General features: G+C 41.7%; 4 protein-coding genes across 10 annotated transcripts; all 4 read left to right on the top strand.

The window, feature by feature from the left end:
• Positions 1 to 45,953: 45,953 nt before the first annotated feature.
• On the top strand, positions 45,954 to 47,758 carry LOC143274511 (uncharacterized). The gene has a single exon (XM_076577795.1). The coding sequence runs from the start codon at positions 45,954 to 45,956 to the stop codon at positions 47,370 to 47,372; it is 1,419 nt and encodes a 472-aa protein (XP_076433910.1). The 3' UTR covers positions 47,373 to 47,758.
• Positions 47,759 to 49,469: 1,711 nt separating this feature from the next.
• Positions 49,470 to 51,091, top strand: LOC143274526 (uncharacterized). The gene is made up of 2 exons (XM_076577890.1): positions 49,470 to 50,271; positions 50,617 to 51,091. The coding sequence occupies exons 1-2, from the start codon at positions 49,475 to 49,477 to the stop codon at positions 50,981 to 50,983; spliced, it is 1,164 nt and encodes a 387-aa protein (XP_076434005.1). The 5' UTR covers positions 49,470 to 49,474; the 3' UTR covers positions 50,984 to 51,091.
• A 9,519-nt stretch (positions 51,092 to 60,610) lies between these two features.
• On the top strand, positions 60,611 to 64,371 carry LOC102903431 (large ribosomal subunit protein eL39-like). Its single transcript, XM_042283550.2, has 3 exons — positions 60,611 to 60,718; positions 60,846 to 60,905; positions 64,000 to 64,371. The coding sequence occupies exon 3, from the start codon at positions 64,029 to 64,031 to the stop codon at positions 64,182 to 64,184; it is 156 nt and encodes a 51-aa protein (XP_042139484.1). The 5' UTR covers positions 60,611 to 60,718; positions 60,846 to 60,905; positions 64,000 to 64,028; the 3' UTR covers positions 64,185 to 64,371.
• Positions 64,372 to 70,119: 5,748 nt separating this feature from the next.
• Positions 70,120 to 142,657, top strand: Atf7ip2 (activating transcription factor 7 interacting protein 2). Of its 7 annotated transcripts, none has more exons than XM_076577885.1 (12): positions 70,120 to 70,314; positions 74,790 to 74,879; positions 78,171 to 78,325; positions 82,038 to 82,156; positions 84,514 to 84,648; positions 87,820 to 87,918; positions 90,395 to 90,555; positions 106,550 to 106,623; positions 107,663 to 107,724; positions 108,282 to 108,348; positions 127,275 to 127,427; positions 131,170 to 131,405. In XM_076577885.1, exons 3-12 carry the CDS (start codon positions 78,181 to 78,183, stop codon positions 131,262 to 131,264), a joined length of 1,110 nt encoding a protein of 369 aa, XP_076434000.1. In that variant the 5' UTR covers positions 70,120 to 70,314; positions 74,790 to 74,879; positions 78,171 to 78,180; the 3' UTR covers positions 131,265 to 131,405. The 7 variants fall into 7 exon arrangements, with proteins under 7 accessions (XP_076434000.1, XP_076433999.1, XP_076434001.1 ...); XM_076577886.1 differs by lacking the exons at positions 127,275 to 127,427; positions 131,170 to 131,405 and adding exons at positions 138,016 to 138,080; positions 142,138 to 142,657 and having other exon boundaries at positions 70,201 to 70,314; XM_076577882.1 differs by lacking the exon at positions 131,170 to 131,405 and adding an exon at positions 132,267 to 132,579 and having other exon boundaries at positions 70,201 to 70,314.
• Positions 142,658 to 144,179: the final 1,522 nt, after the last annotated feature.

The following is a 144,179-nucleotide window of genomic DNA, read 5'->3' as shown; positions in this document are numbered from 1 at the left end:
TGGAATTGATTGCACCCTTTTGTCTGATCAAGGTCAGTCTTCCGTGTCCCTATTCCACAGGAAAAATACTCTGCCTGATGGACCTGATGGCAGAAGAAGAATGATGCTGTTGTGACTGGTGTGTCCAACGCTATGGAGACCTGGGTAGGGATTGGTCCCTGTAATTTATAGGATTGGAAGCTTCTTGGTCTGCACTCAGATATAGTTTATCCTTCTCAGATCTCTGATAGTAGTGATGGCTAGGCTAGCTCTAACTTTGTCAGCATGGCAGCATCAACAGGATCCTTCTGCAAGGCTATAGCTAGCTTGTTAGCTCACTTTTAGGAAAATGTTCTAAGATATAAAAGTTTAAGTAAGTCATAATGTTTCAGATTACTCTCCTGTTCTATGGTTCAGAGCTTAACATTTAGGAGCTCTGATGAGATGGTAGAGCAATGACTACTTATAATTCAGTCACAAGCTCAACATTTTAGATTTATTTTAGATGTCATCTAAATGTAAACCTAAAAGTGCCTCTCACCAGGCCAAAAATCTCTGTCCAATTTATACCTGGCTTTCTGGACAGAAGGAAAATGCACAAGCTTTTAACCCAAATCTGTAGTTCTTGTTGGGATTAAAAGGTATGAGTCCACTTCTGCTGTTTTACAAGATACCCATTATCTGCTTTGTCTACGTCATTTTGTAAGTAGGCCTCAAAGGATCAAAAGAGTCATAAAAACCTAGACCCACTTCACAGAGGTCAAAAGGACCCCAGATAAGTATTCCTAAAGATGGTATTTTTCCTCTCTCCTGGTCTTGGGACTACTGATTTTCCCATTACTAAGGGTATGGACCTAAGGGTTCCAAATAAATTCATAAATTTTAGCTTCTGTTCCTAGTTTAAATTTGTCTCAACAGATTTCTACTCAGCTGGCAGTCACCTCCAGGTTTCAGTCTCTGACTCCACTGCTCTAGACGACTGTGTGCTCCAGACGACTGTGAGCTCCAGACTTGCTAAAAGCTGACATGGACCAGCCCAGCTAACACAGTTCTTCCCTGTCCCTATGGGGTCAGGCAGCTACATGCTTCTGACAAATGCCCCCTTGCCCAGTCTTTGACTAGCTTTTCAGCCTTTTGGGGCCCCCTGACATCGGCACCCAAATGCCCGCTCGAAGCAGTTCCAGAAGAGAATACATCACCCATGTTCCCTGTTCAGAAAAGGCTGAAATGCTGGGTCAAAAGAAAACTCCCTGGCATAGAGACAAGATGGCTAACTATACATGGCCATTATTAGAGAGGGATACTTAGGAGCTAACTGTCCAAAACCCATGATTGGGTTCCATTAGGCACATGAGAAGGGGGAAATGTGAGACCAAAATGAGCCATCCTAGAAATAAGACCAAAATGCTTTCACCTAAAAACTAAGGCCTAAGATTTCTCCTTTTGGGAATAGGCCATTAGTGACTGAAACCAGTCAGTCCAGATTCCAGAAACCAGGAAGTGTAAAAGTACAGAGTCATAAGATAGTCACAAGGCAATGCCTGCCAGACTTTGGAATGTCCTCTCCCTGGTTTCCAGGGTAACTGACCACAGAAATGCCCCCACCTGAGGGCAGCCAATGAGAAATGGTGGCAGGCAACCACTCCCTTAGAGGTAATTTCTAGAAGTCCCTAGAAGCGAGCCAATCAGAATTGTACCCATACTAGCACCCCTAAATGATGTAACCTTGTGACTTTTCCCTTTAAAAGCTGAGCTTGCAGATACGTGGGCATTTCCTCCAGCCTAGCTCCTCTGCATGTGGTGACAGTTGTGTAGCTTGGTCTGTTAGTGGGGTCCCTAGCAGTGGGACCAGGATCTGTCCCTGGCACATGAGCTGGCTTTTTCGAACCTATTCCCTACGGTGGGATGCCAGCACAGCCTTGATTGCAGGGGGTTAGAGCTTGGTCCTGTCTCAACTTATTATGCCATGCTTTGTTGACTTCCATGGAAGGCCTAATACTTTCTGAGGAGTGGATGGGGGGGGGGTGGAAAGGAGGTGGGGGAAGGGAACAGGAGGAGAAGAGGGAGAGGAAACTGTGGTTGGTATGTAAAATAAATTTTAAAACTTTAATAATAATAAAAAATACTGAAACTTTGAAAAAGAGAGAAAACAGGCTGGCTGATTGGGGCACAGCTGTTGTGTAACTTGTCCCCATGCAGCCCTGAATGTGTTGATCAGCAGGGGCCTGCTGGCAGGAGGAAAAACACCTTTATTTTAAGCTGCCCAGCTTTTGTTTCAGGCCAGGAAATGAAGAAGAAATGGGCCATCTTGGAAGTTCACTGCCTTTATTACTTAACCTTGGCTCCTCTCCCTGTCTGCCTACCAGGCAGTCTATCCAACTCCTAGTCTCTCAATATAAAAGACCCCAAAGAAATGGGGATTTCTCCAGGAATTTCATGCTGGGAGAGAGAAAAGACCCCAGCCCAGGAGGAACTTAACATATTACAGACAGTTCTAACCTGTCAGGTCACCTTCAAGGATGAGACTGAAGGCCAGACATACTGGCCAGACCACACCCTGACTGCTCAGATATGCATATCCTTTGTCCTCTATTTAAACTTTAATCTCACTCAAGGGTCCTGAAGAGGAACTTGGTGTCACTGGATCTCTATGTCCCTCTTCCCAATGTGGTCACACTAAATAAGTCTCCTTTTTCTGCTTTCCACTTTTAATTTTACTCTTTTAATTAGCTAACTGAGTATAAGAAATTGTGACAACCACGACATGTTAGAGGCACCATTCTGACCTTAAAACCTAGCATGTAGGCCCCAACACCTGTCCAAAGGGGAACAAAGACCTAATTCACCCAAGACCTTGTCCATAGTTCCCGGATCCAGGAAAGCCCCTAACCTTGCTTTTTGGCTTCTTCTAACTAAAGTGTGTCAATTAAGATGTGGTTTTCGTTCATTCATAAAACACACACATACACACCAAATGATAACGCTCAGGGCTGCATGACTTTGGTAAGTTTCCCGCACAGCCTTTGGACAGCAAACAGACTTTCTATTCTGCTTTAAGAGTCTCTGTTTGTATTCTCTGGTGGACATACCTTACAATAATATTAAATGTGAGTCTTTTATAATCAAATACTATTGAACTCCTGTTTAGGAAGGAATTCAAAACAATTTTTATCTCTCCTAACTTGTAAGACTTTTATGCAAATGTTTTAATCCCTCATACCTGGCAAAACCTTTGTTTACCCAGAGCCGTCCACTGTATTTCAGGATTTGAGGGCCTGGAGCAGTGATTCCCCCACTTTATTCTTTTATTTCCTGTGTGCCAATTATTTTCAGACTAGCCAATCCAGTAAGACTTCGAGGTTGGACCCAGCCAATGAGGAAAAGACAGTTGCCCCTTGAGTTAGAGAAACTGAATGAAAAAAATAATGAAATAAAAAGGAAAGAACATGCTCCTAGGTATGGTGGAGGAGAAAGCGTATTGTAAATTAAAGGGAGAGTGTTAGTTATTTAGCTGCGTTGTGTTCTTACCCTGCAAGGAAGTGTCACGAAACACGACAGAATCCGCTTATAAGAGTTTTATTAGAGTTAAAGGGACAGAGTGCTCAGGCCTGTGGGAGAGACACGTGCGTGGAGAAGAAGAAGAGGAGGGGACCGGGAATATGGCGCTCTGCTTTAAAACGGCCTGGGGGCGTGGCCAGGTCATGTCACTACTCCACACGTGTGCGTAGATCACATGGTCACGTTGCGCGCTTATGTGGCCATGTAACGTCACGGATCCTGGTTATGCGAGACGCCTTGGCCCGGAAATGGCTATCTTGACCTGGAACTGGCTAGGCGGAGGTATCCAGGTCCGCCGGGTATCCTGGTTACGATAGACGCCCTGACCCGGAAATGCCTATCCTGACTGGAATTGGCTAGGCAGAAGTGTCCGCCTGGTATATGCGACCGTGGGGGCGTGTTGTGAACCCTTCAGAGAGTGTAGGCAAAGCACACACATCTGGCAGAGTCCAGAGTGGTCATGACCCTGAGCCACATGAGGACATGGGGGACGGGGAGAGAGGGCCCGGTGCAGCAGCCAAAAGGGCAAAGATACAAAAAGGTGAGTAACCAAAATGGCTGGGTTATATAGGGAAGAGCCTCTGGGGGAAGAGTTCAGGGTAGAGGTTGAGGTGTGCCAGCCACACTCTGTAACAGGTGGGGACTGAGGGGTGCTGGGAGGACCTGGTGGCCAGGTCTGCTTTGATATGTTAAGCAGGCTCCTCAGCTGTTGGTCCCGTTTCAGACCTACTAGAAGCCAAGTGCACTTCCTGTCTGTGTTTGCTCCTCTAAGCACACCTCCTAGTTCCGGACTCAAGTTTGCCCTGTCCAGACACTTCAGCTGGAGTCCCGGTCTCTTTGTCTGAGACCCCAAACTTACTTACTTACAGGTGGCTAGACTTGGCCTGGGGTACAGGTTGTGACTCCCAAGTTCAATACCATAAGTGCTAGGATTACAAACGTAAAAGAGGCTAAGACATTAAAGCACCAAAGAGCAACCTCTTTTTTTTTTTTTTTTTATTTTTTTAGCCACCTTATTTTTCTTCTGACTGTTCTTTTCTGTGCAGCCCTGACTGCTGAAATTGGACACAGGTGTCCTGTTGTATAGCTCTGAACTCCATGTCTCAACCCACTGGAATTTGTAATCAGAAAGGCACTTGTGCTAAAGAGTACCCTTAAAAGGAATTGTTTATTCCGGGGAAACCCCCATTAAGACCCTGGCAACTGTCATGCCTACGAGGCGGAGCCAGGGGAGGTGCCTGGAGACCCAGAACAGAGAGAGCGCTGGCCCATCCAGATCTCAGGTCTCGAGGCGCCTCCCCTGGCCCTGCCTCATAGGCGTGACAGTTGCCAGAGTCTCAATGGGAGTTGGAACTTCCAGATCCAAGCTGGAATGGCTACCCACTACACCCCCTACTTTGCTTTCCCACTCTGGGAGCCAACTCCTCCCAACTAAAACTGCCTATAAAAGACGCTCCATTGGGAGTCAGCGCACAGTCCAGATATCCTGGTGCCTGATACGTGTCATGGATCAGCTAAAACTCAATAAACTTACTGATTCATAACTTCCTTGTGTGGGACCGGTTGATTGGTGCTCAGTGCCTTCTGACTCATACAAAGCTGTCTGCCACCACGCCTGGCTAAGCACCTTTTCTATTGCTGATGTATGCCCCTGGCCATGATTTTGATATTTAAGAAGCACTAACCAATCACTTTGTAAAATGCGCTTTAACCCTTACTATGATATTTATTCCTGATGAGATTATGGTTGTTAAACATTGGAATGGATTCATTTATTTATTTGTTTATTTTTGAGACAAGGTCTCACCATGTACCCCTTGGCTGCTCTGGAACTCAATACATAGACCAAATTGGCTTCAAAATCAGAGAGATCCACCTGCCTCTACCTACCAAGTGCTGGGATTAAAGGCACAAGCCACCATGCCCAGTCAATTTTTAAATTATATTTATTCATTTGTTACTATCAAGCAGTCTTGAATGGTTCATTTTCTCTTCCAGTTAAAGAATTAAAAGGCAGGAAAACCTTAACAGGTAGCAGCAGAGAAATCTCAAACACCACAAATAGAGGCAGGCAGAATCAGCAGTTGAAGGAAGGTGTGGTCTGGGGGAGAGAAAACACACACACATGCAGCAGATACACATAGAAACACACACATGCAGCAGATACACAGAGAAAACACACACATGCAGCAGATGCACAGAGAAAACACACACATGCAGCAGGTACACAGAGAAAACACACACATGCAGCAGATACTCAGAGAAAACACACACATGCAGCAGGTACACAGAGAAACACACATGCAGCAGATAACAGAGAAAAACACATGCAGCAGATGCACAGAGAAACACACACATGCAGCAGATACACAGAGAAACACACACATGCAGCAGGTAAACAGAGAAACACACATACAGCAGGTACACAGAGAAACACACACATGCAGCAGATACACAGAGAAACACACACATGCAGCAGGTACACAGAGAAACACACACATGCAGCAGGTACACAGAGAAACACACACATGCAGCAGGTAAACAGAGAAACACACATACAGCAGGTACACAGAGAAAAGACCCTTGTAAAATGGGGTGGACCAAGAAGCATCCAGACTAGAGTGGAATTCTTCAATCAGTCTCCTGGTACAGAAACCTTAACTACAAAGATGAAGCTATGCTGTGAGCCTCTTAGAGAAAGGGAAAGCAGCTGTAGGTGCCACTGAGGTTCCCTGACCCACAAGATGACATTTATTCCCTGGGTGGAGTGGTGGTAGGCAGTGACGAGCTGCCAATGAGAAATCGAAATTACGCAAAAAATTACTAAAAAAGACATCCTTTCAGAAATTCCCAAATCAAGTTCCAGTCTCAATCCATGTGTCAAGCAGTTGTTAAAGGTGGAACTTATTGTGTGAATATGAATGTAAGACAAGTCAGCACGACAGCTCAAAAGAAATGCCAGAGGAGGGAGACAAAAACAGGCAGCGATGTGCAGCCATGCCATCGGTCACAACCTGCCTTCTCTGAGGTCAAGCCAGAGGACCTAAGTTCCATCCCTGGGACCCACGTGGTAAAAATGTTACTGTCTGGGGGTCTTGATGGTTTTCTCTGCCAGTTAAAGAAGTAAAAGTCAGAAAAAGTTTCTACGGCAATGAATGGCAGTGAGGGAAATCTCGGACAGCAAAAAAAAACGACCTATCAGCCAGTAAAGAAAGGCCTTTAGAAGTTGGGGTGAGGAAATTCACACACACACACACACACACACACACACACACACACACACACACACTGCAGAAACACAGAGAACACAAGGTTGAATAGTTCTCCTGTTGTGCTCCCTGGAGACACGGCTTGTCAGATGGCACTCACACGATGGTAGTGCCACTAACTTTGTCCACTGGTCCACTAACGCCTCCGCAGAAGGTAATAACACAGTGCTTTGCCATGCGCCCAATTTCAACCTAGATGAATGACCTTACCATAAGGACCTATAGAAATTGGTAGCTATCACCAACCTTTTGGATATTACCCATGGGTCAGTTGCCCTGACCTTGAGTCAGGGCAGATGAAGAAGGGCTATGATTTAGACAGGATTCAATATACCACTCAGATCATCAATACGTGTGTAACAACAGCTCCTTGTCATAAGAGCAGATAAAACCAAGAATTAATTAAGGCCCACCCTTTGTGATGGTTATTTTGGTTGTCAGTTTGGCTATATCTGGAATGAACTATAATCCAGAAATGGAGGGCACACTTGTGATCCAGATCTTGAGGCCGGATGACAGCATGCCTTTATCCCGACCTTGAGGCTGGAAGGCACACAGTTAATTAGGGCCACATCTTCTGCTGGAAGCCTGTATAAGGACGAGGGAAGGAGGGGGGTGTGTTCATTCTTCACCTGCCTGCCCTCACCTTGTCAGCATATCCATTCCCTCACTGGCATTGGAGCTGACTTCTTCAGGATTCCAGCACATACAGAAGACCAGCTGAGACATTCAGCGTCTGGGACTGAGCAATTGGATTCTTAGATTTTCCATTCACAGCTAGCCATTGTTGGACTACAGCCTGGAAGTCATCATTCCAATAAATTCCCAAATTATATATATATATTTTCCCAAATACACACACAGAAAGAGAGAGAGGGAGGGAGAGGGAGGGGGAGAGGGAGAGGGAGAAAAGAGAGATTGATTCATTCTATAAGTTCTCAAACTCAGAGATCCACCTGCCTCTACCTCCAAGTGCTGGGATTAAAGTACCACCATCACCCAGTTGAGGAACTGTATCAAAGGGTCACAGCATTATGAAGGTTGAGAAACCATTGTCCTAGATCCTTAGATAACTGATACAGGAGGATTTCTTGAGCCCAAGAGTTGTGGGCCATTGTCTTAGAGTTTCTATTGCTATGATAAAAAACACCATGACCACAGCAACTCTTATAAGGAAAACATTTAGTTGGGGTGGCGGCTTACAGTTCAGAGGTTCAGTCCATTATCATGGTGGGGAGCATGGTGATGTACAGGCAGACACGGTACTGGTAAAGTAGCTGAGAATCCTACATCTTGCAGGCAACAGGAAATGGTCTGTGACACTGAGTGAAGCTTAAGCAAAAGAGACCTCAAAGCCTGCCACACAGTGACACACTTCCTTCAACAAGGACACACATACTTCAACAAGACCATACCTCCCAATAGTACCACTCTCTATTAGCGAATGGGGGTCAATTACATTGAAACTACCACACTCTCCCTGGGTGTCTGGACCCACAGTAATGATACATGCCTAATTATGTCAGGACATCCTGGAAAAGCAAAAGGCTTGTGATCAGACTGTTTCCCCAGCTATTAGTGCAGAAATGGTCCTTGATGAGCTTCAAAGGCTTCAACCCCTCTGACCAGTTAGAACATTCCTTTTGTTTGTGTTGGCACAGCAGCTGTCATACCCTCCCTGCCCATCACATTTACAGTCTGCTGCCCAGCATTCGGCAGACCTGCTGGCCTAGGTGTGAAGATTCATCATGAATATGAAATAAGAAGGGGGAGATGTAGGGAGTGGTTGAAGTCCTTATGAAATTGTACTATCAACATGAGCACAGCCATATTAAGCCTTTCTCCATCAGCCTCAGAGGATTGGCAAAGCCTTCCATTGTTCCCAGTACAGATGCTGACAGTGTATTCACAAAGTATCAGCTGCATCTTTCTGGTCCCAGATGTTGACAGTGTGTGGTGGTTTAAATAGGTATGGCCCCCATAGACTCATGTTTTTGAATGCTTGGCCCATAGGGAGAGGCACTATTGGAGTAGGTGTGACCTTGCTGGAGGAAGTTGTCATTGGGGTGAGTTTTGATATCTCATATATGTTCAAGCTACATCCAGTGTGACACATAGTCACTTTTACTGCCTATGGATCACAATAGAACTCTCGACTCCTTCTCTAGCTGCTGCGGGCCGCAGGAATATCATAAGAACTCAGCTGGTTATGGCAAAGTCACTACCTGGAGGAATCAGGGAATTCCTCCAGAGGAAGCCAAATCCCAAGGAGTTTTTGGTGTTACTTGGCTTGTTATATATCAGCTGTATTCTGTTATGAAAATCATGTGTGCCTTCATAGCTTTCCCTAAGAAGGGCTAACAGTGTGGACTGATCACTCTCTAGACATACACACTCCAGGTGTTTGGAAAACTGCCTTAGGAAAGGCTTTCTCTGGAATCAGATCTCTCCCTTGGCTACTTTCAAGGACTAGCAGTAATAACAGTCCACATGCAAGTTTCCTGATTTAAGGTAAATTCCACAAGGAGACACCGCCTAGGTCAGGTGGACCTTAAGTAATAGCTTTACACAATTCAGCTCAGACCCTCCTTTCTTACAGCCTTACTAACTTTATAGACCGCTAACTCCTTACCTAACCACTTCTAGGAATATTTAGATAACCTTCTGCACTGACAGCTATGCTCAGCCAGAACCCCAGTTCAAACCTCCCTGTAATTATCATCATTGGCACCATCTGGCCAGGTCCATCCCCAGATGGAGGAAAGTACCTTATCAGAGATACCTCCATACTTTCTAAGAATAGACTTAAGCATCCAGCCTACCTGTTTGAGATGGCCTGGCGGATGTGCCAATTAAGCCTTACTTCCTCCTTTCCCAAACCTTACCTCCAGTTCCAGATCTCCCTTTAACTATCACCAGAGGCATTTAGCTGTACACAGGTTGCCTAGTGACTGAGCACACTTTCCCCCACCCTGCAGAAAAACGGCAGATAGCTTGGACAGATAGGAGCCACAGGAAAAAAGAAGACAGTTTTATTTTCTCCCATTGACCTAGCAACTTATAGATTCTTAACACTTTCTACCAATTACATTTAAGATTACAGTTGAGCACATAAGAGCCCTCTTCTTAGATATTACCTGAATTTAGCCTTTAGTTAATTCATTTCCCCATTGGTCACTTCCCTTTGGGGTTGAAAATGATAATTAATGGTTATTGCCTCCCTATGTGATTCTTATCAGCCCTCCATTTGACCCTGGAAGCCTGGTTTTGCACTGCTAAGGGAATACTGCTTGTAAAAAGTGTATATATACCAGGACTCCCAGGGCACAAGGAGACAGAGAAGAGTAAAGAGAATGGAAGAACTAGATGGATAAGAACTTGAGAGAAACAAACTGAGATGGGGAAGAACTAGATTGAAGGGCTAAAAGAGAGGACTAGAGGAATGAGATGGAAGATGAGGAAGAGCCAGATGGGGAAGAACAAGATGAGGAAGAGCCAGATGAGAGAGAAGGAGACGGGAGAGGAGATGATATGGGAAGGAACAAGATGGATGAGAACCTAGAAGGGACAGAACTAGATAAAGGAATTAAGATAGAACCTAGAGGGGACAATAGACAAATATAGAGAAATCAGCAAGGAAGGAGCTAGACATGAGAACAGAACTGAAGCTGTGTATAAAGGATGTTATCAGAGGAATTAAAGCAAATGGACTATAAAGCTCGGTGTGCTGAGATTCAATTTCCTGAAAATAGTCCTTGCCGTTAGTAGTTCTCTCTCCTGAACCCCTGGGATGTATAATATTGAGGCTGGTTCCTCTAATATTATACAAGACCATGTCTGCTTGCATGCCTCCATGTCCCACCATGAGGATAATGGACTAAATTTCTGAACCTGTAACCCACCTCAATTAAATGTTTTCCTTTATAGGAATTGCTACTGTGGTTATGGTGTCTCTTCACAGCAATAGAAACCCAAACTAAAACACAGTGTATGCAAAAAGTATCAGCTGCAGCTTCCTGGCCCCAGGAATAGTATGTAGTTTGTAGTTTTCATCCGGACCTCTTTGTCCTCAGAAGGCCCACCTAACCTTTTCCTGCATAGCTATTGGCCACTCAGCTCTTCATTAAACCAATCAGAAGGATCTTTAACAAAGACATAGATTCAGAGTATACAAAAAGATTATTCTCCAACATTTCCTCCTTTTTGTCTAAATAAAAAGAAAGATTTTAATTCTAACAGAATAAAACTATATATAATAAGAACAATTATCAAATAAGAAATACATTCATAATGTCCAGTCTATTTGCATTTGGCAAATTTAGAGAAAATTTATCTATTCTATTTCAGTCCGAGTTTTATACTTAAGCCATTTTCTATTATCACTTGTCTTACCATCTTAAAACTACCATTTTAGACCTTAAAACTTTTCTTTAGATAAACAATTTAAGCTTTTAAGTCTCTCAACCTTATAAACTTTATATCTCTTATATTAAATTTCTGTTCTGAATTTGGTAACAAGGAAAACTGTAAAACTATAACTATCTAGTTTCAATCTCCATCAGAGACCCAAAAAGGATAAAATATTCCACTTGAATATTACTTGAGTAAACTGTGGGGGGGGGGTTGGTTTTTTGTTTGTTTGTTTGTTTGGTTGGTTGGTTGGTTTTTTGTTTGTTTGTTTGTTTGTTTTTTACTCTTTGGGGGCCTGCCACCCAGCTCCCAAATAAATACACAGAGACTCATTCTTACTTATGAATGCTCAGCCTTGGCTTGGCTTGTTTCTAGCCACCTTTTCTAACCTAAATTATCCCATTTCTCTTTAACTATGTTTAGCCTCTGGGCTTTTAACCTTTCTTTATTCTATATACTTTTCTTTCTTACTCCATGATTGGCTGTGTGACTGGCCTATGGTGTTCTCTTCTCCTCCTATTCTCACTCATCTCTCTTTCCTAGATTTCTCCTCCTATTTATTCTCTGCCAACCAGCCCCAGCTATTTCTCTCTCCTGCCCAGCTATTGGTGGTTCAGCTTTTTATTAGACCAATCAGGTTTCTTAGGCAGGCAAAGTAGCACAGCTTTCCAGAGTTAAACAAATGTAACATAAAAGGATGCAATACATTTTGCATCATTAAACAAATATTGCACAGAATAAACAAATGTAACATATCTTAAACTAATATTCCACAACAGTAAACAGGAAGTTCAGAGAAAGCAACTTCCAAAACTATAGAAATGACAGAGACTGTCTGCCTGGATATTCACCCAAGATTCCTTTGCAACACTGGGGCATCCATCTTCAGCCTATAGCCTAGAATATCTGACAGACTTTACTGTGAAGAAAAAATATTGAAGAACTGTCCTACCTTGTCTTGGCAAAGTTTGACAATGACCTTCTTTTGTGTCCTGCTCATCCAATTTGGACAGCATACTGTAAACACTTGAGGCAAGGGCAGTTTCTTGCCCAAGTAGCTAGCTTTGCCACATAGAAAGCAAACTCCATATGGAGGTTCTTTGATGCCCATCATTCTTTTATGAAGTAGATTGGTGCTGCCAGGACCATACATGTCTCATTATCATGAAAAGCCTTATATTATTAAAAACATTTTAAATGCATATTCTGTAAGTCTTTGATGTGTTTGAATAACACCCATCTATCTAAAATATATCTCTGTCTGAACTTGAAAACATACCTAGCATGACTATAAGTTTGATTGTTACAGATGACTGACCTGTCATTATTATCCTGTATTTCTTATTATCCTAAATAGCTTTCAAGGACTAAAACTTCACAATGTATTTTTAAATGAACTGCATAGGTACAATACCTTAAACAAGAGTAGAAACATATACAGTATAACAAAAATAACCTCAAATTTGTATCAATATACAAAAATCCATATCAATGTAAAATATTTGGGAATAGTGGTTGTTCAAAAGTAGACACAAGAATCCACCCTTTTATCCTATTATCTCTATACCATACCTCCCCCTTTCCCTTCAGAAAGAGATCCCTAAATTTAAATGCCTTTGTTTAGCTTTCTTCCTGTCCATGACCAGTAACAGTTTGTAACCAACCCCCTAAATGATGACAAACATCCATAACTCACCGAAAGACCAAAAAACCACCCATCCCATCTCTTGTAAATGTGGGTATCATGTTCTCTAGACTGCTTCCTGTTGTCTGGGGGCAATGAAATCTATAGGAGACCCTGAGAAAATTAAGATAATGGTCAAGTCCTGGGAAATCTAGCTATTGTCTAGTCTCGTTGTGATGGGAGGGTACAAGATTGGAAATCTGACCGGAGTAGTCTGTGAGGTTGAACCATCTCACCCAGCAGCCTTGAAGAAGTTCCAGGTGCAGATCTCTGAGGAAAACTGCAACAGAGGCACTCTGAGACCCTGGATTACCTGGGCCACCCATATCCATTGATGTCTGGTCCCCTTGCTCTGAAAACACATGAATTTTCATATCTGCATTAAGACAAATATGACTGTGTGTTGTACACAAGCCAGCCAAAGACGATACTTCATCTTATGTTTGAGCAGGTAAAATATACACCTAGCCTGTAGTTTTTCTGGGTTTATTTCTTTATGTCTGTTATATTTTAAAAGGGGCAAGGAGTCACTGTTGGTTTTGTTGGTTTTAATGCAGTGCTGTTATTCATTAAGCAGCGCTGTTACTGTGTGAGAAAGGCCACAAGGCACAACAAAACCCACTATCAGAGCTTTATTAGGAGGAGAGAGAGACAGAAGAGTGCATGACCAGGCCTGTGGAAGACATATGCAGAGGAGAATAAAGGATTATGTCCTTAATTACATCACCAGCCCGCAACGGTGTCTCAGCCTAAAAAGCAGGCATGCTCTTTCTGTGTGCTCTTTTCCGCACTCTCTCCTTCCGTACTCTCCTCCGCCCTCCCCCCCCCCCCCCCGCCTCCACAGGGTCTCTCTTCTCTCTCTCTTCTCTCTCTCTCTCTCTCTCTCTCTCTCTCTCTCTCTCTCTCTCTCTCGACTCTTCCTGTCACCAATACATCCAGCACTCTCCTCCAGCATTCTCCTCCATCAGCATGGTCGCCGTGGGCGCCAGTAAGCCACAAGTACCGCCACTTAACCAACAGAGAAGGTGGGGAGGAGAAAGAGAAGAAGAAAGGGGAGGAGTCTGTGTCCCACTTCTTATGGATTCCCCTCCACATGAGCACATGGACTTACGGAGCTGCACCAAGCATGCACATAGATTGCATGATCTCACTGCATGCAAATTATGTGATCATGCAGCACTTGGATTATGCAGGATGAAAGGCCCTTACTTGGCTACTGAACTGCACCTGTGAGATCATGTAGCTGGTGGAGTGACAGGAGCCATAAGCCTAAGCGACCTGCTGTGGATGATTGATTGATAAATAAAACACTGATTGGCCAGTAGCCAGGCAGGAAGTATAGGCGGGACTAGCAGAGAGAAGAAAACTGGGAACAGGAAGGCTGGGGAGAGGAGATACTGCCAGCTGCTGCCATGAGAAGATGTTAAGATACCGATAAGCCACGAGCCACGTGGCAACTTATAGATTAATATAAATGGGTTGATTTCAGATATAAGAACAGTTAGCAAGAAGCCTGCCATGGCCATACAGTTTGTAAGCAATATAAATCTCTGTGTGTTTACTTGGTTGGGTCTGAGCAGCCCTGGGACTGGCAGGTGAGAGAAATTTATCCTGACTGTGGGCCAGGCAGGAAAACTCCAGCTACAGTGACCCTTGACACACATGCTGCCATATTGGGGCTTCTCTCCTTTTTTGTTAGATCTAGGCCTTGCTTAAGTCTCCATAGCACCAGAAACTCTTCTCACAAATACCAGAACCTCTTCTCAGATATTAGGTGAATGAGCTCCAGGTAGGCAATTAGGCAGTTAGACAAGGGTAGATAGATAACCTCCAGAGCAACATTCCCTGCTGACCAAACAGCCCATAATTAAGTCCCTTCCTGCTTGCAACCCCCATAATTAAGTTGCTTCCGGCTTGCAAACCCCTTTGCCTACCTACATAAGCCTTGTGAGAAAAATAAAATTTGGAGCTTGATCAGACGTCCTGTCTTGCTCTCATTCTTTGTGTCTCTTGTCCCTCTCATTCGCTGGCCCTCCCTTTAAATCCCCATTGAGACCCTGCTGGCTGGGGCAGTAGAGTGGCCAGGAATTCCAACAGTCACTCCGTACAACAGGGCCCACGTGGGAGGTTTATTGAGGGGAGGGGAGAGAAGGGGTAGAGAAGAGGGCAGAGATCGGTCCCTGGGGATGAGAGTGAAGGAAGAGGAAGATACAGGAGGTGTACAAAAAAAACCCACCTTTTATAAAGAAACATAGTGAATACTCACAGGGAGTGCTCTTAGTGCCTGCAGCTGAGAACATATCCTGTCAGGACCCTAAGGGCAGGCCAGCACAGATGTCTAAATGCTAACATTCCTCCCTTTTGTTTGTTATAAAAAGGTGAGGAGTTAGAAAAGGGGTAGCAGGTAAGGAGGGGATGAGGGTGTCATGTTCTTGAGACTGCTTCCTGCTGGCCTGGGGGGGGGCATCGATCATCTCTGGGGACCTGAGTAAACTAGGGTGCTGGCTACATCCTGGGGTAGCTGGCTGCTTCACTTTGCTGTCCAGGCTCTTGGACCTGGCAAGATGCTGTTCGAGGTAGATCCAAGTGGACTTCCTGAAATTCACAGGAAATCATGATGAGGTCACCAGCCAAGATGGAGAAGAACCATGTGGTTGCTGTTAATAGTTACATGCACATACACACAGAATTAAACAGGAGTTGAGTAAACAGAAAAGGAGAACCAGTATGTGCTGAGCAAGACAAAGCTGGCTTATCCATCTCTGATTTGCACATTGCAACAAACAGACAGAATATTTAGAGAGGGAGAGAAAACAGATACAAGCAGGTCTTAGAGCAAAGAAAAAGAAAGGAAGTAGAGAATTCTTTCTTGGCTCCCCAACTGCCTGGCCCAAAGAATGGTCAGTGGGTCTCCAAGAGACACCCCAATGGGAACAAGGAGGTGTATGACACAGTTCCCAAGGATGAGACAGAAAGAAGAAGATACAAAGTGCTGTGGGATGTTCTCTATGCTGTGAATGTATTGCTATGATTGATTGATAAATAAAATGCTGATTGGCCAGTAGTCAGGCAGGAAGTATAGGCAGGACTAGCAGAGAGGAGACTGGGGGAACAGGAAGGCAGAGTGGGAGAGACGCTGCCAGCCGCCATGAGAAGATGTAAGCCACATGGCAAGGTATAGATTTATAGAAATGGGTTAATTTAAGATATAAGAACTAGATAGCAAGAAGCCTGAGCCATTAGGCCAAACAGTTTAAATAATATAAGCGTCTGTGTGTTTATTTTATAAGTGGGCTGTGGGACTGCAGGGGTTTGGCAGGCCCTGGAGAGAAACTCTCCAGCTACAACAAAGGTCTGAATATTCTGGGTCCCAGGGATCCAGAGAGGATCAGATTAAGTGGGCACAAGCTGTTCATCAAGTCATCATCCAAGAAGAGGGGCTGAGGGCTAAAAGCCCCAGAAAAACACAGTTGCCTGGTACTAGGTCTTCGAGAAAAAACAGAAGGTGAGGACTGTGGTCGAGAAACAAAGCCTCACTTGTGGGAAATGACCAGAAGTGAAAAAGGCAGAGGAGATTACCAATCATCAGTGTCGGATGCAGAATCCCAGTAGTCAGTTAGGTGGGTGGGAAAGCAGGGCTGCTGCAGATAGACCAGGTTCCAGCATCCCGGCGTGTCCCAGATTGCTGGGAGAGCCTGTCTGAGTCACAGCACAAATGTATTTTAAAAACAGCGAGAAAGAGTCGCACCATACAACCAGGCCCACTTGAGAGGTTCATTGAGGGGAGGGGAGAGAAGGGACAGAGAAGGGGCAGAGACCAGTCCCTGGGGACAAAATTGAAGGAAGAGACAGAGAAAGAGACGGGAGGTAAACAGGGCCCTTTTGTAAGGAAATGTAGCAAATGCACACAGCGGTGCTCTTAGTGGCTGCAGCTGAGGTCTATCCTGTCAGGACCCTAAGGGCAGGCCAGTACAGATGCCTAAATGTTAACAATGTCTGTAGCCAGGATTTTCAGGGGGTCTCCTCCAATCAAATCTGATCTCAACCTTGAATGAATTCACAGCCTTTCATTTTCTGTGAAAACAAAAGCATAACCTCTTCCCCAACATAACTTATTTTTTTACTTCTGTTTTAAAGTTCACACATTTTAAAAATATATAAGTTGGTTTAATTTAGTAGTTTTTAAAATCCAATGTCCCTCAGCAGCTGTTGTTTGCCCATCAGCAATCAAAAATTTTAAACTCAACAAGACATCATATAGGATCCAGGCTCTTTGTGTATTTTCTATCTTTACATGGCTTATCCTTTTTATATTATTTTATTTTTTCTTTAAAGACTTTATCTTATAAACTATTTTTTCTATGACTGTCTATACTAATTTTTTCTTTTTTTTAAGCCTACATACATTTTTTAAAACAACATTTTAGAGTTTTTTTCTGTCTGGATTTGTCTTACTGAGCATCTGTAACATTCTCTGATCACACGAGACATCTTAAACTGCTATGTCAGGTGTGGCTCAGCTTAAGGCATGCCATGGTGGCTGGCTCCAGCCTTCAGGCAGCAGCTGGTAACCATGCCTCTGTATGCTGAGGAGCATCAGCCTGCCTGCAGGACTAGAAAAATACATCTGGCTCCTTATCTAGAAGTGTTCTTAGCTTTCTCAGGCCCTTGGATATTCAAGCCCCCATGTTGGGTGCCATTTATAGTCGGTGTTTTTTTTAATCAAGACTGCCGGCTCAACAATAATGACATGGAGATTATTAATTAAGGAAACTTGCTGTTAGCTTACACTTACTTCAAACTAGCTCTTATGACTTAAATTAACTCATATCTCTTTATCTATGTTTTTCCATGCTCTTGTTACCTCACCTCCATTGTGCCCACCCTGGTTCTTCCACGTCTGGCTGGTGACTCTGCCTTTCTTTTTCTCCTGAGAGCTCTCTCGGTCCCCAGAAGTCCCACCTAACCTCTTCCTGCCTAGCTTTTGGTTTTTCAGCTCTTTATTAAACCAATCAGAAGGTGCTTTAGCAAAGACACATCTTCACAGTGTACAAAAAGAGTATTTCACAACAGTGCATGCAGAAAGCATCAACTGCTGATTTGTCATCCCAGATGACTGCAGTCTGAGACTGCTCCCTTACAGTGACCCCCACCAAGCTTCCCAACTATCTCCTTGTTCAAAGGCAGAGTCTCTGGACTGCTGGTGTGTCTCCATCAGAATGTACCCAGTTTTTTTGTAGGTGTGTCCATCTTTTCTTCATTCCTTGTCACCCCAGGCAGATCCATCCCTAAACTGTGCAGGTGCAGGTGCCTCTGCCTCTTGTAGATGTAACCAACCGTCTTATTAAATAAGAAACACAGAAACAATGTAAAAGAGAAAGCCGAGAAGTCAGAGCTCAGAGCTAAAATCTCACCCTTCCTCCTGCTGTCCCAGCTTCGCGAAAAGAGACCTACTTCCTGTCGGTTCGTATTTTTAAAGTATGTTGTTCTGCCTTCTCATTGGTTGTAAACCCAAACACATGACTGCCTCGTCACTGTCTGAATGTACAGCCCCCTAGGTCTTAAAGGCATATGTCTCCAATGCTGGCTGTATCCCTGAACACACAGAGATCTTATGGGATTAAAGGCGTGTGCCACCACCGCCACACTCTTGCTATGGCTCTAATAGCTCTGACCCTGAACACACAGATATCTATGGGATTAAAGGCGTGTGCCACCACCGCCACACTCTTGCTATGGCTCTAATAGCTCTGACCCCCAGACAACTTTATTTATTAACATACAATCAAATTAATATTTCAGTACAAATCAAAATAATATTTCAATACAATTAGATTACCACCACATTTCCCCTTTTCTATTTTAATAAAAAGAAAAAAAGCAAAAGGTTATGACTAACAAAAGAAAAACTATATACAAAAGTACAATAACTATATACAATATATACAAGTAATAAATACCTAAACAGGTATTTGACAAATCAGAGAAAATAATTCCATTATCTATCCTATTTTGGTAAATCCAAGATGTATCTAATGCACTTTCTATCCTAATTAATTTTCAACTATAACTAACTAATCTTCAACCATAACTAACTAATCTTCAACTCCCTCAGAGACCCAAGAAGGGAATAATAGTAGCTAACAAAAATAAAAACAGGAAGTGCATGCAAGCAACTTCCAAAAAATTTTGTGAGTTGACAGAAACAGCCAGCTGCCTGGGCAGTCACCTGAGGTTTCTCTGCAGTGTTGGGGCATCATCTTCAGCCTATAGGCTTAGTGTATCTGACAGACTCATTTGTGAAGTAGGATGTACACAAGGTCAACAGTTCAACCTCACATTGGGTGAGAGCAGTCCACGTACCAGAAACACCTGAATTCCACTAGTGTCCTGTCATGATTCAGGATTTTAAATTCTGGAAATTGTTGACAGTTTTTTAATTCAGCTGTCCATTCTTCTTGGCTGTGTATATATGGCTTCATCTCAGCATCCCCTTCTTCTCCACATCCCTCTATTAAATGCCAGTCTACTTTTGAGAGGCATGAGCTTTCAGCTGCTGTTCCATTGTACAACAGAATCCATCGGCCCTCTGCCTGTTAAGCTGCCTTCGAAGAAAAGGGCACCGTACCTTTTCCGGATGCGAAGGCCACTTCAGGGATGGGGCCATATTGTCCTGGCCTCAGAAGATGCCTTTTGATAAAGCCATAACCACACTTGTTTTGGCAAGAATCAGTAGTCCCTTGTTTCGTGATCTGTCTGTCCATTTTGTCCTGTTGATTCGAGGATACTTTGTTGTCCAGTGGCTAACTTTTGCCAGAATGAAAGTTGACTCCATATGCAGTTTCTTCAATGCCCATATTTTCTCTAAAGTAGATTGGTACTGCCAGGAGCCGACATGTCTCAAAAAAGAAAAATTTTCTAAGTTATTAAAACATTTTAAATGCCATATTCTGTAGATCTCTGAAGGGTTTGAAGATGACCTGTCTAAAACATCTCTGCTCAATTTTTAAAACATATCCAATATGACTACAAGTTCTATGATAATGTCTAACTACTAGCTTTCATTTCTTTATATCCTAATAGTTGATAATAATAACATTCAAGGATCAGAAATTTGCATTACATTGTTAAATGGATGGAATAAATACAATTAGAAATATACATATAGCATTTTCTAACAATATCAGTTTCAAATTTGTGTACAATATAAAACAATTCAATCCAATGTAAAGTATTTAAAACTAGTAATTGTCTTTCTCTTTTCTTTCTTTTCTTTCTTTTTTTTCTTTCTTTCTTTCTTTCTTTCTTTCTTTCTTTCTTTCTTTCTTTCTTTTTTTTTTTTTTTTTTTTTTTTAAACAAGAACCTTAAATCTAATCTCCTTTGCTTAGCCTTTTTCCTAACCCTTGACAATAACTTGTAACCAACCCCCCTAAATACTGAAAATTATCCCAGACCCAAAACCCATTAAAAAGACCAAAAAACCACCCGCCCCACACCACCTCTTTGGGAATGTGGGCGTCGTATTCTTAAATTTGCTTCCTGCTGGGTATGGGCGAAGTTTTCTTTATCCTGAAAGAAAAATTTTAGGTTAATTGTCAAATTCTAAGAGAGGTAACTATATCCTTCATTATCCAGTCTGTGTATAATGCCAAAGTTCAGGGTTTATCTCAAGTCCTTATTCAAGTAGTCTTTGAGACTGGATCATCTCAGCTAGTCATCTCAAATTTGCTCTGAGCACCTTGTAGTTCAAAGCTGATCTGTGGATGATGTTTGTCAGCTTAATGATATTATTATTGTCCACGTGGAATTGTTGTTGCTGTGGGGCCCCATCTTCTTTCTGGAGACTTCAGTTGATGTTAGGCCTGGCCATGATTTCCTGCAGAAAACTGATAAGAGACTCGAACACAAAAACATATATATGCAGCTAGCCTTTTTTCTAGAATTAGTTAGTACTCTATGTGACCATTCATATCTTAACAAAGTTTAAAATGTATATATATATATTAATCTTGTAAATTTTGATATAAAATTTATACTTTGAGAAAAGTTTAAAGAATCAGAATAGAATCAAAGAGTTGAGATTAGTAATAGAATAGTCCCTTAATTAATTTTGCTTTTGTCCTGTACCATAGCAGAAGATGGCTCTTATTCTGGCATGATACAGGGAGTTTGCATTTTCCTTTTAACAACATGCTTGATTTTAAAGAAGGAGAGAGCCATTCTCCAACTCCAAAGTCAGCTTTAAATTTTAATTGAACTGGGACTATTAGAAAACCAAGAGTGTTAAATCTTTAGAGAAAAGCAGAAACAAACATTTAGGAAGACATAAAATTTTTTTAGATAATATATACCCATACACCGTTTCACTCTGTTTCTTGGGATAGATGATTTGTCCCTTTTCTTCAGTTGTCTCATTTGTCCAGTGTTCTTCAGATTCCTTAACCTTCATTCTCCTAAAAGACAAAAACAAAAACCTTTCCCCAAGACTAATTTTGGGGATGTTCCTTTTTGGCAAGTTATTATCTGATGAAATGAAAAGGCATGTTTTATTGATACAAGTTAGTTTAAATTGGATGTTCATGCTGGTTGATGAACTATCACCTCCTCTAATTAAGAGGTCTCTCTTGTTCAAATCGAACCTTTATCAATTTTGATGGTACCCACAGCTTATCTTCTCCTGTAGAAACAAAAGCAAAACCACGTCCCCAATGTAATACATACCCTGGTTTCCATTCTGAGGTCAGCACATCCTTAAAGTATATAGGCTGATTTAATTCTGTAGTTTTTTCTATTATCCAATGTCTCTCTGCAGCTGTTGTTCCTTTCTCATTGGCATTCAGAAAATTCAAAGTTAGAAGAGCATTATGCAGTCTATTTCTGGGGGTTTTTGTTACCCATTTCTGTTTATTTAGCATATCCTTTAGAGTTCTGTTTGATCTTTCTATAACTGCTTGACCTGTAGGATTATGTGGTATGCCTGTAATATGCTTTATATTGTAATAAGCAAAAAACTGTTTCATTTTAACAGAGACATATGATGGAGCATTGTCAGTTTTGATTTGTGCAGGTATACCCATGATGGCCATAACTTCTAGCAAATGAGTGATTACAGAATCAGCTTTTTCAGAACTCAAAGCAGTTGCCCATTGAAATCCTGAATAAGTATCGATAGTGTGGTGTACATATTTCAATTTTCCAAATTCTGCAAAGTGAAACATGTCCATCTGCCAGATTTCATTTCTCTGAGTACCCTTTGGGTTACATCCTGCTGGTAATGGCGTCTGATTGTAGAAGGAACAAGTAGGACATTTCTTTATTATTTCTTTGGCTTGTTGCCAGGTTATGGAAAAATCCTTTTTTAAACCTTTACTATTAACGTGATGTTTTTTATGAAATTCTGAGGCCTCCAGCACATTTCCTATCAATAATTTATCAATCTCTTCATTGCCTTGTGCTAGAGGGCCTGGCAGACCAGTATGGGATCGAATGTGAGTTATATATAAAGGATGATTCCTTTTCCTGATTGTATCTTGTAATTGAATAAATAGTGAAGTTAATTCTGAAGCATCAGGGATAAATTCTGCAGTCTCAATATGTAACACCACTCTTTCAGCATACTGAGAGTCAGTTACTATGTTGAGAGGTTCTGAAAAATCCATTAATACCAACAGAATAGCATACAATTCTGATTTTTGCACTGAATTATACGGACTTTGAACCACTTTACTTAAATTTTCTGATTTGTAACCTGCCTTTCCTTCTTTGTTGGCATCTGTATAAAATGTACGAACTCCAGATATGGGTTTTTGCCGTACAATTCGAGGCAAGATCCATTCAGCTCTCTTTATAAGATCAATTCTATTGCTTTTGGGATATTTGCTGTTAATTTCTCCCAAAAAATTACTGCAAGCTCTTTGCCAAGGTTCACTTTCTGTCCATAATTTTTCAATGTCCTCCTTAGTTAATGGTACGACAATTTCTGCTGGGTCTATGCCTGCTAATTGACGAAGTCTCAATTTTCCTTTGTAAATCAAGTCAGAGATTTTTTCCACATAAGTTTTTAATTTTTTATTTGGTTTATTTGGTAAAAATATCCATTCCAATATAATATCTTCCCTCTGCATTAATATTCCAGTAGGAGAACGCCTAGAAGGTAAGATAACCAAAATGCAATCCAGCTTTGGATCAATACGATTCACGTGTCCTTCATGCACTTTCTTTTCTACCAAGGCTAATTCTTTCTCAGCTTCAGGTGATAATTCTCTTGGACTATTTAAGTCCTTGTCACCTTCTAAGGTTTTGAACAAATTAGTCAGTTCATCATTTTTTACCCCAACAATAGTTCGTAGATGAGAAATATCTCCAAATAATCTTTGAAAGTCATTAAGAGTCTGTAGTCTATCTCTCCGAATTTGCACCTTTTGGGGTCTAATTTTTTGTAGCTCTATTTTATATCGTAAATAATTAATAGAATCTCCTCTTTGTATCTTTTCAGGAGCAATTTGTAATCCCCAGCGAGGCAAAATTTTCTTTACTTCTTCAAACATTATTTCTAAAGTATCTGCATTTGAGTCAGCTAGTAAAATATCGTCCATATAATGATAAATTATAGATTTAGGAAATTTTTTACGTATCACTTCCAATGGCTGTTGTACAAAATATTGGCACAGAGTTGGGCTATTCAACATTCCCTGTGGGAGGACCCTCCATTGAAATCTTTTAACCGGTTGAGAATTATTATAAGTAGGCACTGTAAAAGCAAATCTTTCTTTGTCTTTTTCTTGTAAGGGTATTGAAAAGAAACAGTCTTTTAAATCAATAACTATGAGAGGCCATCCTTTTGGTAACAGAGTAGGCAAAGGCATCCCAGATTGTAGAGAACCCATTGGCTGAATTACTTTGTTAATTGCCCTAAGGTCTGTTACCATTCTCCATTTACCAGATTTCTTTTTAATAACAAATACAGGAGAATTCCAAGGGCTGGTTGATTCTTCAATATGCTGAGCATTTAACTGTTCTTCTACCAGCTCTTCTAAAGCCTGGAGTTTCTCTGTTGTTAAAGGCCATTGCTGGACCCATACAGGCTTGTCTGTTAACCATTTTAAAGGTAGAGCTGTTGGTGTCTTTGGAAGATCATCAGTTATTGTGCCCTGTTCTTGTATAATATGGATGGCTGGTGACCACTCATTAGAACAATATCTTCTAATATTTCTCTCAGTAACATGTGCTAGTTTATGATTTGTTTCTGAGATTGGAGGGATGTTAATCTGAGTATTCCATTGTTGCAACAAGTCTCGACCCCACAGGTTCATAGTTATGTTAGCCACATATGGTTTTAATTTTCCTCTCTGTCCTTCTGGACCTATACATTCGAGCCATCTTGCACTCTGTTTCACCTGAGATAATGTCCCAATTCCTAACAGTTGAACGTTTACCTCCTGAAGAGGCCAAGTTGGATGCCAAAATTCTGGTGCAATTATGGTAACGTCCGCACCTGTGTCTACCAGACCAGACAACAAAACACCATTTATTTTTATCGTTAATTTTGGTCTTTGTTCATTAATAGAAGTTTGCCAAAAAATTTTCTTTATGTTTTCTCCTGAATTTTCTATTCTCTCTGTTTCATCATTCTGACCAGCATGATTTATTCCAATAGGCATTTGGTTATTTAATCGCTCTCCAGAGCAGGCATTTCCTCTATGGCTGCCGGAAAGGTTTGAACTGGATTTGCACTGGGGGCCTGCCTGAGGCCCCTCTGGGAGTTTCCCGAAGACTGAGGCAAAGGATTACCCTGTCTGTCCTTTGTTGATCTACATTCGTTGGTCCAGTGTTTTCCCTTACCACACCTTCTGCATACTCCAGAAGGAAGGGGCATTCTGTTGCCATTGTTCCTTGAAGAAACATTGTTTCTGGAAATGACCTGTCTACAGTCCCTTTTCAAATGTCCTTGCTTTCCACATCCAAAACATCTAACACTCCTCAAACCTTTTGAAATTACTTCTCCTACCCATGTATCATCATGCTCATCAGCTTCAACATTAATTGTTTCTCTAATCCAATCTTCCATAGGTGCAGATCTTGCCCTTAATGGCCTGATTATTCTTTTGCATGCTGCATTCGCATTCTCAAAGGCCAAAGATTCAATTATTGCCTTACCAGCTTCTGAATCCGAGACCGTTCTCTTTACTGCTGAAGCCAGTCTTTGTAAAAAATCTGTAAAAGACTCTTTTGGGCCTTGCTTCACCTTTGTAAATGACTCAGATTTTTTTCCTGGTTCCTCAACTTTGTCCCATGCATTCAAGGCTGCCGTTCGACATAAAATTAGGGTTTGGACATCATATAAACATTGTGCTTGTGCTGAAGCATATTGGCCTTCGCCCATAAGCTGATCCTGGCAAACTTGTACTCCTTTATCCCTCCATTGTTTTTCTATGTTTTTAGCCTCCTCCTTAAACCAAGTCAGAAATTGAAGTCTCTGGCTGGGTTCCAGAACACCTTGTGCGAGGTCCCGCCAGTCCTGTGGTACTATCCTATTATATGTTGACCAAGTGTTTAACATTTGCTTTACATATGGGGAATGCATGCCATAAGATACTATTGCCTCCTTAAACCTTTTTAAATCCAACATTTCAATTGGAGCCCAAGTATTTTGTGTAGCCATTTGATCAGGCATCTGCTGTACTGTTACAGGATAAATTAAGGGTGACTGTGTGAAAACAGGCTTTCTTTCTGCAACCTTATGATCCCGACTTGAAACAACTTCACTGTTAATTTCTTCTGTCTGAATTTTTACAGGTTTAACAAGTTCTTCTAACGCTGTTATCCTGGCACTTAAATTGACTATCTTTTTAAATATTAAAATGTGGATTATTATAGTGATGAGGTGCATAATTCCACCAATACTAATATTATATAGTTGTTCCATTGCCAGACTGCCTAAAATTTCGAACAAAAACCAATTTTCTTCCAATGTACACATAAAACCCATTTGTTTTTTAATGTGGAAAAAATTCTCTTTTAGATAGTTTCCTTTAAAATATCTGATATATTATGACTTACCAAATCTGCGTAGAACAGTAGAAATCCGAGGGGATTTTCAAAGCAGCCACCTAGTGTCCCAGGTGTAAATCCAGAGAGAGAGAGAGAGAGAGAGAGAGAGAGAGAGAGAGAGAGAGAGAGAGAGAGAGGAGAGAGAGGAAAGAGAGAACGCACAAGAAAGCGTAGCCGGCTAAAGCTTAAATGCAGCCACGTGTTCCCTCTTGTGCCGAGTCAAGGCTTGGGTCTGGCTTCCTTAAGCTCCGACCACGTGCGTTGGCTTTACAGGCAGGGCCCTGTTCGGCAGGGCAGGTCTGAGTTGTTTGTAGCACCGGCTTTAGGCAAGCTGCTCACAGACCTAGGCCCGGGCTAGAAGTTGCTACCCGGACTAGGACGCCAGCAGCTCGGACTAAGAAGCCGATCGCCGCCGGCCGCCGTGTGTCGCCGCTGCCGCCGCCGCCGCGGGCCGCCTGCCGCCCTTGCGGGAAAGCGGACCTGCCGCCAAGCCAAGCAGTTTTTAATGGATTCTTGTCACGTTGGGCGCCAGATGTAGATGTAACCAACCGTCTTATTAAATAAGAAACACAGAAACAATGTAAAAGAGAAAGCCGAGAAGTCAGAGCTCAGAGCTAAAATCTCACCCTTCCTCCTGCTGTCCCAGCTTCGCGAAAAGAGACCTACTTCCTGTCGGTTCGTATTTTTAAAGTATGTTGTTCTGCCTTCTCATTGGTTGTAAACCCAAACACATGACTGCCTCGTCACTGTCTGAATGTACAGCCCCCTAGGTCTTAAAGGCATATGTCTCCAATGCTGGCTGTATCCCTGAACACACAGAGATCTTATGGGATTAAAGGCGTGTGCCACCACCGCCACACTCTTGCTATGGCTCTAATAGCTCTGACCCTGAACACACAGATATCTATGGGATTAAAGGCGTGTGCCACCACCGCCACACTCTTGCTATGGCTCTAATAGCTCTGACCCCCAGACAACTTTATTTATTAACATACAATCAAATTAATATTTCAGTACAAATCAAAATAATATTTCAATACAATTAGATTACCACCACAGCCTCTCTTTGATCCTATTTATTTCTTTAATAAATATTTCTGTCTCTACAGTGTTGGCTTCTTACATGGTAAATAGCACTGATTTGGACCACTGCTTCTCTCTCTCTCTCTTCCTCCCCGTTTGTGTATGTATGTGTTTGTGTATGTGTAAAAGACAAGGTTTATGTAACCCTCATGATGTATCTCAGACTGATCTCTAACTCAGAGTCTCCTGCCTCAGCCTCCCAGAGTATAGGATTGCAGATGTACACCAGTACAGATGACTCTAGTTGGTTGGGGTGGGGATGCGGTAGGGGGCTTGTGTGGAGTTTTGTGTTCTCTGTACATTCACACATGCAGACTGCATTGTCAGCTTCCTAAGGATCTCCAGTAAAATCTGCTAATCAGGCAGAGCTGAAATTGTTAGATCTGCCCCAGTAGAGGAGTGTGCCAAATTTAGTCTTGATAATATCTCAAGATAAGGAGAAATGAACAAGGGAAAACATATTTTCTTTCTTTTTACATTTCATAAAATCTTTATTGACAAATAATACACATAATGTACAATTCGCCTGCTTGCACAATTTGATAGACTTTAGTCCAGCATCCTCATAGGCCCTCAACACCATCACCACTTTCTATTTTAGAACATCGCTGTCTTCAATTTCATATATACATATAATGTGTGGTGATTACATTCCACCTTATTTTTTTAAATGAACATAATATTTGCAGTTGTAATCATTTTTAAGTTCACAATTCAGTGGCATGAATTACATTTAAGATATTAATTACACTCAAGATATTAATTACATTTGTGGTATTTCATTGATTACGTTTGCAGTATTTATTTGAGAACTATATTTAAAAACATATTTTCTTTATCCTCTTACAGTTAGTGAATGGAGCCTGTAGATTAAATCCACAAAAGAATAAACAGGAGGGGAAAAGACACCCTGGGTTTGATTCCCAGCACCATGAAACAAACAAAGAAAACCCCAAACAGGAAAACAAGGTACACAATTCTTACTGGTATGTACATGCTCGGTCACAAGAAAGAAGTAAGGGCTGGAGAGATAGCTCAGCGGTTAAGAGCACTGGATGTTCTTCCAGAGGTCCTGAGTTCAAGTCCCAGCAACCACATGATGGCTCACAACCATCTGTAATGAGATCTGGCACATAATAAAATAATAAATCTTTAAAAAAAAAAGTGAAAGCTCCAAGAAGCAGCGAGACCAAGTGATGGTTAAACGGTGCTGGTTGGTGGCGCTGGTTACCGGCAGAAAAGTCACAGAAAATTACACCCATTTCCATTCTCATAGACAATTGGTGTGTGGTGAGACAGCCCATGACCTCGCTTCCTAAAAGTGTGAGATGATTTTGTGTTGTAAAGAGTGAGAGAGCGAGTTTGAATCCAGGTAGGACAGTCCAGACAGTGCTGGAATAGCTTCCTGCATTCTAAACATGGATTAGTTGAAAAGCCTGGTTTCAGGATTTTTGCCACCAGGACATAGACTCCCACATGCTCTCTTTTAAGCTGCCACTTATCTTCAGAAAAGACAGTTTCCTTCAACCAACGTACTTTCTTTTTTCAAATGAAAATTCTGCAAAAGACTCTGATGCTGACATATTCCAAAGAAAACGAGGCAAGCTATAAAGCTTAGAATACGACCCACCAAGTATATGACTGGACACTTTAAATAAAAGAGAGGACACAGAATTCAGAAGGGCCATAATTAGAAACCAGCTTTAGGCTCCACTCACAGGAACAAGTGGCTGTCCTAGGATCCTGAATTCTTAAGATAATGGCCCCTGTCATTTTGAAAAATGGCTACATTGTACAAAGTCAATAAAGGCAAACAGATACTGGGTATAGTGGCACACACCTGTAATCCTGGCATTCAGGATGTGGAGGCAGGAGGACCAGAATTTCAATGTCATCCTTGGCTACATGATAAATTCTGGGCTGCCATGGAATACATGAGACGCTTTCTTTAAAAAGGAGACACTGCACACACACACACACACACACACACACAGAGAGAGAGAGAGAGAGAGAGAGAGAGAGAGAGAGAGAGAGAGAGAGAGAGAGAGAGAGAAAATGAGGTCCTTGTGCTCACAGATAAGCACTAGGAAAACCAGGAATTTAAACATGCAAGGTTGTCTTTTTCAACCCAAGTGATGTGTACCAGTGTTCTGCCCAGAAGGCTGGGAGTTGATGTAGTTAATAGTCTGGTGACCTGTGCTATCTGTAGGGCCAGGTCATATCTGAATCTCTCAGACTATTATGTTTATCCTAGACTCTTCCTCCCTAGACCTTTACCTTGAGCATCATTTCTCAGTTGATAGAGCCCATCCCTATTGAAGATGTCACATGTACTTTGCAATAGCCTTGGTGACTTCCACACTATCTATAGGGACAGGTCATTCCTAATTCCCACAGACTTTTATGTTTATTTCAGTCATTCTCCCTTATCTTAAGCACTGTTTCTTAGTCAACAGAACCTGTCTTTATGGAAGAAGTTATGTGTATTTTGTAAAGAGTTTCAATATAAACATGTCTTAAGCTTTGTTGTATACATGGGATTGAGTTAATTATTGTCTTAGTCACTGTTCTGTTGCTGTAAAGAGACACCATGACAATGACAACTTTTTTTTTTTTTTTTTTGGTTTTTCGAGACAGGGTTTCTCTGTGTAGCTTTGTGCCTTTCCTGGATCTCGCTCTGTAGACCAGGCTGGCCTCGAACTCACAGAGATCCGCCTGCCTCTGCCTCCCGAGTGCTGGGATTAAAGGCGTATGCCACCACCGCCCGGCAACAATGGCAACTCCTATCAAAGAAAGCATTTCATTGGGACTGGCTTGCAGTTCAGTGATTTAGTCCATTATCATCACAGCAGGAAGCATGACAGCATGTGGGCAGACATGGTGCTGGAGAGGGAGCTGAGAGTCCTACATCCAGATTGTCAGGCAGCAGGAAGAGAGGGAGACACTGGGGCCTGGTCTGAGGTTCTAAACCTCAAAGCCCACCTCAGTGACACACTTCCCTCAACACGACCACACCCCCTAATCCCTGTCCGGTAGTAACACTCCTTAAAGACAAGCATTTGAACCAATGAGCCTATGGGATTCATTCCTGTTCACACCACCACAATTATCATCAGGAACCATTTTGTCTTTCCTTCAAAATTGTGCTGTGCTTAAATATGCCTAAAATAAACTGCCTGGGCTCAGACTCTAGAAGTTTGAACCAACACTGGCTACTGAGTTGAGTTGAACCAGATTTTTTTTTTTTTTGCCTCATGTGTATCCATCCTTACTCTGCTGGTTGTGGTGTTTGCAGAGACCTCCCCACAGAGAGAGAGAGTGTTTTCACCTGTACATGCATCTGTGGCAGCCAGAGGTCAACAACTGGTTGAGATTGAGGTCAGGCATTTTCTCCAATGCTCTTTACCTTAGCTTTTGAGAAAGGATCTTTCACTGAACCTGGAGCTTGCCTATGCTGCAAGGCTGGCTGGCCAGTGAGTGCAGGATCTTCCTGTGTACATCTCCCCAGCCCGAGGGTTATAGGTGTGTGCCCCAGTGCCCATTTTTTCTGTGGGTATTGGGGATTCAAACTCAGGTCTTCATTTTTGTGCAGCAAGTCCTGAACCCTCTGAGCCATCCCCTTTGCCCTGTGCCAGCACCATCTTTAATAAGACAAGGCATATCCACATCACACTGCTAATCAGAAAAACCCACCAATGTTGTCACACTGTGTGATCCTTAACTGTGTAATCTCTCACCACTTGTTTAGGTGGGAGCTCCTCCTCTGGCACCCTGGCGTCCCTATACCCAAAGAGTCTGGAATGTTTGGAAGGAGTCTGGTGGAAGATCCACCTAGGCTCCCTTCCCCATCTCTTTCCCTAAACCCGCCCCTTCAGAGCCTGCCAAACAGCTCCTCCCCCAGAGAGGCTCAGGACAACTCCCATGGAGGATATATAAGCAGCATCCCCAAAAACAGACTTGTATTCTTCTGGCCTAGTGTGGGACACCTCTCTGTGTGGCGGGGGGAGGGGGGGATTGCCCGGGAGCACTTTACCCATTAAACCTGGGCTTTTCCTGATTTGATCTGATTTGGTTTGTTGTGACCGGCCGAAGGCCTAAAACTTATCACCGCTGTTCCTTATTTGGGCCGGTCTCCCCTGAACCAGTGTCTCATCATTGGGAAACTGTCTCTCTCTTTGCATAGCTCTTCCCTCTGCCTGCTCATCCTCCAGAGTCATGCATGGCTGACTTCTGCTCTTCTTTGATGGGAAGAAATTTCTTGTACTGTCACAGAAAGACCTTTTGTGTGAGCATAGATTCCATAGGTCTTCAAGCCCGTTCACCTTACAATCATCAGCTTGTTTATATTTATTATATGACTTGATGAATTTGCAATTATCTTATGTATCTGTCCATTCACTAATTTATTGCCTTTCATTCCTAATAGGTCCAGACTGTGATACTCTATCCCCTACAGACAAAGAGAAGCTTAAACCAGGATTCCCAAGTGTAGATAAAAACTTAGACCCCTTTTCCCCAGGTGGCTGTATCTGCTACAGGGACTTTGGAAAACACAGTCAGGATATTCGACCAAAAGACTAAAAAAAGGGAGGTGGGTTAAAATAAATTATATGATCTGTGCCTTTAAGAACTAGCCTCAAAAAGAAAGGGGAGCCCTCCTTCAAACCTCCCTGCTGTGAGTGAGAGATTTAAAAGAGCCTCCCTGGAGGCTTGCAAACTTAGAATACACCTTATTTTTGCATTCTGTACCTAAAGTCTCCAGTGGTGGCTTTGGGGATGCAATCTAGGCACAACAAGACTCTCACTATTGTCTCAAAAAGAGGGCCTTAGACAAAGATATCTCAATATAGATAGACCCAGGCCAGTTTCAAGTCCCCAGAAATGATGGCGCCAGCCCCAGGAACAAAAGAACAGAGTCAGGATGTCTGATGGTAACATGACCAGACCCCGGAGATGAGTTGTAAAACTCCTGACAGGGCAAACAGATAAGCTAGAATAAGATAAAGTCCAGGACCGGGAAAAACTGAACCAATCAAGGATGGACACATACTAACCCCCTCCCCTCTAAGAAATTTTATGGGTTTTGCCTATAAAAACTAACTTCCCCAAGAAAGAGTAACTCTTCCCTGCCTCACTGCCAGTGAGGGCTTGAGATGAGTTCCCTGTCATGACTTGCAGCAGAAGTAAACCTTGCTTTTGCATTCTGGTATGGTTGTCCTTGGTGGTCTCTCTGGGGGTTACGATCTGGGCACAACACAGACTAGTACCAGTGTGTGGGTGTACATCCTGTTAGTCTGGTCAGGAGACAACATGTCACAGCTAAACTCAACAGACATTATCAAATACGTGCATGTTAAAGGGGAAGCTGGGATCCTGGCCCATAGCTTAGGCTAATTATATGTTAACTTGGCATTTTATTTTGCCTTAAAAACAAAACAACAACAAAAACAAAAAACTGAGGAACTGGAGAGATGGCTCCACAATTAAGAACACTGGCTGTTCTTCCATGGGGACCTGAGTTCAATTCCCAGTACCCATATGGTGGCTCACAACCATCTATGGTAGGATCTGATGCCCTGTGTCAAAAAAAAAAAAAAAAAAAAAAAAAAGGAAAGAAAGAAAGCCAGGCTGGTGAGATGGGTTAGCAGATGAAAACACTCTCTGCCAAGATAAGTGTGACCTAAATTCAATCCCCAGGACCCACCTGGTGGATGGAGAGAACTAACTCCAGCAAGTTGTGCTCTGATATTCCACACTCATAGACAACATGTGCAAAATAAATACATAAAAATGTATTTTAAAAATCATTAAGTTGGGACTGGAGATGGCTCCAAGGTTTAGACGACTTGCTGCTCTATCAGGGGACCCGGGTTCAGTTCCCAGCACCCATATGGCAGCTTACCACTGTGTAACTCCAGTTCCTGGAGATCTAATGCCCTCCGAGGGTGCTGCATACCTGTGGAACACAAAGCTGCATACAAACAAAACACTGACACACATAAGATAAAAGTAAATAAATTGCCAGGTGGTGGTGGCGCACGCCTTTAATCCCAGCACCTGGAGGCAGAGGCAGGAGGATCTCGTGAGTTCGAGGCCAGCCTGGTCTACAGAGTGAGTTCCAGGAAAGGCACAAAACTACACAGAGAAACCCTGTCTTGAAAAATCAAAAATAAATAAATATCCTTTATTATTGCATGTTAAGTCCTTGTGCTTATTAGTTTTCTGTCAACTTGACAAAAGTTTAAAGAGTTGTCCAGGAAGAGGGAAACTGAATTGAGGAACTGTCTCCATCAGATGATCGTGGGCAGTTCTGTGGGGCATTATGATTAATGACTGACGTGGGAGGAGCCTCCTGTAGGTAGTATTGTCCCTGAGTAAATAGTCCTGATTAATATAAGAAACTAGCTTGAGCAAGCAAGCCATCCTGAACAAGCCGGTAAGTAGGATTCCTCCATGGCTTCTGCTTCAGTTCCTGAACCCAGGTTCCCGCCTTGAATTCCTGCCCTGAAATCCTTCAGTGATAGATTATTATACCTGAGGATTATAAAATTAAATAAATCTTTTATTCCTCAAATTGGTTTTGGTCAGTATTTCATCACAGCAACAGAAACCAAGCTAGGAAAGTTCCTTTTAAAAAAATCTCAGACTGGTTGGACTGGGTATGTAACTCAATGATAAAGCATTTACCTAGACCCCCCCCCCCCCACACACACACACAGAATTTATGAGGAATTAGCTTCTTAGCAACCTCTTGAGATGTAAACCCCAGAATCATAGGAACTGGGCATGGTGCACACACCTATAATCCTGCACCTACGACTTTCATTGACTACACAGAATTCAAAAATGCCAGCATAGGATACATAAAACCCTGTCTAAAAAAGAAAACCAGCAAACAAGACAAAAACAAACTCAAAACCCCTACAGAAAAGCTGAGCTATTTCACCTGGAGGCATGCTCTCTGCATGGGGGAGATAAACACTTCTCCAAGCATAACAACTGGAGTTGCCTTGGGATCTGTGGGGGAGGAATAGATAAGGATCCTTGCAGGGGGATGTGAAGATTCCCACTTAACTTTGCAAAGAGAGATCATTAGAAAGCTGAGGCAGTAAATAACTTCCAGAGCCTGGGCTGAGAGAGAAGGCAGCCCAGACCCCAACCCTGAGGCAGGGGGAGGAGGAGAAGGGCCCAGGCTGGTACGCCTGGGGAATAACTCCTAGTGCTGTGCTTATCTGAACCTTTTCATCTACCTAATGAAACACTGTAATGGAAGGAGAGCAGAAGAGCAAAGCAAGCTCCTGGGCCACCATTCCATGATAAATGGAGCTGTGAAGGTAAATTGGGGGCTGGGGGTGTCCTTAAAGTCAACTATTGTCCATTCCAACTGAATAAAGGAAAACAGAGAAAAGGATTTAGCAAAAGCCAGTAGAACCTGAAAGAGCTCATGACTTGTGTCAGCTGTTCTGTCAAAAGAACAATATTAGGCATCCTGACACAGATATGGGTCACTGCTTTATCCACTCTCTAAAATCCACCTTCATTATCCAGGAGTCTGGCTTCTTCACAGACCACACTGGGCTGCTGAAAGGGCTTTGGGCTGGAAAAATAATCTTAGTAAATAAATAAATAATTAGTAAATTCTGGATGGTTCCTGTACTTTCAGCGTTGCCCCAAGGCATCCTGCACTGTTTGACACTGACTCTGCTGGGAGTGAGCATCTTACAGGTCCCCACCTCAGCCAGCCCGGGGGCTTGCCTTAACAGCTGGCACTCTCAGAAGGAACTCTCCAATGGTGGTGTGCAGAGTGCATCCTAGCATGTTCTACCCCTAGAATGTTCTCTAACTGAGGAGGGGGAGCCTGGGAGGGGGATGTGCATAGCGTTATCTTTGAGGGGATCACTGCCCACTCCATGGCAGTGATAAGACAGTCATGTGGTTGGGTTTACAACCAATGAGAAGGCAGAACAGAAAGACTATTTAAAGACAGACAAACAGGAAGAAGCTCTCGCTCGGGGAAGTTAGGAGCAATGCAGGAGGTAAGATTTTATATCTGAGCTCTGACATCTCGGCTTTCTCTTTTACTTTGGCTCTGTGTTTCTTATTTTAATAAGACGATTGGTTACATCTACATCTGATGCACAACGTGATAAGAATCCATTAAAAACTGCTTGGGGCCGGCTCCCTAGTCCAAGCAGCCAGCTCCCTAGCCCCGGCCCAGATCTGCTTGGCCTCAGGCCGGACTAACTGTGAGCTGCTTGCTTAAAGCCAGTGCTACAAACAACACAGGCCTGCCCTGATAAACAGGGCCCCTGCCTGTAAAGCCAAGCCTTGACTCAGCTCAAGAAGGAACAAGTGGCTGAATTTAAGCTTTAGCCAGCTACGCCTTCGCTTTCACTTTCACTTTCATTTTCGCTTTTGCTTTCTCTCTCTCTCTCTCTCTCTCTCTCTCTCTCTCTCTCTCTCTCTCTCTGGATTCACACCTAGGACACTAGGTGGCTGTTTTGAAATTCACTCGGATTTCTACTGTTCTACGCAGATTTGGTAAGTCATAAAAGAAAATATTTAAAAGACAAATTTTTTCCACATTTAAAAAAAATGGGTTTTATGTGTACATTGGAAGAAAATTGGGTTTTGTTTGAAATTTTAGGCAGTCTGACAATGGAACAACTATATGAAAAGATTAGTATTATGGGAATTATGCAGTTTATCACCATGCTTATTCTCATTTTACTATTTAAAAAGATAGTCGATTTAAGTGTCAGGATGACAGCTTTAGAAAAACTGGTTAAACCTGTAAAAATTCAGACAGAAGAAATTAACAGTGAAGTTGGTTCAAGTTTGGATCATAAGGTAACAGAAAGAAAGCCTGTTATCACACAGTCACCCTTAATTTATCCTGTAACCGTACAGCAGATGCCTGATCAAATGCCTACACAAAATATTTGGGCTCCAATTGAACTGTTGGATTTTAAAAGGTTTAAGGAGGCAATAGTATCTTATGGCATGCATTCCCCATATGTAAAGCAAATGTTAAACTCTTGGTCAACATATAATAGGATTGTACCACAGGACTGGCGGGACCTTGCACAAGCTGTTCTGGAACCCAGCCAGAGACTTCAATTTCTAACGTGGTTTAAGGATGAAGCTAAAAACATAGAAAAACAATGGAGGGATAAAGGAATACAAGTTTGTCAGGAACAGCTTATTGGAGAAGGCCAATATGCTTCAGTACAAACACAATGTTTATATGATGTCCAAACCCTAATTTTATGTCAAATGGCAGCCTTGAATGCATGGGACAGAGTTGAGGAACCAGGAAAAAAACCTGAGTCATTCACAAAGGTTATGCAAGGCCCAAAAGAATCTTTCACAGATTTTTTACAAAGACTGGCTTAAGCAGTAAAGAGAATGGTCTCAGAATCAGAAGCTAGTAAGGCAATAATTGAAGTTTTGGAATTTGAGAATGCAAACGCAGCATGCAAAAGAATAATCAGGCCATTAAAGGCAAGATCTGCACCTTTGGAAGATTGGATTAGAGAAACAATTAATGTTGAGGCTGATGAGCATGATGATACGTGGGTAGGAGAAGTAATTTCAAAAGGTTTGAGGAGTGTTAGATGTTTTGGATGTGGAAAGCAAGGACATTTGAAAAGGGACTGTAAACAGGTCATTCCTACAAGCAATGTTTCTTCAAGGAACAATGGCAACAGAATGCCCCTTCCTTCTGGAGTATGCAGAAGGTGTGGTAAGGGAAAACACTGGACCAACGAATGTAGATCAACAAAGGACAGACAGGGTAATCCTTTGCCTCAGTTTTCAGGAAACTCCCAGAGGGGCCTCATGCAGGTCCCCATAGCAAAACCAGTTCAAACCTTTCCTGTAGCTGTAGAGGAAATCCCTGCTCTGAGCGATTAAATAACCAAATGACTATTGGAATAAATCATGCTGGTCAGGATGATGAAACAGAGAGAATAGAAAATTCAGGAGAAAACATAAAGAAAATTTTTTGGCAAACTTCTATTAATGAACAGAGACCAAATTTAATGATAAAAATAAATGGTGTTTTGTTGTCTGGTCTGGTAGACACAGGTGCGGACATTACCATAATTGCACCAGAATTTTGGCATCCAGCTTGGCCTCTTCATGAGGTAAACGTTCAACTGTTAGGAATTGGGACATTATCTCAGGTGAAACAGAGTGCAAGATGACTGGAATGTATAGGTCCAGAAGGACAGAGAGGAAAATTAAAACCATATGTGGCTAACATAGCTATGAACCTGTGGGGTCGAGACTTGTTGCAACAATGGAATACTCAGATTAACATCCCTCCAATCTCAGTAACAAATCATAAACTAGCACATGTTTCTGAGAGAAATATTAGAAGGCATTATTTTGAGTGGTCACCAGCCATCCATATTATACAAGAACAGGGCACAACAACTGATCATCTTCCAAAGATACCAACAGCTCTATATTTAAAATGGTTAACAGACAAACCTGTATGGGTTCAGCAATGGCCTTTAACAACAGAGAAACTCCAGGCTCTAGAAGAGCTGGTAGAAGAACAGTTAAATGCTCAGCATATTGAAGAGTCAACCAGCCCTTGGAATTCTCCTGTATTTGTTATTAAAAAGAAATCTGGTAAATGGAGAATGGTAACAGACCTTAGAGCAATTAACAAAGTAATTCAGCCAATGGGCTCTCTACAATCTGGAATTCCTTTGCCTACTCTGTTACCAAAAGGATGGCCTCTCATAGTTATTGATTTAAAAGACTGTTTATTTTCAATACCCTTACAAGAAAAAGACAGAGAAAGATTTGCTTTCACAATGCCTACTTATAATAATTCTCAACCGGTTAAAAGATTTCAATGGAGGGTTCTCCCACAGGGAATGTTAAATAGCCCAACTCTGTGCCAATATTTTGTACAACAGCCATTGGAAGTGATACGTAAAAAATTTCGTAAGTCTATAATTTATCATTATATGGATGATATTTTACTAGCTGACTCAAATGCAGATACTTTAGAAAGAATGTTTGAAGAAGTAAAGAAAATTTCGCCTTGCTGGGGATTACAAATTGCTCCTGAAAAGATACAAAGAGGAGATTCTATTAATTATTTAGGATATAAAATAGAGCTACAAAAAATTAGACCCCAAAAGGTGCAAATTAGGAGAGAGAGACTACAGACTCTTAATGACTTTCAAAGATTATTTGGAGATATTTCTCATCTACAAACTGTTGTTGGGGTAAAGAATGATGAACTGACTAATTTGTTCAAAACCTTAGAAGGTGACAAGGACTTAAATAGTCCAAGAGAATTATCACCTGAAGCTGAGAAAGAATTGGCCTTGGTAGAAAAGAAAGTACATGAAGGGCACGTGGATTGTATTGATCCAAAGCTGGATTGCATTTTGGTTATTTTACCTTCTAGGCATTCTCCTACTGGAATATTAATGCAGAGGGAAGATATTATATTGGAATGGATATTTTTACCAAATAAACCAAATAAAAAATTAAAAACTTATGGGGAAAAAATCTCTGACTTGATTTGGAAAGGAAAATCGAGACTTCGTCAATTAGCAGGAATAGACCCAGCAGAAATTGTTGTACCTTTAACTAGGGAGAACATTGAAAAATTATGGACAGAAAGTGAACCTTGGCAAAGAGCTTGCAGTAATTTTTTGGGAGAAATTAACAGCAAATATCCCAAAAGCAACAGAATTGATTTTATAAAGAGAGCTGATTGGATCTTGCCTCGAATTGTACGGCAAAAACCCATATCTGGAGTTCGTACATTTTATACAGATGCCAACAAACAAGGAAAGGCAGGTTACAAATCAGAAAATTTAAGTAAAGTGGTTCAAAGTCCTTATAATTCAGTGCAAAAATCAGAATTGTATGCTATTCTGTTGGTATTAATGGATTTTTCAGAACCTCTCAACATAGTAACTGACTCTCAGTATGCTGAAAGAGTGGTATTACATATTGAGACTGCAGAATTTATCCCTGATGCTTCAGAATTAACTTCACTATTGATTCAATTACAAGATACAATCATGAAAAGGAGTCATCCTTTATATATAACTCACATCCGATCTCATACTGGTCTGCCAGGCCCTTTAGCACAAGGCAATGATGAGATTGATAAATTATTGATAGGAAATGTGCTGGAGGCCTCAGAATTTAATAAAAAAATCATGTCAATAGTAAAGGTTTAAAAAAGGATTTTTCCATAACCTGGCAACAAGCCAAAGAAATAGTAAAGAAATGTCCTACTTGTTCCTTCTATAATCAAACGCCATTACCAGCAGGATGTAACCCAAAGGGTACTCAGAGGAATGAAATCTGGTAGATGGATGTGTTTCACTTTGCAGAATTTGGAAAATTGAAATATGTACACCACACCATTGATACTTATTTAGGATATCAATGGGCAACTGCTCTGAGTTCTGAAAAAGCTGATTCTGTAATCACTCATTTGCTAGAAGTTATGGCCATCATGGGTATACCTGCACAAATCAAAACTGACAATGCTCCATCATATGTCTCTGTTAAAATGAAACAGTTTTTTGCTTATTACAAAATAAAGCATATTACAGGTATACCACATAATCCTACAGGTAAAGCAGTTATAGAAAGATCAAACAGAACTCTAAAGGATATGCTAAATAAACAGAAAGGAGTAACAAAAACCCCCAGAAATAGACTGCATAATGCTCTATTAACTTTGAATTTTCTGAATGCCAATGAGAAAGGAACAACAGCTGCAGAGAGACATTGGGTAATAGAAAAATCTACAGAATTAAATCAGCCTATATACTTTAAGGATGTGCTGACCTCAGAATGGAAACCAGGGTATGTATTACGTTGGGGACGAGGTTTTGCTTTTGTTTCTACAGGAGAAGATAAGCTGTGGGTACCATCAAAATTGATAAAGGTTCAATTTGAACAAGAGAAACCTCTTAATTAGAGGAGGTGATAGTTCATCAACCAGCATGAACATCCAATTTAAACTAACTTGGACCAGTAACACATGTCTTTTCATTTAATCAGATAATAACTTGCCAAAAAGGAACATCCCCAAAATTAGTCTTGGGGAAAGGTTTTTGTTTTTTGTCTTTTAGGAGAATGAAGGTTAAGGAATCTGAAAAACACAAGACAAATGAGACAACTGAAGAAAAGGGACAAATCATCTATCCCAGGAAACAGAGTGAAATGGCGTATGGGTATATATTATCTAAAAAATTTTATGTCTTCTTAAATGTTTGTTTCTGCTTTTCTCTAAAGATTTAACACTATTGGTCTTCTAATAGTCCCAGTTAAATTAAAATTTAAAGCTGACTTTGGAGTTGGAGAATGGCTCTCTCCTTCTTTAAACTCAAGCATGTTGTTAAAAGAAAAATGCAAAGTCCCTGTATCATGCCAGAATAAAAGAGCCATTTTCTGCTATGGGACAGGACAAAAGCCAAATTAATTAAGGGACTATTCTATTAATAATCTCAACTCTTTGATTCTATTCTGATTCTTTAAACTTTTCTTAAAGTATAAATTTTATATCAAAATTTACAAGATTAATATATATATATATATACATTTTAAACTTTATTAAGATATGAATGGTCATATAGAGTACTAACTAATTCTAGAAAAAAAGGCTTCAATTAGCTGCATATATATGTCTTTGTGTTCGAGTCTCTTATCAGTTTTCTGCAGGAAATCACGGCCAGGCCTAACATCAACTGAAGTCTCCAGGAAGAAGATGGGGCCCCACAACAACAACAATTCCACGTGGACAATAATAATATCACAAAGCTGACAAACATCATCTACAGATCAGCTTTGAACTACAAGGTGCTTAGAGCAATTTTGAGATGACTAGGTGAGATGATCCAGTCTCAAAGACTAATTGAATAATGACTTGAGATAAACCCTGAACTTTGGCATTATACACAGACTGGATAATAATAAAGGATATAGTTACCTTTCCTAGAATTTGACAATTAACCTAAATTTTTCTTTCAGGATAAGATAACTTCGCCCATACCCAGCAGGAAGCAATTTTAAGAATATGACGCCCACATTCCCAAAGAGGTGGTGTGGGGCGGGTGGTTTTTTTGGTCTTTTTAATGGTTTTTGGGTCTGGGATAATTTTCATTATTTAGGGGGGTTGGTTACAAGTTGTTGTCAAGGGTTAGGAAAAAGGCTAAGCAAAGGAGATTAGATTTAAGGTTCTTGTTTAAAAAAAAAGAAAAGAAAAGAAAAGAAAAAGACAATTACTAGTTTTAAATGCTTTACATTATTACCAACTATTAGGATATAAAGAAATGAAAGTTAGTAGTTAGACATTACAATAGAAATTGTAGTCATATTAGATATGTTTTAAAAATTGAGCAGATATATTTTTAGACAGGTCCTGTTCAAACCCTTCAGAGATCTACCGAATATGGCATTTAAAATGTTTTAATAACTTAGAAATTTTTCTTTTTTGAGACATGTCAGCTCCTGGCAGTACCAATCTACTTCAGAGAAAATATGGGCATTGAAGAAACTGCATATGGAGTTAATTTTCATTGTGGCAAAAGTTAGCCACTGGACAACAAAGTATCCTCGAATCAATAGGACAAAATGGACAGACAGAACACGAAACAAAGGACTACCGATTCCTGCCAAAACAAGTGTGGTTATGGCTTTATCAGAAGGCATCTTCTGAGGCCAGGTCAATATGGCACCATCCCTGAAGTGGCCTTCACAATCCGGAAAAGGTACAGTGCCCTTTTCTTTGAAGACAGCTGAACAGGCAGTGGGCCGATGGCTTCTGTTGTACAATGGAACAGCCCTGGAAGACCCAGTATATAAAGGGAGGGTCCGAGCTAAATTGTGTAAAGCTATTACTTAATGTCCACCTCTCCTAGGTAGTGTCTCCTTGTGGAATTTACTGTAAATCAGGAGACTTGCATGTGGGCTGTTATCATTGTTAGCCCACCTGGGACTAACAATGGGCGCCCACCTGGGCGGTGTTTTCTGTAGTCCTTAAAAGTGGCTAAGGGAGATAATCTGATTCCAGAAAAAGCTTTTCCTGAGGCTGTTCTACAAATACCTGGAATGTGTATGTCCAGAGAGTCATCAGTCCACACTGTTAGTCCTTCTTAAAGGAAAGTCAATTGGAAAAACTATGAAGGCACACATGATTTTCATAACAGAATACAGCTGATATATAACAAGCCAAGTAACACCAAAAACTCCTTGGGATTTGGCTTCCTCTGGAGGAATTCCCTGATCCCTCCAGGTAGTGACTTTGCCATAACCAGCTGAGTTCTTATGATATATTCCTGGGCCTGCAGCACTTTATAACCCAGCGCCATATTCCCGGCTTCTCTTCTCCTTATGCACGTGTCTTTCCAACAGGCTTATCACCTCTCTCTCTCTCTCTTATCTTAATAAAACTCTTGTTCGTGGATTCTTTCATGTTTTGTGACATTTCCTCGCAGGGTAGTTTCTTTAGCTCTGCAGGAGCTTCTTAGGTTTATAAGGCCCAACAACTTGTCAATTGTTGATCTTGATGTCTACGCAAATAGAGCTTTATTCAGAAAAGACTTGCCTACACCTATATCATGTTGGCATACTATCTTTTCTGCTAGTAGTTGCAGTGTTTAAGGTTTTACACTGAGGTTTTTGATCCATTTAGTTTTTGTGCAAAATGATAGATACAGATATAATTTCATTCTTCTACATGTAGACATCCCGTTTTCCCAGCACCATTGCTTGGAGGTGGTTTTGTGATGGCTAACATTATGTTGATGAATAACTTTATATTTAAAAGTTTAAAAATTACTGTGCTTAAGAGAACTACAAAGCAAAATTGGACTCCCAAATGTAAGGGTTGTCTTTCTAATGGCCTGACCTTATACAACTTTAACAAAAACAACTATTATTTATGCAAAGTAATAGGTCACATAGTTAACCACTGTTTGTTTCTTCTTCTGTAAACAAGAGCTTGTTTTTCTGGAGATAACCAGGACACCTGAAAGACATCTGTTTGCAAAACAGGATGAAACCTTTTGATTATACAATGTGCGTTTGTGCTTAAACACAATGTAACATTATGTTCCTTGCCTTTATAAAACCCTGACCAATGTGGCTCTGCATTATAGTTGGGATCCCTAGTTCAGGGTGTAACCCTGACACCAGTGTTGGAATAAAAGCCTCTTCTTTGTCAAACTATATTCATGGTCAGACAGGTAAATCTCTGAATGACCCCAGATTCATAATGTTTTCTTTTCTCCAAGTTATGTTTTTAGCATATTTGACAAATATTAAATAGCTGAACTTGTGTGCTCATATTTGGATCTTCCATTCTGTTTCTTTGGTCTACATGTCTATATTTGTGCCAGTACCATACTGTTTTTATTACTACAGATATGCAATGTATTTTTTTCCTCCTTTTGAGACAGGATCTCTCTATGCAGCTTGGCTGCCCTGGAACACAATATATAGACCAGGCTGGCCTTGAAAGCACACAGTTCCACCTCTGTCTCCTGAGCGCAAGTCCTGGAATTAAAGATGTATGCCACAGCTCCTAGCGTTGGGACACATCTTGAACTCCAGAATGGTAATCCCTTTAGCATTTTGGATTTGCTTTTTCCTCCAGGATTGCTTTGGTTATCTGATGTTCTTTGTAGTTCTAAGTGATTTTTAGGATTTTTTTTCCTATCTCTGTGAAAATAATTGGGATTGCAATGAATCCATAAATGGTTTTTGGTAGAAATGGTCATTTTCACAACATTAATTATGCCAATCCATGAGCATGGTATATTGTCCCATTTTCTAGTGTCTTTCTCAGCCTCTTTGACCTGAACCAGTAACATGTTCTTGGGAGGAAGGACCAGGGGATAAGAAATGATAAAGAAGATAAGAAAGTTTAGGGTCAGGAGATTTTGTACAAGCTGGCTCATGCAAGCAAGTTTATTAAAAATAGTCTAGCACCTTATATACTGTTTTCAGGGGGAAATGGGACAGTCATCATGTTGTGCCCAGATCGTGACCCCCAGAGAGACCACCAAAGATGAGCAAGCCGGAATGCAAAAGCAAGGTTTAATTCTGGATATCCAAAAGCAATACAAGCCTAGGCAGGGACTTCGTCCAATACATCCAACACAGTGGAGGCAGGAGGAAGCGCCCACCTGTCTGCAAGCTCAGTTTTTAAAGGGAAAAGTCACAAGGTTACATCATTTAGGGGTGCTAGTACAGGTACAATTCTGATTGGATTGCTTCTAGGGATGAAAGACCCCCACTCCATTATGAGGACATGGGGCGTTGGGCCGATGTAATGCCCCCCCCCAATAACTTAGCCTAAGAAACGCCATTCTGAAGGAATCAGAAAAACAGGAGTTCACAGCTGTGACTAACTAGCCAGCCGGCCTTGGGAGAAAGAGATAACTGTGGCCAGCCATCCGGCCTAAGATAGGGGGGATAATTGGGTCAGCGGCCTTGGGAGTAAGACAGTTGAGTTATATCAGGATATTTTATGGCGGGCCCCTGGCCTTGAAGAACAAGCGGCTGAGCTGGAAAAACACCCACTATACGCTGTACAAGGCCAAGTCAGCCACACATCAAACTTCTGATAATTAAAGAACGCGACCCCAAGTTCACCCTGGCCTTCTGTAAAACAGCCAATAGGGACCCTGTAACTATGCTTCTCGCTTCTGTAACCGCGCCTCTGCCCCTGAAATCCCATAAAAAGTCCCCTTTGCCCTAGGTAGGTGCGCAAGTCCTCCGAGAGACTTGGCCCCGGGTACCTGTGCATCTAATAAACCCTCTTGCTGTTTGCATCTGATCTGTGGTTTCGGTGTGTTCCTCGGGTTTGGGGTCTCTCCCGGAGGAAGATCTCCCCTGGGGGTCTTTCATTTGGTGGCCCGTACGGGGATTGAGACCCCTCCCTGGGACCACCGACCCACCATCAGGAGGTAAGCCGGCCGGCCTTGGTTGATGTCATCCCTGTACTGTCTGAGTGTTGTCTGTTTGTCTGAATGTTGAATGTTGTTTGTTTGTCTGCGCGCCTGTGCCTGATAATCTGTCTGTGTCAGTGGATCTGAAGGGGCCGACGGGCGCGGACTTTGCCACTGCGAACCTGGATGACGTTCCACGGTTTGAAGTCCCCTCTGGGGCACGGTTTTTTGGGGCCACTCACGTATCCGAGGGATACGTTGTGTTGGTTGGAGAAGAGGGGGCTGGACCCTCGCAGTCTCCTTCTGAGGTTTTGCTTTCGGTTTGGAACCGAAGCCGCGCAGCGCGTGTTAGTCTTATTTGTATTGGTCTGTCGTTCCTTGTTTTCTGTTTAACCGTTCTCCTCCTAGAAACAGCCATGGGACAGACTGTCACCACCCCCTTGAGCCTCACGCTTGACCACTGGTCAGACGTAAAGACACGAGCCAACAACGAAGGAGTCGTAATTAAGAAGAAAAAATGGATCACTCTTTGCGAGGCCGATTGGGTCAGAATGGATGTAGGATGGCCTCGCGAGGGAACCTTTAACCTCAGTCTTATTTCACAGGTGGAGGGAAAAGTTTTTGCTTCCAGTCCCCATGGCCACCCGGACCAGGTCCCATACATTGCCATGTGGAGACTCCTGACAACAGAACCTCCCCCATGGGTTAAGCCGTTTCTCTTCCCCTCAGCCCCCCAGCAGCAGCAGCGCTCGCCGAATCCCGGGGCCGAGGAAGCCAGATCGGCGGATCCCTCCCACTCCCTGTTCCTCCCTAACCCCACACCAGCAAGTCTTTTCCTCTCCCCGCGGCCCGCCGCTCCGGCGCAGGCGGGCGCGCAGGCAGGCTTGCAGGCGGGTGCGGGATATGGGAACGCGCAGGCGGGCGCGCAGGCGGCCGCAGGTTATGGCGCCGGCGCTCAGGCGGGGCCGGGAATGGGATCGGCGGGAGACTGCTCCCCGACCGGCGAACGGCCACTACCGAGCGCACTTCCTCCACTGTGGCGGTGTGCTGGGACCGGCTCTGGGACGACTGGGGAGCCCCGATTTGGGGAAGGGGGCTCAGGAGGGACGGCGCCACCCGCGGGCGCCAAACCACCGCTCCCTCCCGCCCCTCCTTCCTCCTCCCTTTACCCTGTTCTCCCACGAAAGGATTCCCCTAAGGCTCCTGTCCTCCCCCCAGACCCCAATTCACCTCTTATTGACCTCCTAACAGAGGACCCACCACCATACCCAGGGAATCGGGCACCGGAGGGACCGGCGGCCCCTGCAAGGGCACCGGAGGGACCGACGGCCCCCGCGGAGGCGCCTGAACAGCCTCTAAGGAGAGAGAGGGAAGATGAGACTCCGGCTCCCTCCCCAATTGCCGGTCGCCTACGAGGAAAGCGCGACGAGCCAGCCAAGGAGTCCAGAGCCTTTCCCCTTAGGGAAGGTCCTAACCACCAGCTCCAATACTGGCCGTTCTCAGCTTCTGACCTCTACAACTGGAAACAACATAATCCTCCTTTCTCTAAGGACCCTGTTGCCTTGACTAACCTGATTGAGTCCATTTTAGTGACCCACAAGCCCACTTGGGAAGATTGTCAGCAGTTACTGCAGACCCTCCTGACGGTGGAGGAAAAGCAGCGGGTCTTCCTGGAGGCTCGGAAGCGGGTTCCAGGAGACGATGGAAGACCCACCCAATTGCCTAATATCATTGATGCAGCCTTTCCCCTCACCCGCCCGAACTGGGACTTCGCGACCCCAGAAGGTAGGGAGCACCTACGTCTCTATCGCCAGTTGCTCTTGGCGGGTCTCCGAGGGGCGGCTAGACGCCCTACCAATCTGGCCCAGGTTAGAAATGTGACCCAGGGAAAGGAGGAAACGCCGGCAGCGTTCTTGGAAAGGCTTAGAGAGGCATATAGAATGTATACCCCGTACGATCCAGAAGATCCAGGACAGGCACCGGGTGTCATACTGTCTTTCATCTATCAGTCAAGTCCAGATATAAGGGCCAAGTTACAGAGACTAGAAGGATTGCATTCACTCAGTTTGTCAGATTTATTGAGAGAGGCAGAAAAAGTGTTTAATAAGAGAGAAACTCCCGAAGAGCGGGAAGAGAGATTATGGCAGAGGCAGGAAGAGAGAGATAAAAAGCGTCATAGGGAAATAACTAAAGTCCTGGCCACTGTAGTGTCTCAGGGACAGGTCAGCGAGGGAGTTAGGACGAGAGATCGGAGAAGAACACCGCTTGACAAAGACCAGTGTGCTTACTGTAAAGAGAGAGGACATTGGGCTCGTGACTGCCCAAAGAAGCCTCAAGGGTCTCGGAGACCTAAGTCAAGGGCCACGGACCTCCTCAATCTGGAGGATTAGGGAGGTCAAGGCCAGGAGCCCCCCCCCCCCCGAGCCTAGGATAACTCTCAAGATTGGGGGGCAGCCAGTGACCTTCCTGGTGGACACCGGGGCTCAACATTCAGTCCTGACCCACACCGGAGGCTCTCTCAGTGACCGCACAGCTTTGGTCCAGGGGGCCACAGGTAGCAGGAGGTATCGATGGACCACCGAGAGAAAGGTTCAGCTGGCATCTGGACAGGTAACCCACTCTTTTTTGCATATACCCGACTGCCCTCACCCATTATTGGGCCGAGACCTGTTGACTAAGCTCAAGGCTCAGATCTATTTTGATGATAAGGGGTCGACCGTTACAGGACCCAAAGGGACCCCCCTACAAGTCCTAACCCTAAAACTGGAAGAGGAATACCACCTGTTTGAATCTGAGCCCTCTAAGGGGCCACCACAAGAAATGCAGGACTGGTTGAGGGAATTTCCTTCGGCATGGGCAGAGACTGGCAGCTTGGGGCTGGCTCACGACCAACCCCCACTTGTTATTCAGTTAAAAGCCTCCGCCACTCCCGTTTCAATCAAACAGTATCCTATGTCCCGGGAAGCCCACGAGGGCATTAAACCGCACATCCGGAGGCTTTTGGACCAGGGAGTACTTGTGCCCTGTCGATCACCATGGAATACCCCCCTCCTGCCTGTAAAAAAACCTGGGACAGGGGATTACAGACCGGTTCAAGACCTGAGGGAGGTTAATAAACGGGTTGAAGATATACACCCCACGGTGCCAAACCCTTACAACCTCCTCAGCACTCTTCCACCAACCCACGTTTGGTATACGATACTGGACTTGAAGGATGCCTTCTTCTGTTTGAGATTGCACCCCCAGAGCCAACTGCTGTTCGCTTTTGAATGGAGAGACCCAGAGATGGGACTTTCAGGACAGTTGACCTGGACTCGGCTCCCCCAGGGGTTTAAAAACAGCCCGACTCTCTTTGATGAAGCCTTACACTCAGACCTAGCCGAATTCCGGGTTGAACACCCGGCCTTAATCTTGCTCCAATATGTGGACGACCTCCTCCTAGCAGCCAGAACCCAGGCTGAATGTCTGAGAGGCACTCGGGCCCTTTTGGCTAAACTGGGACAGAAGGGCTATCGGGCTTCGGCCAAGAAGGCTCAGATTTGTCAAAACAAAGTCATTTACCTGGGTTATGCCCTAGAGGGAGGACAGAGATGGCTCACGAGAGCACGGAAGGAGGCCATACTCTCCATACCCCCTCCAAGGAACCCCCGCCAGGTGCGGGAGTTCCTAGGTACAGCCGGCTACTGCCACCTTCTGGATCCCAGGTTTTGCTGAGATGGCTGCCCCCCTGTATCCTCTCACCAAGCCTGGGACCATGTTCCACTGGGGAGAGGAGCAGCAACAGGCCTTTCAACGAATTAAGAGAACCTTACTTGAGTCACCAGCCCTTGGCCTACCAGATCTGACCAAGCCTTTTGAACTGTTCGTGGACGAGAACTCAGGCTTTGCAAAAGGAGTACTGGTACAGAGATTGGGGCCATGGAAGAGAACTGTAGCTTATCTATCCAAGAAATTAGACACGGTAGCTGCAGGATGGCCCCCTTGTCTGCGCATGGTAGCCGCCATTGCTGTTTTGCTCAAGGATGCAGGGAAACTGACTTTGGGACAGCCATTAACTGTGTTATCCTCCCATGCGGTGGAAGCTCTGGTCCGGCAGCCCCCAGACAGGTGGCTCTCAAATTCCAGGATGACCCACTACCAGGCTCTGTTGCTAGACACAGACCGAGTGGTGTTCGGACCAGTTGTCTCCCTCAACCCCGCAACCCTGCTGCCCTTGCCAGACCCATCCAAGGAGCACAATTGCCTCCAGATTCTGGCGGAGGTCCATGGCACCCGCTCTGACCTAACAGATCAACCGCTGTCAAACCCAGATTTTATCTGGTTCACGGATGGGAGCAGCTTCCACCAAGAAGGAGAACGGAGGGCTGGAGCAGCCATTACCACCGAATCAGAGGTAGTTTGGGCCTCACCGCTGCCGCCTGGAACATTGGCCCAAAGAGCAGAGCTGATCGCCCTGACCCAGGCCCTCCGGATGGCGGAAGGTAAGAGACTCATGGTTTATACCGACAGCAGATATGCCTTCGCCACTGCTCATGTACATGGAGAAATCTACAGAAGAAGAGGCCTCTTGATCTCGGAGGGTAAGGAAATTAAAAACAAAAAAGAAATTTTAGACCTCTTAAAGGCATTGTTCCTCCCACATCAGCTCAGCATCATACATTGTCCGGGGCACCAAAAAGATGACTCTGTCGTAGCACGGGGAAATCGGCTGGCTGATCTGACAGCCCGGACAGTCGCCTTACAATCCCCAAGGGGCAACCAGCTGTTGGTCTTGCAGGACCAACAGCCAAGTAGAGACCCCATGTCTTACAGCCCGGAGGACCAGGAACTAGCGAAGAAAATGGGGGCGAAATGGAGCCCCGAGCGACAAGCTTATATAATGGATAACAAATTAGTTATGCCAACCTCCCATACCAAATACATGCTCAAGTTCCTCCACGCGTTAACCCATTTGAGCAAAAACAAGATGAGGGCCCTTCTGGCTGATGAGGCTTCGGACACTGTATTATTGAATCAGGAACAGGTCCTCCAACAGGTGACTTCCAGCTGCCCTGCTTGTGCCCAAGTTAATCCAGGAAAAGCCCATCTGAGCAGAGGGAGCCGCCTGCGAGGTCACCGCCCCGGAGTCCATTGGGAACTTGACTTCACCGAGGTAAAACCCGGACTATATGGATATAAATACCTTCTGATTTTTGTAGACACATTTTCAGGGTGGATGGAGATCTTCCCTACCAAGAAGGAGACCGCTAACGTGGTAACCAAGAAGCTCCTGGAAGAAATTTTTCCCAGGTATGGAATGCCCCAGATATTGGGGTCAGACAATGGGCCCGCCTTTGTCTCCCAGGTAAGTCAGAAGGTGGCCAAGCTACTGGGGATTGATTGGAAACTTCATTGTGCATACCGCCCCCAGAGCTCAGGACAGGTAGAACGTGCAAATAGAACCATTAAGGAGACTTTAACCAAATTAACGCTTGCAACTGGCACTAGAGATTGGGTGCTCCTACTCCCCCTAGCCCTTTACCGAGCCCGGAACACTCCTGGGCCTCATGGCCTAACCCCGTTCGAGATTATGTATGGGGCTCCCCCACCAATTGTAAATTTCCTTCACCCTGACATCTCCTCTTTTGCCACTAGCCCTACCCTAGAGGCACACCTCCAAGCCCTCCAGCTGGTGCAAAAGACGGTGTGGAAACCCCTGGCGGATGCCTACCGGGAGCAACTGAATCGCCCGGTGGTGCCTCACCCATTCAAGATTGGGGACTCTGTCTGGGTCCGACGCCATCAATCCAAGAACCTAGAGCCGAGGTGGAAAGGACCATACACCGTCCTGTTAACTACTCCCACCGCACTCAAGGTTGACGGGATAGTGGCTTGGATCCACGCGTCGCATGTGAAGGCTGCCAAGGAACCCGACGAAGCTGAGAGCACCGAGACATCAACATGGAAAGTTCAACGCTCTTCGAACCCACTCAAGATAAGACTCACTCGGGGGGCCCCTTGATCCCCCTAATAGTCCTCCTCCTGACATTAGGAGGGGCATCACCAGAGAGCCCCCACCTGGTTAAAAAAAATTACCTGGCAGGTCATTTCCCAAACTGGGGATGTAGTCTGGTCCACGACTGCTCAACACGCTCCTAACACATGGTGGCCCTTCTTGACTCCCAAGATATGTGACCTAGTCGCTAGGCTGGATACCTGGGATATCCCCGAGTACACCCACACCACTACAATGTTATGTCTCGAAAGAAACGGGCCATACAGACTGGGGTTACAGCCCAAGGACAACATATAGCCGACTCACCTGGCTGCCGAACACGGTCAGCCTATAAAAAGCTACAGCAGACCCAGCTGTATGTATGCCCTAGGGACGGAAGGGACTGGGATACGACTTACAAATGTGGGGGACTAGAATCTTTTTTTGTGCAAAATGGGGATGTGAAACAACTGGGGACGCGTACTGGGGGCCTAGCTCCAGTTGGGATCTTATCAAGGTGGGACGAAGTCAGAAGGGAGAAGATTCACTAAACATTTCCTTCACCCCGAAGAGCATGAAGTTCTCTTCATGGACCGATGGACGGTCTTGGGGAGTCAGGTTCTATATGACGGGAACAGACAGGGGATTCACTTTCCAAGTAAAACAAAAGATAGAATCAGTTAACATTCCTGTGGGCCCCAACCCCGTTCTCCCAGAACAGAAGTTACCTTCACAACCTGAAAGAGCCCCAGCCCAGCTCCCCCATCGATCTATTACATTGTCCCCTACAGCCAGCACGGCCACCACTGCTTCCTTTGTAAGGCCAGGCACTGGAGATAGACTCCTAAAATTAATCCAGGGGGCATATCTAACCCTCAACCTCACTGCCCCAAACAAAACCAGAAGCTGCTGGCTTTGTCTAATTTCAAGTCCCCCTTATTACGAAGGGGTTGCTGTTATGGGGAATTTTACTAACCAGACTTCCCCTTTTACAAGATGCCACACCGCCCCCCGGCACAAGCTGACTCTCTCCGAAGTCTCTGGACAAGGGCTCTGCTTAGGAACCATTCCAACATCCCACCAAGGTCTTTGCAATTCCACCCAGGCCCTTCCATCAGGGGCTTATTATCTTGCAGCCCCTAAAGGAACATTTTGGGCATGTAACACGGGACTCACTCCCTGCGTCTCCACTACAGTGCTGAACTTGACCTCTGACTATTGTATATTAATAGAATTATGGCCCAAAGTTACTTATCATGAACCTGAATATATTTATAGTCACTTCGAAATGAAAAACACCCGTTTTAAAAGAGAGCCTGTTTCCCTGACGCTGGCCCTGTTACTGGGAGGAATTACCATGGGCGGAATAGCTGCCGGGGTAGGTACAGGGACCGCAGCCCTTATGGAGACCGGCCAATTCAGACAGCTCCAAGTAGCCATGAATACAGACATCAAAGCCCTAGAGGAATCGGTTAGTGCGTTAGAAAAATCCTTGACATCCCTGTCAGAAGTAGTGCTGCAAAATAGGAGAGGGCTGGACATACTCTTCCTACAAGAGGGCGGTTTATGTGCTGCCCTCAAAGAAGAATGCTGCTTCTATGCAGACCATACTGGGGTAGTCAGGGACAACATGGCTAAATTAAGAGAAAGATTAAAACAAAGGCAACAATTATTCGAGTCTCATCAGGGATGGTTTGAAGGATGGTTCCAAAGGTCACCATGGTTTACGACCCTTGTCTCCACCATTATGGGCCCCCTAATCATCCTCCTGCTCGTTTTATTGTTCGGGCCATGCATCCTCAATAGATTGGTGCAATTCATCAAGGATAGGGTTTCTGTTGTCCAGGCTTTGATCCTGACCCAGCAATATCAGAGACTCAGACAGTCAGAGATGGAGCTGGCCCCTTATTCTCCATCCTAAAATGAAAGATTCCATTTGGTACAAAAGAAAATGGGGGAATGAAAGACCCCCACTCCATTATGAGGACATGGGGCATTGGGCCGATGTAATGCCCCCCCCCAATAACTTAGCCTAAGAAACGCCATTCTGAAGGAATCAGAAAAACAGGAGTTCACAGCTGTGACTAACTAGCCAGCCAGCCTTGGGAGAAAGAGATAACTGTGGCCAGCCATCCGGCCTAAGATAGGGGGGATAATTGGGTCAGCGGCCTTGGGAGTAAGACAGTTGAGTTATATCAGGATATTTTATGGCGGGCCCCTGGCCTTGAAGAACAAGCGGCTGGGCTGGAAAAACACCCACTATACGCTGTACAAGGCCAAGTCAGCCACACATCAAACTTCTGATAATTAAAGAACGCGACCCCAAGTTCACCCTGGCCTTCTGTAAAACAGCCAATAGGGACCCTGTAACTATGCTTCTCGCTTCTGTAACCGCGCCTCTGCCCCTGAAATCCCATAAAAAGTCCCCTTTGCCCTAGGTAGGCGCGCAAGTCCTCCGAGAGACTTGGCCCCGGGTACCTGTGCATCTAATAAACCCTCTTGCTGTTTGCATCTGATCTGTGGTTTCGGTGTGTTCCTCGGGTTTGGGGTCTCTCCCGGAGGAAGATCTCCCCTGGGGGTCTTTCAGGGACTTCTAGAAATTACTTCTAAAGGAGTGGTTGCCCGCCACCATTTCTCATTGGCTGCCATCAGGTGGGGGCATTTCTGTGGTCAGTTACCCTGGAAACCAGGGAGAGGACATTCCATAGTCTGGCAGGCATTACCTCGTGACTATCTTGTGGCTCTGTACTTTTACACTTCCTGGTTTCTGGAATCTGAACTGACTGGTCTCAGTAACTTCTGGCCTGTTCCAGTAACTTATGGCCTGTAGCTAAAAGGAGCAGTCTTAGGCCTTTAGTTTTGGGGTGAGAGCATTTTGGTCTTATTTCTAAGATGGCTCATTTTGGTCTCACAATCAGAAAGCTATCATACAATGGAAGGAAGTCGGCAGGAAGCTAATCAGACAATGTTACTGTTATGCCTAGATTGCAAGGACCGCCAAAAGACTACCAGGGAGACCAAATCCTGTATGTAAAAGCAAAGAGCCTTTATTCTCTTCAAACTCTGAACTTGGTCCCTCTGTCTGTCCAACACAGCCGTGAGAGCAGAGAGTCCTGAACTCAGGTGGGGTGGGGATTTTGTCATAGCAGAGGTTGGGGTGAGGGATTTCCAGGAATCAGGACCCTGATTGGCTGACATTTGTCTAGGTATAGGGAATGTTTGAAATGTCAGATATTTCCCCTTCCCTGGGTGGATCCCTGGGTGGTGTCAGCTTATGGCTTTTCCTGCATCAGGGTGTTGCCTGCCAGTAAGCCTGCCACAGAAGCTATGCCTGTGCCTCTAGGCCTGTCATGGCAGCTGTGTGGTCAAGCTGTTTTGGGGACCCCTCCACAGTTACATGAAAGAAACAAAGGGTATCTCAAGTATATCAGACAGAGTTCTCAGTGGTATTAGGTATGACTCCAGTCAAGGGGGTCTCTTCACAGCAATAGAAACCCTAACTAAAACAGTCTCTATTGCTAAAGACACCATACACTTCAGACACAGGATTCAGATGACTGGATCTGACCTGAAAACCTCCTTCCTAATGACTACCTTTTATAGTATAGAAGGTGCCATGTAAGGGGGAAGAAATTTCTCCTCCAACCTAGCTGTGATGCCTATGAAGCACAGCAATGACCAGCATGGCAAGACATCTCTAATGTGCAATAGAGGAGCTCATATCTTGTCAATAACCAACAGCTCAGTTCAGGACAGAGTGGCCTTTCCATTTGAAATCAAAGGCACAGTAAAACCCTGAACTAGACCACTCTGTGGGTAGAAAGAAAAGTTTATTTGGATAGTCAAACTGCTGGATTGTCTTTCTGGGGCAGAGAACAGCAGGCAGTGGGAAAAGCCTTTTCAGTTTTAAGGGGGGTAAATATCAGCTGGAAGAAAAGTACAGGCCAGAAAAGCCTGGGAATTAGTGCAGACTGGGTTAATCATGAAGTCGTTACACTTACCCAAGATAGTTAACCATTGGGTTGGTGACTTAGTTAGGATTTTATTGCTGTGAAGAGACATCATGACCACAACTTTTTTTTAAAAAAAAAAAATATATGTATTGTATTGGTGTTTTGTCTGCATGTATGTCTGGGTGAGAATGTCAGGTCCCCAGGAACTGGAGTCACAGACAGCTGTGAGCTGCCATGTGGATGCTGAATTGAACCTGGGTCCTCTGGAAGAGCAGCCAGAGCTCTTAACTACTGAGACATCTCTACAGCCCTGTCCAAGACAATGTTTATAAAGGACAGCATTTAATTGGGGCTGGCTTACAGTTCAGAGGTTTAGTTCATTATCATCGTGGCTCCGGAAGCACAGTGGCAAACAGGTAGACATGGTGCTGGAGAAGGAGCTGAGAGTTCTACATCTTGATCTGCAGGCAGCAGGAGACTGTGTCACACTGGACATCACTTGAGCATGAGATCTCAAAGCTTGCTCCCACAGTGACACACTTCCTCCATCAAGGCCACACCTACTCCAACAAGGTCACACCTCCTAACAGTGTCACTCCCTATGACCAAGCATTGAAATACATGAGTCTATGGGGGCCACACCTATTCAAACCACCACATTCTACTCCCAGGTCCCCAAAGTCTTGTAGTCATATCAAAATACAAAATGCACTTAGTCCAACTTCAAATGTCCCCATAGACTATCACAGTTTCAACATTGTTTAAAAGTCCTAAGTTCAAAGTCTCTTCTGATATTCATGCAATCTCTCACCTGTAATCCCCTGTAAAATCAAAATCAAAAAGCAGAACACATACATCCAACATATGATGGCAGAGTCTTGGTTAGGGTTTCTATTGCTGCAAAGACAAACCATGACCACAGCAACTCTAATTAAAAAAAAAAAACACATTTAATTGGGGCTGGCTTACAGTTCAGAAGTTCAGTCCATTATCATCATTGAGGGACATGGCATCGTGCAGGCAGACATGGTGCTGAAGAAGTAGCTGAGAGTCCTGCATCTTGTGGGCAAAAGGAAATGGTCATCTCACTGGTATCTTGAGAATATATAAGACCTCAAAGGCTGCCTCCACAGTGACACACTTCCTGCAACAAGACCACACCTACTCCACAAGGCCACACTTCCTAATAGAGCCACTCCCTTTAAGGGGTCATTTTCTTTCAAACTACTACACACAGGATATAAAATACCATTCCAAATAGTAAGGAAGAGAATGTAGTGGGGAAATACAGAACCAAAGAAAGACCGAAAACCTGCTGGGCAAACTCCAACTGCGTCTTCATGTCTGATGTCAAAATGCTCTTCAGATCTGCAACCCCCTTTCAGCGTTGTTGACTGCAACCAACACAGTTGTTTCTCTTGGGCTGGTTTCCACTCCCTGTTCGCAGTTCTCCTCAGCAGGTATCCCACAACTCTGGCATCTTCAACATCTTGGGTTCTCCAAGGCAATCCAGGCTTCCCCTTCACAGCTTCACACAACGGCCTCTCTGGGCCTCCATTCGGAGTCACCCCTGCCTGGCCTCAGCAGCTATTTGTAGCTACAGAGATCACATGACCCCTTTTTTCTGTCCTTGACTCCAAAGCCAGAACCATGTGGCCAAAGCTGGCAAGTTACACTGCTTGCTGGGGCGGGAACATGGGCTCCCTCCTCCAATTACATCTTTACCCGCTTTCTGCTTTCGATGTTTTCCTTCACTGCCTAAGCTTGGCTGTCTTGGAACTTGCTCTACAGACCAGGATGGACTTGAATTTAGAAATCTGCCAGCCTCTGTCTTCCGAGTGATGTGATTAAAGGCATGTGTAACACGAATCTTAAAGGGTCTTATTAATAAAAACAAACCCAGAACCAGGTATTGGGGTAAACGCTGAATGATTGGAGAAACAGAACAAGCCACAGCCACCTCACCTTGCCAATTCCTCAGCTGATCTTGTTTCCTCAGACTGGAAGACTCTGAGTCCTCATCCAAATGGATCTCAGCTGTACTGCTGCTAAAAGCCTAAAAGCTTAAACAGGCTCTAGTTCCTGGTCCTCATTCCTTATATACCTTTCTGCTTCCTGCCATCACTTCCTGGGGTTAAAGGCCTGTGTCACCATGCCTGGCTGTTTCCAGTGTGGCTTTGAACTCAGAGATCCAGATGGATCTCTGCCTCCCAAGTGATAGGATTAAAAGCGTGTGTGCCACCGTTTTCTGTCTGTCTAGTGCTGTTCTGTCCTGTGACCCTAGATAAGTTTATTAAGGTGTACAATATATTGGGTGACACAATATCACCACCACACCTGGACCTAAACTTTCCTTTTCACAATTTAAAAACTATGCTGGGTGCAGTCTTGCCCTGAGGTCACCGCCCTTTATTTCATTTCTTCATCTGTTTATCTCCTAGAACACAGAACTTAACTCCATTCCACTTCCTGGTGACCCCTTTCTCCTAAATCTGTACATTTTATATTTTTATGTACTCAGGTTGCTCCTTTTCATTATAAATCTTCATTAGAGTTACCACTAATAACCACATAATAGAGTCTACACTAGGCTATTTTGAGATTTCCTCTGCCCAAAGAATTAATCCCAAACTCTTCACTTTAGACTCAAGCAGACTCTCCAGTCAAGGGCAAAAAGCAGCCACATTCTTCACCAAAATGTCACAAAAACACACTAAAATCTTTCTCTTCTGAAACCTCTTAAGTCAGGCCCCCACAGTTCAAATCACCACTGTCTTCCATGCTCCTACTAGCATGACCCATTAAGCAGCACTTAAAGCATTCCAATGCTTTCCTAACCCAAAATACCAAAAACATGGCCAGGCCTGTCACAGCAATGCCCTAATCCATGGTACCAATTTCTGTCTTAGGGTTTCATTGCTGTGAGGAGACACCCTGACCATGACAACTCTTATAAAGGAAAACATTTAATTGGGACTGGCTTACAGTTTCAGAGGTTTAACAATCCTTCTGTTACAAGTCAGAGTCCTGTTTAGGACATTGACACCAGAATTGCCATTTGGGGGCCCAATTTGGACTTAAAACTATTCTGCATAGTAGATATCCTTAGAGTATACTTGAATAGAAATTAACTAAATTTGATCATTACAGGGGTTGGGAAGCTTATACCATTGTTCAGAGATGGGAGCAGGTTGCTAGATGCATTGTTTGGAGAGGGGTGTATGTGTCTGTAGGTCATACATGTTAAGGAAATAGGCTGCTAAGTACATCAGTATGAGAAGGGGGTACAATAGGTTCCCATATGTTAGCACAACTGACTTCATGATGAAAGTAGCATTCAGGCTATAAAACTCAGCACTTAGACAGCACCATCTGCTAAAACAAAACCAAAGACCTAATCCAGAACTATGGACTTTAGAAATGTTCTTGTTAGCCAGGTGGTGGTGGTGCACGCCTTTAATCCCAGACTGGGGAGGCAGAGCCAGGCGGGTCTCTGTGAGTTCAAGGCCAGCCTGGTCTACAAAGTGAGTTCCAGGACAGGCTCCAAATCTACACAGAGAAACCTTGTCTTGAAAAAACAAAAAACAAAAACAAACAAACAAGAAAAAGAAATGTACTTGGTACTTGTTATGATATATTGCAAGGGGGGGGGGACCCCGAGGGTATCCCATGTGTGCAGGAAAACATGGTGTGTGGGCATGGCAGCAGGGTGGCAGCAGCCAGGTATTCACGACCCAGACACTGCTTCCTCACAGAAATGGTTTATTATAATAGAGATAAATAGAAAGACAGGAAATAGGGGAGAGTGGAAGAGAAGAGAGGCTGCACACCTTATGGGGGAAAAAGCAGGAAAGAGAGGGGAAGGGGAGGAGCCTTTCCTCAAAATGATGCTTTTACGTCAGGACGCAGGGCAGTGCCAAGGGGCGGGTCAGAAAACTAACACTGGTTTCCAAGGGGCAGGTCAGAATATTAACAGTACTAACCTTGCTTTTTGGCTTCTGTTGTTCTGCTTCTGGCTAACTGTTCTTGTTAACTGAACTATGTCAACCCAAAATACATGGATTTTATGTTTAAAAGCTCACCCTGAGAAAGGCTTAAGGCTGCAATGGAACTCATACCACCCAGCATAGTTGCCAGCTGGCTAATAAAGACTTTCTATTGGCCTAAATCTCTGTCCAAGCAGTCTTCTCTGGTGGATACCCCACCACAGAGGTTGTTCGTAACTATTGGGAACATAAAGCCATTAAATGTTAGATGGGAATGAGCTGTGACAATGTGAAAAAGAAATGCACACAATTCCAGCATCAACAGAAGCAGACTGTCCCTTAATAGAGACAATGAAGAGGAACGAGCTGTCCAAGGGAATGGAAGATGTGCACTGTGGCACAGGGGTAGCGGGTGGGGTGTGGGTTGGGGGTGGTGGGGTGTGAGGGGTGGGGGGGGGTAGGTGGGAGAGCCTTTGTAGAATTGAAAGCAGGAGTGCCTACCAGGGTGGAGCCAGTGGAAAATGTACTGGCTTTGGGTCTACCCTGCAGTTTCAGATAAGGAGCATTTGTGCTGAAAGATATCTTTGAGCACAGGGTGATGCTTTCAGATAGGAATCATCTGCGCTAGCAGGTATCCTCGAGTGTGGGAAGCTTTCATGTTAGGAATTGCCAGACAGAGATGTTTTCACCCTTTAGTAAGGGCCATTTTATCTTTAGACAACACAGTGCTGATAGGGCTATCTGGTGTGAGTCAGCTAGAACTTGGCTGACACTGGATGCGGGAGGTATACAAATCAGCACAAAATGTCTGATACTACATGTCCAGAGAGGCCCCAAATCTTTAGTGATCTAATCTGCTGTGGAACTATTCCTCGCAGAAGGTCACTTTTGTGTGAATTCTGAATAAATATGGGCTTTAGATCAGAAGCCTTGGCCCAATTCTTCACCAGCCTTCACTCTCCTGAGTTTAGAACTAGTTACAGGCACGGGCTGTACACCTGGCTTTGTTGTGTGATTTTACTTTTTGAAGCAGGTTCTCAAGTGTCCCAGGCTAGCCTTGAACTGTCTATGTGGCCATGGGTGAGCTTGGATTTCTTTTGCTGTATCTCTACCTCTCAAATGTTAGGATTATGGACAAGAGTCACCACAGCACATGACGTTATTTCCTAATCCTTTTCATGTCTGCAACATCTTTATCTGATGATGATCCACAACTAGTAAAAGTTTTGAGTCTTAGGGGTGCAGAGTGGCGTTCCTGTAACACTCGAGAGGTGGGCACTTCCCTCCTGTACAACAATATGTGCAGTTTCTGGATTCCGAGCTCCTGCCACATTAAGAGTTCTAACTGGGCCGGGCGGTGATCGCGCATGCTGTTAATCCCAGCACTCCAGAGGCAGAGCCAGGCGGATCTCTGTGAGTTCCAGGCCAGCCTGGTCTACAGAGCGAGATCCAGGGCAGGCACCAAAACTACACAGAGAAATCCTGTCTAAAAAAACCTTAAAAAGTAATTAATTAATTAGTTAATTTTTAAAAAAAGAATTCTGTCATCCCGGGCACACTAGCAAGCGCATGGCAGTCTGTTGCCCATCTACCTGATTAACACCAAAACTCACCTCGTCCCAGCCCTGGGTTCTCCTCGGCCTGAAGCGGAGGAAGCAGGCTTTGAGTAATCTGCGCCTGCGTACTTACAACATCCTGTGCCTCTTCCTGGCCACGAGGCCTGACCGGATTTCCGGTGGCTGCCATTATCCTAACTGCCAGACCGGTTCCCTTTGGGCGCCGCATCTGCGTTCGGCCCCGGGTTCCCTGTGCAGTGCTCGCAGGTGGGTGGAGTGGCCCCTGGCTGCTGTGTGATGTCGCTCGGCCACGCCTGCACCACTGTGCAGCTCAAGGCCGGCGCCTCCCTGCTCCTAAGAAAATTCTCTTTGTCGTCCCCTTTTTTTTTTCTAGGAAACCTAGCGGAGTCGGAAGCTCAATTTGTTGTCTCTCCAACCTGCGCACTCAGCAGAGGTAAGAGGAAACACTATTTCTCAATTAATTGTTTAAAAAAGCCCAACAACTTCCTTTAGCTCATTGTAACTCATTCTGTTAGATAAGTAGGTTTGAATTAACATGATTGTGCTTTTATTTCCTGACTTCAGGTTGTAGTCCCCTCCCATCCCTCCCTTTCTCCCCCCCCCCCGCCCCGCCCCGTTTTTCTTTCAGACATTACCAGTGTTCCTCCTCTTGAGCCGCTCACTTTCACTATGTAGAGGAGAAAGACTAATTGCCTCCACTTCTGCGATGCTGGAGTTACAAGTCCTAACCACGGCTGGTTTAGACAATGCTGGGATTGAACCTAGGGCTTCATGTATACCATACAACAATACCACCAGAGCAACCTCTCCAGCTCTGCAGTCCCATTTGAATAGGTTTTACCGATGGAAACCTATAGGCCCTTGTTTTTTATTAGAAAGTCTCTTCTTTGATAGTTACATTGTTTGGGGCTTTGACCCTGATTTAGAGATCCACAAAGTTCTTGTCACAGGGCCAGAGATGTGACTCCGGTCCTGGTCCCTGTGAAACTGCAGTTTCACGCCTTGGCTTTACACGGGGTTGGTTATGTGTGGAGGTCGTGACTCCAGTGTTCTCCAAAGTTTGTTAATACCTAACTAGTTGCCAGCACCAGCTTTGAAAGGTGTGATACAGGAAGATGGACACTCTGAGTGATTACCATGCCTTTGGGAATCAAGCAGGAGTCTGGCCCACAGTAAAAGAAACAGATACAAAATGTAGGCAGAGATGACAACTTGTCATAGTGTTTGATACATAGTAGGATCAATCAGGTGGCTCACACAGATGCAAACAGTCATTGCTGTTGGTCAAATAAAACATTAAGGAACACATTTAGAGACCTGCCAGAAGCTTACAGAGATGAGCTTCAAGGTGAGCTGATCCAAGCCACAGAGGCATAGGACCTTTAAGGTGAGATGGAGGACCAGCCTGGAGGTCCCTGTCAGACCTACATGCTTGGTGGCCAGATGACATCAGTGGTGCTGCCATCGTGGCAGTGTTAGTCTTTTTAAGGGGATCCAGTTGAAGGTGTTGAGGCTTTGTTGGTCTGGTATGTTCAGTATGTTTGGGATTTGTTTTTTGTTTGTTTGCTTTGTTTTTGAGAAAGTTTTATTATGCCCTGTGCCCACGTGTGCCAGTGTACTTTGTTTCTTTTGAATAGTTCATCAGTTTGAGCACCTTGATAGGTGGTATCTTTGTGTACAAAGGAGATGCCTCTGAGGTTGCACTCAAATGGAATCACTCAAGGCAAGGACATGCTGAAAGTCACTGTTTTACATGAAATGAAGTATAACACAACACCATACAAGCTGATTTCCACAGGGAGGGAGGAGGATTCCCACAGGGAGGCAGGAGGACCCATAGTTAAAGGCCAGCTTCACCTACTTGGAGAATTTGAGGTCCTACCAGCTATATGAATGAGACCCTCTCACAAGCAATCCTAAACAATAACAATGATACAATAACTAAATTTAGGTTGGTTTCAAAATATACCCAGAAGCCAGGCATGGTGGCATGTGATTTTAATCCCATCTATCAATCAGAAGGCAGGAAGATCTCTGTGAGTTCAATGCCAGCTGCTCTACATAGCAAGTTCCAGGGCAGCCAGTTCTACTTAGTCTCAGTCTCAGTCTCAGTCTCAGTCTCAGTCTCAGTCTCAGTCTCTCGCTCTCGCTCTCGCTCTCGCTCTCGCTCTCACATATCTCTACCTCCTGAGGGCTATGATTACATATAGGCACCAGTATACCAATCTCTAAATTACACTTAATCCTTTTGGCTTTTCCCCACCCCAGATCTTATATAGCTCAGCCTGACCTGGAGCTCCTGATCTTCTGACTTTCCAAGGCAACTGTTATAAAAGAAAGCATTTAATTGGGGGTTTCCTTACAGTTTCAGAGGCTTAGTCCATTATCATCATTGCAGGGAGCATGGCAGCGTGCAGTCAGGCACTGGAGAAGCAGTTGAGAGCTACAACCTGATCCATAGGCAGAGAAAAAGACACTGGGTCTCTACCTGCAGTGACACTTCTCCAACAAGGCCACACTTCCTAATCCTTTTCCAAAGAGTGCCACTTCCTGATGACTAAGCATTCAGTTAGATAAGCCTGGGGGGGGGGGGTCGTTCTTAGTCAAACCACCACAGGTGGCACCTTAGGGGAGTCTGCAGTCAGGCTATTAGTCATTTGTTTATCTATTTTCCTCAGTGGGAAAAGCTAAGAAATGCATACAAGTTTTCAAAGATAAAGTAGGTCTTCAGTTCAGTGTGTGGGAAAAAGTTATTTGGGTGAAGGCACCTTTGTGATGGAGAATTTCAGCTCCTCCTTAAATTTTTGTTTCTAGATCTATTTTTTTATTTATGTATGTGCAGTATGTATGTGCCTGGTCCTCACATAGAAGAGAGCACCAGATCCCTTGAAATGCCATGTCATAAGAATGAGGTTACAAAACTTTAACCCATGAGGCATGAGACTATTGCTTAGTTCATTCTTAACACAATATATGTCTGCCAACTGTTTGATCCATGAAGAAAATTATTAGTGAAAACCTTTTCCCAATTATCAAATCTTCTGGAATGAATTGACTGGCTCAGCAGCAGCTTTCTCCTCCCCACACTCTTTTGTTTGTTTGTTTAGACAGGGTCACATACAGCTCAGGTTGGCCTTGGGAACTGTATGTGTTCAGTTATTGGCTGGATTCTTAGTGGAGTCTTTGGTGATTAACCCCAGTTTCTGCATCAACTGCTGTGCTTACTTCACTTGCTTTTCCTTTTGAGAGCGTCTTTCATCAGTTTTTGTTTTGTTTCAAGACAGGATTTCTCGCCACCGGGCAGTGGTGGCACACGCCTTTAGTCCCAGCACTGGGGAGGCAGAAGCAGGCGGATCTCTGAGTTCGAGGCCAGCCTGGGCTACCAAGTGAGCTCCAGGAGAGGCGCAACACCTGCCTCTGCTTCCCGAGTGCTGGGAGTAAAGATGTGTGTGCCATCATGTGCCTGGCTGCCTTTTTTTTTTTTTTTTTAATAACTAGGTGTTTTTGCCTTGTCCTTTCTCACACAGTGTGTGCCTATCTGCCTTTGTTCTTCACCATGGCTTCTCACAAGACATTCAGGATCAAGCGATTCCTGGCTAAGAAACAAAAGCAAAATCGTCCCATTCCACAATGGATCCAGATGAAAACTGGCAATAAAATCATGTACAACTCCAAGAGGAGACACTGGAGACGAACCAAACTGGGTCTATAAGGAACCACATATTGTATGCTGTTTGAAGGTCACCATTAAACTTACTGTATCAAGTTTAAAACATTACTGTTGTCTGGACAGCAGAGTGTGTTTATTGGAATATGAGGGTTTTTTTGTTTCTATGTCCTTGTAGGTTCATTCAGTAGTCCTCTAATAAATATGTGAAACATTTTGTTTGGAAGAAAAATGTTTGCTTGTGTGTTACACCTTATTTTGTTTTGAGGTTCTGGAGGTAAAACCAGAACCTCTTGCAAATAGACGAGTATTCTATTTGTGAGCACATTTCTGGCTCTTGTTTGGGGAGTTGAGACGTGTCCTCCTCGTGCGGCCTCCTGAGTGCCGCTTGGAAGACTCCAGCCAGCCTAAGTGACAAAGTTGTGAAAAGAAGCTTCTTTGTCAAGTCTCAGTTTGTTGGTCATTTCATGTGACTGCTGAAATTAGATGACCTTTTTCAACTAATAATTGCTCTCTGATCCTTAGTGTGTCTGATTTAACAAATGATGAAAAGTGGCTGTTGCCACACTTTTATTCTCAGCACACAGGAGGCAGAGGCAGGTGGATCTCAATGAGTTCAAGGCTAGCCTGGCCTACAAAGCCAGGTCTGGGCCAGCCAGGGCTACTATGAGACTATCTTTTAAAAAAAAAAGAGACTTTAAATCCCATGGCACATTTATGACTTTCCCTTCTCTGTGTTTGCCACCACCTCGGTTTCCCTCAGTACTTTAGTGATTTCCAGTTTCCCCCAAGTGTTGCATTGGAGGCATTGGCCCACCGTGATCTAGTGTCCAGCTGCTTTTTCTTAGCCTTCTAGCACCTATGTACAGATTCTGCTACACAGTTGCAGACTGTGTGTGTATTTAAGGTTTAATGACTTAAAATTAAAGGGCGGTGGTGGCGCACGCCTTTAATCCCAGCACTCGGAAGGCAGAGGCAGGCAGATCTCTGTGAGTTCGAGGCCAGCCTGGGCTACCAAGTGAGTTCCAGGAAAGGCGCAAAGCTACACAGAGAAACCCTGTCTCGAAAAAACAAAAACAAAACAAAACAAAAGCCTCTAAAACAATTCTAACAGTTGCTATCTGTTTGATAATGTATTAGGAGCTTTTCCCAAGGAGATGTAAACAAACATCATCTCACTTCACAATGAAAGAAACACCCCCATCTACATAGTGAACCAGTTAGTTTAATTGGAGTTACTTACAGAAGCACATGTGACTTGTGGGCATCTAAACCACTAAAGAAAAGCACCTCTCCCAGCAACTGTCAACTGTCAAGATCCTTACAGTGGAGGGGGGCTTGTAACCCCCCCCACTAACTGTTAATTAACTGCCATATATCTTCAAGAAGGGGAGGGGCCTCATGAGTCCCTCTTCTCTAGCAACTGTCAACTGTATCTTGAGAAGGACTGTGGCCTTGAGAACCTGCCCCCACTTGATATAATGTTAACAGATTCACTCTTGTGTGCAGACCTGCATGGCAACAGCCATGTCATACCTGGAGGCCAGTATACAATATAGTAAAAACATCAACAATTACACTATATTACAGAAATCCATACTGGCAAGATAGTAAATAGAGGCTTGTATTTCTGGATATACCTGGATTTATCTAGGGTAAGGGTTCAGATCAGTCTTAGCCCTTAACCTGCAATAGTCATTTATAAAATGACAGTTCCCTTTACATTTAGCTGTTAGAATTCTGTCAGTATTCCCCAGAGACTTGTTAGTGAGATGGCTCAGTAAAGACATTTTAAAAGCCCGGTGACCTGAATTTGATCCCCATAACCCACTCCATAAAATCATTCTCTGACTCAGAACATGTATCATGACACGTGTCCACCTCCCACCACCAAAAAAATAAAATAAAAGTTACCCACAAAAGCAGAACTAACAGGACATATTTATATAAACTATTAAATTTAGTACGTATTATGTACTCATATATGAAGAGATTTAAAAGTACTTGATTCATGGTTGTGAGGGGCTGTCAAATTTGAAATGTTGAGAGCAATCTACAGATTTAAACAAATGGATGCTGCACTTGGGAGGCAGAGGAAAGCAGATTGCTGTGAATTTGAGGCCAACCTGGTCTACACAGTGAGTTCCAGGACAGTTTGAACTACACAGTGAGGCCCTGACTTAAAAACAAAAACAAAAAACCAAAATGGATGCTGTGGTCTTTTGAACTTTGTATGGCAGTATAGCAACTTGTAAACTCAGCAAAATATAGAAGCAAATGTCTCACTACTCTGGGGAAACTGTTTCTGTTCTTAAGGCTTGAATTGGTTAGTTGAGGCTCACATTACTGATGATCATCTTCTTGAAGTCAGAAGAGATAATGTTCATAGATTGTAAATCTATATAGTACATCCATAGTAATATCTAGACACCATAATCTTGTGAACATAAAATTAACAATAATCATACTTTATTTCTACTCTATCATTTAATGTATTATTCATACAGACTATTGTAAGCTGGTAAGATGAGCGCTGGAACATAAAATTACCATAATAATCATACATTGTCTTACTCACTGTTCTATTGCTGAGAAAAGACACAATGACCAAGACAACTCTTAAAGAAGGAAGTGCTGTACCCAAAGTCCAGAATCCCCAGAGACCAGAAAGAGACTGAATCCAAATGCAAAAGCAAAGTGTCTTTATTTGCCAGTTGGAAATCCAGTCCATCCAAAGCAGTGGTGGAGCAGGGGGCACCTGGAGCAGTAGCAGGGCAGGATATTTATTGTGGTTAAGGCAGGGGCTCAGGGATTTCCAAAATCCGTATAGTTACAGGCTCAGGATTGGTGCTTACTCAGGCCAGAGGTGCTTGGCTCAAGCGGATTGGAGGGTTGCAGCTTCGAGGAAAGTGCCATGTCCTCTAGCAATTATGCCATTTCATCCATATCAGCAGGGGACTCACATCCTCTGACGGTTATGATGTTCTTTTTTTCCCCTTTTTCTTTTTTTTAAAATGATTGATTTATTTTTATTTTATATGTGTTGGTGTTTTGCCTGCATGTCTGGTGTGAGGGTGTCAGATCCACTGGAACTGAAGTTACAGACAGTTGTGAGCTGCCATGTGGGTGCTGGGAATTGAACCCAGGTACTCTGGAAGAGCAGCCAGTGCTCTTAGCCACTGAGCCATCCCTCCAGCCCATGACATCCCATTTTTATCAGCAGAAAACTCATATCCTCTGACGGTTATAGTATGCTATCTATATCAGCAGAAAATATCCTGCAGGACACATCTGGGGCTTGTTTATTCTGGCGGTTATGGTATTTTATCTATATCATATCCTTTGGCAGTTTGGCAGGACATCTGGAACTTGTTTTGGACAGTTCCTGATTATCTAGGGGTACAGGAGATAGTACATCTTCTGGTGGCTTTTCCTGGAATTGTACAAGAGCCTGCTGTCTCCTGTCTGACCCTTCTCTAAGATGGCTGCAGTCCTCTCAAGGTACCCTCTGGAGCATTTAATCGGGGCCTTGTTTACAGTTTCAGAGGGTTAGTCCATGATCATCATGGCAGGAAGACAGACATGGCACTGGAGCAGTAACTGAGACCTTTACATCCTGGTCCACAGGCAGAGAGAGAACCTGGGTCTGGCATGGGCTTTTGAAAACCCAGCGACATGCTTCCTTCAATAAGGCCACACCTACTAATCCTTCTAATCTTATCAAAGAGTTCCACTCCTTCGTGACTAAGCATTCCACTATATGAGCCTATTAGGGCCATTCTTATTCAAACCACGACACTTTATTTCTGTTGTATCATTTAATGTTGAATTCATTACAGTCTGAAAGCCTGTACATGGGTGTTTCGAACTAGACTCTGGTCCTTTGGAAGGGCCATAGAACTTTTACTGAGCATCATTTATGAAGCAGATAATGGACACAGGTATGGCTGTGAGAGAACCATGGTAATAATTATATTTGTGATAGTTGGGCTGCAGCTTGGCTGTTTTACGTGTTTGCAGTTATGTTCAGCTAGTCTCTGACAAGTCTCAGCTTTTATTGCTTATTCTGGTAGGGAGGGTCTGTTTCTGGGAATTCCTGAAACGATTTTGTTTGCCTTCCTGATTGCTTCTCTACACGATGGACTCTTTCAATATCAAGGAAACTCTTCTACAACAACATGGCAGCAGGCCGTAAGAGGACATTGTTAAGGACCAGGTTTTACCAAATCTGACTCCACCTAGGATGGCAGATATTTGGGACAATGTAGAGCTCAAGTAAAAGGTAAGGGTGCTGGGACTGTAGGCAGCCTGTCCGGCAGGAACAAATGTATTTTACAGAGACACTTAAGCTGCAATCTTTGGTTGTCCCACCGTGTGAAAGAATGGAACTCAAGGAATTAGAATTACCTCAGGAATGTGCTGTGAGAGAAATGACTGAAGATCTGGGGGCTTCCAGAAGAGGAACTTGTCTCCTGAAGAAACCCAGTTGTCAGATGACCTTGCAGGAGAGGCTGGAGCTGGGACTACAATGGGCAGATACTGTTTCTGTTTAAACTCTTGAGAGACTAGGAGTTAGACAGACTCCCTAGTAGGCAGACAGTTAGGGCAAGGGACCATGACTAGGTAATAAAGGTGGCAAATTTACAAGATGGTTGGGACAGGCTTCCTAAGAGTTTTCTCAGGGTAAAGGCAGTGAGAAGGAAGGGCCTGCTCAGTACTAAGCATCTGGGGGAGACAATAATAAAAATACAAGGACCCAGAATCCCCTAGGCAAACAACTTGGGGTTTCAAACCTCTCTCATCCTGACAGGAGATCATCCTTCTAGCTTTCCTATATATTGGTTTAGTGTTTCTCCAAGACAGCCAATTTCTTGCCTGTCCCACAGAACAAACTGAGCTAACAGCCACATCCCCATTATATGGCTTCATCCCCTGAAGACTGGCTTGGGCGAGTCTCAGGATCTGTCTGTTCCTCCTCCTGATGAGTTATATTCAATAAATATTTTTCTATTTTTCTATAAATATTTGGCTTCCTTAGTTGGCTTATTGAGGATGAGTGGCCAAACCTGGCTTGTTCAGCACACACAACGATCACTAAGTCCTTTATAACCAGACCATGTTTTTAAAAATACATATATTTAAATGTGAGTGTCCCTCCATGAATTTATGTGAGCCACAATTTAATGCAAGTGACCTCAGAAGCCAGAGGGTGTTGAATCCTTTGAAAATGGAATTAAAGGCTGTTGTGAGCTGCCTGATGTTGGGTGCTGGGACCCAAGCCTCTGTGTGAGGGCACATGCTCTAACCGCTGAGCTATCTCTTCTGCCCACAGGACCACTCGACATAGCAAACTTTAAGGGGCTGACATCTGAGAACTCAGTGATGAGGATACATGTTACTGTAATGCGATGTTTATTCATTTATTTTGAGATTGGTGGGCCTGGAGTTCACTCAGGTTTGCCTTTAACCCACATGTATCAGCCAGCATCTGCCTCGGGCTCGCTGGGAGAAAAGCACGCAAATAACGGACTTTTCACACTCTCAGGCAAGATGCTCCTCCCCCATCTCAGGGAGCAAGGCAGCTTCGCCGCTCAAGGGCATTTTGCAAACAGCCCCTATTGGCCTTGAGACCTGTCTCCAGAGCACATCTGGTCATAGTGAGGAGAAATACTGTTCTTCCTGGTTTCTCGGCCCCTTCTCCTCAGAGGCTCCACAGAAGGCCAGCAAAGGCTCCCGGGAGCAGCAAAACCTGTTGTATCCCTTGTGGCCACAGGCGGATCGCCATCCCGGGGTCTAACCCAGCGGGATTCTCACGATTGATCTATTACCCCTTTTCTCCGGGGCTTGTTTTGGGGAACAAAGTTTCCTTAGTAATAATTTCCGAAACACTATCCAAATCTCTGCCCACGGCGGCCCCTCCCCCTCCCCTCGGGGACGGCGCGGGGACCGGGACCCCAGAGGCTCCGGGTCAGTTTGCCTTGCCCTGGGCCGCGCTGCTCCCCGCCCACCGCCGCCGTGATTGGCTGGGCTCTCGGCCCTGCGCGCTGTCATTGGCTGGCCGCGGCCGGGGGCGGAGGGAGGGAGATTTAGTCCGGCCGCTGCCCCTCTGCGGGTCGTTTCGCCTGAGGTGGCCGCTCGCTTCTGTGTGGCGGCGGCCGGGGAGGGGCCGCGCCAGGTAGGTGGCGGGCGGTCGCGGCTCCGTGCGGGCGGCGGTTGGGGGCGGCTGCCTTCATGGCGGCGCCGCCCCTCGGAGGCCGGACGCAGTGTGCACCCGGGGCCCGACCCGAACTGGAGAGGACCGGCCCTGAGCAGCCGGGACGGCCGGGGGCGGGGGGCCGGAAGCGCCGGCTGGCGGCGGCGCGACGCGGGGTGGGGGTGGGGTGGGCTAGGATGGGGTGGGGGTCGCGGCGGCGGGAATGGCTGCTGCCGCTCGCTGTGCACTCTGCGGACGCCAGGTGAGCTGGTGCGGTGCAGCTCACCTCCAACGTCTGTATCCGCTGGTCGGGCCCGGAGGTGCGGTGGGTTTGATCTGAAAAAGGCAGGTGCCGGAACAGTTACCTGGAGCGTGCCCTGTGGTCCTGACTTGTGTAGACGGACCGACAGCACAGGGAGACTAGCATCTTTGGACCAGTGTGCTAAAAGAGACTGGCGCCTTGGGCTTGCTGCTCCGAGGTGTTATGGAGTACCTGAGGAGAGACACCCCCACCCCCGACCCCCCGCCCTGAATAAGTCAAGTTATGTGGAGCCTTTATTCACCACCCGCAGGGCTGTCCCAGGCAGAGTAGTGGGGGAGCAGCCCTTACCTTCAGTTTGTTTTAAAATTTTAAAGGCAGAGACCACAATAGTGTATCACCATTGAGAAAGGCAGCTGTGGATATCTGCTGGGAGCAAGCAAACACATATGCACTCATACAAAGGTTAAAAAAACAAAACAAAACCAAGGCTGGCAAAACAGCACCTTGGGTACTTGCTGCCCAGCCTTGACTCCTCAGTTCCATCCCCTGGATGTACCTGGTTGAAGACCAGCTCCAACAAGGTGTCTTCTGACACACCCTGCGCCTCCAACACTAGGGCATGTGTGACCCCCTCAATTATCAGACACAATCTTTCCTTTTTTTCTTGTCTTTTTTTAAAGACAGGCCTTGGTAGTCCTGGCTAGCCTGGAACTTGGTATGGAGACCAGACTGGCCTCTAACTCACAGAGATCTACCTACCTCAGCCTCCTAGGTGCTGGGACTAAAGGCCTGAACCACCATTCTTGGACCTAAACAGATTTTAAAATTAAATTAAAATTAGTTTAAATGATTGTCACCAGACATTAAGGAGTGGAGTGCTAGAAAGTGATTTATTTTATTTATTTATTTATTTATTTATTTATTTATTTATTTATTTATTTTTTGTTTTTCGAGACAGGGTTTCTCTGTGTAGCTTTGCGCCTTTCCTGGAACTCACTTGGTAGCCCAGGTTGGCCTCGAACTCACAGAGATCCACCTGGCTCTGCCTTCCGAGTGCTGGGATTAAAGGCGTGCGCCACCACCGCCCGGCGTGACTTATTTTATATGAACTTTTTGTTGTTGTTGTTGTTGTTTGAGACATGACTTCTCTGTGTAACAGTTCTGGCTGTCCTGGCACTTACTTTATAGACAAGCCTGGCCTCGAAACTCACTGAGATCCACCTGTCTCAGCCTCCCAAGTACTGGAATTAAAGGCATGTGCCACCACTGCCCAGCTTTATATGAACGTTTTATATTCGTTTCATACTCTTAAATTGATGAATGTAAAAGTGAAGGCAAAGGTATGTGGTGCTCACATGGTCCTGAAGCCATATGCCATTCCACGGACCAGACTTAAAAGGAACGGTTCATGTTCATAAGGTCACCTACCAATACTTGCTCTCTAAGAAGAGCTTTTGCTATCCTTTTGACAATTGTATGCCTGCTAAAGCAATTCTGTTTCTTCAATAATACTTTCTGACTTTGACTTTAAATATTAGCTCTGAACGATGAGGCTTCAACACAATTAGCTTAGCTGACATCTTAAAGTTTTTACTTTTCAGAAATGAGACTGAATAGTAAAGGGTTACTTTTTGTTGTTTTTCAAGACAGGGTTTCTCTGTGTCCTGGATCTCGCTCTGTAGACTAGGCTGGCCTCTAACTCCCAACTGGCTCTGCCTCCTGAGTGCTGGGATTAAAGGCATGCGCCACCACTGCCCGCCAAGATTAACTATTTTAATAGCAATACTATTTAATAGTAAAAATTTAAAAATACATTTGAAGAAGATGACTTAGCATGTAGAAATGCTTGCCACCAAGCCTGACTACATGAGTTTGATTCCTGGATCCACATAATAGAAAAAGGGTACCAGCTACCACAAGGTGTACTTACAGCAACACACACACACACACACACACACACACACACACACACACACACACACATTCATGCACACACTCATGGCATGGCACACATACTAAATAAGTAAATGTAATTTTCGGCACTGGAGAGATGGCTTTGCAGTTAAGAGCACTCAGTGCTTTTGCAGATCGGGGTTTGGTTTCCAGCATCCACATGGTTATCTGTTGTCCCAAGGGATCAACTCTAGTTCAAGGGTTCTAATGCTCTCTTCTGGTCTACTGTCACTATATACACATAGTATACATATATACACTCAGGCACACACACAAAATTGTAATATGAAAATTAAAATAGGTACACAAATCTAGACTCTTGGTATTTCACTTTATAGGTAGAAGTTCATGAATAAAACAATTAAGAAAATTGATCTCATTGGGCCATATATATGTGTACATTTTCCACATACTGTAAGACAAAACTAGTAGGTTTCTCCACAGATGAAGCTGAACTGAAAAAGTAAAAGAACAGGTTTATTTGAGCAAAGCAGTTCCAGGGTGAATTCTCCAGTCCTAGAAATCGAGGCGGGAGAAGTCATGAACCCGAACTGAAGCAGGGAGGTTATATAGCCTGCAGGCAAGGAGTGATGATGTGTCTGCCACAAGTGGGGTTTGTGTCCAAGTGTGGTCAAAGGCTGAACACTGTGGGTGGGGACTTGGGCTGCTGGCAACTTAGGGAAGGAGCTGCGGCAGCTGCCAAGAATGCTGAACTGGGCTCTTTGGCATCTTTCCTTTGTTGGAGATTCTCTGAGAGGGTGGTGTTTGGAGAGAGAGAGAGCTGGGGCTTCTTAGACCATGCAGAAGAGCTGGTGGCTCCAACAAAAACCTTTCCTGGAGAGAACACACATGTCCACTCAACCCAGATAGGGAACCCATGATAAACCAAACTAGATAGCACCAGAGTCCAATTTGGTGAACCATTGTTTTATTGTAGTTACTTAAAGGAATATGGGTGGTGGATTATATATAGTAGAAATGATTCAAAGACAGCTGCATCACCAAAGTCTACCTGACTATAGGTAACAGCTCACAAAGCTGGGGAACCTGGTGCACACTGTATACCCTGCAGGAGCTCAGCATGGTGAAGAGCGGCATTTCCAGGTGCCACAGTTGGTCTAAACCTCTGCTAGGTGCTCACCTGGTTTTGTTTATTCTTAGAATCTTCTTTGCAGCTCTGCTTGCCTAGTCTCACAGTGACTCCCAGCTTTGATTGCTTTTTCTGGCAGAAGATTCTAGTGATCTGGGCAGTTTCAGGGACTCCTGAAGCTATTTTGAGTTGCTACTTCTTAAGCAGTTGTTTACTACTTATGGAACTTCCCTGCAGGATGGAGTGTTTCCACCTGTGAGGAAACTTACACAACACCACATCATAGTATTAGAAAGCATTTATTGGTAGTATCTTGCACAAAAATTGAGCATAAATACTGTGTCGTGGGCTAAGATAATCCTACCACATAGGAGGATGACTGAGTTCCACTGAACAGTTTTAGGTCAGTCCTACAGGAGACGTTAATTGAAAAAAAAAAAAATCTAGGACATGGTGGCATATTTATCCAGCATTTGGGATGCAGAGGCAGGCATATCTCTGAGGCCATCCTGGTGTACAAATTGCTTTTTGTTGTAGTTGTTTTGCTTTTGTTTTTTGAGACAGGGTTTCACTGTTTAGTTCTGGAACTCACTCTGTAGATCAGGCTGGCCTTGAATTTACAGAGATCTGCCTGCCTCTGCTTCCCAAGTGCTGGGATTAAAGGTGTGAGTCACCACCACCTGACTTATTGAGGTGGTTTAAATGTGAGATGTCCTCATTCATTTCAAGGAGGGCCTAACTTGAATGCTGTTGAAGGGTTCCATACTTGAAAACAATCTACTAGGAAAGTATTTCTTCAGATTGTGATGTCAAAGAATACTGATGCAACTACAGACTTAGTACTTATGAACTTTACATCTCAAAGTGGTAGCAGAATGTGACAGTGTTGCCCAAATAGCACTGGTTTTGCAGGCATAGAGGAAGGAAGAGTGTTGGGTCATGGAGTCTTGTGACAAGGTTTACAGAAAGTAACTTGGTTTTTTTAAGATTTATTTATTGATTATACAGTGTTCTGCCTGCATGTATGCCTGCAGGCCAGAAGAGGGCACCAGATCTCATTGTAGATGGTTATGAGCCACCATGTGGTTGCTGAGAATTGGACTGAGGACCATCTCTCCAGCCCCAAGTTTGTTCTTTTTTGTTGTTTTACAGGAATCTACAATTAAGAGATTGACTAGAGCTGGGCATGGTGGTACGGCAGAGGCAGATGGATCTCTGAGTTCAAGGCCAGCCTGGTCTACTGTGAGTTTCACATCAGTCAGGGCTACATAGTAAGACCCTGTCTCAAACAAAGGACAGATTAGCTTCAGTCTCAGAAGAGATTCAGACTTTGGAACAGTGTTTGGACTGTTAAAGACTATGAGATTTTAAAATACATTTTGCATTATGAAATGGCCATAACCTTATGGGTCAGGGAATGAATGTTGTCATTTGAAATGTGAAATGTCCCTTATAGCAGTGATTCTCAACCTTCATAATACTGTGACCCTTTAATACAGTTCCTCATGTTGTGGTGACTCCAACTAAACTGTAATTCTGCTACTGTTGTGAATCATAATGTAAACATCTGTGTTTTCTGATGGTCTTAGGTGACCCCTGTGAAAACATCATTTGACTCCCAAATGGGTCCTGACCCACAGATTGGAAAACACTATTTTATAGGATCATGTGTTTGAGCACTTCTTCCTCAGCCACTGGCCCTATTTTGGAGGGCTGTGGATCTTTTAGCAGACAAGAGTCTTACAGGATTAATCAGAATCTCTTGGAATGAACCTTGTGGTTCATAGCCCAACTCAACTTCCTGTCTGCTCTGTGTTTCCTAAATGTGGACCAGTGATCATATCCTCCTACCTCCATGTCTTCTTTGCTGCCATCTGCTGCATCCCCTGAAACTGTAAGCCAAAACAGCCCTCACTGATGACAGCAACAAAATGTAACCAATGCAGACTCATTACTTAGTGAGGCAGGAACATGATGGCAAAACCCTCATACACATAACATTTAAAAATTTTTAAAAATATTACAATGAAATACTACAGAACAATACAGCTGTGTGCTATGCTATTATATGAAATATAAGAATCCCCAAACTGATACAAATTACAAAAACTAAAAACAAGAAAACCTGTGTAGGGCTCCCAAAATGGATGAGCTTGAGTTAGGAGAAAAGGCCCCAAGTCAAATGATTTCATTGAAAAATTGTACTATACCTTTTTCTTTTGCTAAAGAAGAGGTCTAAACTGCATATAAGGTCATTAAGTTGTATAGACTTTGGTTCAATTTAGGTGTGTGATATTTATTTGCAAGGTGTCTTAGTTATACCCATCATTCCCTTGTGCAGGTTCCACTCCGTGTGTAGCTTTCCTTAGCAGATGGTCTCATGGCTCTGGTGCTTTAATATTCTGGGGTCTCTAATACACCAGGCTTTCCTTTCACAGCTTCGTGAAATGGCCCCTTAGGGCCTCCATGTAGGGATTCCTTTGCCACATACCTGGTCTCAGTGTTTCTCCTTACAGCAAAGGAAGATGCTACAACCCCCTTGTCTTAGTTGGGGTTTTATTGCTATATAGACACATCATGACCATGGCAACTCATACATGAGAACATTTAATTGTGGCTGGCTTACAGTTGGAGGTTTATTCTGTTATTGTCATGGCGGGAAGCATGGAGGCATTCTGGCACACATGGTACTGGAGAAGCTGAGAGTTCTACATAGGCAGCAGGAAGAGAATGCCACTAGGCCTTACTTGAGCTTTTGAGAACTCAAAGCCCACCCTTTGTGACACATCTCCTCCAATAAGCCACACCTAGTAGTGCCATTGCCTTTGGGCCTGTGGGGGCCATTTTCTTTCAAACCACTACATTCCTTATCTCCTATTTCCTTCATGACTCTAAAGTCAGAACCACATGGCCAAGACTGCCGAGTTTGGCTGCCTGCTTGAGGTGAATCATTGCCCCCTCCTTGAATTACTTTGCATAAGCTTTGGTTTGTTGTAGCTGGAGATTTCTCCAGTCCTGCCCAGGCCCTACAGCTGCTCAGACCCAAATAAACACACAGAGACTTATATTACTTATAAACTGTATGGCCATGGCAGGCTTCTTGTTATCTAGTTCTTATATCTTAAATTAACCCATTTTTATAAATCTATACTTTGCCACATGGCTCGTGGCTCACCGGTATCCTTACATGGCGGCAGCAGCTGGCAGTGTCTCTTGACTCAGCCTCCCACTTCCCAGCATCTTCCTCTCTGCTCATCCCACCTATACTATGCTTCCTATCTGGCTACTGGCCAATCAGCATTTTATTTATCAATCAATCAGAACAACACATTCACAGCATACAGAAAGACATCCCCAGAAGTTTGTTGTTGTTTTTTAGAAGCATAAAAAAAAAAAAAAATCAGGCCTTTTACCTTTACAAGTTGCAAGATTAGATAGATGGATGGGGTCTTATCCTGAAGAGGGCACATTCCCTTTTTTCCATTTCACAGTAGGCCTTATATCTTTCAGCCAAGCCTTGGCTCCAGAATTGAATTTCCTGGTGATTTTTTTTATTCATACTGTACATTTTTTATTTCTTTTTGCTCTGTTTGAACTTTTTCATTGTAAACCTGTAAGGGTGATTACTAATAACCACTGACAGTTAATTTTTTTTCTTATTTATTTATTTATTTATTTTATTTATTTATTTTTCTATTATCAGCTTCATACAGTATAAATTCTTATCCTAATAGTGAAATGGTTAATTAATTGAGGCTTGTCCATTAATTGAGTAAAACCAAAACTTATTATAAGCCACAGTCATCCCAGGGTCCTCCCTGGTATATAGCCTCCCTGGTTCTGTGGGTTGCAGTCTGATTGTTCTTTGCTTTATATCTAGTGTCCACTTATGAGTGAGTACATACCATGTTTGTCCTTCTGTGTTTCAGTTACCTCCCTCAGGATGATATTTTTTAGTTCCATCCATTTTCCTGCAAATTTCATGATGTCATTTTTTTTCTCTGCTGAGTAGTACAAAAACAAAAAAAAAAGGTCTGATTTTCTTCCCCAAACTTTTAACCATTCATACATGTTTATACATGTGACCCATCTAGTGTTACTATGCTATTGTTTCTGTTACCTATTATTTTGGAATTGATTTTAAGATAAGGTGTGAGGTAAAGAGTAAAGTATGTTTTTTTCTGCATATACCTATCTAGTAAACTTGAATCCTATATAATCCTTTATAATACCAGTCTTTTTCTTCTTTGTCCAGATAATATTTTTGAGACAAGTTAAATAGTTGTATGTGAAGCTTTTTCCGGTTTCAAGCCTGTCCTATTGATCCCTCTGTCTTCATTATAGTACCACCTACTATTTAAAATCTTGGCTCTAATTATTTCTGTTTAGAATATAACTCCCAAATAGAAATAATTAATATGGAGAGATAGTTTTGGTATTAGTTTAATATTATTATAACTATTTAACTGGGGAAATGCATTTAAATCTGTTTTTTGAGGCAAAGTATCATGTTAAATATATCTTAAATTTTAGGATACAAAATATGGAAAGTCCAGACAGGAAAAGACAGAAAGTTTTAAAGGCCAAAAAAACAATGCCTACAAGTTGCCGGAAGCAGTTGGAGATCCTGAACAAGTCAAAGAATGTTGAAGCTTCAAAATCAACAGTTGGAACTAATATTCCAAATGGTAATCTGAGCTTATAGCTAGCAAGTGTGCACATTCTGGAATGCTGATTCCTCTTTTACTGTAATGGTAATTCAGTATTTTCACAGGAAAGTATAGCATTCTTCCAGAATTTAATTCAAGCAGTAGAAGAAAATGTTTAGAAACAAGATCAGGACCACTGAAGGACAGGTTGTATATATCCTTACACAAAGGCAAGCCATCTACTGACTCCTCCCGCAAATACTCCACACAGTCAATTTATGCCTCTGTGTCTTTTGGAGAAATTCAAATAGTCACTTTCCTTAGGGGTATTTGAAGGTCTCCAATATACCAAAAAGTAGAGTACATATAGATATGACAAAAAGTAAATGATGGCTATGTTTTAAGCTGTTTTGTTTATAAATTGTTCTTGATTGTGAGATGGAAAGATACATTGTTAAAGGAGAAAATTATGGTTAATCACTGTAATTATTGGCTTTATTTGCAGTGCTAGAATTGGGCAACAGGCAGGACCAAATACTGTTCAAAAGAGCTCTTTTCTGAGGCTGGGGGTATATGTAGCTCAATTGGTAGTGTGGACAAAGCTCTGGGTTCAGTCCCCAGCACCACATAAAACTGGGCATTGTGGCTCCTGCTTGCCTGTAATCCGGAGTACTAAAGAGGTAGAGACAGAAGGATCATAAGTTCAAGGTCATCCTCAGCTACAAAGCAAATTTGAGGCCAGACTAAGCTACATGAGACCCTGTATCTAAACAACAACAAACCATCCTATCATGTGGGCAGATTAAAATTATAGGAAGTGAGATACAGAGAAGTAGCAGCCTGATTGGTTAGTGTGTCTGTTTTACTTGGTCATTTAAACACCTCTGAGTTTTGAAAGTTTATTTCCATAAAAGTATGTTACAGGGGCTTAGTGGTTAAGAGCACTGGTTGCTCTTTTGGAGAACCCAGATTTGATTCCCAACACCCACATATTGGCTCACAACCATCTATAACTCCAGTTTTAGAAGATCGGATGCACTTTTCAGGCCTCCCAGGGCATCAGGCATGTACACGATACAGTCAGGCCAAAAAAAAAAGTAAGCCACAGTCTGTTTAAACATCAAGTTAAGGGGCAGGAGAGTTGGCTCAGCATTAAGAGCACTGGCTGTTCTTCCAGAGGTCCTGAGTTCAATTCTCAGTAACCACATGGTGGCTCACAACCATCCATAATGAGATCTTGTGCCCTCTTCTGGCCTGCAAGCATGCATGTAGGCAGAACACTGTATACAAAATAAATAAATAAATCTTTAAACATCAAGTCAAAATTACAGTTTACCACATACAGAAAGACATTGACGCCAAACTACAAATAAGTGTGCAAGGAGACTTAGGTCACACTTCATTCAATTTAATGCTATCCAATATATCAAAAGGAAAGTGAAATATTACCTAAAAAAGGTAATCACTTTCCCATGTGAAGACAGAAAATCTCAAAAAGAAGTTTATGGAAGATGATTTACTTTAACTATATCTCTTGTTATTTTAAGTTCTGTTGTAGCAGGAATCTTAGAAGTTCTTATTAATAAAATCAAACCCGAGGCCAGTTATTGGGGTCAATGCTGGTAGATCAGAGAGACAGAATAAGCCACAGCTATCTCACCTTACCAGTTCCTCAGCTGGTCCTGTTTCCTCAGACTGGAAGCTTCTGTGTCCTCATCCCAATAGCTCTCAGCTGAACTGTGTTGCTCCAAAGCCTGAAAGCTTAACCAGCCAAATGCTTAACTAGCCAAAAGCCTCTAGTTTCTGGTCCTCACGCCTTATATATCTTTCTACTTTCTACCACCACTCCCTGGGATTAAAGGCTGGCTTTCTGGGATTAAAGGCGTGTCACCATGCTTGGCTATTTCCAATGTGGCCTTGAACTCACAGAGATCCAGAGGGATTTCTATCTCTGGAATGCCAGGATTAAAGGTGTGTGCTATCACCGCCTACCTAGTGGCTTTTCTGTTCTCTGACCCCAGATAAGTTTATTAAGGTACACAATATTTTGGGGAAAACAATACCACCACATTCTGTTTATTAGATTATAGATTTTTATTAACATTTATTAATTATACATAATGGGTTTCATTATGAGATTTTCATGTATGCATAAAGTATTTTGATCATATTTGCCTTCTACCCCATTATTATCTCTTAGGTGAATCCCAGCACAGCAAAAGAGGGAAAGGATTAGCCAAGTAACCCTCTTCTACCTTCATGGGTGTTTGTTTGCTTGTTGTGACCCCGTGAGTTTAATTACTGTTGATTAAAGGAACATGGGTATCTTACTAGTGGATACACCAGTAAATTAAAATGTCTCCTCCCCTTCCCTCTGTAAACATGAACTGCCGATAGCTCCTTGGGAGGTGGAGCTTTGTAAGTCCTCCTAGAGAACAGGTACATTAAGTTGTTGGTAAATCTATTTATTTGCATAGAATTGATTTATAGATCATATACCAAATAAGAGACAGATGCAGTTCATTCATATGCCCAACTACAGAGAGCTACTTGGAGAGAAACCAAGTAATTAAAAAAGGAAGAGCTGGAGTTATAAGATCATTAAATAACAAAATAAATATCATTAGAAGTAGGATCTTTATGTTGGTTGATTAAAATGCTGATTAGGACCAGCAAGCTGGATCAGCAGATAAAGATGCTGTCTTCAAAGCCTGGTGCCTGGAACCCACATAAAGGAGGAAGGAGAGAACTGACTTTACAAAGAGGTCCTCTGACCTCCACACCCAAAGTCACGGCATTCATACACACACATTATGTACAATGTACACATGCCCATACTATGTAGAATCTTTTGTTTATGTGCAGACTACATAGTAATAATTTTAAAGTTAATTTAAGTTGCTGAATAACTTCATCAAAGTAATGGATTCCTTAAGTGACTATATATAGAGAGGCTTACATTATACAATTTATTTAGGGTTTCATTTTGTGTTTTGTTTGTTTGTTTTATGTGTTTGGAAGGCTTTGTTGTTTTTTCATGTTTTTGTTTTGGTGAGACAGGGTCTCACTCACTATATAGCCCAGTCTGGCCTTGAATTCTTGATTCTCTTACCACCTTCCAAATGCTGTAATTTGAACTATGTGCCTCCTTGCCCAGTGGTTATCCCTGTGAAACAAGATTGAAAAGGGTTTATATATCTGAGACCAGAATCCTACCTAAGATTTCTTTTTTAAAGGACATTATATGGAAATGTTTTTATGCAGTTGCATTTACTTTAAATATATATTTCTTTAAGATAGGGTCTGGCTATATAGTACTGGGTAGCCTTGAACCCACAGAGTTCTACCTGACCCTACCTCCTGAGTACTGGGATTAAAGTCATGTACCACCATGCCCAGCTAAAAAAAAAATTATTAATTAAAATTGTTTGAGTACTACTGTTGTCACATACTTTATTTTTTCCACTTGATTAGACTCCTTGAATTAGAGTGTTTATCTCCTTCTTAAGGAATACTTTGGGGGCTGGAGAGATGGCTCAGAGGTTAATAGCACTGCCTGCTCTTCCAGGGGTCCTGAGTTCAATTCCCAGCAACCACATGATGGCTCATAACCATCTGTAATGAGATCTGGGGTGGCCTGCAAGTATACATGCAGGCAGAATACTGTATACATAATAAAAAAAAATAAATCAAAAAAAAAAGAAAAGAAAAGAAGGAATACTTTTACCTGTAATCTTTCTATCTCTTCTAGGCTATAATCAGAAGATGTTTTCAGAAAACAAAGAAAATGTTAAGCTCATGAAAGCTTCAGAGCAAATTAATGAAAATGGTTGTGTAGCTCTGGAAAGGCATACAGCACTGCTAGAACAGGTAATGTTGGGCTTAAAATATTTTCTTTAGGAACTTGCACTTCTGATTAGTAAAAAATGTTGAAAGGGAGAGAGAGAGAGAGAGAGAGAAAGAGAACGAGCAGAAGTTAAGAGCACTTGAAAAGCTGAGTTCATTTCTCAGCACTGGTGGCTCATAAACTATAACTCGAGCTTGGGGGATCTGATACCTCTTCCCTCCATGGACCATACCTCAAAACACACATACACACACACATACACCTTTACAATATGTCTTAGTTAGGGTTATTATTGAAACACCATGACTAAAAGCAACTTGGGAGGAAAGAATTTCTTTGGCTTATACTTTGATATCATAGTTCATCATCCAGGAAAGTAGTCACGGCAGGAACCTGGAGGCAGGAGCTGATGCAGAGACAGACCATGGAGTGGTACTGTGTACTGGCTTGCTTCACATGGCTTACTTAGCTTTCTTTCTTTCTTTTTTTTTTTTTTTTTTTTTTTTTTGGTGGGCCAGGGGGAGGGGGGAGGTTTCCAGTCGGAGTTTCTCTGCATATCCATGGCTATCCTGGAACTCACTCTATAGACCAGGCTGGCCTCAAACTCACAGAGACCCACCTGCCTCTCTGCCTCTGAGTGCTGGGATTAAAGGTGTGTGCCACCATCACCCGGCAGCCTCTTTTCTTATAGAACCCAGGACCACCAGTTGAGGGATGGCCTAACCCATAATGGACTGGTCTCTCCTCTGTGAATCACCATTAAGAAAATCCCATTCAGGCTTGCTTGCCTACAACTCCATTTTATGGAGACATTTTCTCACTTGAGAGTCCCTCAGATTCTAGGTAGCTTGTTTCCAGTTGACATAAACTAGCTAGGTCATAATGTAAGCAAAACATTAATTAAGACTTAAATTATTTATATTACTAATATATTTCTATTTTCTGGAGTGATTCTACACCAAATCTACAGAATTACATATCTGTAAAAGTCTTGTAGAAAGAGAGATTTTTTTTTTTTAAATTAATAAGCTGCTAAATGTCTAAGTCAAACATGGGATGACCTTGAGCTTTACTTGACAATCCAACATTTTGTATTGGTCATGGGGTTTCTTGGTCACCGGCAATAGCTGTTTATTTATCACATCACAGTTACTATTTCAGTCTTAATACATTCAGCTTACATACCTCCTCTTCCAAACTAACGTAGGTATACTGCTTTTTATAACACTATTAAATATACTTATTGCTTTCATTTTTGTCCAAATTATTTGTTTCTTTATGGTCCATCTGTCTGATCAACTAGGAATTGAAATATAATCTTCCAGGCTAGTTGGTACATGCCTTTAATCCCAGCACTCGGGAGAGGCGGAGGCAGGTAGATCTCAGAGTTTGATGCCAGCCTGGTTTCTAGAGTGAGTTCCAGGACAGCCATGCAGGACTATACAGAGAAACCCTATTTCAAAGAAACAAAACAAAAGACAAACAAAAAGGGGAAGAAATATAATCTTCAGTTCTAGTAGAATAGCTGTACTCTGTTGTTTTGATGGGTCTGATTGTAATTCATTATGGTTATTGTGTTATTCAGTTGGTATACACTGTGCTTAATATACATTATGAAAACAGTAGTCAATTGGAACTATATGAATTGTAGTCATTATTTTGAGGATGAACTTAATTTTAACATGTTTATTTTTGTTTTAAATATTAGACACACTGTGCAAAATTTAACGTTCAGTTTTTATAATACTGGTATAGTAATGTGTAGCAGTGTGTCATTATAAAACATCAGGAAGGCTGGGCGGTGGTGGTGCATGCCTTTTATCCCAGCACTCCGGAGGCAGAGGCAGGTAGATCCCTGTGAGTTGGAGGCCAGCATAGTCTACAAAGTGAGTTCCAGGACAGCCAGGGCTGTTACACAGAGAAACCCTGTCTCAAAAACAAACAAACAAAAAAATCAGGAAAGAGTCAAGCAATTTTTAAGCAGTAGAAAATAAGCTGGGCTTGGAGGTACACACCTTTAATCCAGCACCTGGGTGCAAAGGCACGTGCATCTCTTTGAAGTTGAGGATAGTCTGGTCTACTGCAGACTAGCTGAGGCTACATAGTGAAAAATAGTGTCTCAAAAAAAGTAGGAGTGGACCTGAGAGATGGTTCACATTTTAAGAACAATGTCTCTTTTTCTAGAGGGCCCTGGTTCAAGTCCCAGAACCCACATGCTATCTTGTAACTATCCAGGAGTTCTGATGCCCTCTTCTGGCCCCTGTGCATGGTGCACATACCTACATTCAGGCAAAACATTAATACACAAAAATAAAAAGCAGGAAGTAAAATTGTCTTGAAAATTGAAACTGGCATGTTTTGGCTTTTATTTAAATTTTAGGTTAAACATTGGATCCGACAGGAAATCTACATGATAAATTGTAATCTGTTCGATAAAAAGCTGAATGAACTGAATGAACGCATTGGGAAGACCCAGTGTAAGAAGAAGCATGAAGCAATAGCTGGTGAACTCTTTGTAAGTTTCTAATTTTATTTCTTCCTTTTATTATATGTGGAGTGTGGTCATATTCTGTATGTTGGGAAAGGGAGGTAATAAAACAGTGGTTAGCCTTCCCAGTGTGCAACCCTTTAATACTGTTCCTCATGTTGTGCTGACCCCCAACCATAAGATTACTTTTGTTGCTACCTCATAACTGTAATTTTGTTATTGTTATGAATCGTAATGTAAATATCTGATATGCAGGATATGAGATACAACCCCCAGCTTGACAACTGCTACAATAAAAGACCTACTAGTTTAATCTTAGTCCTAGTAGGCATTCTGTGTCTGTTGATGGTTATCTGTAGTACGTGGGCATTTTTCTTTATATTCTAGTATGTGCTTTATTAGAGTTTACACAATCTGTTTTAAGATCTTTCAAACTCTCTGCCTTTCTTTTTCCTATTTTTTTTTTAAATTTTTTTATTTTTCTAGGGTTACGGTCTGGTATTTTTTGTTGTTGTTTGTTTGTTTGTTTTTACCAACATCAGTTTTATTGTAGACTGATTAAGTTTCCTGTTTTTTATCTTTCATGTTTTTCTTTTTTGAGGTTGGATCTGGGTATATGTAGTCTAGGTTGGTTTTGAACTCTATATTCTTCTCCTTTAAAATCCTCTTGATTTTAGAATTGGAACCATGAACAATCTGAACAAGTTCCTTCCATTCTTAACCATCTTAAGTAGCTGACAGCCTCATTTATCAGTTTTTCACATTTTGAGTTCTGTGTCTATATTTAACTGCAGACTGATTTTTTTTTCTTTTGTTGTTGATTTGGAGTCTCATTACATAGCCTCAACTACCCGACTGTCCTGGAATTCACTATACAGATTAGGAATGTCTCTCAATCCCAGAGGCCTGCCTGCCACTGCCTCCTGAATGCTGAAATTAAAGGCATGCGCCACCACAGACAGACTGAAAATATTCAGGGAAAAAGTGTTTCTGTTGAGTGTGTACCATCTTTTTGTCCGGTCATTATTCCCTGAACAGTACATTGTAACAACTATGTAATAGTATTCTTATTGTATTAGACCTTGTAAGTAATCTAAAGATAATTTAAGTGCACAAGAGATTGTGTGTATGGTTTTAATGTGCAGAGTTTTGTATCTATGGGACTTAGAAACATTCCTCTTTGGATAGCAAATGTTGAGTTTGTGGGAATTTATTATCTTTGCCTGGGGGGCCAGCTTCCAGACAGCTCAGGGCTCAAATGGAAATCCACAGTGTAGGCACGCACTATGACTTTTTTATCTGAGAGGTTAAGGGGAAAAAGATATTCACACACTCTCTTACTTTAGACCTTTTCTTTATTCTTTGATTCTCTATTCTTTATTTTCTTGGTGATTTTCCTTTTCTCATTCTTGATGTTTTCTTTCTAACTCTATCTTTATTCTTGATGTTTTCCTTCTAACTCTCTCATTCTTGATGTTTTCCTTCTAACTCATTTTAATTCTCTCTGTTCTTTCCCTTACAGCTTATATACCCCAGCAAAATCTTTCAGGCAATATAAAAATTACAGTGTGGTTACATTCTGTTTTTCAAGTGAATGATTACAATGAATACAAAACAAACAGTTAAAAACATGTTTTCCATATCCCTTACATGACTAAACACTGTGTGTATTACAAGTGAAAAACAAATTATTCCAATAACCCACATACATTCATACCCAAGTAACTTTGTTATAGGTTAACTGTGTAGGCAAGCAAGATGTTCTTCTCAGTCAGGTCTTTTACTGGCAGGCTGCAGTTTTGTAGTTACAAAAAAAGGACCAATTGCTTTATTACTTATCTTGAAAGATAATCTCATAAGGAATCTTAAACCTAAACTTTTATATATGAAAAAGAGTCAGTCAGCTCTACTTTAAATCTTTGGTGTGCACTCATCAATAGGTGTTGTGTTTTGTTTTGTTTTGTTTTGTTTTGTTTTGTTTTGTTTTGTTTTGTTTTTTGAGACAGGGTTTCTCCGTGTAGTTTTGGTGCCTTTTCTGGAACTCACTCTGTAGACCAGGCTGGCCTCAAACTCACAGAGATCTACCTGCCTCTGCCTCCCAAGTGCTGGGATTAAAGGCCATCAATAGTTTCTTATATCAGGAGATTGGGGGCAAAAATGCAAACAAGGAATTAATCATCACCTTTGATCACCAAACAAACCTAGCAAGGAAAATACATCAGCTAGTGTCAATTGGACTGCTCTGTATTTTTTACCTTAACCTAATGAATCTATAACCCAGCTATGTGTCCTTGTGATCTTGAGATTATTTTCTGGGGTCATTTTTCTTAATGCTATTATCGAAACATCTGATCTAACCTGAAGTTATTTTAAGGCTTTGTTTTAGCTAATGATGCACACCGAAACCTGTGACTGCATCATTCAGCAGTAAGAGAATTAGAGCTAGCCTGGCTCCTGGGGACTCAGTTGTTTTCCTAAATCATTAACCTGAACTGCGATCTATGCAGCTTCTTAAGTAAAACTTGTAGGCCCTAGCTGTGTAACATTTCCTTATTATTTAATTTTTATTCATCAAAACTCTGTAAAAGCTATTATTGTTATCAATTAGACAGTATAGCCTAGGGAGAGATCATCTTTATAACAATCCACAGATAAAAATGCCCAGTAGAATGGTATGTTTCCATGCCTGTCCAAGATTGATCCATCAGGGAGTTTCCTCCTGATGGGCTGACACCTTGAACTTCAATTGCTACTTGCTGCTCCTCTGACACAGCCACCAGCAGTTTTTCACTGGGGTAGATGACCTAGTTAGTTTGATCCCATCTTTATGCAGCATGCATAAACAGGGTATGCTCATGTACAGCTCCACTACCCAGAGATAGAGGCAGGAAAGCTACAAATTCAAGGACATCCTTGGCTACATAGGGAGTTCAAGGCTAGCTTGTAATACATCAGACCACATGTATAAATAAATAAGTAAATTTAAAAAGTAAAGATGCTAGCTAAGGGAATGAAAGAATGAAGGCATTCCCTTCTGGGAGTCATTGGGGCCTGGAGTTATAAAGGAAAAGAAGATCTTTTCATTTATTTAAGTAGATGCCTACATTTCACAAGACTACTTGGTCAAATAGTTTTTATTCTTCTTTTGTAGTATTTAGTACCCTGGTGTGATTGACACCCAAGTTTTCTTTCTTCTAGATAAAAATCAGAAGACTTCAAAGACGTATTAAAACAGTATTATCATCTCAAGGAAATTGTTTGGAACCAAACACATTACCCAATAATACAGTCTGTGAGGTTCGTATAAATACACAGAAGTTTTAATCTGTTTGGCTTGTTGGATGTGAATATACTTCCAAACAAGGACAGAAAGCTTAGATAACAATGGTGGGTTCTTGTTTTTTAAAGTTAACTGTGAAAAGTACAGAAGTGACACTGAAGGAGGGATTGTTACGAAAAGGAACCAGGACTTGATGATCTGGGAAATTCTCAGCATATCCAGAATACAGCTCTAAAATTGTTTGTGGTCAGAAAAACAGTTCTGAGGTACAAGGATACATATAGCTACCACCTTTTGGAAGGACCAAAAAGTCATGGTATTTGCCACATTACTCCCTTAATGGGTACTCTACTTAGGCTTAGTATGTACAACCTGGCTTCTTCAGAGCTGTAGTTTCAATAACAATTTACTTTCATGGCTTTTGTGTGCTCTTTTGCTTGGCTTCATTCTTTGGGCTCCTCATGGTTACCTGTTTGTCCCTGCAGGTACTGCCTAAATCCCCACTACTGTTGGTCTGTGCTCTTAGTCACAGAGTGCATTGAGCCTGCTGGTTCTCGCTGGTGTAGAGCTGAGAACTGTTGCTAGTCTGTGCCCTGCTGCTGGCTTACATGTGGGAAGAGGGCAATATTGTTTTTGAAGTAGATTTGGCTGGCTGCTTTTCTGGGATGCAGTTCTGGGGATTGGTCCTTGGTTAAGCTCTGCTTCCTATTGTTGCTGCAGCCATTTAGACTTCCTCTGTCCCCAGTGTTCACCCAACTGTTACTGTGGTTTATGAAATGGAACATTTGATTCTTCTAGTATTGGGATTGAATCACCACCAACCACTACTACATATTTGGAATGATTGATGGAGAGATGTCTGTTGTCATTATAATCTAGTATGATGTATAGCATATACTTCACTATCATGAAGTCTCTAGCCAGTCTCCCTTCATTAAATTTTTCAGTTGCTTTATGATTACCCATTAAATTATTATTTACATGCCTGTAATGTTGTAGAGATAAGAGTAGAGGGGAGGGAGAAAGTGAATCTATGTTACCTTGTCCTGTAAGTGAATGGAAACTGTTCCTCTTTGCTTTCCAAGGGTATTCACATATAAAATCAATTTGCTTAGTATAATAGCACTTCAGAGTTCTGCCTTAGTGTGTCTACCTTATTTTTCATGCTGCCCCTTACAAAAGGCCATGTTCATTCTCAATTGAGGCATGGAGTCCAAGGTTTAAATACATTAACACCTGGACGTTAAAAATCACTCTTTTATTTTAGTTTTTAAAACTTAGACTACTAGAAATTAGATGATGTCTAAGTATCTCAGTATTTGTTTGTCCTGTTTTCACAGTCTAGGTTTGTAATGTCATTGTTAATTTCCTTGACTCATTTTGGCAGAGAAATCACCTTTATGGTCATCAGCCATTGAAGTACAAAACATTTAATATTGCAGTCTGAGAGACTAACTCCCAGAACTGCTCTAGGGTTGTAAAGAGAATGCCTTCAGAGTAGCAGGAGTTAGGAATAGTTCTTATTTATCTGAGGGAATAAGACTCAAACACATACTGATGATTGTTTTCTTTATTTTTCTCAAGCTTCTCTCTTTCCTCTTGTTCTGCCTCCCCCTTCATACATCCCATGAAACCAATAAAAAGTTACATCTGAGGGGAGTGAGTAACCATGGCAACGCCCAGCTGCAAGGTTCAGGCTGTAACCTGAGGCTGGGGGCACAGTGCCCAGTGAGACAAGCTGCTGAGGAATTTTTGCAGGGAGTAGCCGCTGGTCTGTGTTATCAACCAGAACTGGGCATAGTAATTAGATTGCTTTGTGTCTAAAAACCTTGATTCAACAGATCAGACACCTGGGAATTTGTCCTTGTGTATTATCTATGAAGGTCTAACTTAACACCATTCACAGAAACATAGTTTGAGTTTGCTCTGAGACCTAAAATCAGCTAATTGTATGCAACTTGTTTTAGAACTGAGGAGAAATTGCTGTCTTCTTTATGTCAGTCTGAGTTAATGATATAAAACAGGCTTAAGTGTTTTACAGTCCTTGTGGAGCTAGTTATGAAGCATATCCTAGTATATTTCTATTCATCAAAATTATACAGCTTAAGAAGAAATCATCTTTCTGAGCATCCACAGATATATGTGTGCCAAAAGTACAAAACACCACCAATGGGCTATGGGAGAACCCCACAGCTGTTTTTAGGGAAGAAATGTAGTGGCACATGAGAAAATTACAGACAGAAGCAACCGGTTTTCAGAGTGTCTGGTCCTGTAAGCCTTGCTTGAATGGGGTTCCTTCATTAGAGAATTATTTGTCTGGTGGGTTAATACCTGAACTATCCATTGCCATCTGCTGTATATTCTTGTGGCCTCTGGTAAAGCCATTGCTACCAGCAGCTCTCAGCAATTTAATATTTTAACTTACATATATAAGACTCTTCCATGTGAAATTTTACCTTCCACTCACCTTCTTTTTCCTCATCCATTTAACAGGTTACAGATTCAGAGGCAATGAATTCGAGTGTGACCCAAGAGTCAGTTAAAAGCCGAAGTAAAAGAATGCCTTCTGTGAACCCTGATTGTTTTAACTCCTTAGAAAAAGCAAGTAGAAGGGTTAATTTGTCATCAGCTTGTGTTGAGTTTGTTTCTGAAAGGTAGGCACTTCTATAAAAATGCATAAATTTATTTATCTAAATATATGTTTATAGTTATATTAGTTAAACATAAGGTAGCTTAAAACTTCATCTTCACATCCACAGTCTGAAGGAATTCCCTTGGTTCTCTGAGCTTCTGTTGTTGTTTGAACTGCACTCAGGTTTTGAATTATCAGGTGTCAGGTTTTGTTGTGCTGCTTCCAACCTTTGTCATAGTGATAAGTGGATCACTTTTGGTGCCCTCTGTTTTGAAAGTGTTATCTTGATAACATCCACCTGGGATGAACTTACTTGTCTAATTGTATCATAAAGCACTGGTCTGTAGCCTTGAGGGATTGGGTTTGGTAGGAAGAGTGTTTTTAGAAGCAAGGAAGCTTGCTTGGCTTAGATCAGTGCTGTTTCAAGGGGTGTAGTGGAAAATACTGATAAAGTCTTTCTGTTTTTATGACTTTGAGACAGGGTCTGTGTTAGCCTGGCCTGCATTTTGGTGTCAAGTTGGGAATCTATTAAGAAGGCATTTAGTTGATGAAGGCAGGAGTCATCCATCAGTCAGTGAGTCTGCTGCTACCACTTGTTGACGGTTTGTTCTGAAATCCCTGAAGTGACAAGAGAGGAAAGCAGGTGCTGATGATGCAAGTCAAGAAGCCGAGGCTTTGCGGTCCCCTCACTTCACAGGCAACTGTGTCCACTTACCAGTGCATGCTGTCTCATGCAGACACTCACTTTATGTACAGAAACAACCTGTAGTTTATGGAGCTGTTTTTGGCAGTTAAGCATCCTTTCCAAAATGTGCAGATAGTGTAACACACATGCAGCTTGGCCATGATGGCTTTTATGTTTCGTTTGTTTTTTGAGACAGCTCTCTATAGGCTGGCTATCCTGGAACTTGCTGTGTAAATTGAGCTAGCTTCAAAATCAGAGACCCTCTTGCCTCTGCCCTACTAGGAGTAAAGGCTTGTTGCCACTATACCTCACCTTAGAAGATGAGTTTTATAAAACATTTAAGGAAGAAATAATACAAACATTAAATAAACTCTTGCCAGAGTATGAAAAAAAAAAGAAGCTTATTAAATTCATTTTATGAGAAATGAAGCTTGATGCTAAAAATCAGTATTAAAATATTGTATAAATGAAAAATTACCCACAAAATAGACTTATGTATCTTAAACAAAATTCTAATAGGTCAAATAGGACAGTCTATAAAAGTTGATTGTATCTTAGTACTGGCTAAACCTTTAGGTCAGTGCAGCTCGAGTTAATCTTCTAATGAGAGACCCTGAGCCAGGATCCCTCAACTATAATACTCTTTACTTCTGTACCCACAGAAATAAGGATATGTTTTTTGTTTTGTTTTGTTTAAAGGTCATTACAGTCTTCGATAAATTGTTAAATAGCCTTAGATGAATTAGATGAGTAATACAACAGTCAAGCATCAGGAATTGAGCAGAATGAAGTTTATCTATAGTCCTTATAAGACACACCAAATCTTTTATTTCCCCTATTTTTGTGACACACCTCTAAGTTTCACATAAACTCCCAAGTGTGTCCTGTATCATGTGCTCTTGAGATGTTTTATTGTGATTTTGGTCTATATGTCAGTACAATGTGATTTCTCAGCACTTTCAGCTTGTTTCTTAGCATTCCTGCGTGGCAAGGACAAATGCCTTGTGAGGGACAGCAGTGATGGGCTTTATCTTTGTACCTGTTTCTCCTCAGGGCCTTGACCCTTCAGGTTTTCATTATTTTAGCAACATTCTTATCATCAAATATATTTTTGTTAATTTTCTTAGTTAAAGTGTTTTTAAATATAGCTTTTTTAATTGTCTGAATGAGGGTCCCACCATGAGCTATTCTTCATACCAATATATATTTAGTTTTGTATAAATACAATTTATTCCTTAAAATATTTAAGAGATTATCTTTTAAAGATATACAAAAGGAAATGTGTGCCCCATAGTATTATGCTGCCACTAGAGAAAGCCAGGTTTCTAATTGTTTTTGTTTCTGATGACCCAGAATTGGAGAAATTAGTTCTGTTACTATTTTTCTGTTCCTCTTAATGGTTAGATTTAGCTTAAGCATTTTATGTTTAGAATGTGAAGAAACTAGGAAATGCAATAATAACTGAGCTGAAGAAACTCACAGAGAAGGCTCATAGACCAAAGTGTGTATGCTTTTAAGAAATTTGGGTTGGGCAGTGGTGGAGCACACCTTTATAATCCCTGCACTCGGGAGGCAGAGGCAGGTGGATATCTCTGTGAATTCAAGGTCAGCCTGGACTACATGGCAAGTTCCAGGACAGTCAGGACTATACAGAGAAACCCTGTCTCAAAAAACCAAAAAAAAAAAAAAAAAGAAAGAAAGAAAGAAAGAAAGAAAGAAAAAGAAAAAAAAGAAATTTGGTTTATAAGAAATGTCAAGGATAAGAATTAAGCAATTAAGCATAAAGGTCTAAGGCAACCCAAAACAAGACCACATTACTCATCTTTTTTTTTTTTTTTTTTTTTAATATTAAAGCACCTTACTAGTTTTGATTAACAAAATGTTAATGTTGCTCAAAGAAGTAAATCTTGGCTTACAATGCATGTGCAGACATTTCTGTGGAAATTGACAGGATTGTTGGAGGGCCAGGAGTGGTAGCACTTGCCTTTTAATCCCAGCCAGGGCTACAGAGATCCTGTCTCTAAAACAAAACAAAATGGTACTCATTTAGGGGTCAGTGATGGCCCCTTAAGTAAAAACAGGCTTGCCTTAAAGCTTGATGATCTGAGCTTGATTTTTAGAGCCCCCATAAAGGCAGAAGGAGAGATCCTGTTTTACAGAGTTGGCCCTCTGACCTATATGCACACTGTGGCATTCACATGCATACACACACACTCACAGAATAATAATAAAGCTTAGGGCTAGAGAGGTGGTTCAACGGGTAAGAGCATTTGCTGTTCTTTAGAGAACCTGAATTCAGTTTTCAGCACCCACATGTGTAGTTAAGATTTTTCTTTAGGCCATCAACCACCTCCCAAATAATGACACAGGGTCTTATTATTAATTATGAATGCTTGGCCTTAGTTTAGGTTTATCCCACTAGCTCTTTTAACTTAATTTAACTTGTTTCTAATAATCTGTGTTTTGCCTCAGGGCTTTTTACCTTTCTTTCATTCTGTACATCCTACTTTCCTGCTTCCTCCATGTCTGTCTGTCTAGCCCCTGGTGTCTCCCTGTCCTCTCCTTCTCTTTCTTCCTCGAGCCTAAATTTCTCCCCATCCTTGCTCTCTTTCTGCCTGGAAGTTCCGCTTACACCTTCTTCCCCACTACTGGCTGTCCCACATTTTATTAGACCAATCCGGTGCCTTAGTCAGACAGGGTAAAGCAGCAACACATCTTTACATAGTAAAACAAATCCAGCACATCTTTACATAATTAAACAAAAATATAGCACATCTTTGCATAGTTAAACAAAAATACAGCACATCTTTGCATAGTTAAACAAATATTCTGCAACATAAACAAATGTAACACATCTTTGCATAGTTAAACAAATATTCCAAAACACATATGACATCTTACAACCATCTATAACTCCAATTTTAGGGAGTCCAGCACTCTCTTCTTCCATTAACAGGCATTAGGCACATACAGTACATACATGCAGGCAAAACACACAAACATTAAAAATTTTTTTTTTTAAATTATAAAGCTTAAAAAACAACTAAATTAAACTCGGTTCTTTTTCTCTCCATCCTTTCTCTTCCTCCCATCTTGCAAGGGTTGGAACCAAGTACCTAAAGTATGCTAACCAAGTACCCTACCACCTAGCTACAGCTACAGCCCTTATTTAATCTCTATAAAATTTGTGCCTGTTTTACAGACAAGGAAACAAAAGTACACTAGTAACTGGCAAGTTAAGATTGAGATCCAGACATTTAGTCTCTAGAACTGATGTTCTTATCTACCATATAATAACATTTCTATTAATTTTATACACCATTTTTTTCTCTATGGTAAAATGTAGATAGAAAACATATTCAACACATTCACACTACCATGAAAACCATCAGATTACCCTGTTTCCCCCCAACTATGGCCTGTAAATGTAATTCTAAACAGTCTTATTAAATAAGAAACACAGAGCCAAATAGAGAGTTAAAAGCCCAAGAGGTCAGAGCACTAGCAAATAGCCTTTAGCTTACCAGTCGCTGCCGTCCTTTTCCTCAGAAAGAGACCTACTTCCTATGTGTCTGTATTTTTTATTGCCTTTCTGTTCTGCCTTCTCATTGGCTGTAAACCCAACCACATGACTTCCTCATCACTGCCTGTCTATACAGACCTCCAGGTCTCTAAGGTTGGTACTGAGATTAAAGGTGTGTGTCTCCATGCTGGCTGTGTCCTTGAACACACAGAGATTCTGTCTGCCATGTGATCGAGATTAAGAGAGTGTGCTACCACTGCCAGACTTCTGCTAAATGGCTTGCTATTAGCTCTGACCCCCAGGCAACTTTATTTATTAAGATGCAAATAAAATCACATTCCAGCACAAATAAAATATCACCATATTTCCCCTTTCTATTCTAATAAAAAGGAAAAAATTTATAATTAATATAAGAAAAACTATATACAATAAGTATAATAACTATATACAATATATACAAGCAATGTCTAGTCCATTTGCAGTTGACAAATTCAGAGAAAATAATTCCATTATCTATTCTATTTTGGTAAGTCTAAAGTGTACCTGATTCACTTTCTATCCTAACTTATATTACTAACAGAACTATCTTATAATGTCTTTCAAATTTATACACTTACACCTCTTTACTGAGTTTCTTTTCTGAAATTCTTAACAAGGAAAATTATAACTATAACTATCTAATCTTTAACTATAACTATAACTACTCTAATCTTTAACTATAACTATGTCTAATCTTCAACTCCCTCAGAGACCTAAGAAGGAAATAATATTACCTAATAAAACAGGAAGTGCAAACAAGTGACTTCCAAAAAAATGTGAGTTGACAGAAACAGCCAGCTGCCTGTACAGTCACCCAAGGTTTCTCTACAGCGCTGGGGCATCATCTTCAGCCTATAGGCTTAGCGTATCTGACAGACTCATTTGTGAAGTAGGATGTACACAAGGCCAACAGTTTGACCTCACATTTGTTGAAAGCAGTCCATGTGCCAGAAACACCTGAATTCCACTAGTGTCCTGTCATGATTCAGGATTTTAAATTCTGGAAATTGTTGATGTTTTTTTAATTCAGCTGTCCATTCTTCTTGGCTTGTGTGTGTAGCTTCATCTTGGCATCCCGTTCTTCTCTGCATCCCATTCTTCTCAGCTTGTGGGTGGCTTCATCTCTTTTATTAGTCTACCATTGAGAGGTTAGACTCCATCAGCTCAGTTACTCTTTCAAGAATAACTTTCAGTTGCTGTTCTGCATGCACATCAGAAGCTATTGGTCCACTGCCTGTTCAGCTTCCTTTGAAGAAAAGGGCACTGTACCTTTTCCGGATTGCAAAGGCCACTCAGGGATGGTGCCATATTGTCCTGGCCTCAGAAGATGCCTTTTGTTAAAGCCACAACCACACTTGTCTTGGCAAGAATCGGTAGTCCTTTGTTTCATGTCCTGTCTGTCCATTTTGTCCTGTTTCTCAGCAGTCAATTTGAGGATAGTTTGTTGTTCAGTGGCTCACTTTTGCCACAGTGAAAGTTAACTCCATATGCAGTCTTTTCAATGCCCATATTTTCTCTGAAATAGATTGGTACTGCCAGGAGCTGACATGTCTCATAGTCATAAAATAAAAGAAAAAATTTCTAAGTTATTAAAACATTTTAAATGCCATGTTCTGTAGATCTCTGAAGGGTTTGAAGATGACCTGTCTATCTAAAATATATTTGCTTGATCTTGAAAACATACCTTATATGACTACAAGTTCGATTGTAATGTCTAACTACTAACTCTCATTTCTTTATATCCTAATAGTTGGTAATAATAACATTCAAGGATTAGCAAATTGTATTACATTGTTAAATGAACAGTATAAGTACAATATCTTGAACAAGATTAGAAATACATGTAGGGCATTTTCTAACAATATCAATCTCAATATATATAATTTGTATACTCTTTTATCTATATCATATCTATATCTTCTCTTTATTTTTCCGAGTAGATTCAATAATCTACCCTCTTTTTTATCATTTCTATATATTTTTTCATTTTATTTATTTATTTATTTATTTAAAAGCAGGAAACTTAAGTCTAATTTTCTTTGCTTACCCCTTTTCTTAACCCTTAACAACAACTTGTAACCAACCCTCCTAAACAATGAAAATTAGCCCAGACCCAAAATCCATTAAAAGACAAAAAACAAAAACAAACAAACAAACAAAAACACCTGCCCCACAACCACCTCTTTGGGAATGTGGGTGTTGTGTTCTTAAAATTGCTTCCTGCTGGATATGGGCGAAGGTATCTTTATTCTGAAAAGAAAAATTTTGGGTTAGTTGTCAGATTCTAGGAAAGGTAGCTATATTCTTTGTTGCCCAGTCTGTGCATAATGCCAAAGTTCAGGGCTTATTTCAAGTCCTTATTCAAGTAGTCTGTGAAACTGGATCACCTCAGCTAGCCATCTCAAAATTGCTCTGAGCAGTTTGTAGTCCAAAACTGATCTGTGGATGATGTTTGTCAGCTTAGTGATATTATTATTGTCCGCATGGAATTGTTGTTGTTGTGGGGTCCCATCTTCTTCCTGGAGACTTCAAATTGATCTTAGTTCTAGCTGTGATTTCCTGCAGAAAACTGATAGAGACTCAAACACAAAGACATGTATAGGCAGCTAATCGAAGCCTTTTTTCTAGAATTAGTTAGTACTCTTTATGACCATCAATATCTTAACAAAGTTTAAAATACATATACATATACATATATATATATATAAATCTTGTAAATTTTGATATAAAATTCATACTTTAAGAAAAGTTTAAAGAATCAGAATAGAATCAAAGAATTGAGATTAGTAGCAATAGAATAGTCTCTTAAATTTTTTTTGTTGTCGTTTTGTTTTTCCTGTCCCATATCAGAAGGCTCTTTCTTCTGGCATGATACAGGGAGTTTGCATTTTCCTTTTAACAACCTGCTTGGGTTTAAAGAAGGAGAGAGCCATTCTCCAACTCCAAAGCCAGCTTTAAATTTTAATTGAACTGGGACTACAAGAAGACCAATAGTGTTAAATGTCTTTAGAGAAGAGCAGAAACAAACATTTAGGAAGACTCATGAAATTTTATAGATGATATACCAGTAGGCCATTTTACTCTTTTTCTTGGGCATTTTTTTTTTTTTTAGATGATTTGTCCTTTTTCTTCAGTTGTCTCATTTGTCCAGTGTTCTTCAGATTTCTTAGCCTTCATTCTCCTAAATGACCAAAACAAAAACCTTTCCCTAAGACTAATTTGGGGGGGGGGGTCCCTTTTGGCAAGTTGTATCTGATTAAATGAATCAGTGTTAATGGTATAAGTTAGTTTAAATTGGATGGTCATGCTGGTTGATGAACTATTACCTCTTCTAATTAAGAGGTCTCTCTTGTTCAAATCGAACCTTTATTAATTTTGATGGTATCTACTGCTTATCTTCTTCTGTAGAAACAAAAGCAAAACCTCGTCCCCAACATAACATATATCCTGGTTTCCATTCTGAGGTTAGCACATCCTTAAAGTGTATAGGCTGATTTAATTCTATAGTTTTTTTCTATTATCCAATGTCTCTCTGCAGCTGTTGTTCCTTTATCATTAGCATTGAGAAAATTCAATGTTAATAGAGCATTATGCAGTCTATTTCTGGCGTGCGGGGGTGGGGGGTGTTGTTACCCCTTTCTGTTTATTTAGCATATCCTTTAGGGTTCTGTTTGATCTTTATATAACTGCTTGGCCTGCAGGATTATGTGGTATACCTGTAATATGTTTTATATTGTAATAAGCAAAAAAACAAACAAACAAAAAAACTGTTTCACTTTAACAAAGACATATGCTGGAGCATTGTCAATTTTAATGACAAATGAGTGATAGTTGCCCATTGAAATCCTAAATAAGTATCGATGGTGTGGTGTACATATTTCAATTTTCCAAATTCTGCAAAGTAAAACACAGCCATCTGCCAGATTTCATTCCTCTGAGTACCCTTTGAGATACATCCTGCTGGTAATGGAGTCTGATTGTAAAAGGAATGAGTAGGTCATTTCCTTACAATGTCTGGCTTATTGCCAGGTTATGGAAAATTTTTTTTAAACCTTTACTATTGACATGATGTTTTTTATGAAATTCTGAAGACTTCAGCACATTTCCTATCAATAACTTATCAATCTCATCCTTACCTTGTGCTAGGGCTTGGAAGACCCGTATGGGATCGGAAGTGAGTTATATATAAATGATGACTCCTATTCCTGATTATGTCTTGTAACTGAATAAATAGTGAAGTTAATTCTGACTCATCAGGGATAAATTCTGCAGCCTCAATATGTAATACCACTCTTTCAGCATACTGAGAGTCAGTAACTATGTTGAGAGGTTCTGAAAAATCCACTAATACCAACAGAATAGCATACAATCCAGATTTTTGAACTGAATATAAGGACTTTGACCCACTACTTAAATTTCCTGATTTGTAACCTCCCTTTCCTTGTTTGTTTGCATCTGTACAAACTCCAGATATGGGTGTTTCCCATACAGTTTGAGGTAAAGTCTAATCAGCTCTCTTTATAAGATCAATTCTCTCGCTTTTGGGATATTTGCTGTTAATTTCTCCCAAAAAATTACTGCAAGCTCTTTGCCAAGGTTCACTTAAAATCAAGTCAGAGATTTTTTTTCCACATAAGTGTTTAAATTTTTAATAGTTTTTTTTTTTTTTTTGGTAAAAATATCCATTCCAATATAATATCTTCCCTCTGCATTAAAATTCCTGTAGGAGAATGCCTAGAGGGTAAAATAACCAAAATGTAATCCAGCTTTGGATTGATACCATCCACATGTCCTTCATATACTTCCTTTTCTACCAAGGCCAATTCTTTCTCAGCTTCAGGTGATAATTCTCTTGGACTATTTAAGTCCTTGTCACCTTCTAAGGTTTTGAACAAATTATTCTGTTCATTATTTTTTACCCCAACTATAGTTCATAGATGAAAAATGTCTCCAAATAATCTTTGAAAGTCATTAAAAGTCTGTAGTTCATCTCTCCTAATTTACACCTTTTGGGGTCTAAATTTTTGTAAACCTATTTTATATCCTAAATAATTAATAGAATCTCCTCTTTGTATCTTTTCAGGAGCAATTTATAATCCCTAGCAAGGCAAAATTTTCTTCTTCAAACATTCTTTCTAAAGTATATGCATTTGAGTCAGCTAGTAACATATCATCCATATAATGATAAATTATAGATTTGGGAAATTTTTTACGTATCACTTCCAATGGCTGTTGTATAAAATAATGACACAGGGTTGGTCTATTTAACATTCCCTGTGGGAGGACCCTCCATTGATATCTCTTAACCGATTGAGAATTATTATAAGTAGGCATTGTGAAGGCAAATCTTTCTCTGGTCTTTTTCTTGTAAGTGTATTGAAAATAAACAGTCTTTTACATGGATAACTATAAGAGGCCATCCTTTTGGTAACAGAGTAGGCAAAGGAATTCCAGATTGTAGAGAGCCCATTGGCTGAATTACTTTGTTAATTGCTCTAAGGTCTGTTACCGTTCTCCATTTACTGGATTTCTTTTTAATAACAAATACAGGAGAATTCCAAGAGCTGCTTGATTCTCCAATATGCTGAGCATTTAACTGCTCTTCTACCAGCTCTTCTAAAGCCTGGAGTTTCTCTGTTAGTAAAGGCCATTGATGAACCCATACAGGCTTGTCTGTTAACCATTTTAAAGGTTGAGCTGTTGGTGTCTTTGGAAGATCATAAGTTGTTGTGCCCTGTTCTTGTACAGTCTGGATGGCTGGTGACCACTCATTAGAATAATATCTTCTAATATTTCTCTCAGAAACGTGTTAATTTATGATTTGTTTCTGAGGTTGGAGGGATGTTAATCTGAGTATTCCATTGTTATAACAGGTCTCAGCCCCATAGGTTCATAGCTATGTTAGCCACATATGGTTTTAATTTTCCTCTCTGTCTTTCTGGACCTATACATTTGAGCCATCCTGCACTCTGTTTCACTCAAGATAATGTTACAATTCCTAACAGCTGAATGTTTACCTCCTGAAGAGGCCAAGTTGGATGCCAAAATTCTGCAATTATGGTCACATCAGCACCTGTGTCTACCAGACCAGACAACAAAACATCATTTATTCTTATTGTTAATTTTGGTCTTTGCTCATTTATAGAAGTTTGCCAAAAATTTTTCTTTATGGTTTCTCCTGAATTTTCTGTTCTCTCTGTATCCTCTGTTTCATCACCCTGAGCAGCCTGGTTTATTCCAGTAGGCCTTTGGTTATTTAATTGCTCTGAGTAGGGGCTTCTTCTACAACTGCAGGAAATGTCTGAACTGGATTTGCTGTGGGGGCCTGCCTGAGGTCCCTCTGGGAGTTTCCGAGGCAAAGGATTACCTTGTCCTTCGTTAATTTACATTTGTTGGTCCAGTGTTTTCCCTTACCACACCTTCTGCATACTCCAGAAGGAAGGGGCATTCTTTGTTGCCATTGTTCCTTGAAGAAACATTGTTTCTAGGAATGCCCTGTTTACAGTCCTTTTTCAAATGACCTTGCTTTCTACATCCAAAATATCTGATATTCCTCAAACCTCTTGAAATTGCTTCTCCTATCCACATATAATCTTGGCCATGAGACACATTAAATGTGTCTCTAATCCAATCTTCCAAGGGTGCAGATCTTGCCTTTAACAGCCTGATTATTCTCTTGCATGCTGCATTCATGTTCTCAAAAGCCAAAGATTTGATTATTATCTGGCTAGCTTCTGAATTCGGGACCATTCTTTTTACTGCTGAAGTCAGTCTTTGTAAAAAAAAAAATCCGTGAAGAATTCTTTTGGGCCCTGTATAACTTTTGTGAATGACTCGGTTTTCTTTCCTGGTTCCTCAATTCTGTCCCATGCATTCAAGACTGCTATTCAACATCGAATTAGGTTTTGGTTATCATATAAACATTGTCTTTGTATTTCAGCATATTGGCCTCCAACAAGCTGATCCTGGGAGATTTGCACACGTCTAGCCCTCCATTGATTTTCTATGTTTTTAGCTTCCTCTTTGAACCACATACGCCACTGCAACTGGGCCCCGGGTTCCAGGACAGCAATTACCAGCTCTTTCCAGTTCTGTGGAATAATCTTATTATAAGTTGACCAGGAGTTTAACATTTGCTTTACAAATGGGTAATGCATGCCATAAGATACTATTGCCTCCTTAAACCTTCTTAAATCTAACATTTAAATTGGAATCCAATTATTTTGTGCATTCACTTGACCAGGTAGCTGCAGTATGGCTACCGGACAAATTAAGTTTGATTGTTTGAAAACAGGCTTTCTTTCTGTAACCTTATAATCCAATCCTGAAATAATTTCACCCTTAAATTCTTCTGTCTGAGTCTGCATTTCTCCATAATTCATTTTAACAGGTTTTTCTAAAGCTTTTATCCTGACACTTAAATTGATTATCTTTTTAAATAGTAAAATAAGGATAAGGAAAGTAATAATATGCATAATTGGTGTAATGTACATCCCATCAACATTAATCTTCTCATATAATTGTTCCATTTTCAGACTGCCTAAAGTTTATCAAACAAAGACCAGTTTCCTTCTGTTTTACAGATAATACCCCCCCCCCTTTTTGGAAAACTTTTTCTCTTTTAAGTAGTTTTTCCCTTTAAAATATCTGATATCTTAATTGACTTTCCAAGTTTGCATAGAAGAGTAGAAATCTGAGGGAATTTCAAAACAGCTACTTAGCATGCTTGTGAAGAGAGATAGAAAGAGAGAGAGAGAGAGAGAGAGAGAGAGAGAGAGAGAGAGAGAGAGAGAGAGAAGCCATGTGCCCCGCTTGAGCCAATTCGGGTCTGAGCTGTTCATAGCACCTGCTTTTTTAAGCTAGAGCCACTTGAGTTGTCAATCTGGCTTCAAGTAGCTCCAGCTGCAGGTAACCACTTGTAGCTATGGTCTGTCGGGCCTGGGGCCTAGGCCAAGCTGGGCCGACCCGGGGAGCCAGGCACCCAGGCCAAGCCGTGCAGTTTTTAATGAATTCATGCCATGTGTGTGCCAAATGTAGATGTAATTCTAAATGGTCTTATTAAATAAGAAACACGGAGCCAAATAGTTAAAAGCCCAAGAGGTCAGATCACTAGCCAATATCCTGTAGCTTACTAGTCACTGCAGTCCTTCTCCTCAGAAAGAGACCTACTTCCTCTGTGTCTGTATTTTTTATTGACTTTCTGTTCTGCCTTCTCATTGGTTCTAAACCCAATCACATGACTTCTTTGTCACTGTCTATACAGACCTCTAATGGCCCATGCACAAAATCTTATCACTGGTAGCAATCAGTAGTACTGCTTCATGGAGGTTACATATTATTATTTTATTACATCTTTTCGTGTTTGTGTGTGTGTGTGTGTGTGTGTGTGTGTGTGTGTGTGTGTGTGTGTGTGTGTGCGCGCGCGCCACACAGATGTCTTAGGGGTTTTGTTGCTGTGAAGAGACACCATGACTGTGGGAACTCTTATAAGGGAAAACATTTAATTGGTGTGGCTTACATTTTCAGAGTTTAGTCCTTTATGATAATGGTGTGACATGGTGGCATTCAGCCAGAAATGGTAGTAGAAAAGTAGCTGAGGGCCCTACATGTTGACTCATAGGTAACAAGAAGTTGTCTGAGACATTGGGTGTGGCTTGAGCATATATGAGACCTCAAAGCCAGCCTCCATAGTAACACACTTCATCCAACAAAACCACATCTGCTCCAACAAGGCCACACCTCCTAATAATGCCACTCCCTTTGGGGAGCAGTTTCTTTCAAACCACCACAGAGGACAGCTTTGAGGAATTAGTTTTATTCTTCCATCATGTGTGTCCCAGGAGATATAAGGTCATTAAGCCTGCTGACAAGTGCTTTTACCTGCTGATCATCTCACTGGCTCAAGTTACTTATCATAAAGTGAATACTGGCAAAATTAACAAGAATTTTGAATTTTCACAAAGTAAACTATTTAGAAATACCAGGGGTTGCTTGGCATGGTACATGCCTGCAGGAAATGGAGGCAGGAAGGAGGAATCACAGCTACATAGTAACTCCAAGCCAGCCTGGGCTACTTCATCTGTCAGAAACAGAGACAGCGAGGTCAGTGGTGTGTAGTGTGAATTTTAGTTGGTCTTAATAATAAAAATCCAGAGTCAAATATAGAGGTGAAAGATCAGAAAGACTAAGGAGCAAGCCACAGCCACTTCTTACCTCACCAACTCCTCAGCCTAAAAAGGGGGCTGAGCTCCTGTCTCTACCTAGCCATATCACTTCCTGTCTCTGTCTCCCTATTGCTGGGAAGTAAATTCATGAGCTACCACCACCTGGCTCTGTTTCTCTTTTAAACTTCAAACTTGTGTAGCCCAGGGTGGTCTTGAACTCTTGATCTTCTTGCTTCCTCTTCCCAAGTGCTGGGATTAAAAGTGTGTGCCACCACTGCCGGGCCTCTATGGTTAACTAGTGGCTAGCTCCCCACTCTGATCTCTCGGTAAGCTTTATTTGTTTAGAGCAGAAACAAAATATCACCACAGTGGTGTCTCACCTGCCATAAGCCTTGTGTGCCATCACAAGTCTGACTATTGCCACTGTAACTTAAGCAAGCACTGGTGGTGGTCCAGCACCATGAACTGCTTTCGCATATTTCTTTAATTTGTACGCGTGGGATTGTACTCAAGGAATGATTTGTCTTTTGATGCTTTTGTGGTACGAAATCCATGGATGCTGTTACTTAGCTGCAGTGGTTTGTCCGTTCTTGCTGTTGAATTATGTCTTTGTACCAATAGACCATGATTAATCCATTTAGTCCACAAGAATATGGGTTGGTTGCAGGTTGGGGAAAATGGATATATGTAGAACAGTACAGACTTCCAGAATTAGACAAGCGTGGGTAAATATATTTTTGGTTTTATATATAATGCAAATAGGAAAACTTTTCTTTTAGACAAGGTCTCACTGTATAGCCCTCGCTGAGCTGGAGCTTGTTATATAGACCAGGGTACCTCTGCCCGAGTGCCGGGATTAAAAGTAAGCACCCGGGGCTGGAGAGATGGCTCAGAGGTTAAGAGCACTGACTGCTCTTCCTAAGGTCCTGAGTTCAATTCCCAGCAACCACATGGTGGTGCACAACCATCTGTAATGAGATCTGGTGCCCTCTTCTGGCCTGCAGTCATACATGCTGTATACATAATAAATAAATAAATAAATCTTTAAAAAAAAAAAAAAGTAAGCACCACCATGTCTGGTCTGAAAAAAACCTATTGTAATTTGTAACAATACTATTTACAGTTCCAAGGGGTAGACCAAAATATATGTAAACCCTAATTAGACCACAAAGTAATTCCAAATTATAGGTGACCTAAATAAATGACGTCACATTAATGACTTGGAAAGCTGATTATTGTCAAGATGTTGATTTACACTCATGGTTATATATGTTTAATGTAATTTTAAGAAGACTATGGCATATACTTTGTAGAAAGTAGCAAGCTGAATTAAATTTGTGAAAATAAAAGGACCTAAATAATAAGTAATGATATTACAACACAGAAACAAGGTTGGTAGACTCACTTCCTATATTCAGAACCTGTTAGTGCTGTAGTAATTAGGACAGTAGTTACAAGGAGAGGCACACAGGTCAGTGTGCAAGCTAAATGGAGTCCCTTGGTGTGTAAGAAAAATGCCAGGGTAATTTATAGAGAAAAGATTTTCTTTTTAAAAAATGTTGTGTGGAATAACTGGAGGCGGAAAGTAGTGTTTACCTGTACTCTCAGTTTATGCATTTTCTTAGCAAAATTCTTATTAAAAGTCTAGGTCATTAAAGTATGATGAGGGTTGAAATGGCAGCAAAACATGGTCTTTGGGCATAGCATTAGAGGTAAAACAATGGCAGCTATGTTTTTAATAATATTTGTTAATTCCAGTCTGGCCTCCTGAGTGCTGGCATCACAGGTTTGTGACATCATGCCCAGCCTCAGAGTCATCTATCTTTTAAAAGTCAGTGTTCTTATGGGTCTTAATAGTTTTTTTTTTTCAGTTATAATTTTTGTAATGAACAGAACTGTATGCATTAAAGTGTTATTTGTATATTTCATGTGCTTGTGTATTTGGTATATTTGTATATTATATTGTAACTATTGTGACTATATTCCTACTAAGTTTTACTTATGTATTACTGGATTTTCTTGTACTTAAAAAAGAAAAGAAAAGAAAGAAAGAAAGAAAGAAAGAAAGAAAGAAAGAAAGAAAGAAAGAAAGAAAGAAAGAAAGAAAGAAAGAAAGAAAGAAAGAAAGAAAGAAAGAAAAAAGCCATTTATTTTGTGGTATTGGTGTGTGCTATGTCACTTGTGGAGGTCAGAGAACAGCACACGGGAGTTAGTTAGTTCTTTCTTTCCACCAGATGAGTTGCAGAGATTGAATTCAGGTCATCAAGTCCCTTAACTTGATGAGCCATCTTGCCGGCCATACCTGTGCTTGTGAATCATATAGATGAATTGATAGTACATGGGCTTTGTTAAATATTTGATTTTATCTCCTCTTTCCTCATAGTTGTTCAGCTGAAATATGTAATGAGGGCTGGCTGTACACGTCAGCAAGTAAAAGCGCTTGTTGCCCAGCCTGAGTTTGTGCCCCAGATCCACATGGTAGAAAGAACCGACTCTCCCAAGTTGTCCTCTAATAAATAGCATTATTAAATAATAATAAATTAGAAGAATTCTGTTAACTGCAATTTTTTCCTTCTGTCTTTTTTTTTTTTTTTTACCATTTTAGTAACACTGATGATGTTATGTTAATTTCTGTGGAAAAACCTAATTTGACAACTCCAGTTACATCAACTCCAACAGGTATCTTAACATGTTTAGAATATGTTCTATCAAATTAGAAAGCTTTAAAATAAAGAATGAGCGATGTCTTTTTAAAAGATTTTTATTTTCATTATGTGGATGCTCTAAGAGTCCAGAGAGGACATTGATCCCCTAGACCTGGAGTTGCAGGCAGTTGTGAGCTCCTTGATGTGGGTGCTGGGAACTGAACTCAGGACCTCTGGAAGAACAGCAAGTAGCCTTAACCCCTGAGCCATCTCTCAAGCCCCATTATCTTTTAATAAGGTACAACATTGTCTACTTAATCTTCTAGTTTATATCTAGGATTACAAATTGTTAATACCTAATTAAAATTGATGATTCATTAATAAAATTGACATTTCTTTTAATCTTTGTACCTATCAGTTTAAGGCCTTTTGCTTTTCCTTTAATGTATTGATCTAATGATTTATGACTTAAATCATGTATATCTGTTTTGTTTGCCCTGATCTTTTGTTAGTGGCAGTGATAATTTGTCTATGTGTCTATTAGTTAATAACCTATTTTAGATTTAAAGTTTCTTCTTGATTAACTGTTTTTAAATGTTTTAAATTCTTTTCAGTTTTAGAGATTGTATATAATGCTTTGTTTAAAAAAAACAATTTTTTCAATGAGATAGGTTGTTTTTGTAGAGCTCAGCATGAAATGTATCTGCTTTTTTGTGTATGTGACAGCTATTCACAGGATATGAACTCGGTGTAGGTAAGGAAGACCTTGAATTTCTGATCTTCCTGCCTAAAATGTCACAAGTGCAGATGCTAAAATAGTTTCAGACTTTAAAAAACAGGAGCTACTAATGTAGTTGTAAAGCTACTGAAATAAAATATGTTTTAATCACAAATCAAAATTTTAAACTAGCTTATCAGCTTTGGGGATATATAAATTTAGCTATTTTTATTATATAGTGTATTAGTATCCCTATCATTATTTGTGTTTCAGTATCTTGTATTGCAAAGACCATGTTTAATAGTTCAATAGATTTAATTGGAAGTATTTATGTTTTTTATTCCCTTTCTTCCAGAAATTGGAAAAAACACATCAAGGAAATTTAGCAACTCACCTAATACCGTAATTGAAGTTGGGGTAGGTAACAGTTGTTGTCTCTGAATATTTCATCTGAATATTTATGCTATAGCATCTACAGTATTACAGCACGTTGTGGAGAATGAGTTTTGTCATTCACTCTTTGTCTAGGTGCAATGAAAGTCTCTAGTGAATTGTCCCTTGACTGCCCCTCCTTCAGTGGGTGTTGGAGGGGGTAACAAACAAATATAGGAGTAGTTTGCATATCCAGATTCTAGTCCAGCTTGCACACTGGAAACCAGGCAGCTATATATATTTCAGAATGACACACACTTAACCAGTTCACTGAGATTCTTAACCGTGTATTCAGACACTGCAATAGCTTAGAAGTGTCTCTTCTAGTAGAGCCAATTTAAACCATAAGTTGTAGAGAACGTTGAGTTGCCAGCTTCTGACTATTAGGTGGGGCTGTGCTTAGCTCATTGGTGACACACTTGTAAGCATGAATATGAACAAGGTAAGGTTCAGTCCTCAGCACTGAAAAATAAAAATGTACTTTTATATTTTAAAAACATTTTCTGCTATTAAATTTAAAATTTTTTAACAAAACTTTCTAGGCTGTAGAGAAGAAACTTGATTTTGTTATTGACTTGACAAAAGAAGGCCTGCCCAACTACAACAGAGGTAAAGAATACTTTTACATCTTCCTTTCTAAGAAAAAGGATGTGGGTTTGTGTGACTGGACCAAAGATTACAGAATCACAGAATTGATTAGTCATTGCACGCCTGACTTGTGCTACCCCTTAAAGGCACACATACCGTCTACCCCAGTCCTTAAACCGTGGCAACCATTAAAATGCTTTCTTCTCTGTAGTTAGGTAATTGTAGTGTGATTGTGCAATAAATATCCATCCTTCTGAGATTGACTTCTTTCAGTGTGGCTCTTTAGCAGGTTATTAATATTTGTATAATAATGTATTCCTTTTTGTGGTCAAGTAATAGCTCAGGTATGGATGTATCATAATCTCTTTATCTCTTCACCCTTTGAAGGATGTTTGGATTGTTGGGTCTACTCTGAGTCTCTCATCTCCTTGTGGTACACATTTTTCTTAGCCATAACAATAGTGCCTGAGAGGAAGTACGAAGAGTCAGGAATAGAGGAATGTTATTCATATATGATATGAAAATGAAGAATAGTGGTACCAGTTTCCTATTTCTTCAATTTGAGCCAAGAGATTTATAATTTTCTGAGCTTGGAAGTCAGTCATATAGTCTCATTCTGAGTCCTGAGAAGTATAATCCACAAAATCAAGAATACCTTATCAATACATATAAAATCATTTTCTTGAAAACAACTGAAAAAATTGCATATGTTAGCATTGAACCAATACAAAGATTATTAGTGTGGTCACTGTACAAAGATAGCATGCAAATGTATGAAGTTTCCATACCTTAAAAAAAATGCAGGAAAAGTAGAAAGAACAAAGGTTTCACAGAATTCTCAGCTAGAACCATTTAAGCCAAAAGAAAATGAATCACATAATTAAAGGCTAGATGAGGAAAGGAGGAGGAGGAGGACGAAGATGATCACCACCGTCATGAATGAAAGTATCTGGACCAGGAAGTTCATGACCAACCATCTACTTCAGAGCACACAAATGTCCTTTACCCTGGGAAGACAACTAGACTGAACACAGAAGTTCAGGAAAAGCAGCTAAAATATACAAAGCCACCAGATGTTATCTTTGTATTTATTTGGATTCAGAACTCATGATTCTTTGGATTATGCAAAGAAAAACCCAAACACCAATTTTCATGGTGTTTTGAAGATGTGGCCTATATGAGCAAAAAGAGACCTCAAAAAACTGCAAAAGGAATGTAAGATCAGAATGAAAGGGAGTTGGGTATGGCTACAAAAGCCAACACTGCTGCAAAAAGCAAGATGAGCAAATATATTTTGGTGACTTGATCTGTGTTGGCACGATGTCTAAGGAGAATGTTGTGGGGTAGAGACCCAAAGACCACTTACCATGACCATCTGAACTGAGCATCTATATTAAGCTGACCATGACTGCCTAGAGAAAAACAATTCTTAGAGAACAGCCTTAAAGAAAGAACGTAGAAAAATTTACATCCTAGATAGCAGTTGTGGGGTAGAGCAAGCAAGCAGTTTAACAGAAGCCAAAAAAAAACATGCACTTATCTGGGGCATTTCAACCCTGAGTTTCTAGAACAGGATTAGACACTTTCCCACAGGACTTTTTATGGTGGGGATAGAAAAAGAGGGATCAGTTTCAGGCTAAATCAAAGATGGCTCCAAATAAGACAAGATAGAAGAATCTTTGCCCTGTCATATGGAAGATTAATGCAGTATAGGAATTTCAAGGAAAAAAATTACCAACCCTGAATTCTTAATCAAGTAGATATTTCTTTCAAAAATGAAATAGTAATGGTGCACACCTGTGACTCCAGCACTTGAGAGTTGAAGACAGGAGGATTTGGAGTTAAGGCAAATCTGGGCATAGCATGAGACCCTGTCTCAAAAACAACAATAGAAATAAGATTAACACCTTTTCAGGTAAGCAAAATTTATTGCCAACTAACTACTATCAGAACTAAAGGAAGTTGTATGTGTGGTATGTGTGTACATGCACACCTGTGAATATTATGGAGGCCAAAAGTTTATGTCAGGAGTTTTTAGACAGTCTCTCACTAAATCTGGGGCTCACCATTTCAGCTGGACTGACTGTCCAGCAAGCCCTGTGGATCTACGTGTCTCCATGTCCCCTGTGCTGGGATTACCGACACTTGTGCCCAGCTTTCATGTGAGTGCTGCGGATCCAGATACCGGTCTTCATGCTTGCATAGCAGACTTGTTAGCCACAGAATCATCTCCCCAGCCGTAAAGGAAGTTTATTAAAGGAAATAAGCTATCAACTGAAAAGTGGGTCCATGTTAAAAAGTGTTAACCAAATTGTGGTACAGTAAGGATGGGCATGGCAATAAATATTTCAAGTAGAAGAATAATAAACCAGGTGTGGCAATAAAATGGAGATTTCAAGATACTCATCCAAGAGACTCCACAACAAAACAAAGCCGAATCCAAAGGAGGAAGACCTTTGCTTTGATATAAATAAGAAAATAAGAAGTGAGCAAAAGCAATGTCCTAAATAGTGTTCTCATTAGGGAAAGTAAAGCCAAATGAGATTTATAACATACCCAATAGAATAACCAAAGTAAACTGAAGGTGTGTATGTTGCTGAGGCCATGTATCAACTTGGGATTCTTTGTTACTAATAATGTAAAATGACTAAACAACTTAATTTGACAGTTTTTAAAAATATTACTTATAGCCTTGTTGTATGAATAGACCGGTCTTTTCCATATATTTCTCCGAGGAAAGAAAACCCACTTCTAAACAGACTTGATTTGACAGGATCTCATTAAGTAGCTCATCTGCCCCTTAACTTGCAGCTTTACCTCTGTTTCCCAAATGCTGGGATTGTAGGTGTGTATACCACCACATTCAGCTACACACAGTAAAAACATAATTTCTCATAACATCTTTATTTAAAAGTCTACCAGCTGATGAATATATAGATTACTTATCTATATACCTTAACAATCAAGAAATAAAATGTTTATACATGTGGCCAATGTATAATGGCACATGATGGCAAAATAATCCTGCGTTTGTATGATTCAATATGTATGAGATTCTAGAAAAGGCAAGTCCTTTTTCAATGCTAGATATTAATCCCTTGGCCATGAGTTTATTGAAAGAAGGTTTCTCTAGCCCTGGCTCTCCTGGAACTGCTGGCCTCTAACTCAGAGATCCTTCTATCTCTGTCTCCCAAATCCTGGGATTAAAGGTGTGTGCCACCACTGCCCTGCCTATCTATAGTCATTAGTGACAACAAACAATTGATTTCAAGTGAGATAGGTTGATTCAAAAAGAATCCTAAAGAACTTCTGTGGATAAACTAGCCATAATGGTGCATGCCCGTAATTCCAGGAAGTAGAGCGAGAGGATCAGGAGTTCAAGGCCAGCCTGGGCTACGTGAAACCTTATCTCAAAGAACAAGCACAGACAAGGAAAACTTAGGGGTGATAATATTTTTTATACCTTATTTTGGTAATGGTTTCAGGTCTCAAAAGTATATGTTAAAACTTAGAAAGGGTATATCTTGTTGGGTATAAATTGCATCTCTGAGTAGGTCATTTCCAAAATATAACATTAAAAGGTTAAGTGGAAACTAGGGGCCACAGTTTCCACCTGTTTAAGGAGAATCTTAAAATCACATGGTTCTGGTTACTGTTGCTTTGGGAGCACAAAACGGTAACAGCACTGTTACTCATTTTTTTTTTCATAGAAATAAGGACAAAAGCTCAGACATTGGCATTACTAATGATAACACATACCAACACCAGTTAGCAGAAGTCATGTCTCTTACCACCACAAAGTTGGGTCTCTGGGCCTGTGTTACTTTGTCCAGAGCTTGTGATTATTACTTTGAAGTAAGTGTTACTCCTGGGAAATTATGTTTCTTAGGATTTTTCTTTGTATTAAATTATTTACTTGAAAATTTAAAGGCTATTTTATCACTTTATGTGATGATTAGTCTGAAGACTTTGATTTTAGCAGACCTAGCTTTGATTAATTAAAGCATGATTAAAAGCCTATACAGAATCTCAAAATTAAAACTAAAAATTTATTACCTCTTCTAAGGTTTCTTAATACCTGTAAAATAGTTGGCCATGGTGGCATGCACATTTAATCCCAGTACTTAGGAGTCAGAGGCAGGTGGATCTCTGCGTTCTAAGGCAGCTAGAGCTATATATAGTGGGACTTTGTCTCAAATACAGACACACACACACACACAAGAAAAATGAAAAGAACTGTAAAAATAAACGGACAGAAAATCTAAAATCTTAATAATCTTTATATACCAAAAGAAAAATACAAGCAAATAATTGCAGAGGGTGCATCAAGCTAGACAGACCTCATATGGTGATTACTGATCATTACTGATCTAGCCCTCATACTTTCCAGTGTTATCCACCCATTTTAATCTTCTCTATGTGTTCTCCACCTAGCTGTTTAAAACCATTCACAAACCTTTCTACACCTTTCCTTTTGTCCCACCATAGCTTCTCCATCCTCCCCACCTCTTTTTTCTTCCTCTTAGTATGTCTTTCCTTCTCTTCTCCCCTGTCCCAAGGTCAGTATCTTTAATTCCCTCCATATGAATACATACCTCAGGAGAGAGTGCTCCTAGCTTGTGGGACTTTTTTGTTTGAATTCCTAAGCTTGTGCATGTTACATATTCATATGTGTTTATAAGTAACTTAGTGTTTGTAGACATCCTTATTGATCTAACAGAAAAGTCTACCTGTTTGATCTCTTGGATCCCTCTCCCATGTATAAATACCAAATTCCTAGTTGCAATAATAAAGGATTTACTTTTAGAGGGAATTTTTGTCACCTTAATGGAAAATTCTGTGTGTTCTATCAAAACTGTATATTCATGTGAATTTTGTGCTTGTAACTGTATTTATTACCCAAGGTGTACAACTGCTTAAACACTGTGGAATTTGTTCCAGGTAAATTTTACTTTCATTTTCTTATAGTGCTGGAGCCTTCTCACTTATGAGATACACCCTTAGCTCTAAATTATACTGTCTTGTTCACAGAAAGCCCAACAATCACCCTGAAGTCATCTTCGAAAGCTGTTTTAAGATCAAATGAAATAATCCCAGTGGCAGAAAATGGAGCTGAGGTACTAATCTGAAATGCTGTGTAAAAGATGTTCATTCCAGCAGAGTGGAATTTATCTGTTTTACTCTGGAAACATCTGAGCCACATTTCAGCTTAGGAAACACCTTAATGGCTTTTCTTGTGAATCCACTTACATAATAAAAAGAATTCAGTTAGCAATTTTTAGAAGCTATAGAAATGGAAACAGTTTTTCATTTATTTTAGGATTAATAACCATTGTTGATGAGGTTATTGGAGAAATTACTATGATGTTTGGAAACACAATGTTGAAATGAGATTGTTTGCTCTCCTGAAGGCCTGAGACCTCCTTCATTATGGATTAGTAATATTTCACAGTGTAGTAATTATTATTCCGACAGCTTGGAATGTGGCTCAGAGGTAGAACATTTACCTAGAATGTGCAAAGTGCTGGGTCCAGTTCCTAGGATCATTCAAAACAAATCTAAGCTCCAAAAAACCTTCTGTTTTGAAAAGATTGGATCTAGAGGCCAGGAGATGGTGCAGTCATTAAAGTGCACTGCAAACGTGAAGACCTGAGTTTGGTCCTGTAACCAATATTTAAAAATTAAATCAGCCAAACTAGGAAGGCAGAAACAAGTGGATCCCTGGAGTTTGCTGTCCAGACAGACTAGCCTAATGCAGTGAGGAATATAGGTAGCATGTGAGGTTGTCCTCTGACCTCCCCGCATGTGTATATATACTGACAGGGGTACTAGCACATACACACAAAACATTAATCTAGCTTCATTTTTCCTGAAATAACCTTTCATTGCTTTGATGAAGGATTGAAGAGTGAGAAGTAGATTTGTACACCTGAGCTTGACCACTTTTGTCTGTACTCACCAAATGATCTCGATGAACTTTCTTGCAAATGTGTTTGTAGGGTTTTGATTCATTTGAACACCTGCCACCTCTCCCAGAGCCACCACCACCACTCCCTGAGATGGCAGACAAAATCCAAGACACTCTTCCTCCCCAAAAGCCTGAGCTGAGAGTGAAGTGGGTGTTGAAGCCGCCAGGCATTGCCCTGACTTGGAACATCCCCAAGGTCAACCCCAAGTGTGCTCCTGTGGAGAGCTACCACCTCTTCCTGTGCTATGAGAACTCAAATCATTTGACTTGGAAGAAAATTGCAGAAATTAAAGCTTTACCTCTCCCAATGGCCTGTACTTTATCTCAGTTTTTAACTTCCAACAAATATTATTTTACTGTTCAGTCAAAAGACATTTTTGGGCGATATGGACCATTTTGTAATATAAAATCTATTCTTGGGTTTTCTGAAAACCTTACCTAAAAAGTTCTCAGTAATTATATGTTGTGTACATGTCATGTTTTCATATTTGAATGTTTGTTTACAGTGTTTCTCTAATATTATACATTGTAACATTGCACAGTTCAGTTTGTGACCCCTTTGTATGGGGACAGTCCTACATGTATTGTGTCTTGGGATTTTGTGTATTTCTAATTTGCATTCGGTATGTACTTCTGTGATCTGTGTTCTCACACAATACCCTGTCGTGGGCCCATGTTGCCACTGTGTGTTCCTGTGGTGGCAGTGGAGCTGCTGCTGTGTCAGAAGCCCTCTTGTACAAGCAGCCACTTTCCCCATTCTTGACACTCAGCTGTAACCTGGATGTATCCCTGCCAGATCTAGTACACAGAAATTCCTCCCTTTTGTTTTTATTCTAAAGCAGACTATTGATTTGTGCCCTTTTCTTTGATTTTGTTTGGCTAGCAATCATTTGAGAGAAACAACTTGGAGGTTTTGCCTAAACACCACAATTAGTTAGTTCAGTCATTTGGGCATTGTGGGACATGCCTTTAATCCCAGCACTTGGGAATTCAAGGCAGGCTGATCTCTTTGTTCAAGCCAGACTGGTCTACATAAAAGTTCCAGTCTAGCCAGAGCTATTTAACAGGCTGTTTTAAAGAATTTTTTTCTTTGTTAAACATTGTGTGCTATATATATAAAAATGCACGGTGCTTCTTTTAAAAAAAAAATTCAACCTGCTATTTTAACCATGGAGTTGATCCCTTAGGTTGGAGACTTTAATTTGCTGATTTCTAATTTCTTTAAATGCCTCCCTTTGCCGTGTTCCTGGCTTCCCTCAGTACTAAGAGAACATAATGCTTAAAAAGGCTCTGATAAAAGGATTTTGTGCACACCTCTCCCCAAAGAAGCACTGAAGTAGAGTGCAACCAGTCCAAGAGATGGTATGTCAAGAGAGCCCTGAGATGTCTGCGTCACCACTCAAGAGAGACAGACTACGTAGTTAGTAACTGGGATGTCAATCAAACCAGCATGCAGCATGGTGCTCAAGTGGGGCACTCTACTGGTGCACAGTGGAAGTTCTGAGGTACGAATAGGGAACGGTTTCCCTGGGTGTCTGTTGTTCCTCTACATTTTCGTAAATAAAGCTTTTTTGTCAGTTGTTCTGTCTATATGAAACATTGGTGAGCCAGGTGTATTGACATACACAAGTCCCAGTTCTTGGAGGGCTGATGCAGGAGTATTGTGAATCCAAGTACAGCCTGGTCTGTATAACAAGACTGAAAGAATCAGATTTGGTTTTGGCTTGGTGCAGCCTTCATGCCCAAAATTCAGGAGGCAGAGCCAGTTGATGTTTATGAGTTTTAGCTAGCCTGATCTACATAGCAACATAGGACAGCCGAGGGTACAATTCAAGTCCCTGTCTCAAAGAACTAAGGGGAAAAAAAAAATCAGATTTGGAAACTACTTCCAGATGCCAAGACCTGCTTGCTTTCAGGCATTTTGTAACAGATGGCACATACTGGAATCCCCGGAGGTTCGTACAAGACTTGAGATAACACTGCCCATGACTGACCAACAGTATATCAAGAAAGCTGACAGCGTCAAAGAACACCCAGAGGAAGAAGGTTTCCGTCTGACCTTTTAGAGGAGGTAGCTAAAATAGCATTACTGTTGAAGGAACTGGAGTGGAATCCCCACTGTCATTGTCCCAGTGGCACCAGAATAGAGCCAGCTTAGTAATGCAGGGATTTAACAAGGCAACTCCATGTAGTTAAAAGGAGGTTTGTTTTGAGGTAACTTACAGCCAGTAAGGGGTTGGTTACAGGATCCAGGAGAGGTGAGGTGCAGTCCAATGGGGTTCTCTGGAGAACTCTGACTCTGCCATCCAGCATCCAGGATCACGAGGAACCAAGAGGGCTGGCACATCTGGATCTCGGGTGTTAAGGGCTCCTGTCCCAGCCACACCCCAGAAGCACATCCTAGGTAGGCATGGCAGTTACTGGCTGCCTCACTGGGGTCATGCTTCAAGGTCAAAGCTGGAACAGCTACCCACTACATCTCCCCTATTTGTCTAAATAAGAAAGTTCTAACCTAATACAAAACTGTATACAATAGGAATGATCATCAAATATTGTCCAGGAGGAATAAGAGATAATGACCCAGACAAGATGGAGCTACATCAAACAAGAGACAGATACTAAAATACTAAAGTCCAGAGAAGTCTGGAGCATAGGTAAATGGCGTATTACAGAGGTCATCCCAAAAGGTGTCCTATCCTAAAGAACCTGAATATAATATGTTCTAGCTAAGATACAAGAAGGTTGTAACTATAACTTAAGTCTTCAATCCCATCAAAGACCTGAGACGAAATATAATAATACCTCTGAGAAACGGAAGAAGGATGCAAGCAACTTTCAGGAGTCTTTCGAGAGTAGACAGAGACAGTTGGTGAGAGCCTGGACAGTCACCTAGAATTTCTCAGCATTGTTGGTGCATTCAAATTGGCTACAGGTCTAGAGTATCTGTCAGACAATTTTACTGTCAGCAGTTGAGGCAAGGGCAGTTCTTTGCCCAGTAGGCCATTTTGTGCCAAGGTGAAGACAAACTTTCAAACTGAAATGTCTCAGAACCCCAACATTCTCTCGGGATCAGATCAGTGCTACAAGGAGCAATCGTGTCTCATATCGACAGAATTCCAAGGTATCAAAACATTTAAATGCCATATTCTCCACATCAATGAAGTGTTTGAAGATTACCTATCCATCTGACATATGTTTCGATAAATCTGGAGAATCGAACATAACTATAGAGATGACAAGTATAGGTGACTATAAATCTCTTAAGTCTTATCTACCTAGATAACCTAAGGACTAAGGCTTCGTGTAAATAGGGTAAACAGTCTGTAAGCAAATGTACAGTAAAAGGACAGTGACCTCAAAATTGTGACAGTACACAAAATAACTAAAGCAGAAGTAGGAATGTATAGTACAATATGCAATATGATAATAATCCTAAATATGTATCAATATACCAAATATCCTAAACAGAAGTAAAACATAAATACAGTATGACAAATATAATTTTACACGTATCAATATACAAACATTTCAAATAAGAGTAGAAATTTATTTACATTACAACAAATACGGTTCTATATTTGTATCAATATATAAATTATCTGGAATAAGAATATAAAAGGTTTACATTTGCATCAATATATAAGAATCCATAACTGCAATTTATCTAAGGCTGATATTTTACTAAATTAGTTTACTAGTATATATAATAATCTACCTTAATATGCTATACCTATTCATTATTCTTTTTTTTCTTTCTTAAGGGAAATACCAAGTCCAATGTTTTCTTCCACCCCCACCCCTATAACCCTTATCCATAACTCCCAGAAACATGAAACCTTTGGGAAAAGGGGGCATCGTTTTCTTAGAATAGCTTCTTGCTCTTCAGGGGGTGATGATATCTCTGTGGGGTCCTATAAGGAAGCTCAGATAAGTTGAGCTTATTTATAAATAAATTTAACAAAATTTATTAATTTTGTTGGAATTACTCTTGAGACTGGCTAGAAGTGTCGTTTGATGAACCATCTTATGGAATTACCTTGGAGAGTTTTCAGTCCAAGGTTAATCATTGAGTAATATTTGTGAGTACCATGGCATAATTCTGAACTAGGTAGAGGTGTTGTGGACTTCTGTCTTCCTTCTGGAGACTTCAGAGATTGCTATTGGAAAAGACTTATTTTTTACTGTGGAAAACTTGGACATTATTAATATCAAAATGGAAAGTTTGGATTTAAAGATGACATGACATGTAAGAAAGAATTCTGAGAAATCAAGAATAAGCAAGGAGAGAATTAGGATCTTGAAGACAATGGTCCCTTTTTATTGGTTTTCTACAGTCCCACACGAGACAACTCTTCTGATATGAGACAAAAATCTCTTAACCTTTTCTTTTAGCAATATGCTTGGGTTTAGAGGAGTGAGCTAATTCCAACTCCAAAGCCAGCTTGGCATGTAAATGAATCTGAATCACAACTTTTCTAGAGTTAAAGAGACATAGATGTTAGACAGTGAGATTTTACCCTGTGTAGATTGGTACCAATAGATTCTTCTGTTGTAGATGTTTTTATATCCAAGGTCTTATGATTTCTGGAAGATGAGTATTTTTATTATCCTGTAAAGACAAAAACAGAACCCTACCCCAACCCTTGTTTGTTAATTTTTTCTTACAACTTGTAGAGATGTCACATTGGTGGATGAGCATTTACTTTTCCTCAAGGGGTTTCTCCTGTTCAAATCGAAGTTTTATTAATTTTGTTGGTATCCATAGCTTTTCTTCTCCTGTAGAAACAAAAGTCCCCAACATAGGACATATCCTGGTTTCCATTCTGAGGCCAACACATCTTTGAAATAAACCAACGGTTGATTTAGCTCAGAAGTTTTGTGTGTTGTCCAATGTCTCTCTGCAGCTGTTGCTCCTTTCTCATCAGTATTGAGAAAATTCAAGGTTAATAAAGCATTATGCAATCTATTTCTAGGCGTCATTGTTACCTGTTGCTGTTTATTTAGCATATCCTTTAAAGTTTGATTAGATCATGCCGGGCAGTCGTGGCGCATGCCTTTAATCCCAGCACTTGGGAGACAGAGGCAGGTGGATCTTTGTGAGTTCAAGGCCAGCATGGTCTATAGAGCGAGATCCAGGAAAGGCACAAAGCTACACAGAGAAACCCTGTCTCGAAAAACAAAAACAAAACAAAAAAAGTTTGATTAGCTCTTTCTATGACAGCTTGGCTTGTGGGATTGTATGGTATACCTGTAACATGCTTTATATTGCAATAGGCAAAATACTATCTCATCTTATTGGAGACATATGCTGGGGCATTGTCTGTCTTAATTTGTACAGGTATTCACATCATGGCCTTAACTTCTAATAGGTGTGTAATCACAGAATCAGCCTTTTCAGAATCCATAGGAGTTGCCCACTGAAATTCTGAATAGGTGTCACTGCTATAGTATACCTACTTTAATCTTCCAAATTCTGCAAAATGAAACAAATCCATCTGCCAAATTTCATTTCATTGTATACCTTTTGGATTTGCTTCCTGCAGGTAATGGAGTTTGGTTATAGAAGGAACAAGTAGGACATTTTTTTTACGATATTCTTGGCTTATTGTCAAGTGATGGAGAAATCCTTCAAACCTTAGCTATTTACATGGTGTTTCTTATTAAATTCTGAGGGTTCTAGCATGTTTCTTATTAGTAAGTGATCAATCTCATTATTACCTTGTGCTAGAGGTCCTGGCAGACCCATATGGGATCTAATTTGTGATATGATATGATATGATATGATATGATATGATATGATATGATATGATATATGACTAAGATATATATATCCCTATTTCTGATGACTTCCTGTAATTATATGAATAATGAAGTTAATTCTGTATTATTAGGAATAAATTCAGCAGTTTCAATATGTAAAACAACTCTGCATATTGAAAGTCAGTGACTATATTGAGGGGTTCTGTGTAGTCCATCAGTACCATAAGAATGGCATGCAGTTCTGCTTTTTGTACAGAGTTATATGGACTTTGAACCACTTTACTTGTCTTTCCTTGATTTATTTGCATTAGTATATAATGTGAAGACTTCAGAAATTGGCTTTTGTTGTACAATGTGAGGAAGGACCCATTCAGTCATCTTTATGAATTCTATTCTCTTGCTTTTGGGATAATGGTTGTTAATCTCTCCCCAAAAGTTCCTGCAGGCTCTCTGCCAGTATTTTTTATCTTTCCATAGTGAGGAAATTTCCCCATTAGTTAAAAGTACTACAATTTCTTCTGGGTCCATTCCTGTCAATTGGCAAAGTCTTAATTTTCCTTTTTGAATCATCAGAGATCTTTTCTATATAAGTCTTTAACTTCTTACTTAGTTTATATGGTAGAAATATCCATTCCAATATAATATCTTCCCTCTGCATCAAAATACCTGTAGGGGAATATCTGGAGGGGAGTATGACCAGAATGCATTTAAGTTCTGGATTCACACAATCCACTGCGCTTCTTGTATTGTCTTTTCTACTAGAGCCAATTCCTTCTCAGCTTTGGCTGATAATTCTCTTGACTATTTAATTCTTTGTCCCCTTTTAGGGTATAGGCCAAATTTTGTAGTCCATCTTTAGGTATTCCCATGATATCCAGTAAGTTGGAAATGCTTCCTAACAATTTTTGAAAATCATTAAGAGTCTGCAATTGATCTCTCCTTAGTTGTACCTTTTGGGGTCTAATTTTTGTAGCTCTATCTTATATCCTAAGTAATTAATAGAGTCTCCTCTTTGTATTTTTTCAGGAGCAATTTGTAGTCTTCATTGAGGCAAAACTTTTTTTACTTCTTCAAACATGCTTTCTAATGTGCCTAACTTTGGATCAGCTAATAAGAAGATATCATCCATATAATGATAAATTATGAATTGTGGAAACTTCACAAAAATTATCTCCAATGTTTTTTTTGCACAAAGTATTGGCTGTTTAACACTCCCTGTGGGAGGACCTTCCATGGATATCTCTTGACTGGCTAGGGATTATTATAATCAGGGACTGTGAAGGCAAAATTTTCTCTATCATTTTCTTGTAAAGGTATGGTAAAGAAACAGTCTTTTAAGTTAATAACTATTATAGGCTATTCTTTGGGTAGCAGAAAGGGCAAGGGCATCCCAGTCTGTAGGGAGCCCATAGGCTGAATTACTTTATTAATATCTCTCAGATCTGTCAGCATTCTCAGACTTTAAAAAAAAAAATACCAGTATGGGAGAATTCTAAGGCCTGGTAGATTCTTCAATGTGTTTAGCATTTAACTGCTTTTGATTCAGCTGTTCTAAAGCTTGTAGTTTCTCTTTTGTCAAAGGCCATTGTCCAACCCAGACAGGTTTATTAGTCATTTTAAAGGTAAGGCTGTTGGTACTTCTGAATGTTCAATAGAAGTTGTGCTGTGTTTATGTACAGCCTGAACAGTTGATGACTGTTTTTTATAGCATGTTATGATATTATTCCTAGAAACATGCATTGGTCTGTAGTCCCTTTCTGAGACTGTAGGAATTTTAATCTGGGTATTCCACTGTTGTAACAGATCTTAGTCCCAAAGATTCACTGCTACATTTGCCACATATGGCTTAAGCCTTCCTCTCTGTCCTTCTGGTCCTATGCATTCAACCGATCTTGAACTATTTTATTTGATATTGGGTTCCAACCCCCGAAATTGGACATCTACCTCTTGCAGAGGTTAATTCCGGATGCCATGATTTTGGTCTAATTATAGTCACATCTGCACCTGTGTCTACCAGGCCCTCCAGAACAATGCCATTAATTTGAATTCAAAGCTTTGGTCTTTGTTCATTTATGGAAGTCTGCCAAAATATTCATTTTATTATGTTCTTTGGAACTTTTGATTCATCTGTCAGAGTTGTTCTATCATCCAGTGCAGTATTGTTCTTTACATTAGATCCTGGGTTGTTTAATTGTCCTGGAAAGGAATTTCCTCTACAGTGGCTGCAAATGTTTGGACCATGTTCAATTTGGGGGCCTGCAAGAGGCCCCTTGAGGTGTTTCCCAGTGGCAAAGTGTTGTCTTGTGTATCTTATTTATCTGAACTCATTGTTCCAATGTTGGTCTTTGCCATATTTTCTACATAATCCAGAAGTTTGTGGTCTCCTATTTGGTTTATTTCTAGAAGGAGTATTACTTCTAGGAGTATCCCATGTACAGTTTTTACTTACATTTCCTGGTGTACCACATTTAAAGCATTTGGTACCCTGGGGTCTTCTTTCACCTCTGGGAATTGCCTCTTCTATCCAAGCCTCATTACTATAGTTAAGAGACTCAACACCATTAGTATACTAAATCCATTCTTCCAAAGGAGCTGATCTGACCTTCAATGGCGTAAGTATTCTTTTGCATTCTATATTAGCATTATTAAATGCCAAGGACTCAGTTACAATTTATCTTAACTCTTTATCTGACACAGCTTTTGTTATAGCTGTGGTCAGCCTTTTTAAAAAATCAGGGAAAGGTTCTTGTGGTCCCGGGAATATCTTTGTGTATATCTCAGTTGGTTTTCCTGGTTCTGGAATGTTTTCCCAAGCATTTACAGCAGCTGTACAGCATAGAGATATTGTATGCTCATCATAAGTAGCTTGTACATTCCTATCAGTGAAATGCCCCTCACCAAGTATTTGATCTTGCAAATCAGATTGCAAAAATTCTCATCTTACCCTGCTGTACCAGGTTCCTAGCCTCCTATCTCAGCTACCTTTTTCATTGCAAGTGCTGGCTATATTCTAGAACAGCTGAGATTAACTGATTCCAGTCACCTGGTAAAATTCTATTTGAGGTAAACTACGAATTTAACATCTGTCTTACAAATATTGAGTGTATGCCATGCATGACTACCATTTCCTCCATATGTTCAAAAAAATCTGTTATTGAAATAGGTTGTAATATATATTTCACATATGTCTCAGGGTGTCTATCATTTGCTGGCCCCTCATGGATGATGACAGGATAAGCCATTGTATGAGAGCCATCTGGAGATGTTATGACCTGTATGATCTTGCCCTTTTGCTTATTAGGTCCCTTGTCATCTTTACTGAGATTTTCTTCCAGGGCTTGCAAACGAGCACCTAGGGTCTGTCCCAGAGAGTAAACCTCTCTTGCAAGTGATTCTAGATTTCTCATGGAATCATGCAACCTTTTATGTTCTTATGAAGCACATGATTCTAAAGACCTAATTTTATCAGTTAATGATAATCTTTCTTCCTTATAAAGTGTCTGAATAGTGACAACTTCACCCTGGAGAGTTATTGTTCTATCCATTAAGTATTCATATTTATTATCAATAAAATCAAATCTAGCTATACATTTATTATTATGGACTGAAGTTCTTGTAATAAGTTAGCAGATTCCAAACTAAGGAGCCTGTTATGTAAATCTTTATTACTACCTTGTAAATCCTGGTTAGCAGATTCCAGAGAAAGAATCTTTTTATGTAAGCCTTCATTGCTATCTTGTAAAGCCTGTATCAGTTTCAATAATGACTCATATTTGTTATTATTATTAAACCAGTATATGAATACTGTGTGAATTATTACAGTAAATGCCAAAATGGTACAGGCCAGATACACCTTAGGAAGATTGTCTATATCTAGGAAAATGACATTCATCATATGGGCAAAAAAGTTTTTGAATTCTTGTGACGTAATATTTTAGGCCATATTACAAGAAATATTCAAAATTTGTTAATCAGTTTCAAGGTGTAAAATTATCAAGTACTCTTACCTGAAATGAAACACTGGCTTGCTTGTATTACCATCCTTGTGATGGTTTTTTTTGGGTGTAGTAGCATTTTTTCGGCCAGCAGGTGTCACTGGTGTCAAGCTAAAACAGGTCCCACTGAAGACTTTGGCTGAACGGTAGCTGCAGGCGGGAGCGGAGTGTCCTGAGTGTCCCATGTGCACGTGTGGAGGAGCAGCGGCAGCAGTGCGGCAGTGCAACCCGTGTCTCCTTGGAACATCAGGGCCCAGCTTAGCTTTCATGGCCTCCTTGGCCCCTCAGCACCATTCCTTCAGCCAAGTGTGGGGTTGAGTGGCCTGAGCTCAGGGCACGGATTGCTCCAGGCAGTGAGGATGCTGGCCAACGACTCTGGCCCAGAGCCCCTCTCAGTGCCTGTGAGCAGCTGCAGGGCCAGCACCCTCTGGGAACCAACTGGGCAGTGGCAGCAGCGTCTATTTTAGCTGGTCAGCCTCTGAGCCACTTCAGAGAGTCAGTGAGGTGGCGGAAGCCGTGGGCTTGGGCAGGAGCTGGTGCATTCACAGCAGCTCTCCCGGGTCTGGGGGCTAAGCTTGATGCCAGACCAGACTCAGCTGCTCCCTTGCATCAGGAATGGAACCAGACTTTCTGGGCAAGCAGGCGCATGTGCCCAGGAGCTGGGGAGGAGGAAGGAAGGGAAGGAGCAGTTCCTGGTGGTTATGGACTGAACGGATAAGTGCTTGGTCTCCAGGAGGGGTAGAAATTTTAAAAGAGACAGGGAAGAAAAAAGACAGGGAAGCATGGGGAGTGTGGAAAGCATGCCATAGCAGCCACAGAGGAGGTTGAGGGCAGAGGCCACCCAAGCGTTTAGAGTTTGCCCCACATGAGTGCCAGATAATGTGGAGATTTAACAACTCCACGTAGTTAAGAGGAGGTTTATTTTGGGGTAACTTAGAGCCAGTAAAGGGGTTGATTACAGGATCCAGGAGAGGTGAGATGCAGTCCAGTGGGGTTCTCTGGAGAACTCTGACTCAGTCTGCCATCCAGCATCTAGGATCATGAGGAATCAAAAGGGCTGGCATGTCCGGATCTCAGGTGTTAAGGGCTTCTCTCCTGGCCACGTCTCAGGGGCAGGTCCTAGGTAGGCATGGCAGTTACCATCTGCCTCACTGGGGTGGTGCTTCAAGGTCAAAGCTGGGATAGCTACCCACTACAGCTTAGGGACAGGAAATTCTTGCCACACAGCACAGAGATCTAATACCCCATAAAAGTTCTGTACTTGTAGTGCAGACAAAAGTGCTTCTGCTGCCAATAAGTAGCAGCCAAACTTGCCAACCAGCTGACACTAAGCATGTTAAGACACTACTCAACAATTACTGGTGCCTCAGAATCCCCAGGAAGGAAGGAGACTCAGGCCTGGACAGTAGGCAGCAGAGGGAAATGGCATATTGCAGCATCCTATATAGCTTAAGACGGGATGATTTATAAAAATTATATTTTGCCACATACCTTTTTATAGATGAGGAAATTATTCCAGGACTCAAAGCCAACCACCTGGCTCCTGGGTTTACAGTGTTTATGCCATACTGTAATGCCTAGATGGATGGAACAAGATTTACATCATCATTCATGCCATAGGGTCCCATGTTACAGCCCAGTTACAGAAGCTGAATGCAAGTCTGGTATATTTTGGGGTCTCTAAAACAGTGTTCTCAATCTTTGGGTTGTGACCCTTTCACAAGGGGTTGCCTAAGACCATTGATAAACCCAAACATTTACATTACAATTCATAACAGCAAAATTAGTTATGGAATAGCAATGAAAATAATTTTATGGTTGGGGGTCACCACAACATGAACTTAAAGGGTCTGAGCATTTGTAAGCTTGAGAACCACTGCTCTAGAACAGAACTGATTGAATGTGGATGGCAAAGGGGATTTATTAGATTGGCTTAGATGATAGACTAGATAACCCAACAGCTGTGGAGAGGCTAGTGCAGCCTCCACCAGCTCTGTACAAGATACTTTGTTCTAGGGGTGCCTGGTGGTCCACTACTGTAATCTTAGCATCTGGGAGGCCAAGACAAGAGGGTTACATAAACTGAGTTTCAAGCTATGTTTTTCTTTGTTCTATAGCATTGGTTCAGCCCTGCTGAGTGAGGCAATCTCAAGATAACACTACTGTGGGGGAGCTAACTGGGATGGTGGGTTGCCCACCCTTGGAATGTATTAAACCACACTGGGAGCCAGTCAGACACTAAACTGGGGCTTGGGCAACTTGCTTCATCTTTCTGTGCCTGTTTTTCTTCTGTAAACCAAAGGCACTGCTACTATTTTTTGGCCTAGCTTTCTTCCCTTTTGTCTTTTCTTGCCTTCTCCCCCTTTCTTTCCTTAAATTAACAGGTTCTCACAAATGAAACTTGGGGCCTTGACTGATACATGGTTGCTATAGTAAATACTAACTTAATGTTAGTTATCCTGGCATCCATTTTAAAGGTAGTTTGTAATTTTTTATGTGAGAAGCAGATTATAGTCACCCTTGAAGTTACTGCTCTCCATGTGCCCCTAGTGTCTCAGTAGCATCTATCTAGTTGTCTGTGCTATATGTCTGCCTTCTGTGACCTCCCTTCATGTGGAATGACAAGATACAACTTGACTGCCCTACGTCCTGCATGAACTGTGTACATGTTCACAGCAGTCACAATCTCAGAGTGTGGCCAAACAGTGAAATCCACCTGTCAGAACCCCTTGAGGGAACCTGGATGTGAGTGAGGGCTTTAGTCCCTCAGAACTTTCATGTCCTCTCTACCTGCTGGCTGAGCACCCTGCTCTCTGGACTTCCCATCAATCCTGTGATCACCCCTCTTCTCTCATGGACCTATGAATAAGAAAATATTTCTGTTTCATGTGCCATGTGCTGCCTCCTGGGCCACAGTTGAACCTAACCCATCCTGATCAGACCATGGCTCTCTTGGTAAGCAACTGGTTGTGGTACAGAGCCACAAGGTGTCTACTCACATAAACAAGCTTCCTATTAAAGGGACATCTGGACACTTCATCATCTTACATTCGCTATTACCTTAGATCAGTTTAAAAAGATTGATTTGGATGTTTTAATCTAGTCCATTGTCCTGTTGCTTTTTTGACCTGTTACCATGGTAAGACTATGTGATGGAAGAGGAGGCCAGGGTCCAAGTAACCCCTTCAAGAGCATGCCCCAATGATTTCCCTTCTTTCTACTAGGCCCTACCTTATCAAGATTCCACCATCTCCCAATAGTGCCCTCAACTGAGGACCAAGCCTTCAACACAGGGGCCTTTGGGGGCCATTCCAGATCCAGACTGCAGCGGATAGGAACCAAGCCAGCCACCAGGAGAACGAAGTTTCCTGTGAGAGGTATACCATAAAGTTCCATGACTGTCTCCCCTGGGCCCTTCAGGCCAGGGCTGGAATTTATAGCCTTTCCAAGGAGACTTCCAGAGTGGACTAGAGGAGAGTGACAGTGGGATGCTATACCAAGGAAAAGCAAGCCCTTACTAGTAGTAATGGTTAGCTGAAAAAGGGTGTGGGGACTAAGGATGAGAATACCTTGTTTCCTATTACTAGTTTACTGGGACAAGGAGGCCACAGGAGTTGGCCATCTGGCTAGAAAACACTTTTTACAAATCATAATACACAAACATTTTCCTAGTGGGAACTGTAGACAAAGCACTGGAAGTCTCTGAACACCTCCACTCCACACTCAATCTGTGGAGCTGGCACTGCTATTAGCAGTTTATTATTTCCTTCCAGAACCTCAAGGCATTTATTCCTATAGAATCCCACACCTCCAGGAGAGCATGGCCAATGCTGTCCCCAATGCTGGTCTCATTGCTGAGGTGAGGCAAGATTTTAATTCTAATGAACTCTTGTATCACCTCATAATTTTCACTGACATGTAATTACATATCTTTATGGAGTATAGTGTGATGGTTTGATACATTTATGTAGTGTACATCAGCAAGTCAGGGTAGTTAGTTGGCATCTCCATTTCCTTAAACATTCATAAAAAAACAATAAGTTGTCACAAACCACAGTCACCCCATTGTACTGAACAACACTGGAACACATTGCTCCTGTCTATTTTCAAACCTCTTAATGCTGCTCTCTCTACTCTTCTTCACTTCTAGTGACCACTATTCTCTCTGCTTCCATGGGGTCCAAATATTTGATTGAAAACTTTTAGTATTTACTCTCTAGATTGATTGGTTGGTTGGTTGATTAATTTATCTGCAGACAGGCTCTCACAGTATAACTGGCTGGTCTTGAACGCAAAGATCCACCTACCTCTGCCTTCCAAGTGCTGGGATTAAAGGCATCTGTCATTACACCCAGATCCTGAGACTAATCTTAAAGTTGTCCTATTGAAAAAACAGGTATCATAAGTGTTGGGAGGAGGTTTGACTTCAGATTTTCCTAGTAATTGGGTGATTGATCAGTTGGTTGATTGTATTTAGTAGTATTGGTGATTGAATCTGTAGGGCCTTGTGCATTTGATGCAAATACTCTTACCACTGATCTTGGCCCTTGGCTTTCATTCAACATACACCCTAGAATAAATCGTTTTGCCTTTCTAAATGTTTGCTCAACAATAATGAGAGTACTTCATCAGACCTCCAGAGTCTCTCAGTTCAGATCTCCCAAAGTTCCAAAGCACCTGTACCAGAAGTTTAGTGTTCTTGGGTCTTTGTAGCATCTGAGTTAGCTGATCTTGACTACTCTAATAGATTCTTTAAGCATCATTCATGGTGGCTACTGACATGTATAGAGCCTTATCGGTAACATGTTATTGGATATTTTCTCTGGTCATTGTTCTTTATTTGCTTGCTTGCTTGCTTATTTTTCTTCTTCCCTTCCTTCTACTGGAATTCTGCTTGTCTGAAAGAATTTTTTTTCTTTTTCTTTTGTTTGTTTATTTTTAGTGACTTTCCTCAAACATCAAATTATATTTATTTTTGTCATATAAATTACCAAACATTCAAAAGTAGAAAGATTAATATAATAAAATCCCTTATGTCTAGCAGAAAACAATTGTGGCCTTAGGTAAGGAGAGAATGCATTCAAAAAGACTTTCTGTAACAGGAAGAGCCAGGATCAAAGCTGAGGGTCTTCTTTTACTTAAAAGAAAATTAATTTATTACTAGGAGTCGGGGCACATGCATGCCAGGCCTTTTGGCATGTGAAGGTCAGAAGACAATTCTCTAGGAGTCAGTTTCCTTCCATTGTGGATTCCAGAGATTGAGCTCTGGTTGGCAGGCTTGCACTTTATCTGCTGAACCATCTTGTTAGCCCCGGTGGTCTCTTTTAGAAGGAGAATTAAATGATTGGGAGTAAAGATGAGTCTAGAAGACAATTACGTTGAAAAACAACATTTAAAGAGCATTTCAGAGTAGAACCAGGAAACCTTAAGGTTCAGGAATAGCCTAAGCCACAGCCTGACCATGTAAATTGTTGAGCAGGGTTTCGGAATATAAATTTTTAAAGCTGTGAGATTTGGTGTAAAGTTTGGCAAGTCTAGAGACTTTGCAAAGGCCACAAACTTAACAGTGAAGGATGTAGCTGCAACTGTTCCAAGAAAACCTTTTATCTCAGTATGAAATGTTTTATTGTTCATGAAGCCATTTTATTAGAACTATAACTGCTGAGAATAAACTTGGCACCTAGAATCCTAGCAATTCATCAAGTATAGCCAAGTGCCAAGATAACTTTATTGTGTCCATCAACTTCCTTTTCTTGCAACTTGTGGAGTCTTCTATTTCTTTTCTTTAAAAGTCCCATGCAACCCAAGCCTTTGGGGAGCACTTGGTCATTCTGTTTACAATTTCCAAGACCCAAATAAATTTCCTTTTTCACTCTTGCTGCTTCTAATTTTGAATAATCAATACCAGGCAAAGTTCACTATTGTGACATCCATCACTCACTTTAACTAAATTCAGAGTCAGAGATGCAGCTCACTTGGTAGAGTGCTTGCCTAGCATGCACAAGGCCCAGGGTTTGATCCCCAGCACTACATAAAATAAGTGTCTAATCCCAGCACACTGGAGGTAGAGGCAGGAGGGCCAGAAATTCAAGGCCAGCCTAGTCTATTTTTCCACCCTTCCTTTTACCCCTCCCACAAATTTTGACTAATGTCAACCTTCTTCTAAATCCCTGGTTGACTCCCTCAGTCCCCCATCAGCCACAAAATCACTTTTATAGACCATCATTTTATTCATAATATTGTTTCCTACAGTCTAAGCTTTTGCTATCATACTTCCAAACAAGAAGAAGCTCTTACTGTGCCTTAACTACAGTTCCCCTACCCCAGATACATAAGTGTCTAATCAGGAGTTTTGCACCCACAGTATTTTAAAAATAAGGAAAAGCTAATTAATGACTGTCTTAGTTACTGCTCTATTGCCCTGAAGAGACACCATGATCAAGACAATTGTTATTAAAGACAAACATTGAACTGGGGTCTTGCGTAGAGTTTCAGAGGATTAGTCCATGATTATCATGACAGGAAGAAGACAGGCATGGTACTGGAGCAGTAACTGAGAGCTTTACATCCTGACCCACAGGCAGAAGTCAGGAGGAGGGGGGAAGGGGAGAGAGGAGGAGAGGGAGAGAGAGAACTAGACCTGGCATGGGCTTTTGAAACCCCAAAGCCCACCCCTCAGTGACATACTTCCTCCAACAAGGCCACACCTACTCCAGCAAGGCTACACCTCCTAACCATTCTCAAACAGTTGCACTTCTGGCAACTAAGCATTCACATAGAGCCTATGAAGGGCATTTTTATTCAAACCACCACATTGTTTTCCATATGTATATGAGAACATGAGTGACTGAGGCTGTGACTTCAGCTTTAGTCCCCTTGCACTAGCAGGCTCCAGTCAGAAAGAGTAGAGAAAGTTTATTCTCTCTTACAGTATGGTCTATAGACTTAGAAGTGTTGAAACAGAAGTATTGATTTCTCATTGGGGACCATTTGGAGTAACTAAACACAGGATAAAATCATGGATCCTCTGCCTTCATTTTGTATGTCTGTCTCCTGTATATTGACTGAAGGCATAGAGAAAAGTCATTGTTCTAAACCTGTAGTCGCTTTGAATTCCAGGAAAAAGAAAACCTTCAGGTACAGAACATCCCCTAGAAGAGGAGGACCAGGCTGCTGCAGGGTACAGAAGTGAGATCTTTCAAGAACTAGACTGAGTCTCTCAAGACATGACAACAGTAAAGGTTTCACCACCACCTTGCAGAGTCAGAACCAGGGCTGCATAACTGTGTATATCCATGTCACAGCCTTGAAAAGACAACTTCAAAATAAAATATTCTACAGTGATTCTAGTACAATGAATGTCCTGTGTAGCTATGACTAGAAATGTATAGAGTTGTGTGTCTAAACCTAAATATTACAAAAAAGTTGAGAGTTAAAGGCATGAGTTGGATATGTGCAAAGTGATCACTATGTGCTCTTTGAATTAGTTAGTTGTTTGACAAAGTGACTGATGTAGTCCAGATTTGCCTTAACATGTAGTCAAGGATATCCTTGAACTCTTAATCCTTTTGCTTCAACCTCCCAGTGCTGGTATTGCAGGTGTATGCTGCTATACCCAGCAAGTGTGTGTGTGTGTGTGTGTGTGTGTGTGTGTGTGTGTGTGTGTGTGTGTTTGTGTGTGTGTGTGTGTTGTATGTGGTGTGTGTGTGTGTTGTATGTGGTGTGTGTGTATGTGTGTGTGTGTGTGTGTGGGTGTGTGGGTGGTGCTTGGGGAGGAAACCCAGGGCCTCAACATGTTTTATCACTGAACTGTATCCCTACCTAGAGTTCTCCTTTCTTTTTTATTTATTTTATTTCATGTGCATTAGTGTTTTGCCTGCCTGTATTTCTGTGTGAGGGTGTCAGGTCCCCTGGAACTGGAGTTGCAGACAGCTGTGAGCTGCCATGTGGGTGCTGAGAATTGAACCTGGGTCCTCTGGAAGAACAGTCAGTGCTCTTAACTGCTGAGCCATCTCTCCAGCCCGCCAGTGTTCTCTTTTCTATCCAAACTTTGCATCACACATAACTGAACATGTGAATTGGCCAGTACAAATTTTGATGTTTCTGTGGTCTGTGTACCATTCTGATGGAACCCACCGTCAGGCAGCCCAGTAGTAACTATCTCAGATCTGGCTGCCATCTATTGGCATTGACTCATTGCATGTTTCATTGTGTAGCTGAGGTGCACTTGACATCAGGAATCAAGTCTGGACAGCTTGTGAATGTGAAGTTCTGGAGGCCCATCAAGCCACATATTCCAATTCTCACTTCAGAAGTTGAAGCTGAATTCATATCGAAAGGACTTTCGTGTACTGCAGTGCTGACTGTTGCTGACTTCATTGTGTGTTGACTGGATTTATGTTCCTGAAGTACACATTCTTCTAGAATGGACATTTCGTGTTCCATAAAAGAATTGTTAATGACACTAACCCTTCCATCAGTCCAGTGGCATGCATGTGTTCCTAACTATATCATAAGCATCCCCTTGGAATAAAGTTAATTAGACATCCCAAACACTGCCATCCCAAGGACTAAATACTGGCCACCTAGTAGTGTATCGTAGACACAGATGCTCTAATATCTAGAAAACATTTTGTATTCTTAGAAAACAAAATTAAAATGAGATTTGTACATTAAAATGTTATTGACAAATTATGTCATCCTCTAACTTGAAACAAGAGTGCAAATGTATGCCTGGGAAGAGAATGAGGATACCTTGGGAGTCCTAACACATGCTGTCAGTCATAATTGTTTGTTTTTTTTCTTCAAGTACTGAATGCAATGGAAATAGCTGCTTTTTGGCTACTAAGATTTCTGCAAGACTAGCTAGCCATGGCTGTCTTAAGTCTTTGTCATCTGAAGTTTTGATCTTTGTTTTACAATTAAACTCATGAAAATTTGACTCTAATGACTATTTTTCAAACTAGCTCTTTAAATATCTGTTCTCGTGGTGTTTTGTGTAAAACTACCCAGCTATCCTACAGAACTAAACCTTCTAACAAATGTAATCTGAATAGAATTTAAAATTTTGTACTTTACATGTATGAATGTTTGCCTTTGTGTAAGTGCTCATGTATGCCTGGTGCCCGGGGAGGCCAGAAGGGTGACAGATCTCCTGGAATTTGAGTCATAGATGGCCATTAGCCACCATGTGTGTGCTGGGAACTGAACTCAGGTTCTCTGCAAGAGCAGAAAAAACACTGACCTGCTGAGCCATTTCCCCAACCCTATGAATAGTATTTTAAAGATGCTAAGACATCACCTCCAGAACAAATAAAATGAAATTTGGGAATGGACCTGAGGGAAGCCAGGCCTATGGGCCATTCCTTTCATATCACTTGAATTCTACCCTTCCCCAAAAAAGGTAGCACTGGCTCCTTGGCAACTGCTCCTCCTTCCATTCTGCTCCCCTTCCCACATATCCTACAATGTGGGAACAGAAAAGACCAGCCAGAACAGATTTCATCCTGGTGACAGGGGTAGTTAAGACCAAACTACTAGACAGTTAACCAGAGTAACATCCAAGCCCAGGCTGCTATGGTCCCTCCACAGCCAGGTGCTATGTTGTTGTCTGTGGCCCATAGTACCACCAAAGGCCACATGGATGCCCAGGGTGGCAACCTGTGACCATGCTGGTGTCTGAGGGCTATGCTGCCACCAAGGGCCTTGCCAATCTGGGCAGCCTGTGCTGCCACATGAGGCCATGGTGTCCTGGGCCTTGGGTTGGCCCACCCTAACATCTACCCCATCTGTGACCTGCTGGGGTACATGGAGGGACTGGTCCTGTGGAACAATAACTGCAGGATTTCCATGACTTGGGACAACAGCAGGATGTCCATGAGGAGTTTTGGTGAGGGTCCAGTGATGGTGTGCCAGGGACCTTGAGCCAGATCAATGAACATTTTAAGGGTGATTGGACAAAAAGGTATACTGCATGACACACTGCAGCTCCTAATGCCACTAGGATGAAGAGGTGTTGGAAAGATGGAGAAGTGAGGTGGGTTTTTTATTGTTGTTTTGTTTTTAATTAATTTGAGGGGGCACACTGCAGGGGTGAGGGACAGATATGGAGCGAACTGGGAGGTGAGTGGGATTGGGGTGCATGATGTGTAATTCTCAAAGAATTAATAATTTTTTTTTTTTTTGAAGAAGAAGAAGAAAATCTCTAAGTTGGAGGAGAAAAGGAGGAAAGTTATGGAACAAACTCCAGCATAGGGAGGGTTAGGCAGCTAAGGGACAGAACATTGTGGCCATAGGGACAAGGAGGATCAAGCAGAAACTCCACCCAAGGGAGGACTCCAATATCATAGCAGCCAGGAGAGCATAGAGAAGTCACAGGCGTTCCTAAGGGAAGGCAAGGAAACTCACAATGTACAGGCTTTGGAGGACACAAGGGGAGATAGAGCAAGTAGCTCCAAGGGGAAGGGGCCCGAGGAAAGGGTTGCAGCCCCTGGAGTATGTAGAGAATGCAGTGAGCTGCAAGAATATAGTATAGAGATTCAGCTGTATATAATAAGCTATACCTTGACTGACCGAGGTGTCCTTCTAGAAGAAGCCATTTATCAAGGAATATTTGCCGTTATTTAGCTTATTAATATATATCAGCTGTCCTCTGCTGTGAAATTCTTGTGTGCCCATATACTACTAGGCCATACTGGCAAACAACTAAGTTTCTCAGACCTACTGCTGATCCACTAGGTAACTAACACCCCTGCTGGGCCTAGAAGACAGGTGGGCTGTAGATTCATAGTTTTGTTTCTCGTGCAAATGAAGCTCAGTCCTCCCTTCCCCAGACAGGGAAATGGCATTCCAGAGCAATTGACTCAGAACAAAGGAGGTTTTTGCATAACCAGGTGCAGTAAAGACTGGGGCAGAATTCCTGGGCAGAGCAGAGCCACATGGCCAGAGAGAAGAGAACAAGGAGAGTTTCTGTAGATGATAGACAGAGCCTATGGCTGGAGAGAAGGGAAGAAGGCAGAGATTCTGTAGATGGTAAGGCAGATCTTTTGTAGAGTTTTCTCAGAGCCAGGAGTAAGGAGCAAGGAAGGAAAGATGGAGGAGGGAGGAACAGGGGAGAGTACACAGAGGTATTTCCAAGCCACACAGTGCACTGGATTTACCTTTTGCTAGTACAGAAAAAATAGGGGGGGGGGGGTGTTGGGCTACATTCTGCTGGATGGAGGCATAGACCCACTGCTTCCCAGACTCATCAGTGAGCATGGATCCCAGAGCTGGTGATAAATATACCTCTGCCATATTGGGAAGCTGAGGGGGGCAGAGTCAACAGCCAAAGTCATCTCACAGCTTAACAGTTTAAAATTTCTCCTGGCCAGAGAAGGATTGTAGATTCACAATAAGACAGATTCAGATGGAATAAAACTCTAAACAGTTTACATCATGTGTAAAAAAGGTATGTAGACTTGAGAGAGAGAGAAGAGAAAGGATATAGATAGTCATAAAAATAAAGTCTTAAAAATAGAATAATATATAAAAATATAATAAGCCACATAAAGATGGAAATTACACAGAGAGTTTGGATTGTGTTGTCTTTGGGATTTTTAACTGGAGAAAGACATTTGATTGTAAAAGTTGCTGAGTTAAACCAATATATATATTTTAAGGGTATCTTGATTTAAAAATTTGTGTCTAAGGATATGTTGCTTTGGAGAAGATTGTTTCCATAGAAGATGAGAACCTATGGATTGCTTCTAGGCTAATATGGTTTGATCAACCAAGACTCCCTGAAAGGTTGATATAGCCTCACAGACTACTGCAGCCAAGATTTAACTGTAATTATTAATTTTCTCAGAATCCTCATAAGATTGCCAGTGCCCCAACCAGCAGGAAGTAGTATGAGAAGCTATGTCCAAATTCCCAAAATAGTGTTTATAAATGTTTATTTTTATTTAAAGGGGATTGATTATGAATGAGATCTCTTTCTAAAGAAGAAAAAGGATATAGATATTAGGATGAAAGGGTAGATTATTGAATCTACTTTTAAAGAGTATTAAATTTTTTTGAAATGTTTTATATTTCTATGGATTTTAGTTTACTGATACAAATTTAATTTTGTTATACTGTATATATATTTCTACTCTTGTTTAAGGTATTGTGTTTGTGCAACTCATTTAAAATTGTAATGTATAATTAAGAAATACAGATTAATAATTAGTCATCTATGATAATCAAACTTATAGTCATGTTAGTTAAGTTTTCTAGGTATACACAGATATATTTCAGTTAGGTAATCTTCAAACACTTCAAAGACCTACAGAATATGGCATTTAAAATATTTTAAGAACTTTTCTGGACATTGAGACATGTCTGCTCCTGGCAATACCAATCTACTTCAGAGAAGATGATGGGCATCAATGAAACTCCATATGGAGTTTGCTTTCTTAATGGCAAAAGTTAGTCATTTGGGAAAAAAAACTGCTCTTACCTGGACAGCTTGATAGTATGTTATATAAACTGGACATGCAGGACCCAGGGGAATATGACCACTGAACTTTGCCAAAACAGGGAGAGATGGTCCTTAAGTTTCCTGCTTCACAGAGGAGACTGCCAGACATTTTGCAGGACACAGGGAGAAGCCACTGATGAACTTTGCCAATAGGTGAGACAATCTTTCAAATTTCTGCTTCACTGAAAAGTTTGCCAAAGCTGAAGATACATGCCCCAACATTACAGAGGAACTTTGGATGACTGTCCAGGCAGCCAGATGTCTCTGTCATTTCTAGAATTATGGAAGTTGCTTGCAATGCACTTCCTGTTAACTTAGGTAATATTATATCCTTCTGAGGTCTTTGATGTAGTTGAAGACTAGATAGTTATAATTTTCATTGGTTATGATAAAAGATAAATTAGATATGAAACTTTAGACTCACAAATATAGGCTAGATGATAGAATATTTTCTTTAAATTTTTCAAATACAAATAGACTAGATATTATAACTGTAATTATTGCTTGATAACTGTTCTATTATATGTAATTTTACTATGTTAAAAGTAAAACCTTCCTTTTTGATTAGACAGAAAAGGGGAAGTGCTGTGGGATGTCTTTCTGTATGGTGTGAATATGTGTTGCTCCCATTGGCTAATAAATAAAGCTACATTAGACTATGGCAGGGCAGGATGGAGCCAGGCAGGAAAATCATCCAAGGGAGATAGAGGAGAAAAGAGAGTGGAGGCAGATGCTGCCAGCTGCTGCCAGGAGAAGCAAGATGTGAAAGTATCAGTAAGCTAGGAAGCCATGTGGCAATGCATAGATGAATAGAAATAGACTGAGTTAAGTTGTAAGAGCCAGATAGCAATAAGCCTGAGCCATTAGGCCATACAATTTGTAATAATATAATTCTCTGTGTGTTATTTGGGACCAAGCAGCTGAGGGACATGGGTGGGAGAGACTCATCCCGACCGTGGGGGCCAGTAAGACCAGAGAAACTTCTGGCTACACACAGAGATACACACATAAACACAGATACACATTACACACACACACATGCACAGAGACACACACATACACAGAGACACACATTACACACACATGCACAGAGACACACACAGACACATACACACACATATACACAGAAACACATACACACAGAGACACACATATACACAGACACACATTACACACACACATGCACAGAGACACACACAGACACATACACACAGAGACACACATATACCCAGACACACATATACCCAGACACACATGCACAGACACACACAGACACATACACACAGAGACACACACAGACACATACACACAGAGACACACACATGTACACAGACACACATTACACACACATGCACAGAGACACACACAGACACATAACACACAGAGACACACACATTACACACACACACATTCACAGCTCAGGCAACCTAAGCTATACTGTCACCCATCTGTTTAATTTTCAGAGAGATATCTACGGAGTCATTCATTTAAGGGATTATGGGACATCTATGGCCAGATGCTGTACCAGGTACTGATGTGGAGAACACTCGGCAGGCTCTGCTCTCCCAGAGCCCACCATCTACAGCAGACCTAGGACAAGTAGGAAGTGCACATAAGACGCCCTGTACAGAGTTGTGGTCTGTGAGGACAGTGAGAAGGCAGGCAGGAACTTTTAACTGGAGTTGGAGACCAGGGTGGCCAGGAATTCATTATCCTCCTGCCTCTACCTCCCCTGTACTTGGATTACAGGTGTGCAGCACCCTGTCCTTTCTGCTCGATATTTTAATTGAAAACAGAAAATGTGCCTCTCCCAGATCAAGATCAGAGACACAAAACTCACATGGGCTTATTTACGGGTCTCATGCACACAGCACAGCCTCCAACCCCTTGTTTTCCTGATATGCAGCCACATCACACTGGTTTTGTGTGGTGCTATGATTGGACCTATGGCTTCCTGCTCTAACCCTTGAGCCACACCCTTATTTCATATTTATCCATGTACAGAGTAGACTTAGCCTCCCCACTTTTGTCCCCAGCCTGAGAACAATTCTGGCAAATGACCACCAGGTGGCAGCAGCATCTTTCTCATTTTTGCAATCTGTGACATCTGAGAGTCGCCCCCCTCCCCCGCCAGGACAGTCACACTGGGATGACAACATGAGCCCACCTGTTGGGAAAGAGCAATCTTGGCAGTGGTGGACAGCGGAAAAGTACTTCAGGAAGGCTTTTTCAAGGACGTGCTAGAACCTCAGCACTGATAGCAAGCAGGACTGTAGACCAAGATGGCCTCTGTCTCTTATCCCTAACACAGGCAATGGCGCCCCTCACCTCACAACGGGAACTCCACACTCTGACATGATTGGTAGAGGGGAAGGGTGGGAGAGGGTTCAGGAGATAAGGGCATTTGTTGGGTTAACTATCTTTGAGAGGAAAAAAAATGTTTCTCTTTACATCTTTAAAATTCTCCTCTCCCCCCAGAGTAACTCTACCTGCCATTATGGAACTGGGTCAATGACCAGCCTGGCTTCCCCAGCTGGATGAAGTACTCAGGCATAGCAGTCAGGGTACTCCTCCAATGGGCATAGCTAACAGACCCCAAAAGTGCACTGGGGGATCGATGTGTAAAATAACCAGGTGTAAAGAAGAAAGGAAGGCCTTGACTGGAACCTGGACAGAGGTGTGGGGGATAAGTGGGGAGAAGCTTATAAGCTTATATTATATATAACATTATATATTGTACATATTCTATAAGTCTTGTCCCTTTAAAGGGACGTGAGGGGGAAGTTTATATTCTATCAGTTCCCACTTTTTGTTTTGTTTCTTGTTTTTGTTGTTGTTGTTGTTTTAAAGATTTATTTATGTATATGGAGTTCTATCTACATGTATCCCTGCATGCCAGAAGAGGGCATCAGATCCCACTATAGATGGTTGTGAATTACCATGGGGTTGCTGGAACTTGAACTCAGGACTTAAGGAAGAGCTGCCAATGTTCTTAACTGCTGAGCCATCTCTCCCGCTCCAGTCCCCATCCCTTCACAGGGATATGAGGAGGAAGTTTCCATTCTATCAGTTCTGCCCCTCTAAAACCCTGACTGATCCAGTTTTGAATGAGTGCCAGCAGCACATAAAGAGAAAGAGAAGCAAACTGATATTTACAGCAGCCAACAGAACCTGGCCAAGGAAGCCTTTTAAACTATGAGGAGCTGGGCGGTGGTGGCGTACGCCTTTAATCCCAGCACCTGGGAGGCAGAGGCAACTGGATCTCTGTGAGTTCGAGGCCAGGCTGGTCTACAGAGTGAGCTCCAGGACAGCCAGGGTTGTTTCACAGAGAAACCCTGTCTTAAAAAATAAAAACCAAACAAACAAAAAATAAACCAACAACAAAACCGACGATGAGGAGTTAAAGAGCTTAGAAAGGGGGTGGGGGTGTCAGCATGTTCTGCCCACAAAGCTGTAACTGAAAAGTAAAAACAAAGCAAGGTGGGATGTGCTGGAGAAATGGTTCAGGGTTCAGAGTCCCTGCGGCTCTTGCAGAGCTGAGCTCCTAGTACGCAGGCCAGGCAGCTGGGTAGAGCACCCCTCTGTCCTTTGTGGTAAATTCAAACACACACATAATAATAATAATAATAATAATAATAATAATCTTTAAAAACAAAGCCAGGGCTTGGTGGAGCAGGAAGAGGAGTAGATGGCAAAGACAGAGGAAACATCTGGAGAAGAGAAAGAATACTCCAGCCAGTTAGAGAACATTTATGGTGATGAACTATGCACCCCAATGGATTGTGTACCCTAATAGTGTGCCCTAATAAAGTTTATCTGGGGATCAGAACAGCCACTAGATTAGACATAGAGGCCAGACAGTGGTGGCACACATACCTTTAATCCTGTCACTGGGAGGCAGAGATCTGTCTGGATCTCTGAGTTCAAGGCCATACTGGGAACAGGGCCAGGCTTGGTAGCACACACCTTTAATCCCAGCACTTGAGATCTCATGTCTTTGCTTGGGAAGGACACACACCTTTAATCCCAGGAAATAATATGGCAGGAAGGTATATAAGGTGTGAGGAAACAGGAACTCACGCTCTTGAGGCTGAGGATTTCAGTCAGAGGATTCGTGGAGTTGGTAAGGTAATAGTTGGTGGCTGTGGCTTTTCTGTTTCTGTGATCTTTCAGTATTCACCCCAATATCTGGCTCTGAGTTTTTTATTAATAAGACCTTTTAAGATTTGTGTTACAACATCAGAGATGCAGGGCAGGAGCAGGCATGACGAGCCAGCAATAGCGCCCCCTGGTGGCAGCTGTGTAGCACCTGCTGATCTGTCCTTTGGGCTCCAGTTGGGATTGTGCTTTCCAAGTTCTCCTTGGGCTGCTGCAAATTCACAGGGGCTCTCTAAATCTACATTTCAAAGTGTCAGCTCGCTTTGATAGCTGGCTAGTGTTGGACGCACATGGGCTGGGAAAGATCTTATGTTCTCTCTAGAAACTAGGAAATACATCATGTGGAAGCAATGTGCTAAAATTAAAAAGAAAAAAAGGAAAACCAAAATCTACCTGGGAAGTCTGGTATCTATTGGGAAGTTGCCTCAGTCGTCTGATATAAACTACAGTGCAGCCCAGGTTGCAGTCTCTCCTGCTGTCCATCCCATGATCCCATCAGGCATCCCGCATAGTGAAAACCACACAGAAAGGAGACAGAAGAGGACCGGTGTGTGTGTGTGTGTGTGTGTGTGTGTGTGTGTGTGTGTGTGTGTGTGTGTGTGACTGTATGCCTGTGGTGCAGGAAGTTCTAGTGTGTGGTGAGCCCCTAGGAGCTCAGTGGTACCAGGAAGTTTTATAGGTGCCACCATTTTGGTTAATGTCATGTGGTCCATTAACCAAGATGGCAGTGAAGTCACATGATCGTCACCATCTTGATGATATCACTAATCAAGGTAGTGGCCAAGTGACAGGGCCAGCTCCACCTTGATCAGGTTACCCTGCCAAGATGGTAACAAAGCAACATGGTTACTTTTCCCTTACGGTGAGCTCAGCTCCATGATCAAATGAGCCCATCCCCCAGCAGGGCATAAGTCCCCGTGGATGTAGGAGACAGGAGGTGAGGTCTAGGCATGCGGGCCAGGAAAAAGTAAAGCAAAGAAACAGGAAGGAGAAAGTGACTTTGATGCCATTTTGTTCACCCAAGAATGATGTGGGCTGAGACCAGATGGATTTGTGAACACTGAACGGGGTGGGGAGCCTCTGGGCCAGCCAGAGGAGTTGCCTGCTTCTTGGGGAGTCTGTTTCTTCAGAGATCCCCTCCCCTTCAAATTACTTCTCATTCCGGCTTCATGAAAGCTAAGCTGTCAGAGGTTCAACCTCTCCTAAGGGAGGTTTTCACACTCTGATAACCAGAGTCAACCTCCTACAACAGAAGTTTCTTATACTCTGATTCCAAATGCTTTATCCGCTCCCTTATTGGGTGAGTGGGTGGGGGTCTCTGTTAGGTGCTTCTCAGTCAGAAACCTCTCAAGACACTGGCAGAACTACGCTCGGGACTCTACTGCATACATATACATCTCATTGACTCTCTCTTATTCTACCTCCAGGGTGACTGGACCAGCCAAGAAGGACTTGGCCCTTCTTTGTGCTCCTACCTTGGTCTCCTGCACAAGAATTACCTGGTTGCCTCGGCATTTTCTTGGCCCTCCCTGAGTTGCTGAGAAACTTCTGTCTTGGGATCTTTAGTGATCCAAAAGAATGTCATTCATCCAAGATCCTGGGGGTCACTGCAACAAGGGTTAGGTGTGCCTCCCCCAAGGGAGGGGATCTGAACATCCCCAGGTGTGTTTGAAATCCCAGGAGCCTCAAAATCACTGGAAAAGAGAACGCTGGTGTCAAGCAAAGGAACACACAGACGAAGCAAAAACAGTTCAGCAAGGTGATTTGTTCCGGCAGGAAGTGCAAGCCACAGCCGACAGCAGCACACCAAGTCAAAGTGTCTTTATCACTGGTATAGGCGGTGCCTTCATGTCATGGCTGGGAGCTCAGTGTCACAATCTGACAGGTGGCTAACTGTCACAAAGGAGAAGGACATATGAGCCCTCATTGGGTTAAATGCCTTTGATTAAAAAAAAAAAAAAAAAAAAAAAAAAAAAAAAAAAAAAAAAGCAAACAGAATGTCTCTCATATCACAGAAAAAAAAATGAGAAAATTCTCATTTCCCAGAGAAAAATCAAGCAAGACAAATCCAGGTGCAACAGTGCACACATGTAATCTCAGCCCTTGGGAAGTAGAGTTCAAGGTCAGCCTCGGCTGCATAGAGTTGGACCCTGATCTAATTGATACGCTGTCTCAAAAACAAACAAACAAAAACCCACACAACACAAATCAAACCAAACCAAGCAACAAGACAGGAGCAGAAGGTGTCGAACACGAGTTGTCCGGGGTCCAGGACACAGCCCATAGAGCCTCAGAGCATGTTACAGAAGGTTCAGACCTGACAGAGACTCGAAGCAGGGTGGAGGTGGAGACAGTGGAGGCAGCCATTGCTGACTCATCAGCGCTGCTCATCACCCCCATCACCTCCCGAGAGGATTTAAATGCCGGGCCTGAGTTGTGTGCTATCAGATGCTTTCACCTGTGAGGTGGCCCTTGGGAAGGAAGGAGGGTTTAGCAGCCCAGAATGAAGCAAATACCACATTGGAGGATTGGTGTGCGTTTTTAAAATTTCTAACTATGAAATGAGCTTCATGTTTATAAAAGTATTTTTGGCTCCACAATATTAAATCAAGGCATTATAGTTCTTTCTTTTTTTTTTTTTTTTTTTTTCTATGAGTATGTGTGCTGAGATAGAGCCTCATGTATCCCAGGCTGGCTTCTAATCCAACACATAGCCATGGATGACCATGAACTTTTTTTTTTTTTTTTTTTTTTTTTACAAAAATTTGCTACATTTATTTGTGTGTGTGATGGTACATGGTAAAGTGTTTCTGAGAAGATCAGAGGATAACTTGAAGTCAGTTCTCTCCTTCCACCATGTGGTTCCAGGAATTGAATTCACATGGCCAGGCTTGGCAGCTGGCACCTTTACCTGCTGAAACATCTCACCAGTCCGACCTTGAACTTCTGATCCTCCTGCTTCTACCTCTCAAATGTTAGCGCACCACCATTTAAGTCATCATATTTTTATTTTATTTTCTGCTCTCATGTCAAATACACACACACATATATTATATACACACACATATATATTATATATAATACATATATACACACATATATATATACACATATATATTATATTATATATATATATACATACACACACACCTGGTTTCTGCATATGAGAAAAAGCTATTTACCCTTCTTTCCCACTTTACTCTCTTATTCCCTTCCCCTCTGCGCCCCTCCCTTCCTTCTGTGACATCCCCCTTCTAGTGTGTGTGATTTATTTATGTGTATGTGTACAAACACACCTCAGGGCGCGGGCTGTTGTCCTCAGAGAGGAAAAGAAGAGACATGACTGAGAAGGAGGCAAGTTTCAGTGCCTTGGGTCCTAACTACCCCCTTAATCTGAGCCAACCAGCTCATCTGCAGAGCTTTGAATCCTGAAAAGTAGTCAGGACTGTAATCCACAACATCCTTCAGG

This window comes from Peromyscus maniculatus, chromosome 8 (assembly GCF_049852395.1).
Source record: "Peromyscus maniculatus bairdii isolate BWxNUB_F1_BW_parent chromosome 8, HU_Pman_BW_mat_3.1, whole genome shotgun sequence".
In the NCBI taxonomy this organism is placed as follows: Eukaryota; Metazoa; Chordata; class Mammalia; order Rodentia; family Cricetidae; genus Peromyscus; species Peromyscus maniculatus.
This window is presented reverse-complemented; position numbering and strand designations above follow the sequence as displayed.

Coding starts and splice junctions, on each gene's coding strand:
- LOC143274511 (XM_076577795.1), top strand. CDS start 45,954: ATGGGATCGGCGGGAGACTGCTCCCCGACCGGCGAACGGCCACTACCG.
- LOC143274526 (XM_076577890.1), top strand. CDS start 49,475: ATGGTTTATACCGACAGCAGATATGCCTTCGCCACTGCTCATGTACAT. Junction 50,272..50,616: donor CTGGAAGAAATTTTTCCCAG/GTATGGAATGCC, acceptor TTTTGCCACTAG/CCCTACCCTAGAGGCACACC.
- LOC102903431 (XM_042283550.2), top strand. CDS start 64,029: ATGGCTTCTCACAAGACATTCAGGATCAAGCGATTCCTGGCTAAGAAA.
- Atf7ip2 (XM_076577884.1), top strand. CDS start 78,181: ATGGAAAGTCCAGACAGGAAAAGACAGAAAGTTTTAAAGGCCAAAAAA. Junction 87,919..90,394: donor CCAATAATACAGTCTGTGAG/GTTCGTATAAAT, acceptor TCCATTTAACAG/GTTACAGATTCAGAGGCAAT. Junction 90,556..106,549: donor GTTGAGTTTGTTTCTGAAAG/GTAGGCACTTCT, acceptor TTACCATTTTAG/TAACACTGATGATGTTATGT.